This window comes from Cricetulus griseus, chromosome 6 (genome assembly GCF_003668045.3).
Source record: "Cricetulus griseus strain 17A/GY chromosome 6, alternate assembly CriGri-PICRH-1.0, whole genome shotgun sequence".
Taxonomy (NCBI): Eukaryota; Metazoa; Chordata; class Mammalia; order Rodentia; family Cricetidae; genus Cricetulus; species Cricetulus griseus.
The window spans coordinates 120,458,538-120,602,716 of NC_048599.1; the positions used below are offsets into that span (position 1 = coordinate 120,458,538).

Genomic DNA, 144,179 nt, shown 5'->3' on the forward strand with positions numbered 1-144,179 from the left:
TTAATAGCAAATGTAATAGAATTATTGCCTTTCACCAGTGATTTTCTTGCTTTTTATAATGTTTTTATATTTTGAAACTATAATACAATTAATTACATTTCCTCCTTTCCCTTTCCTTGCTTCAACCCCTCTCAAATTTATGGCATGTAAAAATACTGGCTTTTTAAAGAACTGTAAATATATATTTATATAAATATAATCTCTTCTGTCTGTGAAATGTTCACTGTATATGATCTCAGAGCTGATCTGAGTTGGTATTGGTGTGTTCTTGTCTAAGGAAAACCATGTAGCTAGGTTGCATGTATCTCTTTCTGTAGGGATGAGGCCCCTTGAGCTTCCCACTCCATGTCAGCATGTACATAACCATCCATGTACAGGTCTTGTTTAGGCAGCCAAGTTGATGAGACTTCGTGGGTGAAGCTTCTCTGACATTTCTAAGAGAGACACAGTCTCACTTCAAACTTCAGGCTTTTCCAATCTTCCTAACCCATATTCTGTAATTAGGTGCAGGAATTATGTTGTAGGATTAAGAATTGGCCCTGGGCTCCAGATGACATCATGTTTTCTGCATTATGATCAGTTGTAATTTGGGCGATGGTCTCTACATGCTCAAGAAAAAGTTCCTTTGATGAGGGGCTAGTAAAAAGAATGTAATACTAGAAGTGGAACCTAGGAAGATAGCTCAGTTGGGAAAATGCCAGATGTAACAGGACATATGGACTTTAGTATAGTATGAGTTTCAAGTGCTAATTTCTATGACAGTCATAATTACTTTTATCATGAAAATTCATGCAGTATAATTTTATCTATTATTTATTTATATTATAATTGTTTTTTTTTTCAAGATAGGGTTTCTCTGCGTGCCCTTGGATATCCTGGAACTTACTCTGTAGACCAGGCTGGTCTCAAACTCATAGAGATCTACCTGTCTTTGCCTCACAAGTGTTGGGGATAAAGAGGTGTACCAACATTGTTCTGCTAGATAATTTTATTTGTTTTCACAGTTTTTGTTATTTTCTTTTTCCTTAACTTTTTTATTTAAATTAGAAGCAAGATTGGTTTACATGTCAATACCATTTCCCACTCCCTCCACTCCTCCCCTACCCCCCACTAACAACCTACCTACCTAATACCATTTCTGCTCCCCAAGAAGAGTGAGGCCTTCCATGGAGGGTCTTCAGAGTCTGTCAAATCCTTTGGGATAGGGCCTAAGGCCTCCCCCATGTATCTAGGCCTAGGGAGTATTCCTCTATGTGAAATGGGATCCCAAAGTCCATTCCTACACTAGGGATAAGTACTGATCTACTACAAAAGGCCCCATATATTTCTGAGGCCTCCTCACTGACACCCACATTTATGGTTTCTGGATCAGTTCCGTGCTGGTTTCCCAGTGATCATTCTTGGGGCCAAGAGCTCCCTCTTGTTCAGGTCAGCTGTTTCTATGGGTTTCACTAGTGTGGTCTTGACCCCTTTGCTCATCACTCCTCCTTTTCTGCAACTAGACTCCAATTCAGTTCAGTTTTTAGCTGTGGGTATATGCTTCTACTTCCATCAGTTGCTGAATGAAGGCTATGGGATGGTATATAAGTTATTCTTCAACCTTATTATCATGTGAGGGCATTTAGGGTAGCCTCTCCACTGTTGCTTCCATGGATAGTTGGTATCATCCTTGTAGATATCTGGACATTTCCTTAGTGCCTGATTTTGCTTTAAACCTATACTGGCTCCCACTTTGATGGTATCTCTTATTTGCTCTCCTCTGTTCTCCCCTACACAAACTTCCTGCTCCCTTATGCCCTCCTCACTGCTCTTCTTCTCCCCTTCTCTTTCTCCTAGTTCCCTATCTCCTCCCCCCCATGCACCCAAGGAAATCTTGTCGCTTTCCCCTTCTCCAGGGGACCATGTATGTCTCTTTTAGAGTCTTCCTTATTGCCTAGCTTCTCTGGTGGTATGGATTATAGGCAGGCAATCCTTTGCTCTATGTGTCAAATCCATATTATGAGTGAGTGCTTACCATGTTTCTTTTTGTGTGACTAGCTAGGTTACCTTGCTCAGAATGATTTCTTCTAGTTCCATCCATTTGCCTGCGAATTTCAAGATTCCATTATTCTTTTCTGCTGAGTAGTACTCCATTGTGTAAATGTACCACATTTTCTCTATCCATTCTTCAGTTGAGGGACATCTAGGTTGCTTCCAGGTTCTGGCTATTACAAATAGTGCTGCTATGAACTTCGTTGAACAGATATCCTTGTTGTATGAATGTGCTTCTTTTGGGTATATGCCTAAGAGTGGAATTGCTGGATCTTTTGTTAGGCTGAATCCCATTTTCCTGAGGAATCGCCATACTGATTTCCAAAGTGGCTGTATAAGTTTGCACTCCCACAGCAGTGGAGGAGTGATCCCCTTTCTCTGAGTCCTCTCCAGCATAAGTTATTATTAGTGTTTTTTATTTTAACCTTTCTGACTAGAGTAAGATGATATCTCAGCGTTGTGTTGATTTGCCTGTCCCTGATGGCTAAGGATGTTGAGCACTTTCTTATGTGTCTTTCAGCAATTTAAGATTCCTCTGTTCAGAATTCTCTATTTAGTTCTGTACCCCAGTTTTTAATTGGATTATTAGGTGTTTGGGAAACTAGCTTCTTGAGTTCTTTGTAAATTTTGGAGATCAGTCCTCTGTCAGATATGGATTTGGTGAATATATTTTCCCAATCTGTGGGCCTCTGTTTTCTCTTGTTGACTGTGTCTTATGCCTTACAGAAGCTTCTCAGTTTCAGGAAGTCCCATTTATTAATTGTTGATCAAAGTGTCTGTGATACAGGTGTAATGTTCAGGAAGCTGTCTCCTGTACCAATTCGTTCAAGGGTACTTCCCACTTTCTCTTCTAAAAGGTTCAGTATGGCTGGATTTGCGTTGAGGTCTTTGATCCATTTGGACTTAAGTTTTGTGCATGGCAATAGATGTGGATCTATCTGCGGTCTTCTACATGCCAACATCCAGTTATACCAGCACCATTTGTTGAAGATGCTATCTTTATTCTATTGCATATCTTATCTTCTTTGTCAAAAATCAAGTGTTCGTACATATGTGGGTTAGTTTCAGGGTTTTCAACTTGATTCCTTTGGTTTACTTGTCTATTTTTGTGCCAATACCAAGCTGTTTTCAGGACTATAGTTCTATAATAGAGCTTGAAGTCAGGGTTGGTGATACCTCTGGAAGTTCCTTCACTGTACATGGTTGTTTTGGCTATCCTGGGTCTTTTGTTTTTCCATTTAAAGTTGAGTATTGTTGCTTCAAGGTCTTTGAAGAATTGTGCTGAGATTTTGATGGGGATTGAATTGAATCTGTAGATTGCTTTTGGCAAGATTGCCATTTTTACTATGTTGATCCTACCTATCAAAAAGCATGGGCGATCTTTCCATTTTCTGGCATCTCCTTTAAATTCTTTCTTTAAACTCTCAAACTTCTTGCTACATAGGTCTTTCACTTGTTTGGCTAGTGTTACCCCAAGATATTTTATGTTGTTTGTGGCTATCGTAAACAGTGATGTTTCTCTGATTTCTTTCTCAGCCCCTTTATCATCATCTGTATATAGTAGGACTGCTGATTTTTTTGAGTTCGTCTTGTATCCTGCAACTTTGCTAAAGGTGTTTACCAGTTGTATTAGTTCCCTGGTAGAGTTTTTCGGGTCACTTATATAAACTGACATATCATCTGCAAACAGTGAAAGTTTGACTTCTTCCTTTCCAATTTGTATCCCCTTGATCTCCTATTGTCATCTTATTGCTCTATCTAACACTTCAAGTATGATATTGAAGAGATATGGAGAAAGTGGACAGCCTTGTCTTGTTTCTGATTTTAGAGTAATAGCTTTGAGTTTCTCTCCATTTAGTTTGATGTTGACTGTTGGTTTACTGTATATTGCTTTTGTTAAGTTCAGGTATGTTCCTGTTATCCCTGATCTTTCCATGACCTTTATTATGAAGGGGTGTTGGATTTTGTCAAAGGCTTTTTCAACATCTAATGAGATGGTCATGTGGTTTTTCTTTTTCAGTTTGTTTATATGGTGGATTACATTGATGGATTTTCAAATGTGAACAACCCTGCATCCTGGGGATGAAGCCTACTTGGTCATGGTGAATGATTTTTCTGATATGTTCTTGAATTCAGTTTGCTAGTATTTTATTGAGTATTTTGGCATCAATGTTCATGAGTGATATTGGTCTGTAGTTCTCTTCCTTAGCTGTGTCTTTGTGTGGCTTGGGTACCAAGGTAATTATAGCCACATAAAAAGAGTTTGGCAATGAACCTTCTGCTTCTATTTTTGGAACATTTTGAGGAGTGTTGGTATTAAATCTTCTTTGACTGTCTGGTAGAATTCTGCACTGAAGCCATCTGGCCCTGGACCTTTTTTGGTTGGGAGACTTTTGATGACTGCTTCTATTTCCTTAGGGGATACAGGCCTGTTTAAGTTGCTTATCTTTCTTTGATTCAAATTTGGTAAGTGATATCTGTCCAGAAAATTGTCCATTTCCTTTAAATTTTCAAATTTTGTGGAGTACAGGTTTTCAAAATATTACCTGAAGATTCTCTGGCTTTCCTCAATGTCTGTTGTTATGTCCCCCTTTTCATTTCTGATTTTGTTAATTTGCATCTTCTCTCTTTGTCTTTTGGTTAGTTTGGATATAGGTTTGTCTATCTCTTTGACTTTCTCAAAGAACCAACTCTTTGTTACATTGATTCTTTGAATTGTTTTCTTTGTTTGACTTTATTGATTTCTGCCCTCAGTTTGATTATTTCCTGGTGTCTACTCCTCAGGGATAAATTTGCTTCCATTTGTTCTAGAGCTTTCAGTTGTGATGTCAACTCTCTGGTGTTGTTTCTTCATGTGAGCACTTAGAGCTATGAACTTTAATCTTAGTACTGCTTTCAAAGTGTCAGATAAGTTTGGGTATCTTGTGTCTTCATTTTTATTGAAATCTAGGAAATCTTTAATTTCTCTCTTTGTTTCTTCCTCGACCCAGGAGTCATGCAATTGCGTGTTGTTCAATTTCCATGAGTTGGTAGGTTTTCTGCAATTTGTGTTGTTCTTGAATTCTAAATTTAAAGCATGTTGGTCTGGTAAGACACAGGGAGTTATTCCAATTTTTTGTACCTGTTGAGGTTTGCTATGTTGCCAAGTATATGGTCGATCTTAGAGAAGGTTCCATGTGGTGTTGAAAAGAAAGTATATTCTTTTGTGTTTGGATGGAATATTCTATAGATGTCTGTTAATGCCAGTTGGGTCATAACTTCTGTTAGTTCCTTTGTCTCTTTGTTAAGTTTCTGTCTAGTGGTCCTGTTCAGTGGTGAGAGTGGGGCATTGAAGTCGCCCACTATAACTGTGTGAGGCCTTATTTGTAATTTGATTTTTAATAATCCTTTATGAACATTGGTAACTTCGTATTTGGGGCATAGATGTTCAGAATTGAGACTCCTTCCCGTTGAATTTTTCCTGTGATGAATACGCAATTACCTCCTTCATCTCTTTTGATTGATTTTAGTTTGAAGTCTAATTTGCTAGATACTAGGATAGCTACCCCAGCTTCTTTCTTGGGTCCATTTGATTGGAATATCTTATCCTAACCCTTTACTATAAGGTATTATCTGTCTTTGAAGTTAAGGTGTGTTTCTTGTATGCAGCAGAAAGATGGATGCTGTCTTCGTATCTATTCTGTTAGCCTGTGTCTTTTTATAGGCCAGTTAAGACCATGAGTATTGAGGGAAATTAGGGACCACTGAGTGCTTATTCTTGTTTGTTTTTGGTTTGTTGTTGGTAGTGGATTTACCCTGTTTTTTCTTTTGGCTTTTGGTAAAGTGGGATTATCTATTGACTATGTTTTTGTGAGTATGGTTAACTTCCTTAGGTTGAAGTACTTTTCCTTCCAGTACTTTCTGTAGGGCTGGATTAGTGCTTACACTGAATCTGGTTTTGTCTTGGAATATCTTGTTTTCTCCATCTATAGTGATAGAAAGCTTTGCTGGCTATAGTAGTCTGGGTTGGCATCTATGTTCTCTTAGAGTTGGTAGAATATCTATCCAGATCCTTCTGGCTTTCAGAGTTTCTATGGAGAAGTCTGGTGTCATTCTGATAGGTTTTCCTTTATATGTTACTTTGCCTTTTCCTTTGCTGCTTTTAATATTCTTTCTTCATTCTGTATATTTGGTGTTTTAGTTATTATGTGACAAGGGGACTTTTTTGGTACAGTCTATTTGGTGTTTTGTAGGCTTCTTGTATTTTCATTGGAATGTCTTTCTTTAGGTTTGAAAGGAAGGTTTTCTTTTATGTTCCTCACCTTTGAGTTGGGTTTCTTCACGTTCTTCTATACCTATTATCCTTAGGTTTGGTCTTTTCGAGGTGTCCCATATTTCCTGGATATTTTATGTTAAGGATTTGTTGGACTTAAGATTTTTTTTTGCTTGATGAATCTATGTCCTCTAGTTTATCCTCAGCATCTGAGATTCTGTCTTCCATGTCTTGTATTTTGTTGATTATATTTGTATCTTTGGTTCCTGATTGTTTACTCAGCTTTTCTATTTCCAGCATTCCCTCAGTTTGTGTTTTCTTTATTGTCTCTATTTCAGTTTTCAGGTCTTGAACTGTTTCCTTCAGCTGTTTAACTGTTTTTCCTTGGCTTTCCTTGATTTCTCACATCTCTTGGTTTGTCTTTTCTTCAATTTCTCTGAAGGATTTTCTCACATCATCTCTTAGGGTCTCTATCATCTGTATGAAGTTGTTTTCAAGGTTTCTCTCTTTTGCTTCATCTGTGTTGGGAAGTTCAGGTCTTGCTGGTGTAGAGTCCTTAGACTCTGGTGGCATCATATTGGTTTTTCTGTTTTGGGATGTGTTCTTATATTGTTGTCTTCCCATATCTTCTTCCATTGGTTGCAGGTGGTGTCTCTTCCTTTCCTGGTGTGTAGGCATCCAAGGTTCTCTTCAGGTTGGTTCAAGAGGGTCTGATATTCTGATGGGTCTCAAGGTGGATGCAGGTGTGTCTGAGTCCAGGTGGGTGGGAGCAGGACTAGCACAGAAATGTCAGCAGACTCAGGGTTTCCTGGTCCTCAGGGGCTGAATCGATCTGCCTGCAGACACCAAGAAGTGAGTTCCCAGAGTGGGCAAGTTGGAGTTGGGCCCAAGGCAGGGTCTGAAGCAGCTCACCTCTGCCCTAAATTGGGGCAGAAGTAACCCAGCGCTCTCAGCAGGCTCAGGGTTGCTTGGTCCTTAGGGGCTGAGTTGATCTGCCTGCAGACCCCAGGACCTGTAATTTTATTTTTATTTCTGTGATATTTCTTACCTATGTGATAACAAAATTTGGCCATTGTATACTTCCTTAAATAAAATCCTCATCTTAACAATATATATATATATATATATATATATATATATTACAAAAACCAAAAGTCTGAAAATACCAGAATATGTGTTCAACTGACATAAATGTTACTTAATGAGATGAAGAAACTAAGTGTTATACTAAACACAAAAGCAAACATAAATGAGTCAGAAATAGAAAAAATATATATCTTATGAAGAGAACAAGAATTGCTTCTTCAAAAACACCAATGTGGTTTGTAAGTTGACATTCATCTGAGAGTGATGGTAGCAATGGTACATGATAAATTGAAATAGTGTTACAACAGTGGTGGAGCAGTCTTAACATTACAGGACCCATGGGCTCCACCCAACCAGCACAAGAAGGGTATATGTAGGGTTTATTTCAGCAACACAGGTAATTTAGGAAGCTTCTTTTAAATTCAGGACATTTGTGTGAATTCTATTTGATGAAACAGGGAAAGTTGCCAAATTCTATCAATTGCACTTAATGCAATTTAATTTTTGAAAGAGAAAAAGAAACAAAACCTACTGTTTAATGGTGTGGTATACATTCTTTCTCAGAGTTTTGACATATTTAATGTTTATTTTAAGTAGCATCAATATTTTGACACATAAATTATATCATCTTCTTTTTATTCAATCTTTATATTTAAAGAATTTCCAATGTGAATGAAAGATAAATCCATGAAAATTAGACCAAAACAAAGCAAGACTCGTCATCCAGAGTTGTTCTCTCAAGTTTTCTGTGTGTCTTTCCTAATAAGCCTCATACAGCCTTCAACTAATTAGTATTTTCTTAGAGCTAAGTCTAAACCTGAATTATTTTATTTGTGGTACAAATACAGTTAATAAAGTGAAACCAGCAGTGAACTGGGACAATCAGCAAGCAAGAATAGGCCCATGCAATGACTGTGAAAATACAGCTCAGTCAGATTGAAAGTAGAACGTGTTGCTCACTGGAAGGTTTGGGGAAAGCCTTATGATCCTGTCAATAGTGAGTGAAGGGAAGACCATCGCAGACTTCCATGGGAGGCATAGAAGATGTGAAAGCATTTGATTTCTAACCTGGACTCAGCAAATTTCTTTCCAGTAAATTAGATATATGTTGGAAACACAAGAGTGTATACAAATGACTCCACAGATGATGTTTACAACTTATCAGACAATTATACTAACAAACAAAATTTAAAATTTAGTTTTGGCCCCAAGAGGTGACATTAGGTCTCCAAGAGTGGGAGGAATCTGCTTATGGGCTCTGAAAACTTTCCACAAATAGGAAGAGTAAAACAAAGGATGTATTCACACAAGGATGGTGGAAGTATACTAGGCACAAGGAATAGTGAGTACAAAGGTCCAGATACAGTACAAATGTGGCTTCTTCTCTTCTTTGAAACTAGAATGGAGAAAAGAAGACACAAGGTCTGGCAGCATGAGAAGTCATGGGAAGGACACAGAGCTGGCTGTGGTGGCATTTTAGGTCCTGTTACCGACTCTGATCTTTGTACTTAGAGTGATAGGAAAGCACTACTGAAATATTTAAAGAGAGCAAGGACGTGCCTTGGATAAGGGTGATTGACTTCAGTAGGTGCATAGCAGGATCTCCCTAGCTTGCTGTTGAGAATGCACTTGAATCAGGAATGGCCATGCAGAAGGGGTCTACCACAGATGTACAAGAGAAAAGTTTACAGTGGCCTTATATATAATGACAGTCATCTAAACAGATAAAAAACATTATTTGTAGTTTAATAATATTAAAGAGGGAAAACTAATAAGCCTTAAAATTTGATGGGCTATTGGAGAAGGCAGGAGATAGATGTATTAGTAGCTGTGGTAGTTTGAACATAATTGGGCACCATAAACTCATATGGAGTGGCACTATCAGAAAGTGTGGCTTTGTTGGAGTGTGTATAGCCTTGTTGGAGGAAGTGTGTAACTGTGGAGGTGGGCTTTGGGGTCTCATATTGGCTCAAGTCATGCTCAGTATTTAAGTTCAATTCTTGTTGCCTTGGGATAAAGACATAGAATTCTCAGCTACTTCTCTAGCACCATGTCCACCATGATGATAATGGATTAAACCTCTGAACTGTAAGCCACCCCAATTAAATGTTTTCCTTTGTAAAAGCTGCCATAGTCATGGAGTCTTCACAGCAATAGCAAAAGCAGTGGGACTTCTGGGGTTCCCAGTCTTGTCAATGGCAGCTTTTAGTGTGACACATTGGGAATGAAAGTTGAAGTGGCAAGAAAAAAGGCAGGAATAACAATAGAAAACTAGGCCGTGATCTTTAGAATCATATACACCTAGGTTTGAATTCCAATGCATCTACTCATTTGACAATTGTAAAAGAATACAAAATTACACTCAGAATCTTGGCTTTTCATTTTTGTTTGTTTTTTGTTTGTTTGTTTGTTTTTCAAGACGGGTTTCCTTGTGTCTTTGGAGGCTGTCCAGGATGGTCTACAAGAGATCTGCCTGCCTCTGCCTCCTTAGTGCTGGGATTAAAGGTGTGCGCCACCACCGCCTACCTTGGCTTTTCATTTTTAATAGTGAAAATGTCTATTTACTCACTGGATTCTTGTGAGAGCTAAATAGAATATTACAAATGAGGCGTCTAATTCAATAGGATTTTAATCAGTTTTTTTAAATTGTTTTTTAGAAGTCAGGGAAGAGAGTGGAAACAGGTCCTGATTTCTGTCTAAGCTGCAGCTTTACACATTGCTCATCACTGATTCTATCTTAATATTCGGGAAAGGAAAGGAGAGTAGATGATTTGTCTTCAGTCACAGACTTTAATTGGCTAAGTCTGTTCTCTGGTACTATCGAAGGTAGGCCAGCTTTTTCCTGGCACATTTAAGAGTTCGACATTTTGAGACTGAGATTTAAAAAAATATATATTGACTTGCTTTGTAAAAGTTGTCTAAATTGTCTCCTTATAAAATGAAAGTGAATTCCCATTTATTTTGACAGTAATCCAGTATATGGAGCTCAAGAGGTATTAAGATTCCCAGTCTATGGCTAGTGGCTGCATAAGAAGGAAATAGCAAGAGCCCAGGCTACTCTCTGTCAAGACAATTATCCAAATCAGTACTGACCTGAAATGGGACAGAAAGGCCTGGGCATGGACAAGTGGCCTTACTGGATTCTAGCTTCTCCTAAACAATGAAGCCTAGCAGCTGGTGGGATATGCTGAGCTCAGTGGTTCCTGAAGCTTCTGGGTCACTTGTTTGCCTCCTTACACTGGGTCCTCAGGATCCCCTGTGATCCCCTGTCTGCATTTGCACTCATCCACAGGTATGCTCCACAGGCTTTGGCAGTGTCACCAGTACTTCAGAAACTGTCTGCTGACTCTAGTATTATTCTCTGGTCATGATCAAGTTTCTTTTTTCCTCTAAACTTCAGTTTATTTTTTCCCTCTGCAAAATAAGGATACTGATAATGCTAAGCTTAAGATTTCTATGAAGATTAAACAAAAATGTGCAATGCTTATATGATACCATACAGCAAGATGTTATTACTCATGGTTAAAAACTGAGGAAACAGACTTCTGTTTTATGTTCCTCTGACATTTCAAATCACAAACAAATCTCTTCAGCTCATCTATTATCATGGTTAGTCTTGGATATCAATTTAACTACATCAAGAATCAACTAAATTCCAAGCAGCTGGGCGTGCCTATGTGGAATTTTCCTGAATGAATCAAGACTCACCCTATATCTGGGCCACACCTTCTGGTGACAGTTCACATAAAAGAACATGGAAGTAGGGAGCTTTTGCTTTTTTGCCTGTTTATTGTAACTTTTGTTGATGAGTTCAACCATGCTGCTTCTCTGAAGGAATCCTCTGGACCTCCAGCTCCAGATTGAAACTGCTGGGACATCCAGTCTTGTAAACTGAACAACTACAAAATTCTTGGCCTTTAGAGGACCATCACTGTTGAACTCTCTGGATCACAGCCCAGAAGCCACTCAAATCTCTCTCTCTCTCTCTCTCTCTCTCTCAAACACACACACACACACACACACACACACACACACACACACACACACACACCCTTGAGTTCCCTATAAACATTATCTCTGCACAGTTCCAGGTAATCAACATATTTGGACTTCAGAACTTATAACTAATGCTTAATGTTTTCTCTCTAAGAGGCTCAAATATGTACTCTATAAAATGCTACAAAAATCTACAGGAAAAACTTGCACATCCATGTTCATTGCTACTATATTCACAATATATCAGAGATGAAATGAGCCTAAAAGGAGGGCTAATGAAAGTATGGTTTATATGTACAAAGGATTTTTATCCAGGTGTAAAGAAAAGCTGAAATTATGAAAATTTCAGGATAACAGATGAAACTAGAAGATATTTATATATTAAATGATGTGACAGCCTACGCCATTAAAGACAAAACTCAAAACTCATGTTCTTTCCCATATGTATGTTTAATTTGGAGTAGCTGTAAAGCTCAGAAAGTGAGAAAGGGCCTATTGGGCTAGAGAGGTCTTGATAGTAAGGAGCTAGTACAATACATACGATGCCAGAGTAGAAAGGAGAATATTGGGAGTTAGAACTTTAAGTAGGGATAGAAAATGAGAGAGGGGAGTAGATGGGAGAGGCTAACTAAAATTGAGACTGTATGAAGAAAACACACTATTTTGTAAGATATCTAAATCCTTTTTCTTTAAAAAAAATAAAAAAAGGAGTTTGAGCACATTAACCCCTCTTGTTTGGATAGTTTCCCCCAGAAGACATGGGTTATTAAAAAATATCTCAATTCCAGATACCTCCTTACAAATGATTATCAGGGAGGTTCAAGTGATACCCCAAACAACATAGGTTAGTATTCCAGAACTGGGTGGTATTACCCAATTAATGAGACATACGACATTTTGGTTGTAGGAGATAAAGAAATGAACCTAACTGACGTAAAACTCCTTCCCTGGTATCTAGCTTTTATAGCTTCAGAAGATGTTGCGTGGGGCACTAGGTGAGAAAACCTACCAATGGTATTACTTACTCCACAATGAACTTTGCACGTGACAGTACTGGTCTTACAGACATGATGTGTCTATTGGCACAATAGTGACATGAAGATTATGGTAGTAACTGATCACTTTTATCTTGTCTTAAAAGCCTGATTCACAGGAGAGAATTCTTGTCTGGTACTGTAAATGTAGTAAACAACAAAAAGCAACCAAACAAAAACACCATGGCTCAGTGTCAGGGACCAAATAGTTCCATTACAGAATGTCTTAAGGTCCAGCCTCCGGTTTCACTAAACAGGAGCACCCGGGAGCTCTGGCCCTCTATTGTATTGCTAATTCGAGCAAGTCTGCTATTGTTTAGCATAGCCTCAGTGGGAAATGTCTCCTTAGTTTACATCTCTATAGAACTAGGCATTTTAACAGGACTTCACCTGGGTTGAGGGACTAGGTGTGTAAGTAACAAGTGAGGGGAGAGAGTTAGGAGCTAGGGAGCAGAGAGAGGGGTCAGAAGGAGAGAAACGACCTCGTAGCCATAGAAGAATGGTTAAGAAACAGCCAAGAAGATGCTAAATAAACAAGAGACTCTAGTTTTACAACATGGAACTGAGAGCTCTCTAAAGATGACAAGATGACTGTGTATGGTCTTTATCGCCACTGGGTTGCTAGGTTTTCCAAGTACATGCTCCCCCACTCAGGCCGAACCTCTTGTCTGCTATGGCTTGGAGCCGAGACGGGTCAGGCTGCGACAGCTCAGTAGGTCATAGGCCCTAGAGAGAAACTTACTACTGTTGGTAAATTGGCATGTTGTCAAATTTCCTTTTAAATACTTAGATTGACACTAACCTCAATTGTAACTAGTGAGGCTTTTCTCTGCTGTGGTCAGCATTTAATGCAGAGGCTCAGTAATGGTCAAAGTGCTGAAAATAAGTGAATATTAAATGCTCATCCATAAGTGGGACATCTGTACTATCCCCTTCCAAGGACCACGGAGCATCTTGGACGGAGGGATAATAAACTGCAAGAGCTGGAGGATGGGGAGGAATGCTGTGAAATGTTTTCTGTTTTCTGTGTATGGATGGCATGGCCACTATATTCAGGAATATACCACAGTTATGGTTACCTGAACAAGAACAACAAAAGATTAAGCCAATAAGATCAGCCAACATTCTAGCAAGCAGCATTAATTAGACTCATTGGGCTACAAAAAAAAAAAGACGAATAACCAAAAATGAAAGAAAAATAAGGACTTAGAGTAAGGAACAGGATGTGTATCTGGGGGAGCCGTGAGTGGATAGAAGCAAGATGCATTTTTATGTGTATGAAACTATCAAAGAATAAATTAAAATATATTCTATTAAGATAAATGACTAAAATGCTACAAAGTTCCCATTTTAGACGAATCGTTATTGTTTTGTTTAAAAAGAAGAAAAGAGAGATTGCTGAGACAGACATATTGACTATAAGTTTATTATAAGGCAGAATGGGTAGACTAAGAAGAGGAACAGGGTAATGGCTGACCGCCATGGCTGGTCGCCATAGAGAGACAGAGCGGGGAAACAGAGAGAGGGGACAGAGAGCAGGAACAGGGGGAGAGAGAGAGAGAGAGGGCAGGGGCCTATCTTTTAAAGGGGTCCTCTGCACCTGCGTGCAGACTTCTTTCCCATGGAACCTTGGGCTGACCAGGGTATTGCCTGAGTGGATTCCACCAGGTAACAGGGGCAGGCCAGCATAATGCCTGAACCTTTCATTCCCACCTCTACTTATTATTAAAAAAAGGTGGGTGTTTAGACATGGCAGGTTAAGGAATAAGGGCGTCGAATTCTTAAGACTGCTTCCTGCTGACATGGGGGGCGTTGACCATCTTTGGGGGACCCGAGAAGGTTGGGGTGCTGCCACGTCCTGGGGAAGCTGGTTGTTTCATTGTAGTCCAGGCTGTATGCAACTCCCTGGCGCCTCTTAGACCTGGCAAGATGTTGACAGAGCAGAAGACAAGGTTGAGATTAGAAAAAAAAATTTTCTTAGGTCCTGTCACTTGAGGGGAAGATTGTAAGATGAGGGAGGGGTTCCCGAGGTGTCCCAAGATGAGTGAAGGGAATTTGGGACCAGGGAAAGATTGAATATTACCTGGAGTGAATCTGACCTGTTTGGATCTGATTCAGCTCCCTGGAACTTACAAGAATCCTTAGAGTTTGTGGAAACATAAGTATTAGACACATTAGTAGCATATTCATGTTAGAAGCAACTTGGCTAAAAGCATTACCATTTTAAAACAGACAGATTTTTTTTTGACAATGAAAAGTATCATAATCTTGACCTTGTAGTTATGATCATATAGTGGTATTGTTGAACTTTACTATGAACAGTAGCATGAGAAATAGAGAAATCAGGAACATATTTTATTCTTTTTAATGTCTTAACTCATTTTATCATCATTTAAGCCTTTTTATCCTCAGGCCTTTATAACTACATTCTTAGACTTTCCTATCTTTATATAGATAAACCCTAAAATACCTGTTACTGGAATCTGTTTTGCTTTAAGCCGGCAAGACTATCAGTCGTCAAAAGCATCAGAGTTCTTGAGAAGGATAAGATTTTACCTGAATCAATGATTAAAGAATAACAGAGACTTGCCAGCAGGCTGCATGGACAGCCATCCCCAAGGTGCTCCATCCATAGTAGTGGGCTGCAGGACACCTGCCTTCTTGCTGATAACTTGCGACCTGTGGATTAGAGACTTTGGGAAGACTCGCCTACCGTTGGCCCAAGCAACGCCGGGAAAGTCGATTCCGTTGTCCTCTTGTCCATGGTCTGGAATACTTTGTACCAGTTGAGGTGAAGGGCAGGGTTGCTCAGTGACCAGCGTTGTCACTGAGATGAAGTTTCTTCAGTGCCCAGTCTTCTCGGAGGAAATGGGGTGGGGCCAGCAGCTGGCCTATCTCTCTGTTACAAAAAGCTTTTTAACAAAACATTTTAAATGCCATATTCTCTAGATCTCTGAGCATTTGAGGGCTGTCTGTTTAGTATCTTAGCAGTTAAGTTTGCCTTTAGTTAGAGAAAAAATACCTTTTTTGTAATAAAAGCTGTACCTTTGTAAACGGCTTACAGGATAAACTGAGTGGTATAAATATTTTGTTAATTTGAATAGACTTTAAATGTTTATCATCATTTAAAGATATATAGCAATTTAGAAATATGAGACTTAATAGTTTAATTTAAGTTGTATATAGAGCTAGATAAGTATAAAGTTAAATTACAGGTACAGAGATAAGCAGGACTGGATAACAGTAAAGGGGGAGTCAGATTGTAATCTCTGATCCGTACATTGTAGCAAACAGACAGGAGATTTAAAGAGACAGAGTAAACAGAGGGTCCTGGAAAGGCACAGTATTTAGTAAACAAGCCATGAACAACAGAGCCAGTGAAAGAAGAAAAAGACAAAAAATAAAATAAGAAGAAAAAGACAAAAATAAAATAAAAAGCAAAAAGATCTGGCAGAAATCAAAAATCTGGCAGACAGGTTTGCTCGATAGGCCGCTGGAGCTGTGCGTGCCTACAGGTAGGTCACATGACCAAAACGGCGGCAACTGTAAGCCGCTTTTGTCTGTTTACCTGCTTGTTGGATGAAACCAGAAAGGTTCCTCTATGCATTTCCCATGGGTGAGGCAGGTGGAGAACCGGCAAAAAGCTCCTCTACGGATGCACGTCTGCCCGTGGGAGTTGCCAGGGGCCTGGCCCCGAAGGGGACACAGCTGTCCCGAAACCGAAAAAGGACCCAGCAGTCCGAACTGAAAAAAGCAAAAAAGTACCGCTCCTGGAGCGGGATCCCATGCCTGACCTTTAGGAAATGCACCCAACAAGTGAAAGAAATAAAAAGTAAGATGTCAGGTGGCAGTGCTTGCCGGTGGAAGTCATTGAACTGAGTGGGTAGGCCTAAGCCAGGTCACCTGGTTATGACCAAGATGGCCGATGGCGACCCCCGTAAGCCCATTCTCAATTGCCAGAAAAGTTTCAAACCAGCAAACAAACAAAATGGAAAACAGCAAATAAAACTCTCAGAGCATCTCAAGCAGACATTACCAACCAAGAAGAAACAGTCAGAAATAGAACAATCAGAACAATGAGGGACATTCCCAGGTGAAAGAAAGTTCCCACTGGGAGGCAGAACTCCGCTCATTTACCTACTCGCTGCCAATAACCGAAAGATCCCGTAAAAATGTATTTCCCGTGGGCAAGGCCAAAAAATGCACAGATTGCCCTGTCTGAGAGCACCCGGCCCGAAACCGAAAAATGGACCCAGATTGAACAGCGTTGGGTCTGCCCCATAGGAACGGTTTGGGTTTCTTACCGGATTGTAGCAAATAGGCAGATCAGTGAGTTCCAGAAATACTTAGTTGGAAAAGCCGCAAGTTGAGTTCCGGCATCTCAGGCTGTTGCAGGCAGGAGGGAGTGCCAGGAAAAGCGGAGATGGAAGTGGATTGTAAGGTTACCCTTGCCTAACATGCACCCGCCAGCAGGTCGCAGAAGGTATAAGGGCAGAGCCTTTCCACGTCCGGGCGCCAAATGTTATTCTTTTGTTTAAAAAGAAGAAAAGAGAAATATTGAGACAGACATATTGACTATAAGTTTATTATAAGGCCCGGTAGAATGGGGAGACTAAGAAGAGGAACAGGGTAATGGCTGACCACCATGGCCGGTCGCCATAGAGAGACAGAGCGGGGAAACAGAGAGAGGGGACAGAGAGCAGGAACAGGGGGAGAGAGAGAGAGGGCAGAGAGAGAGCTTAAAGGTGCAGGGGCCTATCTTTTAAAGGGGCCCTCTGCACCTGCGTGCAAACTTCTTTCCCATGGAACCTTGGGCTGACCAGGGTATTGCCTGAGTGGATTCCACCAGGTAACAGGGGCAGGCCAGCATAATGCCTGAACCTTTCAACCAGTCTGTTGATGAAACTTCAGTATCTCTGAGACGACATTAATATTTTCTAGCTACTTTCGATTTCATGTATCCACTTAACAGAGTTTTTTCCTATAACTGTGTTTTTCTAAACATTGCCACTTCTTTACTAACAGAAATTGTTATAACAGGAATAAATTTGTTAGACAGGATAATGTTAGTTTTTAAAGAACTGTATTTGAGATAAAAAATACAGCCATCATCTAAAATAAATGAATAAAACCTTTTCTTCTTCATTCAACCCTTTACTTCTCCCAAAATATTACTTTATCATCTCTACATTACCCTCTTTCAAATGTAAAATATTTTATTCAAATATTCATCTTTGTATATTTTTACTTACAACTGGAATCTTATCACACATTTCTCTCTCTCTCTCTCTCTCTCTATATATATATATATATATATATATATATATATATCAACATTTTAATGTGTGCACAGTATCCTTTGTGTGGGACAACATGCATGCACTGTTTACATAATCAGTTCTTCATTGATAGATATTACAAACATTAGTGTGTATAGCAATGCACACATATATGCATATACTGCCATGTATTTCCTCAGGCATCTTGGCATTGTTTACATACAAGATTCATTGAAGCCTTGAACTAATTCATTGTCAGTGGCTTGGAAAGGTGGTAAGTACAGGAAATTAAACACATAGGAGAATGAGTAGAACAACTCCCTGTGTTATTTCTTTCATGAAAAAAAAAAAAAAAAAAAAAAACATTGGGGCAGCAGTCATTGACCTAAAGGATATAGGAGTATGAAATCCTTTTCAAAAGAAAACTTGTGGTTTCAGATGTTTAAAGGTTAAATTTCACATGTCCACAGGGCCTTGATGTAGAGCCTTCTGGTAAATAATTAGTTAATAACTGCCTGAGATTTAAGGAACATGTCCCTGCTGCGCAATTTATTCCACAGCTGACCATGAAAACACAGTCTCAACAAGTAGTGGCCTGGCTTATGAATTACTTGAAGTAGGGTTCTAGGTGGTTAGGAAAACAGCTGGGGTTAGGAATACAGTTCTTTTACTTTAATGATAATACAGTAATTTTAAAATAGGAGGAAATTATTTCAAGCCTAAAATGGTTTAGCATTTTATGCAAAAAATAACGTTTCACTCATTAATGCTAAATTTAGCACTTGCACTATTTTGTTTCTGTATCATGAAAACTTCATACTTTAATTCTGCAATTTATGATTTGATCAGAAGGCTACATACAAAGTTCAGGAAATTTATCATGTTTTATATCATATGTTTTGCTGTTTGATCTGTAAACCTACTGGAGAGAAGCTCTGTAGACAAAAAGAGCTCCAAAATGCTGAAACAGTCATCCAATAAAACTCCCATGAAATCATGCCAGCAAAAGAGTTCTACTGAGCAGGTCAGCTGTGGAAGAAGCACAGGGATGGCCATCCCCATCATTCCTTAGTTGGAGGCCAAGAGATGGTGGCTGTTCCAGGCTTGACATGTCAGCTGTGGAAGATGCAGAGATGGCCATCTCCTTTGTTCTTCAGCCAGATGCCAAGGGATGTCAGCCTTGGAGACTTTGTCTCTCAGATGCTCTCCCACTCTTAAGGTAGACACTGACCTCTATCAAGGAAAGTACAAGCTTTTCTGTTATAGAAAATCAGAGACTTTGCCAAAACCAACCCTGAAGGTAAAAGAACCCCTGCTTCAGTTCTTGGAATCCCCCATTCCTCTGGCTTCATGCAGCTGTCAATCAAGAACAAATTGCCTGCAAGTGAACCTAACCTGCTACCTGGGGCTAGAACTCTAATAGCAAGAAGGGAAGACTGCAGTCTTTCTGATATTGCCTACAGACATTAGTTCCCATAGTTTTACACAGCATATTTATGTCAAAGAAAATACAATTTTTCTCTCAAATTCAGTTCTAGCTCAGAACAAACACAGTGCAGCTGAGTTACTTTAAGATGCTAGTTTTGGTGGTGAAAATACAAACACAATATGGGAGTCTGACATTTAATTCTAAGTTTTCCTTCTATGCTGCACATATATTACTGAGTAAAGAAGGACAGGGTATAAAGACTGCATGTTGGTTTCCAGAAAAAATATCATGACTTAAAAGAGAATTCAATATTATTTGATGATGGCAATTGTGATAAGTTCACTAGTAATTAGAATTCTGTCCCCAAGATTCAGGAAAAAATATTTTACATTACAAAGTCTAACAGATATTTAAGCAAAGTGGATTTTTGTCACAACAGACCATGCTGCTAATTGGTGTAAAGATAACTAACACTAAGCTAATAATAAACAGTGTTAGATGAGAAACACATTATTCGTTTAGATAAAAATTTATTAAAAGAACTGAATTTCAAACCCAGTGTGTAACATTGTCATTTGGCAGGCCGAGAAGGAAGATTGCTCTGCGTTTAATGCCAGCATGGGCTACATGGTGAATTCTAGGCCTAATTGGCTGCAGAGTAAAACCCTATATTGAAATAAATAAATAAAAATTATTGAGGTTGCTAATGACTGCTAAGAATTTTAGATCATAATATATTTTCTGAGTTGACAAATTAAGCTATTTGTAAAGGCTGTATAGTTTTAAATTAAATTCCTATACAAATATGTATTTAGACCCATAATACTTGCTGGTTGAGAGTGAAGATATACAGTAATAAAGAAGAAAACTCATCATATCATCATGGAGAGCTTGATAAATATTAAAGTACAGTATGAGACACACTTTGTGTCTATGGTGAATTATATAAAATAATATAGAAAGTCCTTCCTCTGAAACAGTGAGCAGTTCTTAATTGAAATGTCACCATGTGGTCCTCTGTAGACTTCTTGAAATGTGCAATAGAAATCTCAATTATCTGTTGAAAACAGAAATGATCATCAAATATACCATCTAAGGAACCATTGAAAAAACATAAAAAAATAGTCACAATGCTGAGATCAGTGCCAGAGTTCATGATTTCTCTGAGTATCCTGTTAAATTTGTTCATGGATCATTTCAGTTCAATCACCTTTTTTCATTCAAAGTGACAGATATTTATAACAAGAATAAGGTATTTGAGTAAGAAGAAGGAAGTCTAGCATGAGTGAAAAAAAAAGTGAATGCAACTATTAATAGTATGCCTTGAACTTTCCATTTGGCCCCTGTCAATACAGTATGAGTTCAGAGAAAAGCTTTAGTAGAAAATGACAATAGGACAGATTCCACATTTATCACCTGTCAATCAGAGAGGATTCCTGGGACCCTCTGAAGATTACCTGAAGGACAAATCATGTAAAAGACTCATTCTAACCCCAGAAAACTTAAAGCTTAATAGGGACCTTAAAGCCTCAGTCTCTGTAAGGGTAGGCCTAAGCAAGAAGGCTGAAGTTACACCCTAAGCCAGTGGTTCTCAACACTCCTAATGCTGTGATGCATGAGTAGAGTTCCTCATGTTGTGGTAACTCCCAACCACAAAGGTATTTTTGTTGCTACTTCATAACTGTAATTTTGCTACTATTATTAATTTTATGTGAATATCTGATATGCAGGCTGATATGTAACCCCTGTGAAAAGGTCCTTCAAACTGCTAAAGGGGTCATGACCCACAGGTTGAAAACCAATGGCTTAGAGAGCTTTTCTCTCTTTCTGGAATTTGTTGTAGATCATTTACTGATTTATTTATTAATAACACTCCAAAAGTTTAAGCCATCATGGAAAACTCTTAATCAAGGAACTCTGTATTTTATTCTCACTCTTTTGGGTCAAGGAATAACATTGTGGGTCTATCTATTTTACTTCAACAAAAATGCTATAAAATATTTACAGAAAATGCTAAAATTAATTTGTAGAGGAAGAGTTTTCTTCATCTATCTCAGTCTCACTGGACCGGTATCTCTCTGCCCACAGGGTTCCCCACAGCTGCTATGAAATAACCACACAGAGACTTAATATATATTTATAATTGTTTGGTCATTGGCTTAGGCTTCTTACTGGCTAACTCTACCTTAATTATTAACCCATTTCTATTAATCTGTGTATCATCATGTGGCTTTGATTTGCCTCGGTGATACCCTCGTGTCCTGTCTCACTTGTGGCTATATGGCATCTACTCTGTCTTCCTTCTCCCTGCCTCTTTGTTTGAAATTTCTGCCTGCCCATTGTCCAAAACAGCTTAAGTCATCCACCAATAAGAGAAACATATAGTCACAGCATACAACAAAAGGACATCCCCCTTCAATAATTCAAACATGAACTGTAGATGAAATAATACTGTCTTCCTCATCTCTACTCCAACAGCGACAGTTCACAGAATGCAAAACATTAAGGTTCCCCTTATCACAAATTCCCAAATAATGGGAAAAGGAAAGAAATACAATGAAAGAAAATGAGGATGACTCATCATCATTTCAACGACCCATTTCTTTGAATGAAGTGTCCTCTCTATATGCAGTGAATTCCAAAGCCACCCATTAGGCAGTCTTTTGAGCTGAAACTGGAAAATGTTATGACAATGTCAGAAGCTCTTTCACCCAAATTTAATACCCAAATTTAATAAGAACTTCCATGACACACCATTGTGAGCAGGGGCTTGTCTATCATCAAAAGCCATGACAGGTGCTCATTGGTGCTTCCACGAAAGTACTGAGTACTTTGGTAAGAAACACAGCTAAGTTATCCTGTATTAGTGAATAGCAGTATCCTTTTATTCTCTTGGTGCACACTGGATACATTCAGCAAACCTCAATAGTTTCTGCCTACCCCTTTGGTGCTTTACACTAAAGATATATGAATTATACCAACCACAGGTAAAAGGATCCTGGGGATGCAGATCCTCTGATGGGGATCCCCAAGGAGGAGGGTCAAGAGGCAGACATGGAGGTTTGCCTGGTAGTTTGCCTAGCCCTCTGAGTCTTGGTATTCTTGGTAATCTTGGGAATGTAGGTGGCCCCAGAGTCTTTACGTAGAGGAGGCAGTCTTCCAAAAGGAGGTGGTCCTTGCTAGGGAGGCTCTAGTAACTGAGATGAAGGCAGAGACTGGGGAGCCTGATGCTGTGAGGAAGCAGTAGATGTGTTAGTAGAGTGAGAATCCTTCTTATATGGTAATGGTTCTGCTTCAGAATCACTGAGATCACCTTCATCACTGTCTGAATTTCTCTTGGCTCCCATGCATTCTCACAAATTTCCTGACCCACCACCCAAAGCACCTTGCCTTGACTAGGAATCACATTCTTAATGATTATACTGGCTAGTATTATGTCAACTTGACACAGTTAAAGTCATCTGGGTGGATGGAATGTCAATTAAGAAAATGGCTTTATTGAATCAGGCTTTAGGAAAGCCTGTTGGGCATTTTCTTAATTAGTGATTGATGGGGGAGGACCCAGCCTATTATTGATGGTGCAATCTTTAGCCTGGTGGTACCTAGGGTCTATAAGAAAGCAGTTAACCAAGTCATGGGGAGCAGGTCCCCATTGCCACTGCATCAGCTCCAGCCTCCAGGTTCCTGCCCTCCATGAATTTCTGCCATCACTGCTTTTCTTTTTTCTTTTCTTTTCTTTTCTTTCTTTTTTTTTTTTTTTTTTTTTGGTTTTTTCGAGGCAGGGTTTCTCTGTGTAGCTTTGGAGCCTATCCTGGCACACTCTCTGGAGACCAGGCTGGCCTCAAACTCACAGAGATCCTCTGCCTCCTAAGTGCTGGAATTAAAGGTGTGCACCACCAATGCCCAGCTTTGCCCTCACTGCTTTTGATGATGAATTGTTAATATGGAACTGTGAAGAAAGTAGACACATTTTTCCAAGTTGCTTTTGGTTGTGGTGTTTTATCACAGATACAGTAAATTTAAATAACACAGTGATATTACCCTCCATTGTTTTTCCAAGCATATATGAAAATTGTACACTTATATCTGACTTTCTCTTTACGGTTTTCTTATCCATTAGTACCACCATGCACAAATGCAGCAACATGTTTTTCCATTTGGTCTATTAGTGTCCCTGTCATCAGTTCTATCATGATGCTTACCTTGACCCATGTCCTCAGGATAGATATTAGCTGTACTGGCATTTGAAACTTCATAATCATGGTACCATTGAGAAAGTTGAGGACTATATATCATGTCTTCATCACATCTAGGAATGGGAAAACTTAGAGAAATATCCACTTTATGGAAATATAACTACAAAATTGGAGTTGATGTAACCCAACTGGAATGTTAGGAGGTTCTCTTTCAGGGACAAAGACTATGTCTGAGAAGGTGTGACTGACAGTGCTTGATTTATATATACATCCATGGCTTCTTCTTAGGCAGAAAGGTGGCTTGGCACTGAAAAGTATAATGTCCTGGATCAAGATGTTAGAAGGAGCATGTGGCATTTCTGATTAAACAGTGCTTTCTACTTCCACACTGAGCTTCTTTGATAGCATCAAAATACTGGCTAGACCTATCATTCTTATGTTCACATTCAATGTTCACTTTCTAAATTCTTTGTAAGTATCTGGATTATCTTTCTCATTAAGTTTTAGAACATACTCAAGGCTTCCCTGCATTGTTTCTTGCACACCTTCCAGCAACTTCTTGTCTGACAATAGTTGTTACTATGGGCTTAATAACATGTTCTACTTGCCTCTTTCATCTTCAAAACTGAAGTTCTACCATCACATGCTGTTCTTTTCTCTTCCTTAATTCTTTTTTTTTTCTGAGCTTCTTCTTAATCTTGGTCTGAAGGGTGGATAAATTTCCCACTCCGTGTGAACAATTGGTCTTTGTCTCTTGTGGGTAGTCATACCACATCCTTTTCATTAGAAAATAACAGCAAAACACAGCTATTAGGTTTCCAGACCCACAAGAAGCTGTGAAGGGACTATTTCTTTCTTCCTTTGGGTCTTCACCTATGGCTCTCAATCAACTGCTCAGCCTCAATCATCCTGAAGGGCTTTGAACCAGGCAGATTTAGAGCAGAAAGCAATTTTATAGTTGATTTAGTTGTTAAGAAACAGAGATGAGAATAAGTTGGGACCGGTGACAATAGTAAGTCCATTTCATTGCAGAGCAGAGGGACAGCAGCAAATATTTCTATATGGCTGGAAACATAGACATGGTAGTTAAGGCTTGGTCAGAAGTGGAACCTTCAGGAGAAGGGTTTTGGGGGATCAGGAAGAAACTTAGTGATAAAAAAGCACTCATCAGCAGAAGCAACAGAGGTACTTGAGGAAAATGCACAGACATCCCTAGCCCTCACTTCTGCTGTCCCCTAATCATTGCCCCATGCCTGGGTTAGTCTTTTCCTAGAAAGTATCCAGAACAAAGTACTGTAGACTGAATGGCACAGTAAGTACTTTAGTTCCTCCTAACATTCATAGAAGCCAAAAATGTTAAGATCAAGTTCCCAGCTAATTTATCTATTAATAAGGATTTTCTTCCTGCCCGGTAGACACTCATCTTCTACACATCACCAATCACAGCCTCCCCTTGATACAAAGCCTGCACCAGTGTCTCCTTTAAGAATCCTAAATCTGGTGGATTAGGACTCCATCTTTGTTCTCTCAGTTAACTTCGATTACTCTATTGAAGAAATTCTCATACCCAAACACCACTACATAGGAGGTTCCAGTTTAAAATACAAAATTTGTTAGAAACACACAGTTTATTGCAGTGCCTCTGGCTGAAGAAATTTATGCTAACCATCAAAAGACATAAAAGATGTCCTCAGACACAGAAAATTGAGGTGGTCTAGAATCTTTTTTGATGTTATTTTTGTGTTGGTGTTTAATGGATATTCATTTTAAAAACAATGCAATGGAACAGAATGTTCTTATTATCAATTGGCACAGTGTATGTGTTTCTGAATTACTATATTTGCAAGTCAATAAATATTGGCAGATTTGGTAATTGTTCAAATTTTTGACTACCAAAAAGGATACCCCCCATGCAACTTTTTATATATCTAAAGATTTAACCTGAAAGGAACAAACATTATAGAAATTTTTGTTTCTACACTACAAAGATTTGTGTGCTTGATGAAAAATAAACTGTTACAGGAATATAATGAAAATAGGATTTTACCTAAATAAACTAGAAAGCACATAAAAATAGCTTGGCTTGAAGCATTCCTTAGTAATTTTGTATGCGGCCCACTCACATGATGAGCACTGCTGACAATGGGAAAAAAAAAGCAATATTCCTCAATAAATAGAACCAAAGTTCAGACTGTGTTTTTCTTGTCTGCAACAGGGTAAATCTTTCACCCCAATCAGTGTCCTAATTTTGAAAGTTACAGACAATCTGAAGTAGTTTCGCAAACCTTTCCAGTTGGGGTGCTGGCTTTTCAAACCCTCATGGGTGAATCTAGTTGCTCTGAAGCTCAGTCAAGACAGCCACAGATTAAGCTTAACAGAATTGTTTCAAATAGAAAAGGGATAAATATCTCGAGATAACCAACATCAACTAACAACTCACACAGGCTCATGCCATTGTCCTGACACACAGTGTCTTAGCACTTTTCTTTGATCTCAGTGAGCCAAGACTTAGTAGTATATCATGAGCTTTAAAGGTTCTGCCTTACTCAGGGGTACTGTTGCTATGATGAAACACCACAGCCAAAGCAACTCAGAGAGGAAAAGGTTTCCAAAACACCTAATAATCCAATTAAAAACTGGGGCACAGAACTAAATAGACAATTCTCAATAGAGGAATCTAAAATGGCTGAAAGACACATAAGAAAGTGTTCAACATCTTTAGCCATCAAGGAAATGCAAATCAAAACAACTCTGAGATACTATCTAACTCCGGTCAGAATGGCTAAAATCAAAAATACCAATGACAATTCATGCTGGAGAGGATGTGGAGAAAGGAGAACACTTCTCCACTGCTGGTGGGAGTGCCAACTTGTACAGTCATTTTGGAAATCAGTATGGCGACTCCTCAAGAAAATGGGAATCAGTGTACCACAAGATCCAACAATTCCACTCTTAGACATATACCCAAAACAAGCACATTCATACAACATGGACATCTGTTCAATGATGTTCATAGCAGTTCTATTTGTAATAGCCAGAAACTGGAAGCAGCCTAGATGCCCCTGAACTGAAGAATGGATAAAGAAAATATGGTACATTTACACAATGGAGTACTACTCAGCAGAAAAAAAAAAAAAAAAAAAAAAAAAAAAAACCCAAAAAACAATGGAATCTTGAAATTCGCAGGAAAATGGATGGAACTAGAAGATACCATTCTGAGTGAGGTAACCCAGTCGCAAAAAGACAAACATGGTATGCACTCAATCATATGTGGATTTTAGACATAGAGCAAAGGATTACCAGCCTACAGTCCACACTGCCAGAGAAGCTAGTAAACAAGGAGAACCCTAAGAAAGACATACATGGTCTTCTGGAGAAGGGGAAAGGGACAAGATCTGCTGAGAAAATTGGGAGCATGGGGAGAGGGGAGAGGGAACTATGAGAATGAGAAGGGGAGAAGAGAAGGGGTGAGGAAGACATGATGGAGCAGGGAGGTTGAGTTGGGGGAAGAACAGAAGAGAGCAAGATAAGAGATAATATAATACCGGGAGCATTATAGGTTTAAAGAGAAATCAGGCTCTAGGGGAATGTCTGGAGAGCTACAAAGATGGAACCAAATAACAATCTAAGCAACAGAGGAGAGTCTACCTTAAATGCCCTCCCCTGATAATGAGATTGATGACTAATTCATATGCTGCCGTATAGCCTTTATCCAGCAGCTGGTGGAAGTAGAAGCATACACCCACAGCTAAACCTTGAGCTGAACTGAAATACAGTTGCAGAGAAGGAGGATGAGCAAAAGAGGTCCATACCAGGTTGGTGAAACCCATAGAAACAGCTGACCTGAACAAGGGAGAGCTCTTGGTCCCCAGACTGATAGCTGGAGAACCAGCATGGGACTGATCCAGACCCCCTAAATGTGGGTGTCAGTGAAGGAGACCTTGAAAATCTATGGGCCCTCTTGTGGTGGATCAGCACTTATCCCTAGCATAGGAATGGACTTTGGGAGCCCATCCCACATGGAGGGATACTCCCTGAGTCTAAACACAAGGGGGTTGGCCTAGGCTCTATCCCAAAGAATATGACAGACTTTGAAGAGCCCCTATGGAAGGTCTCACCTTCTCTGGGGAGCAGAAAGGGTATGGGATAGGAAGGGTGTTAGTTGGGGGGTCAGAGGAGGATGGAAAGGAGAAAGACCTGGGATTGACATGTAAAATAATTTTCTTTCTAATTAAAATAAACAAAATTAAAAAAAAACTGGGAATCAATCTACCTCCATACTCAGCTATACCACTCCTGAGCATATACACAAAGGATATTCCACTCTAACACAAGGACATTTGCTCAACTATGTTCATAGCAAATTTATTTGTAAGAGCCAAAACCTGGAAACAACTTAAGTAGATGAAGTATAGTTACACAGTGGAGTATTACTCAGTTGTTAAACAATGACACCATGAATCTTTTGGCAAATGGATAGAACTAGAAAAGATCATCCTGAGTAGGTAACCCAAACCCAGAAGGAAAGATATGGTATGTACTCACTTATGAGTGGAGATTACCTATAAGGTAAAGGATAACCATGCTATAATCCACAGACCCAGAAAAGCTAAGTAACAAGGAGGGTTTAAGGGGCACATTCAGCTCTCCCTGGGAAATCAGAAATAGAAAAGACATGATAGACATTCTTTTGGATGGTGGGAGGAAGGTTGGAGATTGGGGGGTTGATAGGGGTGGGAATATAATGGATCAGTTTGGGGCATGATGGGAGGAGACTCAAGTACTGGGAGAAACTGGAATATGTGGGGCACCTCTGGGATGACCTAGGAACCTAGGGCAATGGAAACTACTATCAATATACAGGGGTGATCCTAGCTAAGTCTGCTTCCAGTGGAGGATACTGAGCCTGAACTGACCAACAACTATAATCAGGCAAGACTTCTTAAGAGAAAGAGAAATTGAAAGAGGAAGAGAAAGAGAGGCAGAGAGAGAGAGAGAGAGAGAGAGAGAGAGAGAGAGAGAGAGAGAGAGAGAGATAGTGTGTGTTTTCTCAAATGGGGCTTTTTCCTCTCATACGACTTTAGATTATGTCAAGTCAACATAAACAGGTTCATTTAAATAATAGTTTTTGAGATTTTCATATAACATAACATGATCATATTTATCTCCTTGTAAATGGACATTTCCTAACAAGACTACACAGTCCCAAATAACTGACTCAGAGACTGAATATGAATTATAAATGCTCGGTCAATAGCTCAGGTGTACTAGCTAACTTAAATTTAAATTAATCCATTTCCATTAATCTGTGTATTGCCACCTGCCTTGTGGCTTCACCTATCCTCTAGCAAGTCTTGTTTCCTGCATAGCTGGATGGCATGCCTTGAGACTCCGCTGACTGCTTCCTCGGCCCATCATTTTCTTTGTGTCAGGCTGTGTTACCCAATCTCTTCTTGCCCAGCTATCTGCCAATCAATTATTTTATTAGCAATTAGCATAATCCACAGCATGTCCTCCCACAACTCTTCCCATATTCCCTCTATCCATACTTACTCAATTTTTGTGTCCATATACCTTTCTAATTTAAATTGATCGAGATGGATTTGTGCTGTCCAAATAGTCATGAATGTGTGGCCTTCACACTAGAATGTAATTAACTCACTAGGAGCTACATTTTTTAAGAAAACTGATTCTCCTTATCCCAGTTACTGTCAATTGTCAAGAGCTTCTCAGCTGGGGTAGAATTTTGTGGCCAATGCCCTTCTCCATGCTGGGTTTATTTCTGGTTTGTGCTTTCATGAGTCTGTCAAAACTGCAATAAGTTCATAAGTCCAAATGCTCTGTTCCGCTGTAGCTCTTACACTCTTTTACCTCCTTTTCAAGCAATGATCCTTGAGCTTTGGGAAGAGAGGGAGTGCTGCTTATACATTCCCTTTAGGGCTGAGTATTGTGCAGTCTCATTCTCTATTCCTTGGCCAGATGTGAGTCTCTGTGTTAATCAACATCTACTGGAAACTGAGCCTCTTATGAGGATTGAGAGATGCCTTAAGCTAGAGATATAATAATAAGTCATTAAGAGCCAGCTTAATACCACTTTTGATTAATTGATTTCATTTCTGAGAACCTAAGGCAATAAACACCAGGAAAAAGCTGTACCCAAAAATGTTTGTTAAGTCATTACTTACACTACTACAAGTTAGAAACTATGTTAACACTTTTTGACAATATGAGAATGACCAAATAAGCTTCCATTGAGACATAGCAAATCACTTTGTGACCCATACCTCTATCTTGAATAGAAATTATAATGTAAAACACATGTGGAGTATATCAGAGCATTGTCTCAAGAAATAGAGCAAACATCGACACATGTTGAGAGTAGTTGCCTTTGAGTTTTAAGAGGTGTTTCTTCTTCTTCTCCTTCTTCTTCTTCTTCTTCTTCTTCTCCTCCTCCTCCTCCTCCTCCCCCTCCCCCTCCTCCTCCTCTTCCTCCTTCTTTTTCCCTCCTCCTCTTCCTTCTTCTTCTTGTTTTCCTCTGAGGTTGATATTTCTTAGGTTGGCCATCTCATCCTTCATGAGAAAACAAAAACAAGTTAATGATTCAGCCCCACTGATCTTGCTGTTCAGTATCTCTTCTGTCTTCTTGCCTTGGCTTAGCAGTTTTGGAGGCCTTCGCAATGAGAATTCAGCTGCAATTTTGAGCAGCTGTTCTCGATTTGCCTCCCAACTAAGTTTATAATTATTTATTGAGAATATGTTATCTTTCAGACATCATGATAGTTGCATTAGCAAATCTAGACAGCTACTCCCTCTGTCTGTGTTGTGAACTTATAATTTTAGTGGAGAGATGTATTTTCTGTGTTTGAAATAATCATACAATAAAATTAACAGTCTGAAGTCAAGATGTTTTATAGATCACAGCTTTCAAAACACTCAATGTAAGCAAATCCAGGATCATAAAATCCAAATCTTGCCAATGTCTTGCTACTTCATTTCATACAATACTACTAACTGATGTCTGGCATATTTCTCTTGTATGTGAAGTTACACTGGTGATTCTTGCCTTTTAAGAAAATTTATAAAATTGTCAGTCAAAATAAACCATGCCTAGTAGGTAACAAGCATGCATTTTCTTTGTTCAAGCTTTGTTGGACTATTTTGAGTTCTGATTGTGAATAATTTATGTCATCTCCTTCCAAACTCCAAGATTGTATTGACCATACCCTATGTCTGCTTCTCATGCTAGAGTCTGCAAACTGGCTTGATTGTCCTTCTGTCTGGCTTCAGACTCCAGATCCACATTTTCTGTCCACAGCACTTCTTTTAGATAGCATATTAAGAAATGGGTCAGATTCTAATTACATTTTTAGTACAAGGTAAACCAATGTGTAATTGTATTTTGTGTGCATAAGGATACCTGTTTATGTTGATAAGATTTTTATTTTTAAAAACTGATGAAACAATTGACAAAAAATGCTACTATTATATAAAGGAATGAAAAAAACCTTCTTACAAATAAAAACCCTTTACACCATCTAATGTGCTTGTCTCAATGTTTAACAGTAATTATAAAATAGCAGTAAAAAATAGTGCTTAGAATGTGGACCAAATATTTTCCTGATAGTAGTTCATGTGTCCATACTGTTCATTATTAAGTATATGGATGACTGGAGAATGGGGCTTGTTCCTGTGTCTCAATGACCCACAGTTGAAAAAAAAAAAGGTATTCTTTTAAACATATTTTAATATAAGAAAATTGAACAACTCTTACTGTTCTTAATTTTTAAAACAGGAATAAATAAAATCTTATAAAGTAGCAAATCTTAATGTACTTTTTGTTGCATATGGATGACTTGACTTTCTTGTTAGATTCAAATACGCAGCAGCAGAATTACCGGCAGACTAATATTCTAATTTAAGAATTTTTATTTCCTTTCAATGTACAGAATCAGAAAGTGAAGGCAAATTCTTTGGTTGAAAATTATCAATGATTATGTATATGTAACATAATATATTTCTTTTAAATAACTTTTTCCAGAATTTCATACATGAGTACTATGACATTTCTACCCCTCCTTCTCTCCCATCCAAGTCCTCTCATGCCTCCAACTTCCTCTCAAATTCAAGATCTCTTCTTTAGTTACATTGTTACACACACACACACACACACACACACACACACACACACACACACACACACACCACAGAGAGACACATATATACAGCCAGAGTCCAGAGTCCACTAAGCCTATTTGGTTTCTCTTGCTTGATGCTGACCTCTTGAGATTTCATAATCTATCAGTTGGCTCCTCTTAGTCTCAGCAATCATTGATTGCTGATAGCTCTTCATCTAAAAGTAGGGCCTTACAAAATTTCCACCATCCATATTGGAGTATTAACTGGCATTATTATTATTATTTGGGTCTTGTTTAAGCAACTATATTATTGAGATTTCATCGCTAAAGATCTCTGTTGTTTCTAGAAGTCATTATCTAGAAGTTGGCATTCTGGTCTTCTGGTTATTATAGTGTTTCTTCTGCTGTTCCACAATGTTCATTGAGCCTTAGGCATAAGAATTACTATTTAAGTATGTTAATGAATTCATACCACATGGTGTGACAGTGCTTCCACAAGAGCCATCGACTAACAAAAACCATAGTGCCAGGCAAGGGAAACCACCATTTAAGTTGTTAGTCAGAGGAGAGGTGTCCAAGAGGCTGCCCAAAATAATATAGGCTATTGTTGTTGCTTTGGTTGCCTACCAGAACCTGAAGGTAGACCTTACTGATGAAGACACTGCCCACTTTGGACACAGAAATTATAGGAATAGATCTGATCTGGAAGCCACCTCCCTGAGGACTACCTCTCATTCTATCCACATATCCTTTGCAAACAGCCAAAGAGAAAAGTAATCAATAGCCATACCCAGATGTAAAACCTACAATCAATACCAATGACCTTCCCAGCAAGATATCTCCACAGATGCAATAGTCTACATCATTGGGGCTACCAACAGCTTCCTAACTTGACTTAAGGTCAGCTGAATAGGTGGGAATTCATGACTGCTATTGTAAAGCTAGTTGACTATTCATGGCTAGAGAGGTTACAATTGCTACAAGAGAATCTGCTACTATCATTTTCCTAAATCAATATACTTTCTAACTACATTCTAAATATATATTCTTATGTACTGAGGGATAAATGAAGCTGTCACTGCTCATGAAAGACATTTCTTTTACTTTCTTTTTCTTTTTGGCAACAGATGGAGACTATTGCAGAGATCCACAACTAGTCACAATGCAGAGAATAATTGACTACAGAAAGCCAAGACTCAATTGTTATTTTAATACTTTGAAAGCCTTGTAATACCATTAATGGACAGCAAAACAGAAGTGCTCTTTCCAATTTGTCAGCTTTAAAATCTTTGAATCAACACTTTGGTCACTAACATTTGCAACACAAAATTGAAAAGACTGAAGTTTTCATTTTTATCTGACTATGCTAATTTACTAACTCATTCATTCAGTGAGTCAACAAATATTTGTCAGGTATTTGCTATATATCATGTTCTGTGCCTAATACAGTTAAACTCTGGCATTTATGGTCTGTAGGCACAGACAAACATTAGTCAAAGAATGACTAAGGTATATAGGGAGGTAGATAGGGTTAAGTTAAAAGTGAGATCTTCTCAAGGTAAATTACAGATTCTCCATAAGAAGTTGACAGAACACTGTAACAAGAGGTCTTTGTAATCCAGGGAATAAGAAGACATTCATAAACAATGTAGTTTCACAGGAGTTAAAAGATGGAGAAGTATACTAGACACAGAGAGTTCCAGAATGAAGGAGGGAAGTTTCATTGTCCTGAGGATGAAACAAGAGCAAATATTTTGGTTGTTTTTGTATTGCTAAAGAGCAAAGTACAGAAAAGAATTAAAGGAAATAAAAATTGGGAGGGGTAGATTTACCACTTCATATAAAATATAAAGATTTTATATCTTTTCCAAAAGACATTGGAAAGTATGAATGGATATTAAATACCTTCTCACTGCTATTTTTGTCTTTTATAGAAATTACTGTTTTTACTGAAGAAAGTGTATTGAAGAGTCGTTATAAACTACTGTTCACCAAATATGAGAACACTTTTGTGGACCACGCAAGAGAAGACATTTTAGTCCACATAATATTTGTGATAGTGTGAAGATGGAGAGCAGTATGAAGATTTCATGGATGTAGCAAGAGAACTGTTGGTGTTGATGAATAAGATATATGAAAAGAAGACTAAAGACTGGGAAGGGGATTGTCAAGAATGTTGCTCAGATTTTTTGGCTCAAATTTTTAAATACATAATGGCAAGATAAGTCTGGGATTGGTTTTTGGTCCTACAGTTTCAGTGATAGCTTTATTTGTCCAGCTCAAGTATGATTTTTGATATCTGGCCAAGCAAGGCAGGGCTGGCAGATGGGTGGTTATATTGTGAATAGCAAACTGCTTCACTTGTATATTGATGCCTTACTGTCCATGAAGCATTATTGGGATGTGAGTCACTAAATTCTCAGTCAGTTTTTTGATCACTTACTATACATTTGTGTTCAGGACTAGCATAACCAATATTTAAAACCTGAACCAGCTATGTAGCCCTTGAGAATTCTGAAAATGAAGTATTTGAAGACAAATTGACTAGACTAGTTAATCTTAGGGCATGTAAAGGTAATTTTTTCTGTTTGCCAGGGATTGCTGGTAGCATAACTCCAATCTCTGCTCTGTCTCTATTGTGTCCTTAATATCCATATGCTTCTAATATCCATAAGCTTCTTTCTGTCCAATATCCTTTCCTTTCATAGGTCATTGTATTAGGACCTCTCTAATCTAGTATGATCTCAATTGCATTGCATCTACAAATGTGATGTTTCCATTTGAACTTATACCAATGGGTCACAGGTACTAGTACATCAATGCTCTTTTATAGAGAATACAACTCAACCCAGAATCTGTATGATAAGAGTAATAACCTGTCATAAATTTGCTGTGAATATGTATTTGATAACTCACAAAATGACTGCAAAATTCATGGTATGAATAAAAATTTCAGTGAATATAGATATCAGTTCTATTTGTCAAAAAAGAAAAAAGAAAGACAAACAAATCCCTGAGATTTGAGGAGCAAAAATTGGTACAGAATCAGAATTAAAGGCAGACCTACTGCTCTTCAATTTTTCCTCCCTGCCACAGATAATTTTACCAGTACTTATTTAGGAAAGAATGGCACAATGTGGGTAGAAGAAAAACAAAACTATAATAAAAATGACAAGAAATGTGACTGGGCCAAGATTCCTCCATCTTGTCCCTGCTGCTGTCATCGATAGTCAGACTTGGAACAGATGCCTGCATACATCCTCTCCTATGGGAAAGTTCCTTAGAAAGTTACCAGACCCTGTTCCAGAGACAGGTCAAAATGCACCAGCTAACTGCCACTTTTTTCCTTCTGCTTCCTTGCTCTACTACCCCCTGCAGCTGTCAACCAGGATGTGGTTTGTGCCTTTAAAATCTCCCTGCAGAAAGCAGTCAGGCTGCCCTGCTAGAACTGTTTCTCTTCAGGCAGTCTCAGGCAGGCTTAATAGAAATCCTCAAATTCATACGCCAGTCTTGTTGAATGCTCCTGGGGTCTTTGCCTCACAACAGAAAAATCATGGACGGCAGTGGTTGCAAGCAGAGATTCTCTGAGCATTCTAAAACTTCCCTTCATTATGTTGATTTAACAGGAATTTCTTAAAACATCTCATATTATACAAAGAAAACAATTATTACAAGTCCCCAGGCTTTTCTGTAAATACAAATACTCATATGAAGAGAAAATTCTACTATTGCATATTATCAGCTCTGGAAAAAAATGATGATTATGATAATCTACAGCTGTCTTGAGATTCAGTATAATGAATGGGCATCAGACAACAGCCTCTGATTAAATTATGGCCTGGTACCAAGCATCTGAAAAAAGGAGCACAGCAATGACTCAGACCATTCCTGGTATAAGACAGATGCAAATGAAACAATCACTTTAAACAATCCAAAACCCACATGATGGTTGGGTCAAAGAGGTGAGTGTTATGATAACAGAAGAAAAGCTGTGATGCAAGAAATGAAATAATGGTTTTCTATTTCTCTTCTTAGTTTATTTTAATTTTAAAAGGATAATGTCAATATCTTTTCCCCCAAGAGATTATTTTTTATTAATTCAAATTAGAAACAAGGCTGTTTCAGATGTCACTATCCAATTTCCGCTGAATCAAATATGTGTTTTTATTCACCCATTTTAACATTCTTCATCCTTCAGAACAAAAAGTTGTTAAAGCACAAGAATTACTTTAGTGATATTTCATTGTATAAAATTAAAACCATATTATTACCCTAACTTATGACTTGATTCTCCTCAACAGGGAAACAAACCACACCTAACAATAGGCCCCGTACCCAGCAGTAGACTGTTAATACAAAATTCAGTGTTATTTGGAAGATATTTGATCTCATAATGCTTTATTTGAGCATTTTTAAACCATAAAGGTCTTTTGTTTAAATACTAGTGTCTCCAATTACATGTTTTTATGGATTTTGTATGAGTGTGTACATGTATGTTTGTGTTTGTGTGTATATACTAGTGTATGTGTTTCTTGGGCCCCTATTTTCTTATGTTTGTTTGATTTGTTTTATTCTGGTTTGATTGTTCTTTTTATTTGACTATTTTCTAAAGAGAGAGACAAAGAAGGCATGGGTGGGCAGGGTGATGTGAAGGAGCTAAGAAAAGATGAGGGAGGGAAAACTGTATACTGTTTGAAAAAATAATTTCAATAAAATATAAAATCAAAGTGGTGACAAGAACCTTTATTATTAATGATCTAATTTAAAATTTCCCTTCGTCTACTGAAACCTAGAGACAGTAAATAAGTCTTATACAAAGGTCTTCTGTAACATTTATTTAACATTACAATTGTGTATGGATGAAAAAATGTATAATAGTCTATACTATTCCCATTCTGTGGGCTGTCATTTTGTCTTACTGTGTCCTTTGCCTTACAGAAGCTTCTCAGTTTCAGGAGGTCCCATTTATTAATTGTAGATCTCAATGTCTGTGTTACTGGTGTTATGTTCAGGAAGCAGTCTCCTGTACCAATACATTCAAGGGTATCTCCCACTTTCTCTTCTAGAAGTTTCAGTGTGGCTGGATTTATGTTGAGATCTTTGATCCATTTGGACATAAGTTTTGTGCATGGTGACAGATATGGATCTATCTGCAGTCCTCTGCATGTCCGAACCCACTTGTGCCAGCACCATTTGTTGAAGATGCTATATTTTTCCATTGCATAGACTTAGCATCTTTGTCAAAAAATAAGGTATTCATGGGTGTGTAGGTTAATATCAGGATTTTCAATTCCATTCCATTGGTCTATCTCTCTATTCTTGTGCCAATACCAAGCTGTTTTCAGGACTATGACTCTATAATAGAACTTGAAGTCAGGGATGGTGATGCCTCCAGAAGTTCCTTTATTATACAGGGTTGTTTTGGCTATCCTGGGTTTTTTGTTTTTCCATATAAAGTTGAGTAATGTTATTTCAAGGTATGTGAAGAACTGTGTTGGGATTTTAATGGGGATTGCATTGAATCTATAGATTGCTTTTGGCAAGATTGCCATTTTTACTATGTTGATTCTACCTACCCAGGAGCATGGGAGATCTTTCCATTTTCTGGTATCTTCTTTAATTTCTTTTTTTAAAGACTCAAAGTTCTTGCTGTACATATCTTTCACTTTTTTGGTTAGCATTACCCCAAGATAATTTATGTTGTTTGTGGGTATTGTGAAGGGTGATGTTTCTCTGATTTCTTTCTCATTGCATTTATCATCTGTATATAGTAGGGCTATTGATTTTTTTAATTTTGTATCCTGCTACTTTGCTGAAGGTGTTTATCAGCTGTAGGAGTTCCCTGGTAAAGTTTTCAAGTCACTTATGTACACTATCATATCATATGCAAACAGTGAAAGTTTGACTTCTTCCTTTCCAATTTGTATCCCCCTTGATCTCCTTTTGTTGTCTTATTGCTCTAGCTAGGACTTCAAGTACAATATTGAAGAGATATGGAGAAAATGGACAGCCTGGTCTTGTTCCTGATTTTAGAGGAATCGCTTTGAGTTTCTCTCCGTTTAGTTTGATTTTGGCTATTGGTTTGGTGTATATTGTGTTTATCATGTTTAGATGTGTTCCTGTTATTCCTGTTCTCTCCAAGATCTTTATCATGAAGGGATATTGGATTTTGTCAAAGGCTTTTTCAGCATCTAGTGAGATGATCATGTGGTTTTTCTTTTTAAGTTTGTTTATATGGTGGATTACATTGATGGATTTTTGAATGTTGAACCATCCTTGCATCACTGTGATGAAGCCTACTTGATCATGGTGGATGATTTTTCTGATGTGTTATTGGATTTGATGGACCAAAATTTTGTTGAGTATTTTTGCATTGCTATTCATGAGGGATATTGGTCTGTAGTTCTCTTTTTTAGTTGTGTCTTTGTGTGGCTTGGGTATCAAAGTAATTGTAGCCTCGTAAAAAGAGTTTGGCAATGTCCCTCCTGCTTCTGTTGTGTGGAACAATTTGAGAAGTACTGGTATTAGATCTTGTTTGAATTTCTGGTAGAATTCTGCAGTGAAGCCATCTGGCCCTGGGCTTTTTTTGGTAGGAAGGTTTCATGACTGCTTCTATTTCATTAGGGGTTTCAGGTCGATTTAAACTGCTTGTCTATTCTTGGTTTAATTTTGATAAGTGCTATCTATCCAGAAAATTGTTCGTTTCCTTTAGATTTCCAAATTTTGTGGAGTACAGGTTTTCTTTTTTTTCCCAACTTTTTTTTATTTGAATTAAGAACAGGATTGTTTTACATGACAATCCCATTTCCCTTCTCCCACCCATCCTCCCCTACCCCCCCCCACTAAAACCTTATCTGTCACATATCTTCTCTGCTCCCCCTGGATGGTGAGGCCTTCCATAGGGTGTCATCAGAGTCTTTCGTTTCCTTTGGGGTAGGGCCTAGGCCCACCCCCATGTGTCTTGGCTCAGGGAGTATTCCTCTATATGGACTGGGCTCCTAAAGTCCACACCTATGCTAGGGATAAATACTGGGCTTCTACAGGAGGTCCCGTAGATTTCCGAGGTTTCCTCACAGAAACCCATGTTCCTTGGGTCTGGATCAGTCCCATGCTGGTATTCCAGCTATCTGCATCTGAGTTCCAGTTCAAATCGGTGATTAGTTATGGGTGTCTGCTTCTACTTCCACCAGCTGCTTGATGAGGGCATATAAGTCTGTCATCAATCTCATAATCACGGGAGGTCATTTGAGGTAGCCTCTTCTCCGTTGCTGAGATAGTTAGCTGGTATCATCTTTGTAGATCTCCAGACATTTCCCTAGTGCCTGATTTCTCTGTAAACCAAAAGTGTCTCCCTCTATTATATCTCCATTCTTGTTATCGTGTATTCTTCCCCTGACTCATATTTTCTGCTCCCTCATGTCCTCGGCATCCCTCTTCCTCTCTCCTTCTCATTCTCCTAGCTCCTTCCCCCCTCTTCCCGTGCTCCCAATTTGCTCAGCAGATCTTGAGCCTCTCGCCTTCTCTAGGGGACCATGTATGTCTCTCTTAGGGACCTCCATGTTTATTAGCTTCATTGGCAGTGTGGATTGTAGGCTGGTAATCCCTTACTCTATGTCTAAAATCTGCATATGAGTGAGTACATACCATATTTGTCTTTTTGCAATTGGGTTACCTCGCTCAGAATGGTTTCTTCTAGATCCATCCATTTTCCTGCAAATTTTAAGATTCCATTGTTTTTTCCAGCTGAGTAGTACTCCATTGTGTAAATGTACCACATTTTCTCTATCCATTCTTCTGTTGAGGGGCATCTAGGCTGCTTCTAATTTCTGGCTGTTACATATAGTGTTGCTATGAACATGGTTGAACAGATGTCCTTGTTGTATGAATGTGCTTCTTTTGGGTATATGTCTAAGAGTGGAATTGTTGGATCTTGTGGTAGACTCATTCCCATTTTCTTGAAGAGTCTCCATACTGATTTCCAAAGTGGCTGTACAAGTTGGTACTCCCACCAGCAGTGGAGGAGTGTTCCTCTTTCTCCACATCCTCTCCAACATGAACTTCAAAGTATGGCCTGATTTCCAAAATATACATGAAGTCAAGAAGTTAGCCATCAAAACACCAACAGTGAAATTAAAAAGTGGGGCACAGAACTGAATAGAGAATTCTCAACAAAGAATCTAAAATGGCTGAAAGACATTTAAGAAAGTGCTCAAAATCCTTAGCCATCAGAGAAATGCAACACATGGGGGAGGGCCAAGGCCCGGCCCAGGATGATGTTGTGGAATTTGGGGAGCCCCCGTGGAGGGCTCTACCTTCTATGGAGAGTGGAGGAGGGAGTGGGGAGGGGGCTGGTGGGGGTTTGTGTAGGAGGGAGAAGGCATTGAAATGTGAAATTATAATTTTGTTAAAATAAAAAAAGTCTATACTAATATATATATATATATATATGTGTGTGTGTGTGTGTATATATATATATATATATACATATATATATGTATGTATGTATAACTAAAATCCCAAAAAACATTGTTTATTATGTTATTACAAGAACAATTTAAAAATTTTAGGCAAAGTGAAAACAATGGGAAAGTATTCATTATTATGCAAGAATGCCTGGATGATACAATAGTCACCAAAGCCTAATTTGGTATAGAAAATTAATTATCAATATAATAGTCCATTAACTTATACTTTGAATTAAACCAAGTGGTAAAAGTAATACCTGTCAACCCATGGCTGCTTACCGTACACTATTAAATAATGTACTAGAAGAAAATCTTGTAAGACCATAACTTACTTCTATATAAATGAGAGTAACAAGGCTGAATACTGTTTCAGATGCTCTTCTTAAACCAAGGGTGGTTCCCTATCCTCATTTCCATTCTTCTTAGGATACACTGTGGCTCTTTTCCCTTATTCCTCAAACACAAGTTCTCTAATCATTTTCCCCTTACATTAATGACTGACAGTTCATCATGTGTCTTCATAAGAAATAGAATCTCCAGTTGTGTGTGTGCAAGCATGCATGCAAGTTTGCCTGCATAAGCATGCACATGTGTGTATGTGTGCGCACACACACATGTGTTTGTGTTTATGTTATGTGTATGAAGCCTCTAGAAAAACATTGAAAGGCATTGAAGAAAATTAGGCATGTCATTAAATCAGGTGCTTGCTTATGAGACTGATAAATATATTCTACTTGATGGCCATTTAATATTTCAAGGTAAAATCAATCTTGGTAAAGCTATTTCCCATCTTGTGTTAAAAATCATTATGTTGACTAAATCTTGAATAAAACAATTAAATGAAATACTGTTTGTGATGTCAATGTCCTGACAAGAAACAGAGAGGGGGGAGTGGAAAACAATGCTTGCTTCAAAGGTTTCTTGAAAAAAGCCTGGTTAGCAGGAAAAGGTGACAGCCTGATGGAGTAGACAACAGATAACAGAATGTGATAGTGGGGTGGGGATGAACTAAGAGACAGTGGGAAGAACCTGAAACCCAAGTGCACATTAATCTAAGTGGCCCATCAGCTTGTAGGCCACTGACCTTGAAGAAATAAATTTATTTCCTGGTCAAATACTTTCTGAATAGGTGCTCACAGTTTAATCAATTTTCAGGTCCTCACTCAGGTCCAGATTAATTTGTGTGGCTTGAAAGTTAATTAAATCCTCCCTCTAACAACTCAGATATATTCCAAGCCAGTTGATGCTCATTTTTGACATTTTCTCAAAAATGCCCAAGAAGAAAAAATAAAATTTCTGTTGGTAGTAAAAGAAAGAACAAAGCCTATGGAGCTTGGATTTGTTTCCACAGCCTTCACAATACCAACCCACTGCTTTCAGATAAGAGTTGGGACAACTACAAATAACATGCAAGTGTGCTATTGACCTCTGTTAAGAATGTACTCTAGCTGTCTCAAAATGAAGCTGTTGATTTAGAAAAATGAAAAAAAAAATACACAAGTGAATTGCTCTATGATTTTCCCCCTTCAATTTCCAGTTATCTTAATGCTTCCCAAACCCAAAGACTAAAACAGAAAGAAAAGAAAATAATTAATTATTTAAAGATATCTTACAAGAAGAAAAAGTAGCTTGAAGTCAGAGTTCCTGGAGGTTTAAAATGTTCCTACATAATTTTAAAGCTTCCTAGCAGTGATTACAGCTGCAGTTGCTTGAGGGGGATAATAAATGAAATATGAAAATGTTCAATATAATGCAATAGTCTTTTGGCTGTAAAGCCAATTGTTTTCAGCAATTGTTGAGAGACCAATAGTCTTCCACGTTTTCATCATCGTTGAATATGGAATACATTAATGCATAAAAGAAAGGAGGGCTTATTGAAGAAAAAAACTGAACAATTATGTCTTCCCACAACCATAATAGAGGGAGAAAATTGCAAAGCACCTTCTCATCTCACACAGTTTAGCAGAGCACTCCTCTAAAACATGGTGAGGTGAAGTTTTCTCTAAGCGGTAGGAGATGATTCCACACAGCCTCTTTGAATTTGATATGACACAATGACGAGGTTGAAGGAGCTATGGAAAAAAACTGCTCCAGTCTTTTTCACCTTGCCATGCACTTTGGATTTGAATTGAGCAGAGAGCACACACAGGTGAGTTTCTTTTCCTCCCCATATGTAAATAGTCCTTCTACTAGCTGCTGGAGGACCACTACTTATCACCTGAAAGAGCAACAAGAAACATGCCTCATTGTCATCTCTGGCACACTAAGCTTGACCACCAAAAGGATAGCAAGCTCAACAAAGCAAATTGGGAACATGGCCCAAGGTCAAAATCAAAAAAGAAATTGAAAAGGAAGGTTGTTAACTTAAGCTGGGTAGTCTTAGCCAAGCTTAAGCTGACAGCAACAAGATCTATCTTAGTGAAATAGTAGGGATTCATTTGTGTCTAGGGTTTTAAATATTATTCTTCTACAGACTTTTCAATAATTTAACTTCTCTATAAAAATGTAAAACCTGGTGAGAATTTAGCGTTAAATTAGTATAGTTCATTTATAAAAACTTAAATGCTTGAGGTTAGTTTGTGTTCTCTTTGTGTCTTTTGTGCTTATGTGTGCAGGAAGTTGCGTAGACCATACAGGTATAGTGCCTACCTAAAGCCCCAAGAACTTGGTGGGTCCCCTGAAATTGTAATTGGCATTTAGTGGCTACATACCTCTCTATCTACCTGCTATCTCCATTTTAATGGAAATAAGACCTCATGTATTGAGAATCTATAGAGAAAGAAACAACACAAAAATTACAAATCATACATGTAAAGGGTCAACTTTTACAGTGTTAAATGTTATCCATGTCAGCATCGAGTCGTCAAGTAGCAGCTAGTAAGATGACTGACAAATACGCCGTCTCCTTGACATAATAGCTGTAGCCAAGTAAGTTTTCCACATGCAGACATTATTTTCCCCACAGAAAAGCTGAGATTAAAATTGCCTATTCATGTTGAAAATTGTGTCTTCAGTTATTTCTCGGGGATCATGTGCTGAATGGTTCATAGCATACGAATATTCTCTATTTTCAGCAAACCCATAACTACATATTTCATGGGTCCAATATACAGCTATCTTCACTTTAGGGTTGAGGCAATGCATCCTGTTCCATGAAAAACTCACACTCTCCAACTGATCTTATTGCCCACATACACACAGTCCAAATACACACAGGGCAATTCCTTTAAAATCACATGTGAACACAACATATTCTTATATCAATGAGTGTCTCTTTTCTGGTGAGAGCAAAATTTGCAATGATAATTAATGTTCAGTATCTTAACTGAAGGTTCAAAATCAGGATTATATATTTGATAAGAAGAGATAGCTATGTTAACAAACTGACAATATATGTCAAAGCATTTGGATGAATAAGCAAAGTGTACCATGTAAGTATCATTGTTTTAGAATAGTATAAAGTAGAGAAATTTTATACTTGAATGCTCTTACAAATTTTAACATCTTATCATATTAAAACAATTCAGCTGGTGGTGGTGGTGCACACCTTTAATACTAGCATTTGGGAAGCAATCTTTGTGAGTTAGAGGCCAGCCTGGTCTACAGAGTGTGCTCCAGGTCAGTCTCTCAAAGATCATAAAAAGTAAAGAAAAGAAAAACATTAAAACAATTCTTAGTTCTTAAAAGAACAGGCAACATAGGAAATGAAGTCATCCCATAAAAGGAACACAGGAGCACAGAGCAGCATAGTTTTCTTCAGATAAATACGAACATTAATCAAAAAAAATTTAAGATAGGTATTAATTTTGCCATGGGATTGTTAAAATCATTCCCCTGGTTGATTTTAGAAAGTTATAGTATACATCATTGTATGCACATGGTAATTATATTTGTCAAATTAACTCCAAACCAATAAGATATACAATTATATAACATTTTTTAATAGAAAAATATTAAAAGTTATCGAGTTAGCTAAGAGTCTGCAGATTCACAGCATACATGTTTGTTGGACATGGTAACAGGTAGAATCACAGTACTAATAGGAAATGGAAATGATTTGCTACGACCAACACCATGCAGTCAAATCTGATTGATGAAGGAATGTCCTTCTGTATATATATTTTTCTTATTGGTTGATGAATAAAACACTGGTTTGTCGGTAGCCAGGCAGGAAGTATAGGGGTTTACCAGACAAGGAGAATTCTGGGGAGGGGATTCACAGAGAGGCCACCAAGGGACACCATGTAGCCCAACATGCTGGAGCATTCGTCAGTGAGATGAGACCATGTGAAAATTCTTACATTAATAGAAATGGGTTAATAATTAAGCGAGAGCTAGTCAATCAAAAGCCTTAGCCATTGGCCAAACAGTTTATAATTAATATAAGCATCAGCATGCTTATTTGGGACTAAGTGACTGTGAGACCAGCTGAACATAAACTCTGTCAGCAGCTGGTCCTGTAATCTTTGGCATGTCTCGACATAGAAAATGCAGAGTAATGATTTAAATGTTTTGTCAAAATAAAAGAAGAAATCAACCATTTCTTTCATTATTAGTTACAATCAGAATTCAGGAGGTGGAAAGTAGATAATATAGGTGAGAGTCTTTGTGTGTGTGTGTGTGTGTGAGAGAGAGAGAGAGAGAGAGAGAGAGAGAGAGAGAGAGAGAGAGAGATGTTACATGACATGTATGTGCAAAGTAGTGAAGGGTTCACAAGAATCTGTAAGGAAGCACACAGAAATATGTTCATCAGGAAGAAAGGACAGTTTGATTACTGAAAAAAATATTATCTCTTTCAATAGGCCTGTCTAGAAACATAGGCTGTGTTCTTTCATAGTTAAAGACATATGTGCTTTTTCTCTGACTGACCAGTGTACCTGTAAATATCATTTAACAAACAACCTCACTTCAAGAAACTTATTTCTTCCTTTCTCCAAACAATTTTCCACTCCCAAAACTCACTGAAGCTTCAGTCCTCATTAAATGGTCATTACGTTGTCAAAGGATGCCCACCCTCTGTTTTTTTTTTAACTCTGGTGGGCTCTAGCTATGTTCTCCCCTAATCAACTTCCCATGTAAGTATCTCTTGTAATCCTGAAAACTGCAACTTCCATAACAGCAACAGGACAGATATTTACCGATTGATGACATCTCACAATATAATTCAGCATTAATAAGGTAGGTACTCAAATATCATTGGAAGCATTTGTCCAGATGAATTGTAATTTTACTGTTTTCTTGGTGTTCTAGGAAAATAAATTTTAATATTTAAAAATTCTGAGTATTTGTTAATTCAGAAGATTGAAAACAAGTCATTAATACTCACCACTAGTTATCAACAGTAGTAAAGGTCTGTGTGAAAGCAAGATTTTCTAATAAAAGTTATTTTCTCTAAGTTCCTCAGAAGATGTGTTATCTTGAAACAAAAAAAAATCTTCATAATCTCTTCATAAGATAGAATACTTCAAATATCCTGAGCCACATCAACCAGACAATAAGGGTATTAATTAACTGAATTATAAACTTCTATTCATTTTGCAAAAAAAAAAAAAAAAAAACTGTTTCCATCTCCTAGAATGAGTCAGGCTTCTCCCATTTTGTTCATACCAAAGGTTTTACTTAGGTAAAATGTCTTTAAGATGGAACCAAGTACACCAGAGGTCTGTCTTTGCTGGAAGAATTATGATTGCAGGCCTGACTTTGATGATCCCAGTGAAGAGTGAATCAGCTGGACATAATGTAAATATAGCGATCCATTTCAGGTCCTTTTGTTAATGCTGCTTTTTGTAATACTGTCACAGAAAATGCGTATTTACATTATTTGTTTCCATCTGAAGCACTAGATTTCCCATACAACAGGCCCCAGGGCCTAGGAAAGCCGTTTGTGAAGGTTCTCTGCATTAAGTTAGCACTAAAGTTGAATTTATATTTGGTAGTAATCATTGTTAGCAAAATACAGTGTGGAAAATGGCACTTTCTGCTTGGTGGAAATTCACTGCCTTACAGTCTTCTACTTGGAAGTCTCAGCTTTTATGTTTTTAAGGTATATAGAGCCTATGTAACTGCAAGAATCAATTTTAAAATGACCCAAAATCATAGCATCTCTAGTGCTACTTAATGGCCACAAATGTTAGATGGACATAATGAGCCAGCTGCTTGTAAAGCTTTCCATTTTAATGGGGCAATATAGTGGGTCAAGATGCTATTCATATTTTATCTTCATCTCAACATCAATAACAAGTCACAAACTCAAAAATTTTAAAGCTAGACTTCATGTAAGCTAACAAACAAAACTTGTGAAATCTAAGCATCAGTGAAAACCAAAGCTTTGGGGAATGTTTTCCTTCCTGGAACATGTTAACAGGTGAGGATTTTTGCTGCAGCATGAAAGTAACACAGTAAAGCAAAATAACTCACTCAGGAGAAGGAAAAGTCAGTTTCATAGTATAAACTTAACCAGTATGCAATATGGAAAGCATTAATTATCACCACTCATCCTCATCTTTGCAGCATTTTAAATGATATGAATTATATAAAATTTCATACCATAGCTGAGAGGGCAATACTTGTCAGACTCACTAAATTGTCCTTACCATTGCGGAAGGCTATGTCATTTTCACAGATGCGGAATTAGATATATAATGGAAAGGAAGATCACACATAAGGCTCAATGTCATTTTCTCACGTGGATTCAGATACATCAGAGATGTAAACGAGTGACAGAACTTCACAAACAAGAATTTTATCATTTATTTTTGTTGCAGCAAAAATACGGAAAATCAAGTATTTCAGTGATGCTGAAATATGCCATATCTCATCATTAACAGTGGTCTCCAGTAGTACAGTAAGTCACTAGCCTGTCCCAGCCATCTCCCCACTCTCAGCCATTCTGCAGCCATGTCTATATTCTATTTCTCTGAGGTAGGCCCTTAAGGATTGTGTATTGATGACAGTCTGTGCCTGAATATTTCTGATGCTCTACGTCTTGCCCACTATTTCTACTTAATGGTCATTGTTTTCTTATCCAACAGTGTTTCTCTCTTTCAAAAAACCCTGTAGTTGGATTTTCTTGTCAGCCCTCAGTGATTGCCACAGCATGAATGTTCAAGCAAACAATCGTTCCTGTGTTCTTCTGAGAGAAAATTCAAGATATTAGAAATTCCAAGCAAAGAAATATACAGATCCTATTGCCACTAAGGGGACATTCATGTTTTTCTACATCTAGTTCAATTTTCTCTGAGGAAAAAGTACACTACAAACAAAATCAAACCCCTTGTTGATGTAACTCCTATTTTTCTTCTCTCCTTGCTTCTCATAAACATTATTGAACACTGTGTGTTCACCTATGTTGTGTTGTATTTATAGTATATATGTAGCATCTACTACTACATTTGATACTGCATTTTTGTGAATAGACATTACATAAAGTGTATCATGCTTTAAATATTCTAACATAATTTTTCCCATCAGCATTGTGGGGATTTTTGAGAATTACTCAGGTTGATGTAGGTACACATAATTCATTCATTTCAATTTCTATAGGATTTCTTTCCATGGATAAAGTATTTCTTTTCATGGATATAATGTTCATCCACTTGGGTACTTAATGTGTTCTCAGCCCTTAGGCTAAGTCCATGTAACTTTGCAGACAAGGCTGGTGTTGAACTCACAGAGATTCACCTGTCTCTGCCTCCCCAGTGCTGGGATTAAAGCTGTGTGCCACCACTCCCCTGCCCAAGTATTTATTTTTATAAACTTACCCAAATTTAGTGATAATTTAAATGCTTCTCTGAACATATGTGGAGGTCTCTTTGAGAAAGAGTTCTGGAAATTCCTTCTACAGTTTTTTTTTTTTTTTTTTTTTTTTTAGGACACTATGCTGAATATCCCAAACTACTTTGTCTACTTTGTGTCCAATTTCCCGACATAATGTATCAAAGATCTAGTTTGCTCACACTTGGATTTATCAAACATTGCTCTCCCATCTAATGGCCATTAAGTTCTTTAACTTTAATCTTTGTTTATCCATCCCAGATGAAGTGTGATGTCATTCAAAGGTCTGTTCTCATTTATACCCACTCCTGTGAATTGTCCAACTGTTTAATCACCTGGTTAGTTAACTGGCTTTTTTATTTAATATTGAAAAGTGGTAATTTATATTTTTTCCAGATGCTAGCAAGTCATTTTTTTTATTTTGCAAATATCTTCTCCCAATCTGTGACTGGCATCCTCTCTAGCTTCTTTGTGGCATTAAAACAAATATATACACATAAGTAAATTTATATATATATATATGCATATACATATATGAGTAAATTGATACACGCCTAAGTAATTAATACACACATAAGTAAATTAATTCATACACATATAAGTAAATTAGCACACACATAAGTAAAAATAAATCTTGTGTAAATTGAGTCTGACTTATTGAAACAAAGTAGAAAACTTACATCATAAAGATGCAGACTAGATTCTATTTGATCACATAGGGTTTCTAGTAAGCAGTAAGTGTGGTTTTGAAATGAGGCTTTAATTTACTCACAGAGTGATCTTATCTATGCCCAGATGTTAGTGTTGGTTGAAGATGTATTGCTTATTTTGAACATGGAAGGAAAATTTAACAAAATTAATTGGCAAACATATGTCTTTCATTTTATATGTAGGACAGATTAATTTTTAAGCTTTTGCAAAGATGCTTTAATTTGTGTGTGTGTGTGTGTTGTGGATGTGCAGGTTCAGTGACCCATACACCTGCATGTAGAGGTCAAAAGAGGACATCCAGTGTCTCTTGTTTTATTCTATTGCTCTGTGTTTTATTCATTGAATCTTCAGTCTCTCATTGAACCTGGAGTTTGCCATTTCCAATATCCTGGCTGGTCACCGAATGCCTGGGATCAGCCTGCCTCCACCCTCCCCAAGAGTGTGGTTATGGATACATACCATAAGGTCTGGTTTTCTCATAAGTGCTAGGATTTGAATTCATATCCTCGTGCATGCACAGAGAACACTTTTTACCATTGAACCATCTCCCCTGCCTTGATCTTTAAAAAGATCTTACATGTAATATATGTACATTAAGGCTTTTTTTTGAAGAAGAAGAAGAAGAACCCACAACAACTAATCTAGTAGAAGATTCCTTAGTGAACGATATAGACATTTGATCAACAGGGAGTATCTTAATATCTTCTCATTTTGGTTGTGAGCCTAGCCTTTAATGGCTGAGCCATCTCTCCAGCCCTGTATCTTCTCATTTTAAGCCTTGGTTAAACAAATGAAATAACATTGTAGTTTTGTTTTAGAATATATTTCAGAAGAAAATGTCTATCAAAATCTATGTCATCAACACAAGATTTTGTAACAATGAAACTTTTATGGCTTAATGAATGTTTAAAATAAACAGACTGTGCTTGCAGTAAAGTGTCTCAGCTGCCCACTGACTCTGTAACATACTTGCTTTGGAAGATGGATATCCCTTAATGCTGGACTTAAGCACTTTATTGTTTTGTAAAATGACTGTAAAAAGAATTGTTTTTAGTCTCAATTTTTTAAATTGGCCATATGACTCAAACTACTGCATCAGGAAAGAATCTGAAAATCAATTCTTTAATTGATTTTTTTGGCAATGTCTAATTGAGGTAATTAATATCCATGTATAATCAGTTTCTTTTTCTCATTTCATTTTTTATTCTAGTTGATCACAATTATTGTAGTATAAAAATCCTCCTTCAAAACTCACATGTATACGTGTACACATCTTAATTAGCACATACCTAATAATAATTTAAATATTTTTAGTGTTTAACAAGTTTTTTTTGATTTTTTATTTGAATTAGAAACAACATTGTTTTACATGACAGTCCCAGTTCCCTTCTCCCTCCCATCATTCCCCTACCACCCCCTCCCAACTAAAACCCTACCTATCACATATCTTTTCTGCTCCTCCTGGATGGTCAGGACCTTCCATAGGGTGTCACCGGAGTCTATGGTATCCTTTGGAATAGGGCCTAGGCCCACCCCCATGTGTCTTGGCTCAGGAAGTATTCCTCTATGTGGAATGGGCTCCTCACCTATGCTAGGGATAAGTACTGAACTACTACAGGAGGTTCTGTAGATTTCTGAGGTCTCCTCACTGAAACCCATATTCCCAGGGTCTGGATCAGTCCCATGCTGATATCCCAGCTATCAGTCTGGGGAGCATGACTTCCCCGATGTTCAGGTCAGCTGTTTCTGTGGGTTTCACCAGCCTGCTCTGGACCCCTTTGCTCTTGACTCATCCTCTGCATCTGGGTTCCAGTTCGTGTTTAATAAGTTTTAAGTAGTTTACAAATGACATAGTCATAGATACATTTAGCCAGTTACATTTTTAAAAATTTAACCATTTATTGTTTGGGAATTTCCTACTCGCATGTAATGTATCTTTATCAAATCTATCCCCTACCCCATCTTCTCCATTTCCTATGTGTCCCTCTAACCAATTTTTCATTCACCATTTCATGTATTCTTTTAAAATCCCTATTATTTTTATTTGAATTACAAACAAAGTTGAATTACATGACAATCCCAGTTCCTTTCTCCCTTCCTTCCTCCCCTACCTCTCCCCCAACTAAAACCCTACCTATCACATAACCTTTCTTCTAATCTACACCTGACTCAACCTTTCTGCTCCCTCATGACCTCTGCATCCTTCCTTTTCTTCCCTTCTCATTCTCTTAGCTCCCTACCCCCACTTCCCATGTTCTCAATTTGCTCAGGGGATGGTGACCCTTTCCCCTTCTCCAGGGGACAAAGTTTGTCTCTTTTAGGGTCCTCCTTGTTTACTAGTTTCTCTGGCAGTGTGGATTGTAGGCTGGTAATCCCTTACTCTATGTCCAAAATCCACATATGAGTGAGTACATATCATGTTTGTCTTTTTGTGATTGGGTTACTTTGCTCAGAATGGTTTCTTTGAGTTCCACCCATTTTCCTGCAAATTTCAAGATTCCATTGTTTTGGTTTTTTTTTTTTTCAGCTGAGTAGTACTCCATTGTGTAAATGTACCACATTTTGTTTATCCATTCTTCAGTAGAGGGGCATCTAGGCTGCTTCCAGTTTGTGGCTATTACAAATAGTGCTGCTATGAACATCGTTGAACAGATATATATATATTTGGATTGTTTGTAAAAATTAGTTGTTCGTAGGTGTGTGGGTTAATATCAGGGTTTTCAATTCTATTCCATTGGTCTACCTGTCTATTTTCATGCCAACACTAAGCTGTTTTCAGGACTATAGCTCTGTAATAGAGCCTGAAGTCAGGGATGGTGATGCCTCCAGAAGTTCCTCTATTGTACAGGGATGTTTTTGTCTATCCTGGGTCTTTTGTTTCTCCATATAAATTTGAGAATTGTTCTTTCAAGGTCAGTGAAGAATTGTGTTGGGATTTTAATGGGGATTACATTGAATCTGTAGATTGCTTTTGGCAACATTTCCATTTTTACTATGTTGATCCTGCCTATGCAAGAGCATGGGAGATCTTTCATTTTCTGGTATCTTCTTTAATTTCTTTTTTGGTTAGTGTTACCCCGAGGTATTTTATGTTGTTTGTGGCAATTGTAAAGGGTGATGTTTCTCTGATTTCTTTCTCCACCAATGTGTCATCCATATATAGTAGGGCTACAGTTTTTTTTTGAGTTAATCTTATATCCTGCCAGTTTGCTGAAGGTGTTTATCATCTGTCGGAGTTGCCTGGTTGAGTTTTTGGGGTTACTTATGTAGACTATCATATCATCTGCAAATAGTGAGAATTTGACTTCTTCCTTTCTGTTTTGTATTCCCTTGATCTCCTGTTGTCTTATTGCTCTAGCTAGAACTTCAAGGACAATATTGAAGAAGTATGGAGAGAGAGGACAGCCATTTCTTGTTCCTGATTTTAGAGGAATTGTTAAAATCCCTATTATATTTTGACATAAAACAATATATAAAAGGTAATGCATGAATAAACCTATAAAGCAGTGTGTTTCCTTATGACTTTTCAAACATCCTTACCATTATTTAGCAACTAGGGAAATGAAATGGAAAACTGCTTTGAGATTTCATCTTAGCCCAATCAGAGTGGCTAAAATCAACAAAACAATGACAACAAACATTGATAAGCCTGAGGCAATTGGGGAACCTTCACTCACTGTTAGTGGATTTCAAATTGGCACAGCCACAGTGGAAATCAGTGCTAAGAATTTTCAAGAAATTGAAAGTAGATCTGTTGTATGACCTAACTATTCAGCTGGAAGGAATATGGAGTCATGAAATTTGCAGGTAAATGAGTAGAACTGGAATCTATTATACATACTGAATGCTGTAACCCACACCCAGAATGACAAATACCATATGTTCTCATTTACTTGTGAATCTCAGCTCAGAATCTTTAGATTAGAATATATAACCTGAAGTAAACTAGAAGCCAGGACAATAGGAAGAGACCATGGTTTGGGGGAGACTCTAGAAAAGGGGATGGGAGAACATGAATGCTATGAAGGGGGATGGGAAAAATGGGGGCACTTCAACTAGAAAGGGATGAGGGTAATACAGAGGGAAAAAGTGAGAGATAAGTAATGCTGTCTCTTTCTCTATTTTTTAAAAAGGAATAAACAGCCAGAGGAAATCTCACACATAGCAGTATTGTTCTTGAACACATTTTACTCCAAATCTTTGTGCTCTTAATTTATAGTGAGGCTAGGATTGCTTCTGTTATCTAAAAACAAACAAAAAAAATGCAAGGAAGAAAGGGACCTAAAAATCAGAAGGTGCATTTTCTCCCTTATCAGAGACCACTAGTCTGTCATATGTAAAATGGTCCATTTGCTGTCATCAATGAACCAGGCATAGGGCATCCTACAGCTCTAGTGGATTTCCCTCCCCCAGGAATCCCTGAGAATCTAACCCAGTGCAAAGCTGAAAGATGTAAATGTACACAGTAGATGAATTTTTATCCTCTCATACAAGAGCACATATACCATCTAATTTCACCTATTTGTGCCTTGAGAGTTTTCTAAATCTCAGCCTCATTTATCCAGAATACAGAGATTAAGAGAGGAAATCAGAGAACTGGGAGGGAGCAGAGTGGCTGACAGAACCATACCAAGAGGGTCATCAGAGTTTAAGACTATCAATCTCCCACAAAGCAGCTAAGGTAGGGAATGTGAGGATTGTTCTTAAGGAGCTGATGGGAAAGAACAGAGAGTGCCTCTGAGATTTCTGAGTCAACAGAGAACACAGAAGTGCCTGTTCCTGATGAGGTTTTGAATCTCAAATATGCTGCTTTGGGGACTAGCTGCCCAGCTCTCACTCCTCCCAGGCAAGCCATGCACAGTTCCATCTGATCTAGGAACAGGGATCTCTATCTTCATGTGCATACCTGGCCTCAAAGCAAAAGCAGAAACAGAACAACAAAGATGTAAGATAAGACATAAGCTAGAGCACAGTTGAACAACTAACAGAAATGGAAAAAACTCACCAATGACATTTCAGATGGTTCCTGGATAATCTCCAAATATCAAGACTGAGGGAGACAGAGGCAGTAAGCACAGTCTCCACCCTGTTGCCTCCAACAAGCTGAGAAGTTCCTCTAGTCTTTTTAAAATTTAATTTATGTGGATGGTGTGCTCCCATAGTCATTGTTCTAGTGCAGTGAAGAGACACCATTACCAAGGCAAATTTTATAAAGGAAAGTATCTAATTGGGTACTTGCTTATAGTTTTAGAGTTAGTGTATTGTCATCATGCCAGGGTGTACCCTGGCATGCATGCAGCAGTTGAAAGCTATATCATTAACCACAGGTAGAGAGAGAGACAGAGATAGAAATCAGAGAGGAGAGAGACGGACTAACTGACTAGCAGACAGACAGACAGAGACAGACATACTAGGCCTGTCATGGGCACCTCCTATCCTTCTAATACTTTCAAAGAGTTCAACTCTCTGATGACTAAACATTCAAATATATGATTGGACATTCTTGTTTGATCTACTGTGTTTTGCATGTATGTCTATGCACCACATGTGTGCCTGGTGTCCACAGCCACCAGAGAGGTAATCAGATCTCCTGTAACTAGAGTTATAGCCCCTTTGTGGATGCAATTGTGTGAGTGGTGGCTATTGAATCTATGTCCTCTGGAAGAGCAGCAGATTATTCTGAATGCTGAACCATCTTTTCAGCCCCACCTTTAATCTTTTAATGACCTTCACTGAGACCAAACTTGGATTTATGACTCAGACATGGAGAGGAATATCAGGATTGGCTAGTATGAAGCAGGGTTGAGAATAAGTAACTCTAATATAGACTTAAGCATGAGGGTTAGGGGATGAACTTATAATATAAGACCAGGCACAGCTTGGGTGGGCCTACAGTCCCCTCAGAGACAGCATAGTGAATAATATCTAGCTCCACATAGTAACTCTACATTTATGATTTTCAATAGAGGATTAAATTTTTTTCATTAAAATCTTACTCTGTGAATTGTGAACATTCTTAATATGACTGTGCTCTGCTACAATAGATTTTCATATTATATTTTTAAAGTTTTGCTGGTTTTGGAATGAATTTCTTCTATTTTAAATTATTAATTGTTTATAGCATCTTTGACTCTCACTACAAAACCATCATTTGAATAAATGATGGTTTTATTTCTTTCTACTCCATAAAATTGATTTACTTTGCATACTTTATCGACTTTGATTTTGAAACAATGTTTTAAATATTTTATTATTGAATATGTTGGTATATTTAGCAATGTCTGTGTAAGCCGTGTTTGGTGACTAAGATTCACCAAGTGTTAATTATTTGATATTGTCATTTTATTCCTCTTTGCTAGGAATTTATATTTTAAATGGACTCTAAGTTTATCAAATCATTGTTTATGTGTTTGGATGATTTTACATTTTAAAAATTGTTAATCTATTAATAAAACAATTAAAACTAAAGTCTTTTAATGTTATACTCTTTACCTTCTTAAAAATTTTTTCACACAATATTTCCATATAGCTCAGGTTGGCTTAAACTCTCCATCTTCTGACTTAACATTCCAAAGGCTGGATTTATAGGTATGCACCATCACCTAATTTATACTTGCAGTTTATAGGAAAAAAAAAGATTCATTTTCCATGGCTAACACATACATGTGACAATACTTTTATTAGGATTTTTATATCTGTGTTCATAAAAATAATTGTCTAAAGTTTTCTTTTATTTGTTGCTTATGAAAGAAAAATACTCAGACCTGGCTTTCTTTTCCTCTTCTTTAAAACAATATGAACACATAATATGCTTATGAAACTATTCCAGGAAGCATACTTATCATACATAAGTTTTTCAATTGTTCAGCCAGTTTTGCTTTGCTTTTGTTATTGTTGTGTGTTTACTTAAACATTCTTAAATTTTTAATAATTCCTTCTGTGCTGGATAGTTTATGTCAACTTGACAGAAGCTAAAGTCATTTGATAGGCCAGAACCTCAATTAAGAAAATGCCTCTATATGATCAGGGCTGTAAGTAGGCCTTTAGGACATTTTCTTAATTATCGATTGATGAAGGAAGGACAAGCCCAGTGTAGGTGTTCCATCCCTGGGCAGGTGATCTTAGGCTCTATAAGAAAGTAGGCTGAGCAAGCCATGATGAGCAAGTCAGTGAGCAGCAGCCCTCCATGTCCTCTGCCCCAACTCCAGATTCCTGCTCTATTTGAGCACCTGTCTTGATTTCCTTTGAAGATGAACAGTGATATGGACATGTAAGCCAAATAAACTCTTTACTCCCCAACTTGCTTTTTGGACATGATATCTTAGCACATCAATAGAAACCCTAACATAGTTCTCATTTATTTTAATACTTTACCTAGACTTTATAGTTTTTCTTGAGTCTATTCTGTGAATTTTATTCTTCTAAATATTTAGAATTTCATGACTTTGAGTAAAGTGTTATTTCATAATTGTGTGATCTCACTTTCATCAACACTTCTCTTTTATTAATATGCCAGTCAGTTTCCCATATAATTAATCTACCTAAAATACTTATTTTTGATACTCTTTACTCCCCCATTGTTTAGGTAATTGTGCAGTTTTGGTAAGAGCACTTATCAAGAGATAAGACCTTTGGATAAATGCCTGAGAGCACAGTACAATCTTGTTGGGTAGACACACTCTACACAGCAGCCCTGCAATTGGAAAATCTCATGGAAAACTAAAGTTGAGTAAATTGGCTCAGGCAGAAGATGGAGAGTTTGAGGGTAGCCTGGGTTATGTAAATTTCAGGCCAACCTGAGCAATATAGCAATAATCTGTCTCACAATAACCAGAGGTGACCCAGAAATTCCCTTGCCCCTAGCCCCTTGCCCTCATGATGGAACTGTAGGTTCTTATCTATTGTAAAAGCTTTTATTCACTTTTGTCTGTCCTTCCACTTCATTGGCTTTGTTTTCTTTTCTACTAGTAAACTGGGAACTGTACTGAAAGAATTTTAGCTTTTCTGATATTGTCTGTGCACTTAAAGCTGTTGCCTGCTTGTTGTGCTTTTAGCTGAATCCCACACATTTTAGGTTATAGTGATAATCCTGTGATTCAAGGATTTGAATCTTTTCTATTATTGTCACACCTTCTTCGGTGCTATATGGGTTACATTCTTTTAATGTTTCTTTTGTTACATATATATGAATAATTTTTTCCAAATATTTCTATTAGAGTATATTTGTTGCCTATGGTGATAGGTTTCATTAAGACATTTCTACACAAGTGTATCAAGTGTTGGGCCATATTCACTGTCTCATGTCCTCTACTCCTGATACTTCTTTTCTTTCTCAAGACAGGTTTGCTTCTATTTCATTTCATATATATTTACATATATATTACGTGTAGGTATATATATGTATGTAGAGAGAGAGAGAAAGAGAAAGAGAGGGGGGAAGTCTTTTTTAAATTGAGGCTTCAATGAAACTACTGGAAGAAGTTGTGGTCCCCACTTCTACCCTATTGGTTCTGACTCTTTCCCCCATTTCCGGTGTCTTCATATCACTCATGTCCATGAAATATACTCAAAAACCCATTGTTCCATGGTCCTGTCTCTGTGTCTCTATTCTTCTTCTTAAAGATAGCACAGAACTTTTCTCATGCCCACCCAAGTACTGCAAAATTTAGATCTATTTTCCTCACTGTTGCTTATCTGACTCTTTCCAGTTGCTCCAAGATGTATGAAGGCAGAATTTGTCATGTTGGCTCATTGCTGCATTGACAGCACATAGGGGAGGAAATGACACATGGTGATGATAAATATTTGTTGATTCATTTAATAAGGTCAAAGGAATATGCTGCAAGAAACAAATAGACAAGATTTCCTGAAAGAAATAATTTTGGTACCTAAAAATACAGTGTCCAGAAAATAAATGTCTCATTTTTAACAGACAAGAGATAAATGCTTTTAATATACAACAACAGAAAAAAAAATCAGGAAAACCAATGCCTCATGCAAAAGTACAGGATAAATGTGAATGTTCTGTGGGAAACTGTGAAGGCAACTATCCAAGGTTGGATGAGTGATGCCTACATGTTCTGGGAATAAACAATCCTGTGGCGGGGTGCTGAAAGCCTACAATGAGGACTATACTGCTGCTTCTCCCAATACTTGCTCTTTATTAATATTCTCACTCAGCTCTGTTCTTGCATGTCTGGAGCAGACAATCTGGCTATTACAGACCACTCGCATTAACAGGAACAGCTACTAGGCTTTGGTCTTCATCTTTCGCAGGGCTCAAGTTCATTTCCTTTCTCTTAATACAATAATAATTTGGGGAGTATTTATCAACGATGAATGAAAATGAGTGGTTATGAAACCCAAACCACAAAAGCAGGAGGCAGCTTTTGTGCTCCAGCCTTTAATTATAAGCATTCTTATTTTAATATAGGCTTGGATTCCAGTAGAACTAGTGGTAAGAGTGTTTATTTATAGCAAAAGGTCTTTGAACAATTACCGCCATGATTAAATGTTCTTAAGTGGGCTGTGTCTGCGTTGGGACTGAACTTTACCATTTTGTTTTTGTTCTTTATAAACATTTACTTAATCCTTTTCTGACTTAAAAATAATTTATTGTTTTAAAGTGAATTTTATGTAGAAGGTACTAAAGAAAAAATTCCTACTCTTATCTAAAGTTTCTATTTTTGTGTATAGTATATTTAAACAAAGCTGAGATTTTGCTTCCTGCATTGTTTTTGCTTCTTACTTTTGTAACTCCATATTATGAACATTTTTCTCAGTTTCAAAAAAGTTAAAATCATAGTCTTAATTTTAGGAATGCACTGTATTGCATTTATAGGCTCGACTGTCACACATTCATGTTTTTATATAGACTTAGGTGGAATCGATTGAAGTTTAACACAAAGGTCTATGAGTAACCAGAATCAATGGTTTCATTCAGTGAAAGCAGAACTAAGAACCATTTCTGCTAGAGTGCTTTAACTGTAACAATACAGGAAAGCAGGAGGCCAAAAGCACTTCTGCAATTTGCTTGCCTGGTTTCCTCACGTTTGGGTGGCTGCATGTCAAAGTTGTGAACCACCAAATACAGTGAGATGCTGTTGCCGTCAATTGGCCTCTTTCTCAGGAAGGAGTCACATACTTCTAGACTGATTTAGAGGGCCCTCCAAGTGAGCCAGAGGGTGTGTCACCTTTTTACCCTCTGCAGGATTTCAAAATACCATCAGCCTTGCTGATGTCTGGCCAGCCCTAAAGCCTTATTCTAAAAGAGAATTCACTTTTAAAAGATTTTTTTCTTATTGGTTGTTTATTTTCCGGTTTAGAATAGCTATAGGAATATGTAGATTTGTTCTAAGTAAGTCATGAAGTATATACTTTTAGACATTTTGAATCTATTGATGGTGGTATTTAGATACTAAATAGAATGTAAAGAAAGTCTATACTAAAATTCTGCACAAAGCAGTCAGCACTAATTCACATATAAATTATTGGTCTATATACAAGAGAATAGCCCTGAAAGTGGTACTTTCTCTTAAATGTTTGTCTTTAAACACTTGTTCTTTTTGTTAATGATTTATTTATTATGTATACAGTGTTATGCCTGCACAACAGAAGAGTGCACAAGATCACATTATAGATGGTTGTGAGCCACCCTGTGGTTGCTAGGAACTGAACTCAGGACCTCAGAAAGAACAGCCAGGGGACCGGGCGTTGGTGTTGCATGCCTTTAATCCCAGCCCTCAGGAGGCAGAGGCAGGCAGATCTCTGTGAGTTCGAGACTAACCTGGTCTACAGAGTGAGTTCCAGGACAGGCTCCAAAACAATACAGAGAAACTCTTTCTCGAAAAAAAACAATAAATAAATAAATAAATAAATAAATAAATAAATAAATAGATAAAGAGCAGCCAGTGATATTAACCTCTGAGGCACCTCTCTACCCTGCAACTGTTCTTTTTATGATTGAAATATCTTATCATTTCATCAATGTGTCCAATATCTTTCTGACTATTAATCCATTCATGAATCTAAATACACAATTTATTTTGAACATATTCATTCTCCATTACTCTCTCATCTCCATCCCTTCTTGTTGACTCTTTTCTTCCAACTAGGTCTCTCCCAAAATTGTATGTTTTTCCCTGTGACCCACAGTCAGCTTAAGGCTAAATGAATGAGCATAGATGGAGAGTTAGTAAATGGAGGTTGGGCACCTTTGTGGTGATATATTGTTTACGATCTACTAAAGCTTGCCTAAAGATCAGAATGCAAAGTTAGGCATAGTCATAGAAGTCAGGTAATGCTGGTACACACCTTTAATCCTAGCAGCCGCACTAGTTAGCCATAGAAACTGGGCAGTGGTATATGCCTTTAATCTCAGCACTAGAGAGGAATATAAGACAAGAGTTCAGGGTCTCAGGACATTCAATCTCCAGCCACACTGAAGACAGGATTTCCCCAGCTTTGGTAGAGGTAAGAACTCTATGCTGGCTGCTGCTTTACTTTACTGATCTTCTTGAACCCCCATATCTGTCTCTCCTGGTTTTTATTATTCATACTGCAACCTTACCAGTGGTTAGTCCATTAAGGGAAAAGACACCTTATTCCCCAGCATTCTACACATTACCTTTAAGCCTATTAGTCATCGACTTTTCTACCTAAGTCTTTAGCTCTAGTACTGGAAGAATGAGGCTCCAATGAAAATGAACTCAACAACGGACAACATAGCAGTGGTTCAATCTAAACTCTCACCATTCCTAAAGAGAAGCATCACCCATCAGTCTACACACAGCATGACAATATCTAATAGGAGAGCCCATCTGTTTATAATGAAAATAATGTAGATTCTACTAAGGAAATAAAGTAATACTATTTCACAGTTTTTTAGATGTTTCCCATTGTATATACCACCATCACCATCTCCCCACCCCCAGTTGGACCCTTGGCCTCTCCAATGTACAGTGAACCTATGTGGTCTGTATCCAGACAACTACTGTAATTATCTTGATCCCATATAGTATTTGCTAAGAATGAGCCAAATTAGGCTGTGAAAGGGAAGGTGTGGAATCAGGGTATTTATTACTATTTCCTTCTTAGAGATGGTCTTGTGGGGCCTGTGTTCCCAAACAGAAGCATACTGCTTCCCTCTTGACTGCCCAAAATGTCTAGCCCTCTCTGCACCAGCTCTTTCACCTTCTTGTCACCTTTAATAGCTGACTGCTTGGACTACATGATCTGCTTGTGTTATTTTTGTGATTACCTTTCATAGACAATCTTTCTGAACTATCTTAACTGATGGGGTTATGTGATTCCTGTGCATTGCTGACTCTTTAATCTCCTCCCGAGACACTGCACTTTCCTAGGAAGTGTTTCTACCCTAACAGCAGCAAACCTGAACTCTCCCACTGCTACAGTGTGGAAGAAACACCAGGGACCTGAGATCACAGAGTAGATTCTCTCTCAAGACCCTGAAACAAGAAACTAAGAAATTACAGCTCAGTCTGTTTATTCCTTGAGCAGAGCAGGTATCAACTTGAAGCTTTTGTGGTAGAAATAAACCAGTGTGCAGAGAAGGGAGACAGGCCCTTTACAGTTTTCCAGTTCCCATGTCCATTTGTCACCAGTGCTCATTAATCTGAGAGCTAGCTCCAAAGACAAGTCCCTGTTTGGTCCTGGTAATCCCCACCTGCACCCTCATACATCCCTTCTGACTTCTCCCAGTCGAAAAACAGCTTCAGTTTCTTGGAACAAAAGCCTTCACGCAGCTAGCACTGTGTCTAATGCATTCACATTAAATTCCCATTTGCAACTCCTGGCTCCACAGAAGCCCTGCAGGAAGATAGCACTGTTTTCATCCTTTTTTCCAAGACAGAGACTGAGGCTCAACAAGGTTAAGTAATCCCATAGCTATTGACAGGGCTGAGTTTTGAATGCAAGTACAGAATGCAAGCTTTTCTTTCTAACCCTAGCTGCACTGAATAAACTATTAATCACAAAATTTTGTTAGACTTAAACATCAAAGGGGATATTTTCCACCATCTTTATCTAAAAGTTGAGTTGAATCCATACAGTGCAAATTCTAACATTTCAGTTCCTTTTCTTGTAGAGAATCTCAGAGGTTATTATTATTTTTTTAATATCAGCTAAAGACTATCAGCTATTCCAACCTAAGTTTATCCCTCTGGCTTTATAGTCTGTGTCTATCCACCAAACTCGATATTCCTACCAGCCTAAACTTGTTGGGGTGTGTGTGTGTGTGTGTGTGTGTGTGTGTGTGTGTGTGTGTGTGTGTGTTCTTCTATTTTGTTTATTGTTTTCTGTTGCTTGTACTTCAATTGTTTTTTTAAATTTATTTCCAACCAGTATATTCGATCTCACTTTTACCCACCCTCAACTGCTTGCAGTTCTTCCCTATCCAGCCAACAACACACTCTTTCTCTTTCTCTCTTACCCCTATTGACTGTTCCCACCTTCCATTTAATCCTCCCACTCCAGTCCGCCACTGTCTCTCCATAACTATATATTCTATTTCCCTCTTTTTTGGGAGATCCTCCACTCCAATAAGCTCTTACTTGATATGTAACTTCTGTGGTCATATGGATTGTAGCACACATATTAGAGGTTTAAAAGTTAACATTCATAATAAGAGAAAAAATATTTGTCTTTTGGAGTCTAGGTTATCTTAAGCAGGATGATTCTTTTCTAGTTCCAGGCATTTATCTGCAAATTTCAGAAATTTCCTTTTATCAGATGCATAATATTCCATTATGTAAAAGTACCACATTTTCATTATCTAATCATCCATTGGTGAACATCTAAATTGGTTCCAGTTTCTGGCTGTTATGAATAGAGCAGCAATGAACCTCTGTAGTAGGTAATAGAATCCTTTGGGTATATACCCGAGTGGTATAGCTGGAACTTGAGGTAGATTTATTCCCAGCTTCCTACGGAATTAACATATTGATTTCTGTAGTGGCTGTACAAGTTTACATTCCTATAAACAATGGATGAGTGTTCTCCTTATCCTGAATCCTTTCCAGCATGAACTGCCATTTGTTTTATTGATCTTGGCCATTCTGATTTATATGAGATGAAATCTCAAAGTAGTTTTGATTTTCATTTCTCTGATGACTAAGGATTCTGAACATTTCTTTCAGTGTCTCTCAGCCATTTGTGTTTCATCCTTTAAGAACACGATTCTAACCCACAGCTAAACACTGAGCTAAACTCTGGAATCCAGTTGTAGAGAGGGAGCAGTGATGAGCAAAGGAGTCAAGACCAGGCTGGAGAAACACACAGAAAAACACCTGAACAAGGGTGGGGGGCCTCATGGACCCCAGACTGATAGCTGGGAAACCAGCATCGGACTATTCCAGACCCCTTGAATCAGGATGCCAGTTTGGAGGTCTGGTTAATCTATAGGGCCTCAGATAGTGGATCAGTATTTATACACAATACAGTAATGTATTTTGTGATCCCACTCCACATAGAGGGATACTCTCCCAGCCTAGACACACAGGGAAGGTTCTAGCTAGGCCGGTGTTCCAAATGATGTGACAGATTTTGAATATCCCCCATGGAAGGCCTCACCCTCCCTGGGGAGCAGAAAGGGGGATGGTATAGAGGATCAGTGGGGGGACAGGAGAGGAGGGGAAGAAGAGTGAACTGGGATTGACACGTAAAACAAGCTTGTTTCTAATTTAAATAAAAGGGTGAAAGAACACTGTTCTAGTCCCTATTTTTTAAATGGGTGATTTGTTTTCTTGATATTCAGGTTTTTTGTTTGTATTTATTTATTTACTTATTTATTTATTTTATAGGCAAAGAACAACTCTTTCAGTCTTCTGAAAGGGTTCCCTGACCTCTGAGAGAAAGAATTTGATGGAAACATCCCATTTATGACTGTATGTTCCAAAGTATCTAATTCTCTGCATAATCACTGTCTGTGGTCTCTGTATTTGTTTCCATTTGGTTCAGAAGAAAGCTTCTTTGATGATAACTCAGCAAGGCACTGATCTGTGAGTATAGCGGAACATCACATTTTATCAATTATCTATCTCTCTATCTCTATCTATCTATCTATCCATCTATCTATCTATCTATCTATCTATCTAGAAAAGTATCATTTGGTTTTACATGAGTTCCTTGGGCTATCTAGTCTTAGGTTTTTGGTCCCCCAAGCAGTGTTGGGTATGGATTTCATCTGATGGAATGGGCCTTAAGTCAAATCTGATAATGAATGGCTACTCCCAGAAACTTTGTGTCACCAGTGTACTAGCCTATCTCTTAGGCAGGACATTATAGATTAAAGGGTTTGTGGCTGAGTTGGTGTTTATGCTTTTCCTTTGGTAGCATGCAGAGTACCTTCCTGAACCAAAGACACTTCAGGGGTGAAGGCTCTATGTAGGTACCAGCTTGACTTCTCTATGTTCAATTAGTTTTGTGTAGGTGTTGTCTTCACCAATGGTGCCTCGCTGTCAGTTTGTGGATACCAACCCATAATCTTAGCAACAGCCTGGGTTGTTTGGGGCTACACTGGAATTTTTTGGCCAACAAATCAATTAAATCCCAACTCAACCCAATGCTGGCACTGGAAGCTTCATTTGGTGACAAATGATGTCCAGTTGAGGCTGTCTTCCATTTTATTTGGTGATTTCATTTAGATTGCCTTCACATATGTATATATTTTAGGAAAGTTCTACCGTATTAGGTTTCCATAGTACTCCTCACATCCCCCTTATTTTTAGATGTTTCTCCATGTATTTTCTCCTGCATCCCTATCTTTCCTTCCCCTGTTCCCCACTTGGTCCATTCCCATACCAACTTCCATCCATACCTCTCTATTCTTTCCCCTTCCCCAATGGGATGTCTGTTCCCTTTAGTGATAGTGTTATTAACTTATAACTGTTATCCAACAGTTGGGAAAGATTTCACTATAGGCTCTACAATTTGTGAAAAAATGATGTATTCCAACACAACTGGTGGTTTCTTTGCCAAATATATTATGGAAGAGCCAGTAGCCTGAAGCTTTCATCTTGGCAAATAAGAACGTCTTTACCAAAGACTGTGATTTATTGGGCTAATTAATGTTCCATTTTCTTCTAACACCCCACCTCCTTTCTTCTTTTTTTTAAAAAATTATTATTGTTTAGTTTCTCTTGTTATATTCCCCCCATATTGGTGCTGTACTAGTTTATTCTCATGCTTGTCATTTCCTGCAGATGTGGTTCATGTCAGGCACAAAAGAAATAAATGGGCAAGAGTGGAGTCTATTAGCATGCCAAAGAGCATGTTGACCTCCAGGCCACTCAATACCAGTGTCTCTTCACACTCTGCCCTCAACCCTAAACTTCACTAGCTCATAGGCTTCCCTTCCCCCAGCTTCTGATTTCTATAAAGCTCTGATATTTTGGCCATGTGCTATCTTGCTCCCATCCTTGCCCCTCTCTCCTGGTCTCCTTTGTCTGCACAATCTTCTTCTCACTCTCTTCCTTTCTATCTAATCTCATGGCCCAGTTCAGTCTGCTGGTTATGCTTAGTCTACTTTCTCTTCCAACTCTGGACTTTTCCAGATGTCTCTGGATATAGTGTCCCTCATATCTACAATAAAACTTCTCCTTAGCCATATCTTGGAGCGGTCGTTTTCTTACTTTACACAGCTCATAGTGTCATCTCTTTGACACAGGTGTTTCTCATTTTTCAAATTCTTCATCCCAACTGTTCTTCATTTCTTACACATAAATAAGAAGTCAGTTTTTTGTTTTGTTTTGTTTTGTTTTGTTTGTTTATGAGCCCTGGATATGAGCCCTATTCTCTTCCTCCCTTCACAAAACAGAGCCCCCCTTGAGAGCTTGAGTTTCTTCTGCTGATCCTTGTCCTAAGTGTGTTGGCTCAAATAATCTTTATACCCTCAAGGGACTCATTAGGAGGCAAAGGAAATATTGGGTTTCCTGTTTACTCCTGCTCAAGTGTAGGAGTGCTTTATTGCATAACTCTGTGTGTAGGGATAGTGATTGTATTGTATTTTACTGTAAAAAAAAAAAAGTCTTCCATTGCCTTGCAATAATGCTACTTTTGTGTCTCCTTTATTCATATGATTTGCACAGTACCACTTTACAAATTTTATCTCAAATCCAAACATGTTTCTTCTCCTTTGTGTTGAGTCTTGAAAAACACAACTTCAGAAACTGAATCAAAGTCAGTGTGTCTTAAACATAGAGGGAGATATTACACAGTATCCTGTAAATAATTGGAATACTACCAGTGAGAAACATACATGAAAGGGATTCAGTCTAGGATCAAGCAAAGGAAAAAATATATCTAATCACTTAGATACCAAAGTTAGAAATCAAAAATAAACAGTGTGTGAGTCTCTCAGTTGTATGCTCTGTGGCAGTTATGGCTGGGATCAGGAACTATTTTACATGAAGTTCATATCTTTAGGTTTAAGCAAATTTTATCTTTAAAAATATAACTCCAGGTAGGTAATATCCTAAATTTTCTCCCTACATAAAATTCTCACTAAGATGCAACCTTGGCCAGTGGAGAATTTAACTGCAAGTACCTGTGAAAAGGCAACCCCCAGATGGTTACATACTTTAATTATCTCCATATCAATGAAAGCACTTCAAAATTAAATATGTAACAGTTATCAGAGTCGAACATGATTCAAAATACCTGTAAGCTTTATTAAAACACACTGCAGGGCTTCATTTCTGCATTTCTGATCCAGCAGGTCTGGAGTAGCTCCCAAGAGCCTGCATTTCTAGCAGTTTTTCAGGTTATGCTGAGGTTTCTCATTCTGGGACATTAGGAAATCAAAGACAGAATTAAAATAGTATACAATAGTACCATTTTGTGTTAAATTCAGAAATTTTTTTATTTATTTGCTCTTCTGAAAAATTGAAATACTAAAGCAAATAAAAAATTCCTCATGCTGCTTTAAGTATCCAATTTTCTTACTGATGTAGACTCAGGGTTTTAGGGTGAAATGTACCAGAGTGTCGAAGCATGTGTAGAAACCATATTAGAATAGTTAAGAGACTTTGAAATTATGATACTGAATCATTAACATATGCATAAGTTCAATTCATTACAATTAGAAGGTATACATTTGTACTTGGGAAGGTTTACGTGTTAGACAAACTACTTAAATAGAAAACTGAATACCATAAATCGATAAATTCAGTTTTGAATGCTTAAGATAATTTAACTTGTAAGATAAGATAAAAACATTGTAAAATCTCCTTAAATGTGTTGCTAACTTTTATCATGCAGATAAACCTATAAATAAAATAATAAATTTCATTTGGGATAGTGGAAAGAATAATTAGGGTTTACTTTCCTATTTCAACCAATTAATTTTTTTTTTACAGAAACCCCACCTCCAGGTAATCTCTTCTGTACACAGACCAACTATACCACATTTGAGAGTGTAACTGTTATGTTTTTGTTTAAATTGGATATAAAGAAAAAGAGGAAAAGAGGCAGATGAGACATGTTAACCAGTTTATTATTAGACATATTAAGCAGTTTATTATAAGGCCTGGCAGAATATGAGACTAAAGAGAGAAGAGAAAAAGGTAAATGGCTGACTGCCATGGTTGGTTGCCATAGAGAGGCAGAGAAAGCATGTAGGTGAGAGAGAGCGAAGAAGAGGCAGAGAGAGAAGAAGCAGAGAGTTGGAGCTTTTAAAGGGAAGACTGCGCATGCGCACTGAGGTTCCATGCATGCCCAGAGTCCTCACACAGGCTGTAATGCATGGCGGGTGATGTGGTGATGGTGTAGCACATTTTCCTGTGCGTGCCCTGACTGTTGTTAGGGGGCAGGGTCTGTCTCTTAAAGAGGTAGAACTGATCAGCATTAAAGCCTGTAACTTTCATTCCCACCTCTACTTATTATTTAAAAAGGTGGGGTGTTAGACATGGCAGAATAAGGAATAAGAGCATCAAATTCTCAAGACTACTTCCTGCTGACATGGGGGGCATTGATCATCTTTGGGGGACCTGAGAAGGTTGGGGTGCTGCCACGTCCTGGGGTAGCTGGTTGTTTCATTGCAGTCCAGGCTGTATGGAACTCCCTGGCCCCTCTTAGACCTGTTTGTTTGGATCCAATTCAGCTCCCTGGAACTTGCAAGAATCCTTAGAATTTGTGGAAACATTAGACACATTAGCAGCATATTCTTGTTAGAAGCAACTTGGCTGAAAGCATTAACATTGACAGATTTTTTTTTAGGACAATGAAAAGCATCTTAATCTTGACCTAGTAGTTATGATCATACAGTGATATTGTAGAACTTTACTATGAACAGTAGCATAAGAAAGAGAAATCAGGAACATATTTCATTCTTTTTAATGTCTCAACTCACTTTATCATCACTTAAGCCTTTTTATCCTCAGACATTTGTAACTTACATTTTCAGACCTTCATAACTTGCATTTATCCACCATGTTAGACCTTTCCAGTAACCATGAGCATATAAGTTTATACAAGGCATACATTTACTGAAAATAAATTTATTTTAAAGCAGTTCTTGCAGACTTATAAATTTACCATGTAGTGAAGACAAATGCAAATTTACCTATTAATGAGGTGGATATGCTTAGTTTTACATAAATAGAATATGCCTGAGTATTTTATAGTATAGGACATTGGTATCTTCATTTTTTTCTATTTTTTAATTGAAGACAGATTATTTAATAGAATATATTCTGATTACAGTTTCTCCACCCCCAGCTCCTGCAACTTCCTTCCCAATTGGCTAGATCATCTAAATCAACATGCTTTCTAAAACAAACCAGCTTCTAAAAATACTAATAGAATGAGATAAAACAAAACCAAGCAAATCAGAATAGAACAAAACAAACAACAGATGAAAAGCAGCCAAAGAAAAAGCATAAGAAACACATATTGTTAGACCCCCGAAAACTCAAGTATCCGGGGTCTCAGGCCAGGTTCGCGGTCACCCCAATCACCAGGTGGATTCGAGAGCTTGCTGCAAACTGCAGGAGGCTTTATTGTAATTTAACGAACTAACCCCATGTTAGCTCGGGTCTTTCACCCACCCGCCATGGCGGACAGCTAGAAAAGACGGCTCCTTGGGTCTCCCAAAAGATCTTATAGGGCAGCGTAAGGGGAGTGTCTAGGGGTACGCACAGGCTTACGCACAGGCTCACGATTGGTGTGCTTCCAGGCTTGGAGGGCTTGCCCTGTGTTGATTGGTCAACTGGTTGTTATGGCCCATAGGCCCTCCCAGGGTGGTTGCTATGCTCTCTACGTCATTGTCGTGCGCTTGTCCGTAAAGCACACCCAGGGTCGTAAAGCATAGTGCCACCAGCTAACTTCTGATTGGTTCCTTGTCACAAGACAGGCATCTGACCTCTAAGTGACTAAGGTTCCTTGTCACGAGACAGGCATCTGACCTCTAAGTGACCAAGGCGGGTTTATGGCAAGCACGTGTTCGGCTGTTATGGCTGCCAAAAGGGAAACCGGTTCCTTCAATATAGACACAGAAACACACACAAGTTCACACACAGAGAGAAATCCCATAAAAAACTATAAACCAGAAGCCATAATGTGCACACAAAACAAACACCTGTAGGTAAAAAAAAAAAAAAATTAAAGATTGATATTTTGATTTCATGATTGTCAACATTGAGAATGCCATTTCCATAAATGTATAGTAAAAAGATACTGACAGAAGTATTCTTAGGACCATTTCAGAAATTCTATGCCAATTTCAATCCAAAATTATTAATTGGTCTATGTGTGCTAGTGTGTATGTATTATGTGCAGGGTCTTAGAACAACCACGGAAGGCTGAGCTTGGTCAGAGGAAGGGTAAGTGCTCTGTTTTCCTGTTTTCCAGTCAATCAGATGCAGCAGGGAGTCTAGACAAGCAGGAACTCATTTATTGCCCCGCAATAAGCATCTTTTTAAAGGGAAAAACCACAGAGCAGGAAAATAGCCAGCCAATAGTTTTAAAGGTCAGCCTATCACCTGCCTAGGTGCCCTATGCTTTACCTAGTGAATATGCAGTGACCTCATCTCTTTCAATCTAGGCAACCAATCATCTCTTTTTGTAAACAACTCAGGACTTGTCTATCTGACTTTCCCTCAGGGCCATCTTTGACTGGCTTATGTGCCCTACATTATGTATGTATGTTTGTGTATGTGTTCTGCATGTGTGTGCATGTGGAGGTCAGAGAACCATCAGATATCTTTTTCAATTGTTCTCACCTATTTTTTGAAAGAAAGTCTTAATCCAGAACTAATTTGAGGTAGACTGACTGGACAGTGAGCCCCATGATCCACCTTGTCCCCAGCACTGGGGTTGGTTATAGGCTATACTAGTACCACATGGATTTTTAAATGGATTCTAGTGGTTTACCTCATGTCCTTATGCTTGCATGGCAAATACTTTACCCTCTGAGACAACTCATCTCTCTAAATGATTCACTTATTATTAAGTGAAACTAAAATGAGTAACTAAAAGAACAATTTTAAAAACCAAATATCATACAAGCCAAAAATTACTAATTTGATACTTATATGCTAGAAAATGACAATAGCAAAAATGTAAGTCTTCTTCTGTAAGTAAATCATTATGTCTCCACAAAAGTCAGACTTTCTTTGTGTAAAAACACTGCAATACATGACATATCAAGATGCTGTAGCCAGTATTCATTGGTACTGAACAGAATGCAGCATATGCAATGCAAAGCACTCATGATGTATGTTCAGATCCAAGGCTGGGGTGACATCATGTGATGGGGAAGACTTGTCAAAAACACTGATTCATTTCATGTTTAATACCAAATTAACTATCAGTTTCTGCACATTCAGAAATATTTCACTGCCTCCAAGTTGTCTACGAATCCCTTATTTAGCTATGTGGGTCACAAAATTGTGTGCTTGTGAATACTACTGAGTGGATCCTTGCTGGCTTGTTTGCACAGGAGTTCTAGTAATTCAAAGGACTTCTCAAAGTGTAAAGGTCTGAGCTAGAGGAAATTAGAAATACTAAAGTTCTCTGAAAGGTAGTTAATGTGACATACTACCTTGTCAGGTGAGCAGAATTGTCAAGAGTAGATTTTAATACTCATTTACACCAATAGAATTATTTAGACTACACACTACTACATAGTTAGGAACCATGAAAAGGAGTCCATTCCATCTTGCCTCAAGTTCAGAAAGCTCAAATATGTCTTATTTTCCATAAGACATTAGTTTGGCAGCTACAGGATGTTTTGGCCTTGGCAGTGGATGTCTTTTATCTAAATAACAATAGACTTGGGCCCAGGTGTGTTTACTCTTGACCCTGAAGGCTGGATGGCAGGTGTGGCTTCCAAATACCTGGAGGATTAAGGGAAGCAAATCTCTTTGCCCCTTATACATGATAATAGAAGTCTTCTCCCGGTTTTTTTTTTTTTTTTTTTTTTTTTTTTGTCCTCACTGTTGGCTGAATACATAAGATTGTGAAAGAATAAACTAAGGACATATTCAGTATGTATTGAATGGCCCTCCTGACAGCTATCCTGTATCTCTGTCTTGGATTCTTAACCCCTTTAGCTAGCCTTTCTCTCATCCACACCCCTTTCTCAGGTATGAACCATGGGCTGCTTGGCTGGCTTCAACTGCAGCCCTGCAAAGACAGCTTCTGCCACTACATTTATAGCAGTCCTTTAAAATATTATCTCTTCACTGAAGGGACCAGCTCCCTATTTCGGCAACCATAACAGCCGAACATGTACTTGCCTGACCTTGCCTTGGTCACTAGGGGGTCAGATGTCTGCCTCGTGGCAAGGAACCAATCAGAAGTTAGCTGGTGGTGCTATGCTTTACGGCTCTAGGTGTGCTTTTCAGACAAGTGCACAGCAATGATGTGCAGAGCATAGCAACCACCCTGGAAGGGCCTATGGGCCATAATAGCCAGTTGACCAATCAACACAAGGCAAACCCTCCAAGCCTGGAGGCACACCAATCCTGAGCCTGTGCGTACCCCTAGACACTCCCCTTATGCTGCCCTATAAGATCTCTATGCAGTGGCCCTGAAGAAAACTGCATGGAAACAAGCTCAGAGGCAGCTAAGTGCTCCCAAAGTGAGCAAGAATCCTAATCCTCACTTTTGTTGTATGGCTAAGCAGGGTCCTATAACCAGGCTTCACAGGGTCCAATCATCTATGGATAGAAAAGCTCATGAAAACATATGTACATGTGTGTACACATGTATGCATATGCACACACACACACACACACACACACACTTCTAAATTCCATTCCTGCAGTCATCTTGACCAAAGTCAGTCATGTTTATTTTATATGAAATAGAGTTTAAACCTGGAAGTTCCATTCCAGGCTTTAAACTTCACCTCCCATTCTTCACATCATTTGAACTCTATTCATTTGGAGAAAACTCAGTTTTTTTCTTGTAACCAACATACAATCATACAATCAGCACTTACACAGCAGACATACTGTTTATTTAGAGACAAATTCAATGGGAAGGGGTCAGACTTCCATTCCTCTTTTATCTGCAGAGAAAAGGACAATTCTCTAGGTACAGAATGGTATTTCAAAGGAAGGACACACAAATCTCTACCCATCAGAAGTATATGTAAACCCGAGTCAACCAAACTGATACAGGAAATGTGACATCCAGTGATAGCAGCGCTTATCCCCAAAAGCCTACCCAGTGGTGGAAATGAGCATCACACATATTCGAATGATATTAGAAAAGATGTCACTTCATTTCTCCATAAGAAATTTTTTGTCTTTAAAGGTGTAGACTAGAAATATTTAATGTTAACATTTAAGCAGTTTTGTTTCCTGGATTCATTTTCAAACATGCATATGTTCAGGTACTCGATAATCAATAAGTTGTCTTTTCATGGTTACTAATCAAAGACCCAAATATATTTATGGATCTATGATCGTATTAATCATGCCCCTGTAAAGAGTTAACCATTCTTTCTGAGTTCCAAATTTATTCTCATAGAGAAATGATATGGATGGATAGCATACTGCATTACTTATAATGGTAGTGGTTGGAACTCAACACCATGCTGACCCTGCTCCCTGATAATGGGCACGGCACACACAGTGGCCACTTCATTGCTACGTCACTCATTATGGGGCTGCATCACTCTTTACTGAGCTGTATAAGGACTCAGTATGCTTGTGTAAGCTTCCCCTTTTAAGTGAGTACCTGCCCCGTCCCATGGGGCTCCGGTAATTCGTGAGCCCGAGGTGGATCACGCCTGCAAATAATGGGTGAGAAAGAAAGAGTGGGACCAAGCAGATTCCATTGTCAAGGCCCAGTTTATTGAAACCAAGGGGATTTTTAAAGAGAAAGGAGGAAGCAGAGAAATAGGAGGTGGGGGGAGGGATGAGTTAATTGTTCTCAGGCAGGTATCTGGAATCTCCTGTGTTTATCTCAAGCACTAACTAAGGAAATGGGGGGAGGGATAGGTGTTAGTTGCTTCTCAGGCAGGTATCCAGAATCTCCTGTGATAAGGGAGTGGGATACCAGACTATCTAGGCATGGGGGTTCACCAAGGCTGGCTTCTGACAAGTACCTCCATGTGGTCACCCCTTCACTCTCTTCTCCCTTCTCTCTTGCTGGTCTCTTCTCTCTCCCCTTCTTGCTCTCCCCCTCCCCTGCTTTAATAAACTCCATGGTTAATGCATCTTGTATTTTGTGTACCGTCTTGCCATAGTAAATTTAAACAAAAGAACAACAGTAGTGAGTTGGTCAATGCTTTTAGCAGATGCTTGTTTCTTCATTGGCAAGAGTTTGCTTTGTGCAAAACATCACAAGGAAGTAAACTTAGTAAGTATTCTGCAAGGAACAAGGACCATGACTTGCTTAACAAATAGAGATACTGACAGTTACATGACAGGAAGTGGACGATGGGCAGCTATAGGGTCAGCTGACTGATGGTTATTTTGCTATTAAAATCCTCACTCATTTGTTTTTGCCACTTTCACACATTGGCTTCAACCTAAGGCTAATTAGCCTGACTTTTAATAAAGAGAAAAGGCTCTAGCAAAAACTTTGAAATAAATAATGTTTCCATTAGTCAGCTGGAATCAATTGAAGTCACCAGTTCACACTGAATGGATAAAAGCCACCAGGCTTTTACCTTGAACCAGTGAGCCTGAACCAGTGTTCAATGCAAGTTCCATAATGATACAAAATTTCTGCAGTAAGTTTTCAGTAAACATGGGTTTCTGAAAACCCTACTCAAACCTGGGGAATCAGAATTTCTATAGGCAAGACTGATGAGTCTATATTTTTTTCCTATTAATCCAAATCTGAGCAAATCTCACAGGTGGACCCAAATCTAAAACAGAGTTGAATAAATTCAGTTCCTCTGAGTCATTTAGAGGAAGTCCACACTTCAATAAATCAGAGTGCTATTGGATAAGAAAGCAGGCTGGACGCTGGATATGAAGCAGTAGTGATAACCCCAGGAGCAAGGTTGACTCTGAGCTTTCCTCTATCCCAACTTTCCTTCAGCTCTGCCTTTGTAGACACCTCGTCCCTCCTCCAAGAGATGCATGCCTCTCTCTTGCATAATTCTGACTGTCAGTACCTGATTGACAGGAGCCATTTAAAACCTTGGAACAGAAGGCTCATAACTGAGTCAAAACTATTCTTTCTGTCTTTCCTTCACCTGTGAAATTATCTTTCCTTGGCCTTATTGTGGGCCAGGTCATCAGGGAACATAAAACTCTGTGACCAAGAGCTCACTTATTTACAGCAATTATTTCCCAGGTCTGTCATAGAACCTTGTGGTACACTGTCACTAATAAAGTGTGTTATGATAGGCATGCACACACACACACACACACATACACACACACACACACACACACACACACACACACACACACTCACTTTCTACACTAAATGCACCTATCTGAATATACAGAGATGATCATGAAGAATAAAGACTCCATAGGCACAGATAGAAAGATATACCATATTATATCCCCTGATGCTGACAATTTTAAGGGAAATTTTACTCCATAGAAAATGGTGACTATATTGCCATTAGTTGGATACTTATATATAATGAACTGCAAGGTTACAGAAAAAAACTTTCTAAACATGGTTCAGGAACTGAAAACTGTTCACAAGTCAACTGTCTACCTGATTTTCTGTCATCCTTGTCAGTTTGCTACTATCTCAAATCATTACTGCTCATCCCACTCACCTTCAGCATATGCTGTAGCTGCAAACAAAGCTCCTTTGCATTACCACAGCAACAACCCTCCATCTCCCCTAACTGTCCATAATGAAGAGCCTCCTTATTTTGCTGCTGTAATGTGCAGTCACACAAATCCAGAGCCCTGGTGAAGGTGAACAAGAAAGAACCAATCAAGGTTTCCTAATAAACTGAAATCCTCTTTACATTTTCCACAGGCCAAGAAATGACCTCACCTTCCTGTGAAAATCACCACTTGACCTGGAAGAGAAGCTCTGTGTAATGTCTGCAGACTGTAGCATCTCTTCATTTTTCTTCCTTAATGGAGTTCCAGTACAATTGGAATGGTCTCATTATTCACCTGTACAAATGAATTCTCTATCTTAGGCTCCAGGCTGTTCATATAGAAATATTTTATTATGTGTATTGATCATTTTCTATGCATTGTGTTGAACAGAAAACACACTATAACATGTGCTGCTTGCTTACAAGTGAATTAGTGTGTGAAGAGAAAGCTTGCCTAATGGATCACATGCTTTCTACACGATCTTTGACCAGTTCTCCTTGAGAAGGAATACTTAGCAAATCAAAGTGCATATTTGTCATCAACTTCCTTCCCCACACCAATTTATTTAGCTCCCATTCCCAATTAAAGACAATAAACTACATAGTAGAGTTTATACTTTAAAATTTCCTGCAATGAAAACTGCACTTGGGAAAATTTGTCTGTTTTGTACCAAAAAGTTTCCCCAACTAGAATAGCATGGAACAAAAATAGGTGCTAAAACACTTGTAGTTAAGCAGAGCCTTTCTGCCTGCTCTCCTGTCCCACTCCATTTCAGAGTGCAGTAGTCTTCAACTGCCAAGGTTATTGGGCAACATGCAGTGGTTCCAAGTGTTAGATTCAGTATGATTTTGTAAATGAAGTTGCAATGAAGCAGTCATGCCCCTTCGTTTACATACCCTTGTGGTCACTTTCACACATCGACATGACAAATTAATAGTCATAACAACAACCATTTGGACCACAGTCCCTAAAACACTCCTAGAACATTCAATGTCTGACCATTTATAGAAGGTCCTTGCTGACTCCTGGCCAGATGCAGAAGTTTCTGATAATCTTCGCTTATCAAGTATCATTAATGCTTCTTCCTTTTCCTACCCACTCCCACACCAGTCCCTCTCTGATGGATCCCAGAGAAATCAACCTAAATCACAAATACATTTTTGTATATACTCTGACTTCTCTTCACTTTTCATTAGCTGACCTCCTTGTAATGCATATGTGTTTTGTCAGACTTTAATGAAAAAATGAAAAGTATTGAAACAAATACTATGCTTCCAGACACGTATAAGTATACATTTCCAATAATAATGTATAGATATTTGGTTTTCTGAGACAGGGTTTCTCTGTGTAGCTTTGGAGCCTGTCCTGGCATTTGCTCTTTAGACAAGGCTAGCCTCAAAGTGACATAGATCTGTCTGCCTCTGCCTCCCAAGTGCTGGGATTAAAGGTGTGCCCCACCACTTCCAAGCTATAATTATATATTTTTGTCTATGAAGAGAATCTTGAGTTGGTACTGCTGAAACAAAGAAAAATATTCCAAAACTTAAAATGAAAACCTATGCTGCGGATGTTGTGGTGCAGGTATGGGTTCATTTGGGTCTATCGAAAGAAGTCTCAGAGACACTTTAACAATGAATTTAGCCTTTTTGCAGCTGTATATGACCCCAGCCTCAAAGGACTGAAGTAATTTCTCTATGCCCAAGCCATTTTTATTTTTTCTCTACATTTACACTTTAACAAGTTGATTACCATATGCTCAGAACAACTTCAGTGAGGCTTCCAAAAATACAATGCCAAATGCACAGTCTCAATTCACCAGGTACCACAGTTTTCTGGGTTTCTTGAACCAAGTTTTGTATAGGGCTTTGTATCATTGGGAAAGTCCCTAACAAAGTTCACAAAAGGGGGACAAAAGGTATCTAGTCACCAAAAGATGGACTAGGCTAGGTGCGAGCTCTCCTGAGCTAGACCAGGTATTACCCATCAGGGGTAAGGGCTAGTTGCTATCACTCAAGTGCCATGCCAGCAAGATACTGCTATAAACCTCTACAAGAGGTTTTGGGAAATAGAATAACAATGGGAAAGTCATTCACATGAAGGATATCTGGATATCCCTGGAGGTCTATGTATAGAGAGATCTTAAGTCTTTGGATCTCCAAACCAGGAATTTACCAGGACTCCCAATAATACACCTGCAAGGAAATTAATATGTCCTTGCATTATGAGATTTTGTATCTCCTAAAGTGTCTCTCTATTTTGTAGTTGGTACCTTGTCATTATATCTTCACATGGCAGAGTTGTTGGATAAGAATCCCTAGGGCTCTTTTATGAGAAGACTAATCCCATTCAGAAGGGCTCAGCAGTTGCAGCCTAACCAACTTCTCAAAGTTCTGCTCTCTTAATATTGCACTAGATATTCTATTTCAAGAATTAATAGGTGGGGGTGGACACAGATATTCAGATCATAAGCAATTCCTGGGGCTTCTTTGAAAATTTCAAGGTTAGTTAAGTGGGGAAAGTAGGCAGATTTAGATTCATATGTAACTTTCAGAGGCTCAGGGGTCTTGAGTACCTTCATAGACCTCCTAAATATATCTGGGAAAACTTGATAAGAAACCTGTAGATACATCATCTTGCTCAAAGAAACAGTTCAAATCTGTATTGTATAGGAAGTTATTAATAAATTAACAATTTGATTCACATAAACAGGAAGTAGACCTGCATTCCTCAGAGCCTTTGACAAACTGTGAATATGTGAACCACATTGCGAAGAACGTACGTTTGTTGAGGACCTAATTTGCTCTTCTACTGTTCAGATATTCATTGTGGTTCCTCAGGAACTGCCATTAACTCTGCTTGAGAATTGTTGCATCCACCCTTGACCAGCAAGAACGACGCAACACCGAGGAATCTTCTTCTCACAGTTTATTCGGGAACCTTGCTTTACAGGAAGTGGCCCCGAACCCATGAAGGCGGGGCTTAATATATCCAGCAACTACCAATCATCTACGCCCAGGTGGCACGCTAGGATAGGTTGTCACCAAGCAGATTTAGAAGGATACGTGGCCTCTCTCCTAATAAGGAGTTGTTTATCACTGAGAGCACTCGCCGTAGGGCTGGCGGAAGGCGGAAACCGGCGCCATCTTATAGGCACGGTACTCTGCAGCTCCCAACAGAGAATCTATGTTTACTGTACAAATAGTCCATGGGGACCACCTACATTTTTTGAAAACAATAAATGCATGGATATCAAAACAGAGAAAATTATACTGTGCCTGTCTATCATCCTGGGTTTCTGGGCTTCAGGTGTGTCAAGCAAACAGCTTGGACCGAGTTTTAAGAACAGCAGGCTCCTTCTGGCTTTGCAACTGAGAAGCTTTCACCAGTCCCCAAAACCTGTAGGTCTTTTTCTTTCATTTGTGGAAGGAGAGAATTGAACTAAAAGATTCACAGGTCCTCTCCAAGTCTAAAATCCAATTAATCTGCATTCTGGCCATTAATGCACACTAATCCTCACCCAGTACACTGCGGGGAGATCTAATAAAATATTTTTCACACATAAGAATATGTCCCATGCCTGAATTGCTGATAATGTGACAAGGCCTGACATCCACTAATGCATTTATTCTAGCATGGTGCCATCCAGGAAGGCTACTGTCCCTCTGCTTTACAGCTGAGGATGCTAAGCCTCACAACAAACTGGTTTAGGGAATGTCTGATTCTATCAGATTTTCTCTATCCCACCATACTATGTACCCTTTCATAACTTATAGGCTCTTGTGAGCCACAAGACCTTTGAAGGACGAGTGTGAAAACAGTGGTGTCATTTATTTAGATTAATAAGTGGGTAAAAGAATGCAGTGCCAAGCAAACAGAGAGGCCATATTTCATACTCCTAGCTTTGCAGATGTGGAAAAATGATAAGGGATGTTAGAATGAGGGTGCATCATTCTCTTCCCCTTTCTCCTTACCTATCTAGTTTCTCCCACCTTCTTCCTTTTCTTTTTTCCTTTATTCTATTCTACAGTTCCCAAAGTAAGTATCTTTCCATTCCTGGAAATATGAATTCACATAAGCTATAAGTGTGCTTTTGTTCCCATCGGCTACCTGCTGACTGCTGAATGCTAGCCTGCCATGTCTTCTTTCCCCTTTACTCTAATTGCATGACAATTCAAACTAGAAGAATATGGGGCTTTGCTATGGGGAGTTTTTAGTCACACCATCTCATTTCATACAAACCTCATTTGTTTATACTCATGGATTAAAGGAATTGAAATGTAAAGTTTTCAAGGCATAAAATGTAGTTTCAACACCTGTTTAAAAGCTGTACTAAGAGACTTTTTATTCATTTAAGCAAAAATAAGCATTTCTGCATCTTAAAGAGATAAGAACATCTCAGAAAGCAGCAAATAAATTCAGAGCTTGCTCATGATGCATAAATTCACTAACAATATTTTTTGCCTGATTTCTTCTAAAAGAGATATATTGTAATATTGCAAGTCATGAAAATGTAACTCCTTCACAACCAAGTTATTCAAAATGAAATACAAACAAATTAGATGACACCAATGCAATAATCAGAAACTGAGCAGCCAAGGTGTAGGCATGTGGATAGGTTTTACATTAAGTACTCATTGAGAGAAAACCAGAAACACACATGTATAATCCAGTGTGTGTGTGTGTGTGGGGGGATCACATATGCATTTTATTCGTAAACCAAGTAACTATGATATCTACATAGAGCCTCATATCATTTTGCTTTTTGTTTGTTTGCTTGCTGTTTTGTTTGTTTGTTTGTTTGTTTTTGAGATAGAGTTCCTTTGTGTAGCCTTGGCTATCCTGGAACTAGCTCTGTAGAACAGGCTGGCCTTGAACTTTGCCTGCCTCTGTCTCCTGAGTTCTGGGACTAAAGACTTCAGCCACTTGCTGGTGCATGACTTTATTCCCAGAACTCAGAAGGTAGAGACAGGCAGATCTCTCTTAATTCAAGGCCAGCCTGGTCTACAGAGCAAGTTCCAGGACAGGCTCCAAAGCTACAAAGAGACTCTGTCTCAAAAAAAGCAACAACAATAAAAAGATGGTGAGCCACCATCTCCCAGCTTCATTTTGCTTTCTTATTGTTTCAAAAATAGCAATAACCCGTGTCTAGATCCATTTGAGGGATTGACATTCATTTCTTCTCTTTCAAATATGTATTTTTACATCTTAGCCTCTAGAATAATTATCAAAACTAAATTACCATAAGGTAATAATCAGTATTATAATTTTTTTGTTTTTTTTCAAATCTTGATCTATGACTCTAGATTATGAATGATAAAATGAGAAGAACAAGACAAGAGTTTATTTGCTTACAATAGTGACTGAACTCAGTCATGGACGTGTGTGAGTTGATATAAAGCATTGAAAATAAGAAATGAAATAAAAGTCTTCAAAACTCTGAGAACACAACAGTTTTGGGTGGATGGGTGAGATGGAGCCTCCAGGGTCGGTGCTACTAAAGAATATAACCTCAAGTTTGCAGACTGTACTCAAAGTCTGCAGTTGTTTGAAGGCCTGGATCTAAATAGATTTCCTCTGGACACTTTCAAACCAGTTCTCTTGGGGATAAGGCACTATGTGCAATTACAATGAAATCATATTAAGTAGATGTGGAAAGGGCTGTGTAACATATTGACCCAAGCTGCCTGCATTGTTAGTGATGATTTAATTTAAGGTTCCCAGAAGAAGGTGCTCATGTCTAGAGACCATTTGTCCAACTCAGATCCCAGCCATAACACAAAGGACCTGTTCTAGTCCACCCACATTTCATGCAGCAGCTCATAAAAGCCCAGAGAAATGGACTAGAACTTTCTCAACTCCTTGGTGTTGGTCATATTTTCCCCATTGTGCTCTTTCCTTCTGGGTTTTAAAGCTTATTTTGCCTATCTGGGTTCCTAACAACTCTCTCTAAATGTATTTTTCTAGGCTGCACACCATTCAGCAAACACTAGACTATCCTATTGTTATCTTGCTATCACTATTCTTTTAAAGAAAGGTCATTTTAATAAAATAAAACATAAACAATCTTCAAATTTTATTCTTTAAAATGAATACAATTTTAAGATAACACTGCAAATCTCACAATGCCAAATCTCTTTAATATCTGTGCCATTTTTAGGGATAACACTTTTTCTTGGGAAACTTTTGAATGAACCCTCTATAAGCCAATACTAGCACAGGAAAGAAAATAAAGTTTAGAGGGGAGATATACAGAAAGAAAACTAATAGTCAATGAGAGGGGAGATGAGAAAAGGAAATAGTGGGTGAATATGATCAAAGAATACTATATACCTGAAGGAGAAGTCACAATGGAAGCCATTAATCTGCAGTTAGCATACATTGGTGAGAAAGAAGAAAAGGAAAGAAAGTCATGTAGGGGAAGGAACAGGGCAGACTATTAGAACAGATTAGACATCTGTTTAATTTAATTACATCCTAATAAAATATTGGTAGCTGACAAATGAAGGAACAGAAGGAGAAAGTATTTGCTCTCTAAATTCTCTTCCAAAACCAATTTCTTTCAAAGGTCTTTGTATGTGAATTCAAAACTTCTGTCCCAAATATAGAACTTCATTTTCCTACTACCTCAGATCCAATCTTTTGCTTCCTTATGCTGCTGCACACAATATACCAAAAATACTTTGTCCCTTTCTCAATGAGTCAGAATAGCCCTTCATCTTAAGGCTTGCAGTCCACTGAGCTTTTACCTCTCATCAAGAGATGCTAATATTTCTGGATACAGAATTTTGCTAACACCCATCTTTTACTGATACTATGACTCAATTTAAAGACACTATGGAACAATCAATTAAGGAACATATTTAATTCCAGGATATACATACCATCATGATAATTTGATGAATTAAAATATCCTAGAAAAATATGCTAAATAGACATCTGCATGCTCATATCCTCTGCAGCACTATTCACAAAAGCCAATGAGTGGAAATAACCCAGTGGCCATCAATTGATAAATATATAAAATGTGGTTCATGTAAACCATGTAATACTAGAGTTGGGAGGTATTCACCAGAAAAGATTTCCTGGAAACAAGTGTCCTAGTGTAGTTTCCAGCCTTTTTCATGTTGAGCTTTAAATCACAAAAACCACATCCTGATTGACATGCCTCAGTTAACAAGAACAGTTAGCCAGAAGTAGAACTACAGAAGACAAAAAGCAAGGTTACTACAGTTAAGGACTTTCCCAGAACTATGGTCATTGATGGATTAGGAATTTGTTCTTGTTTCAGCAGGTGGTGTTGCCTACATGCTGGGTTCCATGGCCTTAATGTTACTTCTATCTTGGCATCAGTTGTTTTAATGTCTGGGGACTCGGTTCTCTAGTCAGCCATAAAAAGAACAAAAGCCTGCCATTAGTGACATTGGTGGAGTTTGAGATTATTTTAATTAAAATAAACCAAACTGAGGAAATCAAGTTCGACAAAATTTCACTCCTATTTAGTGTAGGCATTGGAACTCAGATGGAAAGGTATCCTGACAGTCAGGAGCCAATGAATACCACAAAATCACTGTAAAAGTAGCAGTTTACAGCTTTGCTCCAGGGAAAGATTTCCAAATCAAGTACAACATATCTGCTCTTTTAAGGGAAAGTTTCCCAAACATAGTGTTACGGTTCTGCTCTGCTGTCTCCAGCAAAAGTTGTTATAGCTGGACTCAGCTCAGGCAAAAGTGTCACACTGCACAACAAACCTCATTCAAAAAATTTATTGAGAAGGAAGTATTCAAGGGAAGATGGCGGTGGAACAGATCTGTAAGCTGTTACACTTACAGTGACTTTGTTGTATTCTTTGGCTCCTGACTGCAAGAATATCTTTCCATCTAAATCCCAATGTAGGGGAAGCTGTAGCCACGCCTACCTAGGGGCTGGCTACAGATATGCCTGACCACGCTTGCGAGGGCGTGGTCAGGATGATGTACAGCGATACTGGGATGGGACTTCGAGCTCTCTTTCAGTTTCACTTTTGGGCTTGCATATAGACTACTGCCACGCTGGCTGGCTAGGTCACTCTGTAAGTAAGGCTTTTCCCTATTAAATACCCTTATATTTCTACCTGACTCCGTATTGGTAATTTCCCACTATATTCCAATGCCTACATGAAGGATGCAAAAATGTGACCTCATAGAGTTTGAGAGTTAGTCAATAGGAACTGAGCTAAAGTTAGAGAGAGTAAGAAGTGCTGGTGTTTGGTTCCACAGAAACAGCTGACCTGAACAAAGGGGAGCACGTGGACCCCAGACTGCTGTCTGGGAGGCCATCACCGGACTGATCCAGACCCTTGAAAGCAGATGTCAACAAGGAGGCCTTGCACCCTATGGAGCCTCTGGTAGTGGATCAGTATTTTTACCTGGTGTAAGAAGGGACTTTGAGAGCCCATCCCACGTGAAGGGATGCTCTCTCGGCCTGGACACATGGGGGAGGGCCTAGACCTAGCCCAGGATGATGTTGTGGAATTTGGGGAGCCCCCATGGAGGGCCCCACCCTCCATTGGGAGAGGAGGGCAGAGGGGGAGGGAGCTTGTGGGGGATGGGGGAAGGGAGGAGAGGGAGAAGGGATTGGCATGTGAAATTATAATTTTGTAAAAATTAAATTAAAAAAAACAGAAAAAGGAAAAAAGAAGATGTAGTGTACAGTTGAAATATGCTAGAAATCTTATTTCTCAGGTTTATAGTACATGGGCATTATAAATGCTTGAGGAAGTTGAAATATTAACCTTGTTTAAAAACTATATAATGTATAGTGTAACAAATGTAACAAAGAACTACATGGTGCTCTATATTATAAACGATTTTTATGTTTATGTATCTAATCAGGTAAAATAAATGTACACTAAATAAGAATGACTAAGTGCTTTTAATAAGGCCAAGTAAAAGCCAGTGACAGACCTGGAGTTACACCATAGTCTCTTGTCTTCAGCCTTGACACAAACTGCTTGTCTACCAATGTACTATTTAGAGTACTTTTAGGAATGGACTTAACACAGGTTTAAGCAGCTTCCAGTCTAATCAGTAATCACCTCTAGAGAGCAATGGTTTCCTTAATTTTTAAAATTTTCAAAAACCAATGAAATAGGAATTTTCATTTGAGAAATTAAGTAAAATAATCACTGCACTAAATACAGATATCCAAACCAGAATTATTTGTATAATTCTGCATATAATCTTATCTTTAGGTTCTTTGTGTGTGTGTGTGTGTGTGTGTGTATGAGAGAGAGAGAGAGAGGAGAGAGAGAGAGAGAGAGAGAGAGAGAGAGAGAGAGAGATCCTTGTAGAACACATTATATTGTTGTGTAAGCCCAGCACTGATGACTTCTGAATTGTCAGCCCCATGATACATGGACAGTAAGAAACTGGTTTCCCTAGCAATGGTTACAAAGCAGTCAGGAAATAAGAAATGCCCTTCTATCTTACTATGATGTTCTTGCATTCTTTTTACAAAATTGTTTATTAGTATATATTAATTTGCATGAAATATTGAATTCATTATGGTATCTACCTATGTACATAAAGTACTTTGGTTGTATCACCACCATTATCCATTCTTATCCATCCTACTCCATTTCTCTTCCCTGACAGCCTCTGATTTATTTGCATGTGTCCTCTAAACTCTATGTATAGAGAAAACATGTTGATGTGAGACTGAGTTATGTGGCTTAACATGGTGATCTCTATTTCTAGCTACTTCTGAAAAGCAACATAATTTTGCTCTTCTTTGTCTGATCAATTGTTTTTGCTCGTTGAATCTATTTAGTTCAAATTGGCTTCAAAACATGACAAGTTATCTGGGTTACAAGTTTGCCAGTGGGAAAACCTGAATATTGGAGCCAATTTCTTTTAAATATACTAACATCTGGATGGCTAAAGAAACACCATATATATAATTAGTGCTTTCTGTAGAAAATGTATCCATACGGTGAAATTAAAAATACATCTTAATTCACCTGGAGCTTATAACTATTGCTTTTTATTACTAATTCATCACGCTTGAGATTTTTTAACAGGACACTGATCTACTGGGGTAGATTTTGTCTTAAATTAAGGAATCTAAATTTTCACTTAAACTTATATAGTGGATGACCTATTTTTATTTTCTATTATTTCAAATTCTTCCCTGAGTTAGACATTTCTTATCCAGACTGAGTATTATATTGTTTAAGTGGAAAAACAAGAAAAAGACAAGAAAGTTGAAGCAAATAATTGAACTAAAATGTTTCTTTGCATGGAAGACACCAGGAGAACACAGCCCACTGAATCAGCTAAGCAGGACTCATATGGTCTCAACACTAAAGTGGTTTTGCACCAGGCTCTCTGTGTATATATTATGGCTGTTAGTTTGGTGTTTCATGGGACTCCGAAAAGTGGATGCAGGTGTGTCTAACTCTTTTGTCTGCTCTTGGGAGTCTTTTCATACTGCTGGGTTGTCCTGTCCAGCATCGGTATGAGGACTTCTGTCTTTATTGTATCTTGTTTTGTTATGTTTGGTTCTTGTCTCTTGGAGGTCTTCTCTTTTATGGAGAGAAACAGAGGGGGATTGGATATAGAGGAGAGGAAATGTAGGGGGACCTGATGGTGTAGAGCAGAGGGAAACTTTGGTCATTATGTATTGTAGGAGAGTCAACAATAAAAATTAATAAAACTTTCTTTGCTAAATAAAAATGATTTAGTCATAAAATGGGTGCATATTCATGGGGAGATGGTTAAACCAAGTGTCCTCCTTTAGCAGTCCCAGTTCCACATTTAGCACGGCAGTTGGGATCATCCAGTGGCCAGCAGATTTTCTTGGTAAAGGGCATTGCTTATTTCTATGTTATCACATGGATTGCAATGAATTTCTAGTTTTTTTTTCTATTAGATACATGACATTATTTTCCTAAACACTACAGTTCTACTGGGGGAAAATGTGCAGAAGTCTCTTGAGCAACTCTAATTGTTTCTCTGTGTTAATGCAAAACAATTAACTGGTTAAGTATTTAACTCTGGGTTCAAGTGGGTATTTATTAAGCTATGATAATGCTTCAATAAAATATTATGATTTTTTGTGTATCTTCTTAGACATTGTTGAGTAGATTCCTATATGCCCTTATTGTTCTATTTTTCTACCCTTGATTTAGTCACTTCTTTTCTTTGCAACCCAGCAGGAGTCTTTTCTCATCTCATCCCACTGATCAACATACTTATATGTATATGAATCTCAGCTTCATGTAGTGACTCAGGGCCATGAGCCACACATTCTCTTTATGATTTTATTCAAAGAAATCTAATTCCCATAGACCAGATAGCCATAATTAAATACATGTTCTCTACCACCTTCGTTCTTTCTCTCTTCTTACTTAGTGATAACATCATTTAAATTTTGTGAGAAATATTAATAAATTAATAATGCTCAGTAGCAATTTTGATGCTCCTTTCCAGTGAACATATGAGAGAATGCCAAGCTATGTCTGAAAGTTAGGCATATTCATGTTGTTACAATTCAGACATTATGCTGGCCCATCTCCTGTCAGCTGGCATTCAGGCAAATACTTAGTAAGCCCGGGGATCCTACAGCCTTGCATCACTACATCATACACTCCGTGGCTATGACACATGTTGTATAGTTGTGTAAGGCTCTGTATACATGTGCAAAAGGTCCCTTTAAAGCAAGCTTCGCCTGTCCCTCACCTGCCCCCTCTTCATCACTTTCCTTACAATTTAAAAATAATTTTTAAAAGTATAGTCCTTAATCTGAATGTCAATGTGCCCATCTAAAATTCTGATAAATCACACTGTCAAGAAAAGGAAAATAAATACTAAAAAAAAAAACAACTAGCAATCTGAGCTGCAGTTATGCTTGAATTTAGCATTTACTATATTCTTCATTATCATCAAATTATATGCACCCCTCTTTCAGGATTTCTTTAAATGTGAACTTTCTTTTTGTTACAATAACAACACACTAATTTTTCTTCACATAGTACAATTGTAAATTGTATTGTAACTGCTTTCACTCCATTCTCTCTTTTGATAAGTGGGGCTTCTCAAAACTTAATGTTCAATGTAGCCATAAATGTTCCTAGTTTATATGTCCTTCATTCAATGGAACTCCTTATTCTTCCATTGCACATTTGTCAGATTCCCCATAAGCCATATAATAAAGCTTAAATTCCTTAACATGAGATTCAAGATTTTCTACTGTCAACTTGTTAAGATATTCATTTATACCATCATATTGCCCTGAACTGTATGCATTCACATCCATCCTCCTTTGTGGCATGCCTCCTCTTCCTGGAGCTATGGAGAATACTGTTTCATCAGTCACTGTCATTCTCAGTTTTCAAAGCATCTGTTACATTACATTTTGTATGATGAGATTTTCTATATCTTCTAGAATATTTGAATTATCCTTTCCTTCTTTTGATGTCAGAAGAGTATATTTTCAGTACTACTTTATATTCAGATATGGATGTCCTTATCCCATTGGGCCATAAGTCCCAGGAATGGCTTTTTTATTCTTCTGTGTTTGAAAGTTTAATATGCATAGTAGATATTAAGGAAAGGATTATCTAATGAATGAATATATGTAGCTCTGCACCTCAACATTATATCCATATACTAAGTACTATGACATGACAAAAGAAACATCTCATTTAGTTCTTTGCAGCTTTAACCACAGTTAAGAAGACAACATTGGCTCTAAATCAAATCCCCAACTTCTTCATCCTAGACTTGTCATTATTTATTTTAAATATCCTTAATATCCTAATTAAGAGTCCTAATCAGAGTAAGTGAAACAATGTTGTCACTTTAATTGCTTTATTTTGAATACAAAGAAGTCTGATTGCTGCTTAATTAGTTAGATCAGCACTTAATAAAATGTATTTCCCTAAGGGAGCCTTGTAAATATTGCTTTTTAATTGTCTGATCTAAAATCAAACAGTGGGTTTTCCTTAGAAAGCCTCAGCTCTTGTAGTCACTTTCCTCCCTGGCCATTTTAATAAATACACATAATAGTGCTGGTGTTAAGAAACAGAAGCACTACTTGTGCTGGTGTTCCTTGTTATTGTCAGTCAAATGTAAGGCAAATGTCTACACATATGTTTTTCTACAAGCAACATTTGGCCATTTTTAGAATCTGGTTCAAGGAATTGAGAAATGTTTAAACATGAACTTAGCTTATTTAATTTAAAACAATGAAAAATTTAATGTGGAATCATATGTAAGGATAGAAATGGCCTCACAGTATCTTTCTTTGGGATAAACCAGAACTGTTCACACACTTTCCTGTTGCAGTCTTAAGTGAGAATTATTTATTTGGTCACATTTCCAACCATAAGATGAGGACCTGTTGTATTGTACCACTTCTGAGTTTTTAAGAGATTGTGATCAAAAAAGTAAAGAACAAGTGTAACATGAAACAAAATAAAAACAATAAACAAAGAAAACAAAACCCATGCAAACTGATCAATGTCTATAGTCTGCTAGCACTAGAAATATTTTACCATATATACAAGTAAATTATGGTATCATGGTTTAATCCAATTTGAGTTGGTTTCAAATCAATGGCCTGGGATCAACAAGGACTACACACACACACATATGAAAGTGGAAGCCAGATGATTTTTAAAACATTTACTAAGGCTGAGGATGTAGCTCAGTTCATAAAGTATCTTCCGAGCATTTAAGAGGTCCTGAGTTCCTCATCAGCTCTGTGTAAGACTAGGTGGCCCACACCCATAATCTGAATCATAGTAAGGTGAAGGCAGAAGAATTAGAAGTTCAAAGTACAATGTCATCCCTCACTACATTTGTAGCTAGGGGCAAGCCAGGTATACATAAGCCCCCATTGTTTTGTTTTACAGACAACTGAAAATTCTACAAATAAACCCAGTAATGGGGGAAGTGTTTCAATATTGACCAGTGGGTACAACTTACAAATCAACGATCAAATTTGCTATTTAATTTGTAAGTACTTTACAAGAAAGGCCATGATGACAAACAGAATAGGTTGGATATAAATTGTCTAGGATGCTACAGCCTTAGTCAGTCGGTCATAGTTGATCCAATTTTCTGATTTGAAAGAAACTGAGTAAATTATGTTTGCAAAATACTCACTTGTAGCTATTGTTTGTTTCTTGACAATACAAGCTGAGTTTCTTTCAAAAAGTATGAACTGATTTCCGAGCAGTACTTTGTTAAAGCCTTCGATTCTTAGATGAAAAGTTAACTCTGTTATTTACCCTATGAAGACATTGATTCTTTAAAAATGTTCTGATTAAGGATGCAAATAAGATGACTTAGAATAAAGGTCCACAAATGAAGCATATAACCTAATCACTCTGTGTTACAGAAAGTAAACATTATGGCATCATAATTTATCCTTGTATTTTAATCATTCTGAGACACAAAAAATACACTGTTAATTTGCCATCAAAGAGAAAAAATGAGCCATGGAGATGGCTCAGAGATTTGAGTAATTTACTCTCAAGACTGATGACCTCGGTTCATTCACCAGAACCTACATGGTACAAGGAAAGAGGCAACTCCAGCAAATTGTCTACACACACACACACACACACACACACACACACACACACTCACACATGCCATGGCATGAATATGTCCACACAGTACACACACAATAAATAAATGATGAAAACAATTAGGAAATATGATTCATATCAGCTAAATTTCTATTCATAAAATATAACCTCTGCTGAAAAGATGGTGTGTGATTTACCACAGAACAAAATATTCATTTGCTTTCTGAAAAATGTCAGAGGGAAGCCCTTTGCATCTGTTTTCTTTGACTGGCTTTCAATCTCCATCATTATTAAATAAAGTGGCTCATTTTAAACGTCCATCACTGCTTTGATTCAAACATATAAATGTTCAAAGTCCAAAAGTTCCAAAACACTTTGCAACAAATTTCATGAAATGACATGGGACAAAGATATCTCGGGTATAGCACACAAAGTAACCAACAGTAAACAGCAAAATGGAACAACAAAATTTAAACTGTGGATGCATTTTTAAAAGTATCATCAATACAATTAAAAATAAAACTATAGGATGAGAAAGTCATTTAAAAATACCAGTCTTATAAAGGTTACTATCAAACCATACAAATTTCTCCCACAATTCAATAACAAGGACAAAACTCCACTTAAAAATCAAAAATTGAGAAGTCATTCTCCAAAGAAGACATATGTAAATAGATTTGGCACAGTAAACAGCAATAAGCTTCATTAAACATTAGAATAAAGCCAAACAATGAAATATCACTTCACACATCTTTAGCTGGCTAATGAGCAGTCATTATCAACAAGGATGTGGGAAAAAAACAGAAACAAGCTAGTCACAAAAGAAGAGCTATGATAATTCCGTGTACATTAAGAGTAATGAAATTGACAAGGAGCGTCTTGTCTGTCAAGAGCTACAGAAGAGGTACTCAGTGACAATGTGCTTTCATGTTTGAAAACTCAATAAAAGTTTAGAGTGAATAATGATAACAGTTGACCAACAATAGGAATCTACTTATGGCCAGTAAGTATTTCACATATTTATTTTGAAGATAAAAGGAAATAAATAAATAAATATTTAAAATATATTATTTTAAGCATAAATGAAAAATGATCATTTCTTAAAAATGCAATTTTACAATGAAGTAAACTCACCACATGCTTGTCTGTGATCTCAATGAAGTCTCAATCAAAAGGGTATGTAGGGAATTTTAGATCAAAGCAAAGAAAATGCATGAGTCCTGAGGACTGATGGGGATCAGCACAGTTCAGGATGCACAGAAATAGATTATGGTATTTGGGAAAAAACTAAGCTTGGCAGTTTTCACCTTTTAATCATGTATATAATATATTCAAAGAGTTAGATAAGTGTCTTTTAATATTTTAAAAGGTTTATTATATATGTATTGCTTTTCTTACTCAAAAGTAAAATTATTTTTGTGTGAACTTTAACCTACCTTTCTTACTACAAATATGTATTCTTTTAGGTCATAAAGATTGCCTACAAATACTAGATATGTGCACATAACTCACAACAGAAAAATATGCAAAACTATAAACTACATTTCAAAAAAGAAAAAGTGAAAAAACAGTAATTATAAAAATTATGTCTACATATAATTAAGTGACTTGAAATAGTGTTAATATCTCCCTGCTCATGTAACTCACCAAAGCTACAGTCAATGTAGCTTTCCTATACATACAACAAGATAGACTTAGGCTTGATTATTGACAACACTGAGGATGGCACCAAAAGGCATACTCAATTGTCAAGAAAAATCCACATAAGTCCCAGGAAAGGATAAGGTACTTTCTGGTTTCTTTTTTTTTCTTTTTTCTTTTTGTCATGCTTTTTGGTTTTGTTTTGTTTTGTTTTGTTTTCTGTCAGGCAGTGTTTCCTGGCACTGGGAATGTGGAACATGATAGACTCCTTGTTGGACTCAGAACATAAGTTCAATCATGGGCAAGGCCCTAGAAGCAATGGGGGAAAATGAAGTGTTACTCAAACACCCTCTGGCTCAGCACTAGCTTTGGGTGACCTTGGGCTAGCAGGATGTCTCTACTGCAGCATCCTAGGCTCTCAATGTCAGAGTGGCATCATGATGGTACAGACATTAGGTGGATCTTCCAGCTGCATTTCAAGCCAATGATGGAAAAACTTGTCTATAGTTAGAACATCTGGTCCCCACATTAACACTCCTCTTTTCATCATTCCTCCAGATATGGGAGTTCTAGAGTCCTTGGAAACTTGGTCACAGCTGTGACCTCTATTTTGTCCTCTAAGCTGCCAGCCACCAGAGGTCTCCATGGTTAGCTGTATTTGTGACCATATTCCCTATCATTCATCTATTTATTTTGTTATAACTACTCTGGTGTGGAGAAGAAGGCAACTACAGAATGTCTCTCCTTGGCCATCTTGAAAATTTGTTCATTTATAGCACTTAAGAAATGTAACCACCTTGCTGACTTGCAGGATTCCTGGAAAGAAACTGTGTTGATCTTTACTTTTATTTTTCTGTAAGTAATATTATTTTTTATACCGTGCCGTCAGTTTTTCTCTGGATTTATTTCAAGCAGTTTGGTTGTGATATTTTTTTTATTTTTCTTTTGGTGTGTGTATATGTGTATATGTATGGACTTACTAGCCCTTGTGTGTGCATGTGGAGGTCAATTTTGACATCAGACATCTTTTACTGCTTCCTACCTTATATTTTCAGTCAGATTTTCTCACTAAACCTGCAGCTAGATCTCCCTGTCTCTTCCACCCTCCATACCCAAATGATTGCTATCATACTGTTTGTTTGTTTGTTTGTTTGTTTGTTTGGCAAGGGTACTAAGGATCCAAATTCAGGTCACAACACTTCACCCAATGAGCCATCTCCCCAGAGCTGGTTATGCATACTGTTACTACTGTTTCCTGTTTTCTGAAGAATGTGAATCTGTATGTTTGTGGTTTGGTGATAAATTCATTTGGGGGTATTTACATTTTATTCAATGATTCAAACATTTCTCCTGTTCATTTTGTCTGTTTATATTTTCTCTAGAATTCCAACCACACATGTATTAGAATAGTCAATATTTTCTTACAGCTTGAATTTGTTCTCCCACTCAACTCTCTCCATCCCTTCCATTTTCTTTTGTTTTGGTCTGGATAATCAGTGATATTAAGTTCAGTAGTTGATTTTCATGAGACAAACTTCTAGATACAACCTTTAAAGAAACTCTTCACTTGTATTTTTATTTCTTATGTTTCAATTTGGCCCATTTTTGATAGGTTCATTAGTTATCCACATGATCTTCGGTATTACCCATCTTTCCAAGCAGGTCTCTTTGTACACCAGTCATGTATGACAATCACAGTTAAATGTCTTTTCAGATCATCCTCATGTCGTGATGTGTCTGCCTGATTCTTGTGTTTGCTGGTGTGATGTGGTTGCGCTACTGCCTGCCTTCTCATATGTCAAATATTTTTGCCCAAACCTGGATTTTATTATTTTTTGTGCATAGCTCAAGTGAATGAGAGCACTGTCCTCACTCTCTGTTGTGCCCTCTCTGTTTTCATTTAGAGTTATTCATTTGTTATGCATTTAACAGGTTTGAAACAAAGCAGTGACTTGGGGGTGTCATTGCTCTGCTCATCAAAGTTACCTTGGCTTTTCTTGCACATCTTTGTAAGCCCTTACTTTTAATTTTTGGATAAGAACCTGGAAATATTCATCCCAAGCCCCAACCATCAGGAATGCCATGACACAGAAAGGGTACTCTCAGTAGAATGGAGTTAATGCTAGCATCCTCACCTTATTTTGATTACATTGGCCGGCCTTTGACATTTTATTATAGCAATGAAAAACTGAATAATACAGTACAATTATACTTTTTAAATTAAGAAATGTTTAAGCTGAAAATACCCATTAATGAAGAATAAGTTAAAACAAATATTTTATATCCATTAATATGACAAAATTCAAACAGTTGTCTAGTAAATGAATTAACAAGAGTTCTTACTGACTAAAAATGGGAGTATGTTTTGGTTAAATCACTCTGAGAGCACCTGGATATATGATTAAAGTTGCTGAAGTATATATTAATAGGCACAGATTATTTCAGATGATACAGTCATTGATAATGACCATAAATAAGGAAATAAAGACATAAACAGTTTTCTTATTACAATGGACACCCTACAAATGTTTGAATTAATAGACTAATATATATTAAAACAAATTTATAAAACAAAACTAGACAATATTTATAAGTTGTAAGAGAGTATGCACAGTATAGCACTAGTATAAAATAGAAAAGAATCCAAAATAATTATTTGTATCTTACAGTCTCACACTTGTGTTTAAAAAATATGAAAGATTACCCTAGGATGATTCATAGCAGGCACAGAGCATTAAAAAACTTCAACAGGAAAAAAAGGGAGCAAGGGAAAGCTCAGAAATGTAACTTAGAATCACTAAAAATAGATGTAAATAACATCTGGTAAATGTGAACTGTGGATGTTGTGTCTGATATGTATTTTTCTGTGTGCTTTAAATATTTTGAAATGAAACATTTTAAGGGAGTTTAAATATTTTAAACTTAATTCACACAGAGATTAATTGTCCCCATATTAAGTGCTCTAGTCTAATTAGAGATTGTTTATTTCAAAGCATTTGGATTTGCTATAGATAAAAAACTGTCTGTACATACTGGTTTTCAGTTTGTTAAGAATAAATGTGTGAATAAAAAAAAATAAACCTTTCATTGCTATCTGTGCTTCCTAATAGGCACAGAGGAACTAGAAGACAGCATTAGTTCTTAGCCACTATGAGTTTCACTGGTCAGTGCCATTCCTGTGGATATCTGAAATTGTTCATGAGAGTGGCAGGATGACATCTTGAGACTCCCATTACCTCTTTAGCAATACCTCTAGGTATCTGGAACCCTTTTATAGTTATTACACTTTCAAGGTCAATTTCAAGGAGATTTTAGTCAATAAAGTCAAGCCTGCTGGATTTATATTTAAATTATTTTATTGTTCAAACATCCCATCATAGTACAGTGTTCCTAACACTAGACTTATGTCCAAATACATTTTAGTAAGATAAAATGCGAAAACTAGTAAGATCCAAGTACTATTTTTAAACATTTTTGCACAGAACTCTAAAGAAGACTCCAGAGCTACAGACAAGTGGGCAAGTTCCCTATCATATGTAGAAGTACCATTTCTTAGTTCATATGAAATTTCTTTTTCTTTTTGAGAAAATATCTCACTGTGTATCTCTGACTGGCCTGGAACTCAATATGTAGATCTGGCTGGCCCCAAATTCATAGAGATATGTCTGTTTCTGCTTCCCATGTGCTGGGATTAAAGGCATGTGCCACCACACCCAACCCCATATAAATTCTTATAACTCTGACTGCATGTGCATCTGTAAATACTCAATTCAGCTCTAGTTATACACTGATAAATGTCTCTTGATAGGATTACAGCAATATCACATTGTGATGGTTCAATGCCAGATTACAGAGAAATATAAAGTTATTGCTCTGACTAAAACCAACTCTCATTATAATCACTACACATAAGTTTAGAATATTTTTCTATTTTCAGCTGCAGCAACTTAATAAATATGTTTGCAATATGCAATGCTTTTTATACAATTAGCACAAATGAGAAATGATTTAATGCGCAGAGTGAAGAAGGAGGAGATATTGGAGTAGCCACGTACAGAGTGGGTTCAGCCTTCACCCCCATATTGCAGAATTCATATGAGATATATTATAAACACCTGGGTGGCTCCTGCACAGTCTCAAGTAAAACAAAAGGCCACTAGGACAGCTCACAAGGACAAACTGAAATTTTTATCAAATCTCACACTCCATTATTTAATGAACACACATGCAAATTTTCTTTTAAATATTTTAGTCTTGCTAATATGGGAAAATTAAGGAATTAGCATTCTAATCAGTATAAAGTGGTACTGAAATGTAATAAGGAATAATCAAGTTGAAATTAATACCTTCAGTAATCAGGTTTTACCCAAATTCCTTGCTAAGATACTGTGTTTAAATTTGAATGACTTTTTTTCTGTTAAATGTGTTCCTAATTCTGAGACATTTATGAAACAATGTATTCAGTTAAAATATTGCCTAAAATATTGTTGCTCACATCAAATTCCAATGCAACACAGATACATCCATGCAGAAAAGAGAGCAAAGTATCCATTTTCTACAATGATCAAATTATTTGGGAAGTGTTTAGTCTTCTCTCTCTTTTCCATTTGTTGCATGTAGGAAATGATGCTGAGTACCCCATATACATATTTTCAGCCAGTCTATTTTTATCTAGGAAATTGACTTACCCATTAATTTTAAAGGTGTTTTATGAGAGGAAAACTAGACTGAGCTCTAAGCACTAAGTGGCTTTGCTTGCTTTTACTGGTTAGTTCATAGGGCATATTGAGCAGGCTGCCAGCTCTGCTGCTCCAGGTAATAAAACACAAATTGCAGCTACTGATTCTTTGTTTCCTGCTGTTTTCCTCACTAGGGAAGTCTCTGGGGAAGACAGGAAAGTCAAACAGACACCATCTCTCTGACCTAACAGCTTGCCACGTGGAAACAAAATGACCTTCTTTCTCTCAAAGACTTTTCCAGAAACATCCAGCCACCAGAATATCTGACAATGATATTTTTGACCTGTGACGATGCCAAGTTTTAATCATTGTAGTACAGTACTGTACTACAGCACTACGTGGTAGAACATTGGTGTCATTTTCCTACTATTTTTGATTAGCAAGTCCACTTTTTTTTCCGAATTCCTCTTGAGTGACTGGTCATTTCTGCACTGCAAAGCTATGCTTACTCATCACTGAGTCAGCAATGGGGAGATGACTTCAAACAGTGCAGGCACACTGGTCTGAGGTTCATCTCGGATATTAATTATATCATGCGATTTTCAGGATGTCATACTCATTACAGTATGACAATAGAAGAGCCCGAGAAAGCTTCTGGTTGCCCAAAGTGGCAGACCTAAAGTGCATGACCAACTGTCTTAACTTCATTCATTCTCTTTTTCTTCTATTTCTATTTACTGGGGGAAATCCATGACGTGTAAGAATACTGTTTGCAATTTGATTCTTAATTCTGTCAAAGGGATGTACATTAATCACTAATACTCATTGATCATTTGCTATATATCATTCTACCTTCCAATACCTTTGGATGGATACCACCATTTGATTTTTATAGGCATTACATTCCACCTTATGTCACATATTGAGAAACCACCACTGAGACAACTAGAAAATTGCCCAGAGTCACAGCACTAGGAAAAAAAGAGATCAAATGCTCTTAGCCACTAGTAGATTAAACTTACATCAGGCACAGTATAAAACTATCCCACATTTAATCATTTTTTCTATTGTCATATTTATTAAATTATCCCTTTATACAAGGTACTATGCCATCTTTTGAGTTCACAGAGTGGAAAAGAACCTATGTTCAAGAATTTTATTATTTATACAATGTTCTGTGATAGACATAAATAGATTAATTATGGGGCTCATTTAATAATAAACAAAGAGAAACAGTAAATCTTAAATATTTGCTGCATGTATTTGTTCATGGCATCTTTTTTTTGTAACATAAACTACATATGTATGATCTAATATATTATTTTTTATCCACCTGCCTGATTCAATAATATTTAATAGAAAAGAAGCAATATTTTCTTTGCCCAGATGGATGAGAAACTCCAGATAAATTATTAGTCCCTGTTCATATTCCCCCATAAAAGAATTCATATTTTTTTCTCACCTGGACAGTGTGATATTCACTTCTGTGTGGATGAGATGAAGCTGTCAAATCCTTCTTCTCTCAAGGCTGCTCCTGATTTGATGTTCTGAGTGGGCATTCAGAAATCCGATATATTTGGACACCACTTCAGAATCACCTTGGCTGAGCTGTTCTGTGTGCCTGTTAAAACAAACCTAAGCAGTGGCCTTTATTATGAGCACTAACCCACATGTGAGTAGGAGACTGGGTCAGACTAAAGAGGTTTACTATCCTACAATATCAGTTTTAATCTTTGAAAGGGATGGAAAATTGGATTTTCTCTGGTAAAATACAAGTTAAACTGAAAAAAGAAAACTCTTGCTGACTAGCTATACTTGCACAGTGTCAGGGAATGGGCCTGAACCAAAATACACTGGATGGTCTGATTCACCCGAGGCAGGTGACTAGTAGATAAGCCCAGTGTCCACCTCACTTAAAAAGAGGGAATCCAAACTGCTGACTTTTACTGCCCAAACTGCTACAGATGTGTCATCTCTGCAAGTTTCTCACATAGTTGTTGTTTATTTCTGTGACATTTTAGCAGCTCTATGTAATCTTACTATCTAAATGCCTTCTTTTAAAAATAAAACCATCACTTATATGAAATTATTATGACTTGTATTAATGTTTCATTGTGAGTCAAAGGCCAAATTCTGTATGTCCACATCCTGAGGAGCTTCTCTGCTAAAGGCCCATAGCACCTCAAAATGGCTTGACACGGGAGACTAGGCTGTTGGAAAAATCAGACCTCAGAGCAGTGGTTCTCAACCTTCCTCATGCTGTGAACCTTTAATACAGTTCCTCATGTTGTGATGAGCCACAACCAAAAAATTATTTTCCTTGCTATTTCATAACTGTAATTTTGCTACTGAGTCATAATGTAAATATCTTTGCTTTCCAATGGCCTGAGGTGACTACTGCAAAAGAGATCTTACACACAAAGGAGTTGTGACCCACACGTTGATAACTACTGCTTTGGAGAAACCACGAATGCATCTGGAGAGGTGGAGAACTGGTCTTTGTTTGGCTGAAAGGCCCAGCCGGCTAACCCATCAGGCTAGTGTTCCATACAGAGGCTGGGCCTGGTCTATAGTTTCTTACAACATTTATGAGGTATGCAGCATCACTTTTGATTATTTATGTTATCTGTGCATTAGGGAGTTGAACTTTAGTCTACTTCACTAAGGCTGTTAGCAAACGCATACATAGCAAACTAATAAAGATGCGAGAATAAAGATTATAAGATCCAGAGGATCGGGGAGTTTGCTGTGAAACTGACTCTCCTAGAAATGTCAGAAACTACACCCATAAGGTCTCACCAATGTGGATGCCTAAACATAAGTTGAAGAAAGACAACAATAGACATGTCAAAGTGAATTCCAGAAAGACCACGAGGCCTCAACCCTACACAGAGAACTACAGAAAACTAAGCAATGCTGAGAGAAATTGTCTTCACTGGGGATGAGAACACCATTTGTTAATAACAAAATGTCTGTACTGAATACATATACATACAAGTAATATTGTATAAACTGAACAGGTTATATTTAGGAATATACACATATGCATATACATATATCCATGTAATTATAATTAATAAAAAAGTAGGCCATGAATTTGAAAGAGAGAAAAAAAGGGATGCATGGGAGGCTTTGAAAGTATGAAAGGAAAGGGAAAATGATGAAATAATATTATATATATATATATATATATATATATTATATATATATATATAGAGAGAGAGAGAGAGAGAGGGGGGGGGGAGTTTAAAAAGTAGAAAGAAAGGACTGGAGAGATGGGCCAGGAGTTATAGGAGCTTACAACCTGTGGGTCATGACCTCTTTGGGGGAAATCAAAGAGACCTTTCACAGGGGTCATCTAAGACCTTTAAATAATACAAACTTTTACATTATGATTTATAGCAGTAGCAAAAGTACAGTTATGAAGTAGCAACGAAAATCATTTTATGGTTGGGGTCACCATAGCATGAGGAACTGTATTAAAAAGACACAGCATTAGGAAGATTGAGAACTGCTAGGTTAGAGAACTTGCTGCTCTTACAAATGAGCTGCATTTGATTCCAAGTACTCACATGGAGGCTCACAACCATCTTCACCCCAGTTCTAGGAAATCTGACATTCACTTCTGACCTATGTTGGCACCAGGCACAAGGTAATTAATATACATGTATGGAGGCAAACGTATCATACACAAGAATAGAAGACTTAAATAGACATCTCATCAAAGAAGATACACAGATTGTAAGTGAGATTAACACTACATTTCACAAGAAAAATGTACATGAAATAATGATGAGCTATTGCAAAAGCCAAAATTAAAAATTCTGCAAAAAAAGAGCAATTGCTACCCAGGTTATGGGCGAACAGGAACTCTCATTCCTGGCCGGTTGTAATGCAAAGTTGTATACCTGATTCAGAATATGTTTCTCTCTTACAGAACCACATATATTTTTGTCACATGATTCAACAATCATATTGTCTGGTATTTAACCAAATGATGATAGAAGTTTTATATATAATTCCTAAAATATCAAAACACATGTTTCACTAGATGAAAGGATGAACTCTGGTATAATCATGGAATGGAATATTATCTAACTTTGAAAAGAAATGAGCTTTCAGCCCACAAAAAGATATGGAAGCACCAAAAGTGCACACTGCTAAGAAAAAATAGAGCCAAGAGAAAGGGTACACACTGTGTACCAGCTATACAACATTTTGACAAGGAAATTCTATTAAGAAATAAAAACACAACAGTTGCCAAGATTTCTGGGGTGGGGGCGGTATGAATGAAGAAGTAGAGAGCTTTTTAGAGCCATGAGATGACTGCGTTATTGCAACGGTGTACACACGCTGTATACATTTGTCTTTTCCATAGAACAAGCTATATACCATCGACTTCGACGGGGCCTATGCAGATTTATTAATTGCAATTAATACACTATTTCTAAGAGATAGTAGTATGGCACAAGTTATACGTGGAAGGAAGCAGGCATGTATGTAAAGTAGTTATGCTTTCTACTCAATTTTACTCTGAAACTAGACTAACCTAAAGAAAAATTTGAAGAAAAATGCATTTTCCTTTGCTCAAGTAGCTTCACTAAGTAAAATCATACATACAAACACTACTGAATAGTATGTTTTCTAATCATTCTAAGCTTATGGAAACATTAAAATTAGATGGAACTTAGTTTTGGGGGGATTTTAAATACATAAAAGTATAAAGTCTATTATCCTGTAAACTCACAAATCGTTTGAGAGTTCATTCTATTAATTCTTACCAGACAATTGTAAATTCAAACTACATTTTATGCTCCTCAAGCAGGACCAATTTTTTTCTTGACATTAGGAAAATTAAATTAGAGAACATTTTTTCATTCTGAAAATGAGAACAGAAAAACAAGCTATACAGATAGATTTTCTTTTTAATTTGGGTGACATCACACCCACTGAACATCCACTTACAGTCTGAGTACCAGATATGCTTCTTCATGTCAGCTAGATCAGATGTTGGGGTAATTATTTGAAAACCAATAACACATAAGTAAGGCTAAATTATCCTGCAATACATGCATCTATAAAAATATTCAGAAATTTACTTTTGAAAAAACACATTAGCTGGGCTTGGTGGTACACACTTGTAATTCAGAAATTAGAGGGAAGGGGATCACACTAATTTGAAACCAGTTCGGGTAAATCCTACCTAAAAACAATAACAACAAAAATGTCAATGAATGTATTTTTAAAAATACATTTGCATTCAGTGGAAAATGTGCTTCATTTATATTACTCACAGAGGTCAGGATATTACTAAGAGACCTTGGGGAGGAAGGATCCTAGCTGAGGGAAGAGAGAGCACTGTGACTGAAGAGGAAAAAGGGAATAGTGAAACATGAAAAGTTAAATTGAGTGGGAGATGTCAGGCAGATTAGCAAAGGAAACATGAGGAGGGATAACAAACACTACAGACTTTTTGAAAAAGTCATAGGAAAAAATGACCACTTCAAAAGCTTCAGAAAATATGAATAAACCTATATAAAAGGAGTTTGAATGGAGTAACCCTATAGCAGGGTAACAATGTCCCTACTAGACACCACAGGCTAACAAACAAAAATCCCAAAGAAACAGCGTTCTCTGAACTCAATAGGGCAGTTACATGTAGGAATGCATAGTAGTCATAATAACATGGACAAGACATTTGTAAGTTCAAGCAAGACAAAATGCCAGCACAGATGGGGCAGGATGGCACAAAGGCCTACCACTAGATTAGGTACTGTGATTGAGGGGGAGAATCAATTTTCTTTTCGGGCGGGGCCCATGGTAGGTCTAATATGCTCCAGTAGATGGCCACACACCTAAGAGTTTATATCTAGAAAGTACTGTTGACATTGATGGGTTTTAAACTTAAAAAAGAAGAGTGACATAAAGTCAGGAGGGTTTGGAATGGGGAATGGACCTGGAAAGAGATTGGAGAGGATGAATATGATCAAACTGCAGTGTATGAAAATCTCAAAGACAATAAAAATTAAAAATTAAGACTTTGGGAGCCCATTCCACATAGAGGGATATTCCCTGAGCCAAGACACACGGGGGTGGGCCTAGGCCCTATCCCCAAAGATTATGATAGACACTGATGACCTCCTATGGAAGGCCTCACACTCCCTGGGGAGCGGAAAGGATATGTGATAGGTAGCTTTTTAGTTGGGGGGTGGTAGGAGAGGAGGGGAAGGAGCGAGAACTGGGATTGACATGTAAAACAATCTTGTTTGTAATTCTAATAAAAAAACACTTGAAAAAATAAAAAAATTAAGAGTATAAAATTGGTAGAGGAAGTTATTTGTAGTAGTTTATGTATTCTCATTTTGCTTTTATTTTATTTTAAAACACATTTCTCACAGTTGAATAAAATGGATTTTTTTTAACAGAAGAGTTGGACTACACAGGACAAAACCAAAAATTACACTACAAGTATCATGTGCCTACCCCATATTACATGTGCTAAAAATCATCAAGGAGTAGACATGTTGCTGAGGGCTCTCATAAGTGAGTCTAATGCAGAGTGCACAGGGAGACACAGCTCAGCACTATGCTCAGGACCCACTGCTGGGCTACACCTTCTTGAAAAGGCTCCCTTTTATGGCTTTGTCTAAATCCCATATTGTTCCAAAACGATGGAAGGATTCAGATACTGTTTATTTAATTAAAGTCAATGTTAATTCCTCATCTGATACCTCTAGTGCTGAAGACTTTATACATACTGAAACCAAAAGAGTTCACACACACACACACACACACACACACACACACACACACACACACACACACACACACGGCATCAATAACAAACCAGAATATTTAATCCATAAGACACTACTTTGACAGGACCTGCAAGGTTTTCTTCTCATGGAACAATGGAGCAAGGTTAACTTCACTTTGCTAGGAGACTGGCAGTATCATGAGTGGACACTCTTAGAGCTCTTATGGAGATGCAGTTCGATGTTAGCATCATTCTTGGGAGTTTTCACTGTCTTAAGAACTGTCATTTAACAGTCATCTTCCCTTTCATATAGGGAAGATAAATGATGAACAAAAATTCCAAGTACTGTCATGAAAATTTCTTTATTGGACCACAATGATGCAAATTTTTTCTAGTTAGTTGGCTATTTCAAACTATTTAGAAATATTGCTTTAATAACATGAGACTCCATAGAATATAGAAAAAGAATAAATTTGGGCCATTGCACCAGTGTAGCTTGTCTGTCCATTATAAAATGAAAAACATCTTTTATCTGCCCTGACTAATCACAAAGATCTTTATATTTTTTTCAAAAGGGAAAATGCATGGTTCGTGAAGCTTTTAAAAAATATATGCACTTTTCTTTGAAGATACAATGTTCTTTAGAGCAGAAGAGATGTGGTTAGGGAATCACCAGCTGATAAGTCTTTGACCCATGAGGCCCCATGTTTCTTCTTGACAGTCCATTAGGTTCTAATCTAAGGCCCAAGAGTATGGAGTATGCTTATCATAGTCATTCCATGGTCTGAAATGGTGGACTGAGTATTTATACTTTCAGATAATGTTTGCCATCCTCTAGAAAGTAACTTCTGTTTATTGGAGCATCACACAATAGAAACTTCCAAAAGCCTGCTACGCTACCTAGGTCCTGGGCTTAGTAGCTAAGTTCACATACCAAGTTTTGTGATACTTTTCACGCTGATGTGGGAAGGTGCTTGGATTACAAGATGAGACAATTACCAAATCCCAGTGGTTTCAGAGGCAAAAAGTTGTTCAGAAATTAACAGCACTCTTAAGGGTATAATTTTGAAATAAGCAAGCTACACATCTATCAATTTTAATGTATTACTTAAATCCAAGACCCACAACAACATCCTTACCACATCTCTAAAGCGGGCACCATGTAAGAACTAGGACTTTATATATGATTAACAAACACACATTTTTCCTACCCATAATTTTCTTTATCAGGCTCTCATTACAAATATTTATTCCATGGAATTAATGTACCATGTTTTTAAAAACAAACTTCTCAAGAAGAACAAAGCTTGTCATTTTCTAAAGTGAAAAAGGAAAAGCCCATGAATACAAATTAATTTCTTATATACAATTTCTTATAATACAATTGCTCTGAATGAAATGAATTTACAAAGTATGCCTCAGAATTCATCGTGTGAAGGCATCAAGGTTGGTTTACATATTAATCCACTTCCCCAGCGTCTCCTTTGTACCTGGCAGGCTTCAGCTGTGCACAATGGCAGAGAGACAGGCTGCTGAAAAGTCTGCTCTTTAAAAATGTCACTCCACGCTGTGGAATATGTTTTATTAAGGGTAATGGGAAACGTGCAGATCTGGTGGCAAATTTGCTTTTCTTTTCTCAGAAGAAATTTGAACACAGCCTTAATAGGGAAATTAGCTGTTCACTTAAATCAGCAGTGTTGGCTGGTGCCAGAACTTAGTCTCTACTCCAGAGGACCCCAGCCTATGTTTTCAGGGAGATTGGCCATCATACCCCAGGGTGGCCACTGACTGAAGCAGAGTATCACATGGCTAAGATCAAATTGCTTCAGACAAAATTAACAGCCTAGGGAAGAACATTTTCTGGACACCATGAAAAAGAGCCACTTTAAAAGACCAGAGGTGACTCATCAACATGACTCATTGCAGTTTTTCATACGGATAACAACATGCAGGTCAAAGAATTTGGTTAAAAGTATAATGACTACAAAGTGAAAAACTTGCAGTCTCATGGATTGCCTAAAAGGAAGACTCTCAATGTTAGACTCAACACAAAGGGTTCTCATGTCCTACGGAAAGCTTTCCTTGTGATAAGTGAGTTTTGATAGGAAATGGACTTATGTAAATAGAGTAAATATGTAAATAGGGGCCCTCCAGAGGTGGGAGGAAATAGATTTTGAACTCCTATAGGACTTTGATATAGTCCATAGTCTGTCTGTATTTACTACTAACAATGCCAGAATCATAGCTTTGTGACTTTGTAAAGTTTCATGAATGAAATTTAATGATCTCTTCTTAATGAGCTATTCTTTTGTGGTAGTGAGGCCCAGGAGAGGCCTTCTTTTAATTTTTCTGTTTAGCATCACTGCCTTGGAATTCTTCCTGGAATATATTGTGATTTTTGGTGGGGTCTTCTGGGATGTGGCAGATGTACCAGGGTCTTTGAGCCTCAGGTCAGGTCTTACTTCCTACAATCTCCTGGCAATACTTTTCACTCTTTCTCTGATTCTTCAAATCCTATTAAGACACCCTCAATCCACCCCCAGTAATCACTACCAATAGAATGTTGTGAAAATAATTTTTCTTCTTTTTTTCTTTGCTTTTTTGAGATAGGATTTCTCTATGTAACTTTGAAGCTTGTTCTGTCACTTGCTCTGTAGCTCAGGCTGGCCTTGAACTCACATAGATCCCTCTGTCTCTGCCTCCCAAGTGCTGGGATTAAAGGGGTGTACCACCATTGATTTCCAGATTAATTTTTCTTAATAAGCCAAAGCTTCCATACTTCCACAAATGTTGAAAATATTAGAGAAAATAACCTTTAAAAATATGTAATATTGTGTTAATTCTCCAACAATTTCATGGATATACCAATGTAGTTGTTCATGTCAATATGTAGCTCACCCATGTTCTCATGCGTAGGCCTTCCTCCACAGTGCAAGACTCTATCTATACTCATGCACATATAGGCAACACTAATAGAACTCATCAGAGAAAAAAAAGACATCTTAAGACACTGCCCCTCTACTGAAGGCAGAGTAGAGGGACATGAGGAAGAAAGCTGACACAGAAGCTGTGGAGTTATAGTTACCAGCTTCAAATGACCTGGGGCGAAGTGCTTTGCTGCAGTGACCATCAACTCTACAGATTTGAAAGAATCCCAGAGGAAGTGTCCCAGCCTACACTGGAACTAGTTTATATACACAAAAAAGAAATGGCAAGTGGAGAGAAGTCTTTAATATCATGTAATCATTTTTGCATGTGTGTAGTAGAGCAGTGTCCACTTTATAAGTTGTAATATATGACTATAATTTAAAGTAGTAAGTCTAAATATGACCTCTACTATGTCATACTCATCCCACACTAGGAGTGAGTTTTCTAGACAAAATTCTCATTTGTCCATCTAGAGAAGACATTGTAATCCTCAGAGGCATTAAGAACAAATCAGATCCACAGAGGCTGTGCCCAATCCCCCAGAAGCACAATGAGAGTAGCCTGCTGAGCCAATGAAGGTTGTGTTCTTGCCACTTTTTAGCCACTGCATTGTAAGCAGAATGATGTAAGCAAACTCAATGGCCATACCACCAACAGGATTAAAGTTCCAATTCTCTTAGACATATTGCCACTATTGCTAGATTACCAAAGCTCAGAAGAGAGAGCTTGCTACACGATGGTCATTTTTAATATAAAACTCATGAAAGGGGTTTTATTTTGATGACTATTAACTTTCATTATCTTCTTTCTTTCCTCAATATTATTTTAGTTGTAAAACTGAGATGGAGAAGTGTACCAGCCCACAAAGCAATGAGGCTTTCTTAGATGTGTGGCCATTCTTCTTTGACTCCCAGTAACAATACACATACCAACTAAAAAGTCGAAGAAAATTTGAGCTCATTTATCACTTGTCTCCAGCAAATGCTATGGGGGAAAATGGCTTGAATGCAATAGAGAAACTGTCCTGGAACGTGAGAAATACAGTAGACTGTGTAACATGTAGGTTCAATTTGTCTTCAATTTGTCTTTTATTTTCCCCTGACATATGTTTAATGTTCATTTTCATAGTTGTTAAGACACAAGCATAGAGAACTCATTTAATCTGTTATGCAGAATTGTGATGTGCAAGTGCGAGTTAATGTAATAGAGAAACCTGAGTCAAAATGGCAAAGACAGAAGGATCTTGAGCAAAAGCCAAGGACACAAAGGTGAAAGAGCTCTCGTGCTCTTAACATAGAAGAAAATGAATCAGGTGGTGGAGGAAAAAGAAGGGCGAAAATTAGCAATTTCAATTGATCTCCTCAGTTGCTTCTTTGCCAACTGCAATGATTTTAACTCCTCCCCCATATTGCTGTAATGCATTTACTTGATAAAGGAAAGGGCTTCTTTAAAGATAATTTAATTCCATTTAATTAAAGGAACCTATTTTAGTAGTCAGTACTTTGATACATGTGGTGCTCACAGCTCCCAACATATTGAACACCACTGCTCATTAGGAAACTCTTTAAAAAGTCATTTAGTGCTGACAGGATCTTCTGCTGCACAAACGCAAACCTATAACTCAGGCTCCATGTAATTATGCCATTATTCATAAACTGGAAGATAAATATTGTAAACATGCAAAAAAATAAGCTTACTAACCTAAGACACTTGGTGATGTAGGCCAGAATGGATCTTTTCAATGGAAAAGAGGCAATACTCGCCAGTTCGGTTTCTCTTGCTTTTATTTTATTCTCTTGCACCAGCAAGAACCTAACATTGTGTAGGAGCTAATAAGTCAATGTTTCATTAATTATACCCGTGAAAATGACTTTAGATGTAAACATTTATTTTATCGATGAAAACCAATGTCGGAGGTGCAGAAGTCTAAATTAAATACAATGACGTATTCTCTTTACCGAGTCTTTTTGTCTCTCTCAGACAAGCTAAAGTGCAAGGGGAACGATTTGATCTTATTACATTGCTGCTGCTGCCAGCTGGTGCTTATTACAGAGGTTAAGGATTTTATCACAGAGCCTGCAACAGGAGACTCTGAATAGGGTGGGGGAGGGGGAGAACCCTCGGCCTCCAGGTGGTCATTTACAGGTAATTAAAGCCTTGGAGAATGTTCAGCTTTGTAACAGTGTAATAGCCCAGTAAGCCTGCTAAGCAAGTGGCCCTTTCCTAAGCAAGTCTTTTTAAAACCCTTTTCCTATCAGTTATGTAGCACAATAACAAAAGAGATTTGTTTGCTGACAGACAAGCCAATTAGGAACCAAGTATTCAGTGAAGCTTTTCCTAGTAGTCATGTTAACAAAAGCCAAGTATTCCTTTTAGAGAGTATTGATTTTAAACTTATCATCATCATCATCATCATCATCACCATCATCACCAAAATCACTTATTTAGCAATACTTAAGAACAGACCCAAAGCCACACAAGTGCTAGGGCAAACATGCTATTAAGCCACAACCCCACCCTTAAATTGTTCAGTTTTATCAGTTGCCACTGTCTGAATTTCCTTGGGACCAAATGACATATGTTAAGTGCCCAGTTTGATCCATATCCAAAATCCAGTGGGACTTAATCACTGAAACACCATGACAAGAGAATTTTGGCTTAGTGTTTGACAAACTGCAACAGCTGCTCTATTTGCAAAGAGCTAAATGTATCAGAGGCACTGTTTCCAAATAAGAAAGCTGTCATAAACATCACTTCCAGATTCCAACATGGAATAGGAGATCCTGAATGAGATATCAGGAAGGCATTTTGGATATTTGAAGCATTTATGAGGGTCTATTTGTAGACCTCTCATAATGAACTCCATGGCACTGGCTGACATTCTTATGTATGGGTGATATGGATGTTGCTGATGTGGGAACCAGATTTCACACTCTTTACCATGCTGCCTTTCCTGAAAAGTAACTAGATTTCAAAAACGGAGTTAATGAACATGTGAGAAATGAAAATATCAAATGCTGAGAAGGCCATTTTACTTTTATCATTAAGAATGAAGGGTTTGGGGTTGGAGAGATGGCTCAGAGGTTAACATCACTGACTGCTCTTTCTTCCAGAGGACCTAAGTTCAATTCCCAGCAACTACATGGTGGCTCACAACCATCTGTAATGAGATCTGGTGCCCTCTTCTGGTGTGCAAGCATGCATGCAGATAACTGTATACATAATAAATAAATAAATAAATAAATAAAATCTTTTTAAAAAAGAATGAAGGGTTTTGCTGATGGAATGCAATCCAAGCTTATAAGAATTAGCAATACCTACCATGTAGAATCATCAAACTGGAAGTTAATCTGGTGAAGTAAAATGATTAAGTGATGCTTGTCTGAGAGTGAGGTCAGCAACAGGACAAAAGAGCACTTTTGAGTTACCTTCTCTGTGGTGGTTTGAAAGGAAACGGCCCCCATGTGCCCACACGAGGTTTCATATTAGAAGGTCTGGTTTTCTGGAGATGGTGTGTCAATTGGGTTGGGCTTTGAGATCTCAGATGCTCAATCCAGGTTCACTGCATATCTCCCCCATCTCTTTTCTGCTGCCTTTGGATCAAGATGTAGAACTCTTAGCACGTCTCCAGCATCATATCATGTCTGGCAATGTGTCACCATGCTTCCCACCATGATGATAATAGCCTAAACCTCAGAACTGTAAGTCAGTCCCAATTAAATATTTCCCCTATAAGATTTGCCATGGCTGTGTATCTCTACACAGAAATGGAAACAGAGACACCACTCCAAAACAATCATGTGACAAACACACATGGGAGAGAACACCGTTTATAGGAGTATAGAAGTCTAGCAGTGTACTTCTGTCACCCAACCAGCAAAATACAAAACCAAGAATCTAGTCACTGAAGCTAGTAAGAAGGATAATTTATTTTCCTTGCTACCCCTGTCCTCAAGACAGCATAGTTCAGTGTCAAGAAGTCCTCTAGCCTGAAATTTTTGCCATAGTTTAAGAGGGAAAAAGACAGGGAGCATCTGGCTCTACTACCAATGAAGCTGCTACCCAGGATCCCCATGGTACACACACCCAGCATGCTGCTGAACTGGCAGAGCTGACAAGACTGAAGCCAGATAGGAAGAAAGCAAAGGAGTTGGGTGTCAGCAACTGAAGACACATAACCCAACAAATAGCATCAATTTCTACTAAAACCTTTCAGATTCCCCCAAGAACCCTAGCATGTACTTCATCAGGTAGACCATTGATAAGTGACTTTGCATTAGACTCAGTGGTCTGTGTTTCCTTCTTTCTATACCATTATTCCATGTGCATCTGTGTGCACAGAATGAACAAACTTTGCAAAATATCACATAAGTATATTGATGAATAACATGATTCTGCTGAGAAAAATGCTTAACAATGAATACAAACAAACAAAACATAACAAACAAACTAACTACCAAAACCCAGAAATTAGAGACTTTCTGAAGATGACATGGCTTTGTGAGATTAAGAGAAGTGAGACAATTCTAAGACTTCCCTTGTAAAATAAAATGAGTATGTGTGTAATCTAGCCACAGAAAAGATCTCAGAGAGTCCCAGAATTCTAAGCTGTTAAAAATGTTTCCAGAAGCCAGATAAAAAAAGACTTAAGGAGATGATAACTTCTTTAAATAGAAAATGCAATGCAAGGTTTTAAGGAAAATACACACGTGTGCTCGAGCGCCCTGCACCCAGGAAACAATACCAAAGGAGCATAATATTTTCTAGTCATTAATCCAAAAAATGGAGATCTAATCATTTTTGACCAATGTTTAAAAATAGTGAGGCTTAAAAAGCTCCTGGAAATACAGTGACAGACTGCTCAAACTAACAAAAAGTGTTGTAATTTTAAAAAGCAGCACAAGAGAGAAAGACTATATGACACAGAGTTCAAGCAGAGAGGCTTTTTATTAGGGAAAGGGATCGTAAAAGGGGAAAGGGGATGGGGAGACTGGACTCTGGGAGAGGAGAAATGAGAGAGATGAAAGAGAGCCAGAAAGAGTTTGTGTGAGTGTGTGTGTGTGTGTGTGTGTGTGAGAGAGAGAGAGAGAGAGAGAGAGAGAGAGAGAGAGAGAGAGAGAGAGAGAGAGAGAGAGAGAGAAGAGGGAGGAAGGGAAGAACAAACAGAGAGAGGGAGAGAAAGAAAGAGGAGGATAGGTGGCAGGCAGGGCCCTTTTAAAAGGGAGTATAGTGAATTTACACAATGAATGTTCTCTTAGTGGCTTCAGCTGACAGTGTAAATCCAAGGGCAAGCCAGTATAAACACTTAAATACTAACAAAAGGTATATAAAATATTAGAAGTTCAATGATGAGATATAATAAGGGGAATCAGACAGTTATTCTACGGCACAAGAGAAATTTATAAATAAATTAGTGATATAACTCCATGAATGCATCTGTTAGGATCTAGGTTCAGTACCCAGCATAAGAACAAAATAAACAAAAACAGTTGTTTCAATTACTTTCCAGTTGCTGTAATAAAATACTCTGATAAAAAACAACCTAAGGGTGTAAAAGCAAATTCTGGTTTATAGTTCCAGGGAGTAGGAGGCTGTCTGTTCATATTACAATTGCACTTAGGAAACAGCTGATGAAAATGAAGTGACACCTGTCTATAAAACTTCAACACCTGTCCTTATTGACTCATGACCTTATGTAAAACTTTACCTCCTTAAAGTCCCACACAACCTTTGAGACAAACTATTCAAACATAGGAACTTCTGGGGGACATTTTGCATTCAAACCACAGTAGCAATGAAGAAGTTGGAAACCCCATACAGCACTTCAAACACAGGGGAAAGAGAGTTGTGACTAAAGCATCTGAAATTCATTTTTTTTTTTTTTTTGGTTTTTCAAGACAGGGTTGCTCTGTGTAGCTTTGGAGCCTATCCTGGCACCCTCCCTGGAGACCAGGCTGGTCTCGAACTCACAGAGATCTGCCTGCCTCTGCCTCCCGAGTGCTGGGATTAAAGGCGTGCGCCACCAATGCCCAGCCTGAAATTCATTTCTTACAGAAGAAACATGGAAAGAAAAAGTGAAGAAAAGTTACAGGACATGGCCAAGTGACTGAACAAACACACTAGCAGTAGCTAAAGGTAGCAAATGGTCACCTTGGAAAACATATCAATACAAGTAACACTATACAGAGTGAGCAGGCTGTATTTAATAATATATATATGTTTGTAACAACAATTAAAGAAAAAAGAGGTCATGCATTTGAAAAAGACCAAGGGAGGGTAAATCGGACAGTTTGGAGGGAGGGAAGGGGGGATAATGTAATTATATCAATGTAAAAAAATTAAGAAGGGAGAAAGCAAGAAAGGCATATACACACTATTAAAAAGTAATAATCAGCCTAGTCTATAGAGCAAATTCCAGAATAGGCTCCAAAGCTACAGAGAAAGCCTGTCTCAAAAAAAAAAAAAACCCTTCAGAAGACAGCTAACAAAATAAGAGCACAGCACATCCACACCTGTCAACAGTGCTTTAAACCTAAATTAATTAAACGCTATAATCAATAGTGAAAGTTCCTGATGGCTCAGCAGAGGCAGACAGGTCTCTTTGAATTTGAGGCCAGCCGGTCTACAGAATGAGTTCCAGAACAAGTAGGGATATTCCACAGAGAAGCCTTGTCTCAAAAAACCAAAAGAAAAATCATAAAATAATAAACTAAACTTCATACGGTGCTAGTTGTAATCTGACTTCCACACATGCACAATAGAGCACATGTATACTCTCTCTCTCTCTCTCTTTCTCTCCCTCTCTCTCTCTCTCTCTCTCTCTCTCTCTCTCTGTCTTACACACACACACACACACACACACACACACACACACACACACTCACAAATGTGAACTATTTTGAAAAGAGAGGGTGAAATAGATGGAGTTTACAGATGCTAAAAATAAAAGTAAATAAAATTACAGATCAGTATTATTGATGAACACAGATCCTCAATGAGATGCTTATAAGCTGAATACACTGTCACACACCATGGCCAACCATGATTTATTCTGGGGATGCAAGAATGATTCAATGCATGCCAATCAATAAAATATATGTAAATGTGATGTACCATATCATAGTATGAAAGATAAAACATGCAGCCATTATAATAGGTTCAAAATGCATTTTTAACATTTAACACCCTTCCATGAAAAAAAAAATTTCTCAGTCAATTGAAAATAGAAGGAATTTACTTCAACATTAATTTTCATTACTGAAAACCTGTAAATATCAGGTCAGCCATCTCCACTAGACAACAAAATCTCTGAACAAATTAGACACAAAAGAATACATCTCGGTACTGATACTCAGTGGTGAAAGTTTTCCTCTATGATAAGGAACAAGACAAGGGTGCCCACTCGTATCACCACAGTTTAGTATAGAATTAAAGCCTGGCCAGCACAATTAGACAAACAAACACACAAACATCACCCAAGTTAGAAATGAAATGGTGGTGGGGAAAACGGTTCTGCAGGTAAGCGCTTGCCATACAAGCACAAGGGCCAGAGACAGACTCTCTAGATCCCACACAAAGCAGGGTGTAGTAGCATGTGTTTGTAATCCCAAGGCTCCTATAGCAAGATGGGAAGGAGGGGGGAAAGTATTCTGAAATCTTGGGGCCTTGCTAGCCTGGGTAGACAGTCATGAACAACAAAAAGCCTTGTCTCATGATATGGGAAGTCCAGGACAGACATCCAATTTGTCTTCTGACCATCACATATAGGCCATTCCCTGTGCATACCTGCACTCGCACACCTGAAAATGTATACACATATCATACACACACATAAAAATAAAGTAAAAATGATACCATATGTTAAAACTTCTCCAATGAAACAGTTACTAGAGGAAGTCCTGGGGTGTCCTATGACTAATGTCTAGATTCTCTATACCTCTAAGGAGAAATTTCATAACATCAAATAGTGGTAGTGAAAGCATAAATTTACTAAGAGTCAGAGTAAAGGCACACAGTGTACTCTACAGAAGAAGAAAAGTCAAATGTGCCCCCACAGGCCTGCATTTGTTTCTAGGTTCTTCCTATGGGTTCATGGGGACTGAGGGCATGATTCCTAGGAATGGGGTGAATCATTCCCAAAATTGGCAGATAAAAATGGAAATTGACATAGCTTTGTAGGATTTGCCCATGTAAATGTGTGGGTCAGAATTTTTGTAATTCATAAATACATGTACTCCATCATGCAGGCACATAAGATGGTGAATAAGAGTGCCTCCTGACAAGCTACTTCAGGAGGACACTGACCCTCACAGCACATACACTTGTTCAACCTAGCCTAAGAGAATTACTCCCAGCTGGGCAGGTGCTAAGTGTTGTCCTACTGGGAAGGGGCAACTAAATGGAGGTGGAGTCCCAGACTGTACCTATGGATGCCTTCTTCATAACGTAAAAGCTCAGTAGCATTGTAACACTATAAAAGCAACACAAAGCAATTTCATTTCTACATAGTAAAAAAAAAACTATCTGAAAAAGAAATTAAGGCATCAGTCCATTCATAAAATAGTACCCAACTTAGGTATGCATTTAACTAAGAAGGCAAAAATTATATGCATTGATTAAGAATATCAACAAGATTCAAATAAGTGGAATGACATCACATGTTCATGAATTAGAAAAGCTAATATTGTGAAAATTTTCATACTCCCCTAAGCAATCTACAAAGTCAGTTATCTCTGCCAGAATAATTTTGGGCCACTTCTGGAGACTGTCACATAATGTATCAATTGTATAATTCATATGTTGCTAAACTGGAGAGGCAGATAGTTTTCTGTAATATGAAAAATAAAAGGACCCACAGACAGATTTTTAGGTTCAAGCTGAGGATTCAGCAAAGCAAAGCAGCTGATAACTAACTCTCACCTCTAACTCAGGCCAAAAGGGTTGATCCATGCACAAGCCCTTCACCAAGTCTCAAACTGCTGCCTTTCATTAGTGTGGCTGGAGATTGAATACCTCTCCTCACCTAGCTTCTGTCTTACATACTTGCCTAAAGTTGGGATTAAAGGTGTGAGCTATAATTCTATTTAAAACTGATTCACTCTTGTGTAGATCTGGGTGGCCTAGGACTCACAGAGATCTGTCTACCTCTTAATCCTTGAGTCCTAGGATTAAAGCTATGGACCATCATTTCCTAGCTTCTGGCTCTTGGGATTAAAGTTGTGTACCTGGCTTCTGTAGCTTGTGGCTGACTTTGCTTTCTGAATTCTCAGGTAAGGTTTAATAAATCATAAATGACATATCACCATAGTTTACCACATTGCTTCAGTTATTTTTCAACTAGGAGTCAGTAGTACTGTAAACACATAGTTACAACATGGCCTAACTCAGCAGAGCTGGGCTTGCTAAGCAAAAAGAGGGAAATGTGTTGAAGTACCTACAGCACCTCATCAATATTTACCAACAGAAACAAGAGGAGCCCCAGGAGTGGATCTTAAAGATACTGACATCAAGAATGAATAACTAGTCAAGAGAGTTGGTCAATTTCAGTTCCTTTTCAGTTACTCGAAATTTAGCACATAACAAATTCTATGCCAGCTCTGATGCCTACTTGGGATACCTTAAAATTTGGAAACAGATATAGTTATACAGTCTGGCACCAAGATACAGAAACTGTTGAGACATACCATGTAGAAGGGGATTAAAATTCTATTAGGTAGCTCATGGTAGAATTGAACAATGAAGACACAAAGCCCCACCAGCTGGGACAGTTTTTCAAAAAATCTAAAGCGCACTCCATTTAACAAAATTACAAGGAATGTAGTAAGGAGGAAGGCAAAAGTATTCTTGAGACTCATAAGGTAGCAGCCCTTTGCAGACTGAGCTGACAGTGGCGGATGTCAAAGATTTGGGCTTGCTGATAGCAATCAAAAGGAAAAGATTGTAACAGGCAGATACAGAATTGCAGCATCTCATTGTCAGTTAGAAAACACATTAGACAACAAAGATAGGTTGGTAGACAAGGGAAGGAGCCAGCTGTGCCACTATGTAACACAGCATTCAGATCCCAGGGGCAGCTCAGTCTCAGGTCAATGAGAGCAAGGTTTACATAATTACATAAATATTCTAAATGGAACTGTCCATAAATATATAATAAAATCTTAATGTACACATAAAAGTAAATACTAATTTAACCAATTAAAGCAATCTTGAGCAAAAAGAGCAAACTTGGAAGCATTACATTTCCTATAACAAAATTTATTACAATGCTGTCATATCAAAACATTACTGGAATAAACAGACATGAGGATCATTGAAACAAAATTAAGTGCTAGGTACAAAATGCAAAAATTTGTAGCCAACTAATTATTGACAAAAGACCAAGAACAAACAAAAGAGAAAAGTCATCAGCTTAATAAAGATGCCAAGAAAATTGGATGTACAATGACAAAATGAAATTAAACTATTTCTTGGCATTAATTATACAATGAATTTCAAACTTAAACACAAGGCTGGTGATTATAAAATTACTAGAAGTAAATAGAAAATTTCCCATTTTCATTGGTTTAAACAATATCCCTTCCCTGTGGTGTGAACACAAAGTATATGCAATAAGAGAGGAGGGTAATAAAGTGCATCCCATTAAAACCTTCTGTAAAGCAACAGAAAAACTCCACAGAACAAAGGCAAAACCTGAGTGGAAGGAGGTATTTGAAATACAAATATCCCATAAAGAGTTAATATCCAAAATATACACAGAGTTCTAAGCAACAATAAAATAAATAATCCAATTTAAAAACGGGCAAAGGGTCCTAATAGACACTCTTTCCAAGAAGACATTAAATGGCCAGTGGATATATGAAAAAGGCTCAATATCACTAACCATTAGAGAAATGAACATTAAAGCTACAATGAGATAGCACCTATACTTGTTAAAAAATGGTTTTATTAAAACAGTAAAAAATAACAAGTGTTGCTGAGGAATTGGTAAGAGGAAACCATGGTCACTGACAATGGGGATGTTAACTAGCATGAACATTATCAAAAATAGTACGGAGATTTTTTTTCCTTTTGCCTTTTTTGGGGGTAGGGATGGGGCAGTGTCTTTCTATATAGCCCAGAATATCCTGCTTGTCACTATAGAGCACAGACTGGCTTTGAATTTGAGGCAACCCTCCTGCCCCAGTCTTCTAAGTGTTTGGAATACAGGAAGTATTTTTATATACATCTATATTATATATTTACTTATATATGAGATATATGACATATAAATATAATGTATTTTAAATAATATATATTATTAGCTCTTGTCAACACTATACCAAAAAATGTCTTTGGTGTAAGTTTGGATTATTTAAGTCAACCCTTATTTTAAATTATGTTTGAAACTTACAGACATTAATGATTTATGAATTTTTCTCCCCCAAGAATAAATAGTGTTGAATCTTCTAGATTCTTCCATCCAAGAATCTTTCTTAATAAGTTTTTTTTTTTTTTTTAGAAAATTAAGTTAGAAACAAGCTTGTTTTACATGTCAATCTCAGTTCCCTCTCCCTCTTATCCCATTGCCTTTGGGCTCCCTAGGGAGAGTGAGGACTTCCATGGGGATCTTCAAATTACTTCATATCATTTGAAGCAGGGCCTAGGCCCTCCACCATGTGTCTAGGTTGAGAGAGTATCCCTCTATGTGGAGTGGGCTCCCAAAGTCCACTAGTGTACTAGGGATAAATACTGATCCACTACCAGAGGCCCCATAGATTGCCCAGACCTCCAAACTTACATCCACATTCAGGGAGTCCAGAACAGTCCTATGCTGGTTTCCCAGCTATCAGTCTGGAGACCAGGAAAAACTCCTTGTTCAGGTCAGCTGTTTCTGTGGGTTTCTCCAGCCTGGTCTTGACCCCTTTGCTTATCACTCCTCTCTCTCTCTGCAACTGGATTCCAGGAGTTCAGTTCAGTGTTTAGCTGTGGGTTCAGCTTCTGTTTCCATCAGCTACTGGATGAAGGCTCTAGGATGGCATATAAGCTAGTCATCAATCTCATTATTGGAGAAAGGCATTTAAGGTGGCCTCTCCATTATTGCTTAGATGGTTAGTTGGGGTCATCCTTGTAGATCTCTGGACATTTTCGATAGTGCCAGATTTCTCTTTAAACCTATAATGGTTCCCTCTATTATGGATTCTCTTTTCTTGCTCTCCTCTCTTCTTCCCCTGACTCAATCTTCCTGCTTTCTCATGTCCTCCTCTCCTCTCATCCTTTCCCGTTCTCTTTCTCCTAACTCCCTTCCCCCGTCCCCACCATGCTCCCAATTTTCTCAGGAGATCTAGACCCTTTAACCAGGTATGTCTCTCTTAGGGTCCTCCTTGTTTCCTAGCTTCTCTGGCGGTGTGGATTTTAGGCTTGTAATCCTTTGCTCTATGTCTAAAATCCATATATGAGTAAGTACATACCATGTTTGTCTTTTTGTGACTCGGTTACCTCAGTTAGAATAGTTTCTTCTAGTTCCATCCATTTCCCTGCAAATTTCAAGATTCCATTGTTTTTTCTGTTGAGTAGTACTCCATTGTGTAAATGTACCACATTTTCTCTATGCAGTCTTCAGTTGAGGGGTATCTAGGTTGCTTGCAGGTTCTGGCTATTACAAATAATGTTTCTATGAACATAGTTGAATAGATATCCTTGTTGTATGAATGTGCATTCTTTGGGTATATGCTTAAGAGTGGAATAACTGGACCTTATAGTAGACTGATTCCCATTTTCCAGAGAAACCGCCATACTGATTTCCAAAGTGGCTTTATGAGTTTCTGCTCCTACCAGCAGTGGAGGAGTGTTCCCCTTTCTCCACATTCCTTCCAGCATAAACTGTCATTAGTGTTTTTGATTTTAGCCATTCTGACAGGAGTAAGATATTATCTCAGAGTTGTTTTGATTTACATTTCCTTGATGGCTAAGGATGCCGAGCACTTTCTTATGTGTCCTTCAGTCATTTTAGATTCCTCTATTGAGAATTCTCTATTTACTTCTGTACCCCACTTTTTGATTGGGTTATTTGGTGTTTTGGTGACTAACTTCTTGAGTTCTTTGTGTATTTTGGAAATCAGCCCTCTGCCATATGTGTGGGAGGTTTCTTAAAAATTAAAATGTTATCATAAGAGCTGACAATCAAACAACTGGGTGTATACCCAAAGAAAATGCAATCAATCCATTATGTGAGAAGCCTGTATCCTCTTGTTCTCTGTAGTACGTTTCATAACAAACAAGATAGGAGTCACCCTAATGCAAGAATGAGTAAAGGAAAACTGTAAACAATAAACTACTTAAACTAAACGAAGAAGGAAACTGTTATGTGCAATCACATCAATGGACCTAATAGATAAAAAGTGAAATAAGCAGGATCAGAAAGACAAATCCTAGGTAATTCCACTTACATGGAAAATCTGAAAATGTTGATCTAGACTCAGAGGGAAGCTGTGGCTGCCAGAAGCTGGGAAAGGAAGCCTCCACATGATGTTCAGACAACACATGTTACTTAGGCAGGAGGATTAAACTTAAGAGGATTATTGTCTACTGTGGCAACTGTAGTTAATAGCAATATATTTTAAACATGGAAATTGCTGTCTTAGATTTCAAGTGACCTTTCCACAAAGTTTTTGTAGTAATGTATATGTTAAATACCCTGATCTAGTCATTATAATATAAAAACATAAGAAAACCTTATGTGTATATACAAAGTTGACATCATTTAGAATAAATTTAAAAATACATAAAATAATACTTGGGGGCTGGAAATGTAGCTCAGTGATAGAGTATTTAACTAGTATATATATATATATATATATATATGTATGCAAGTTCATGAATTTTACTTACAAAATAATAGAATGATTAATCTTATTATTTCTTTATTAACAACGAATTTTAAATTAAAAATGTAGAAGGAATAACATTAAATATTTTTAAAGTCTTAGTAATAATTAACTGGAAAAATATATTTGAAATATTTGCTATAAATATTTTATAATGTTCAGCCATTACAAATATCACAACCTATAAATGTTTGTATATATTTGCAGTATTTAGATTACTGTAATTATTTTCCAAATCTAGATTTCAAAAATACAATTCCTTGACCAGAGCACCTGTGAGGCCTTTTGCTGATAGTGAGAAAATTTTCCAATTAGTTTGGATTCACTTACATTTCAGTAGTTCCCTTGCCAGAGCTAGCAATGTTTTATTTTTTAATTAATAGCAGAAAATAATTAACTTGTATCATTGTGTTATATTATTGTGCTTTTATTATGATAATTATCAAATAAATGGTTTGAAAGTTTATTGTCAGCTGACATCCCAAGAACAATGCCCATAGTCACAGGACTTGTGAAGTTTTATAGGAATAAGGAAGCCTGTCAAGTCATATATTGTTTATTCCATGGGTTCTGAGTCTGTCAATTGTTTCCCAATTTTCTCTTTCATTATTTGCCTCAGCACAAACATTATTACTGAAATTATAAAGAGAAGGACTTACTTTTCTCAAAACAATAAACAACTTTGAGAAGAACAGATTGAACACAGTGTCCATTAGGTGGTGCACAGGGGGACTATCTCCTTAACATACCCAGGATTCTGAGTAAAGGGAAAATTTCAAGAAATCCTATTTCACAAACTACAAATTATAACATCTCACATAAATGCGCCTTGTGTAAATCACAAATTCCTATTTCTAGGGACATAATTAAATATGTGGAATGAATAGAGCAATTTAATCACTCAGAGGATGCCCCTTGAGCCTGGAAGACAAAGGGAAGTGAACCCCATTTTTAAAGAGAACAAAGGAAGGAAGTTTCAGGAAAATAGGTAATCAAAATATTTCAAATAGAGTGCTACATTTTTATAACCAGCTGTTTAGTGTGCAATTCACAAGAGAACACAAAGAACTCACATTTTTTGGCAAGTAGTCACTGAAAAGGCATCTGAAATTGTGGTTTGTTTATGGTATGTCCATTTCAATTCAGATAGCTATGATTTGCAAAAGAATATTTAAATAAACATATTCATTGCTTTATCTATACAAGGGGAATACTAGAATACAACCAATAAGCAATCTTCTTTAACCTTATAGCTTTCATCAAATTCTAGAATAACTTGGAAAGTTTCCACTGAACCATCTTCACAGACTCAAGGAGTGAACCTTGATGGGCTCCATGTGAAACTTCATTGGGCTCATGGCCTCTATTTCTGAAGACTGTCTCACTAGATGAACAATGTTCTCATTGTCAGCAACACAATCATCAGCACCAACAAATATTACAGCCTCCCAGTTGAAACCGCAGATACCCTAATTTTTTACAGTGTTTTTTATTTAAATTTTTAATTGCTACTCATATTTACATACCCACCCCCGACTCCCTCCCCCTCTCATCCTCCCATGTTCCCTCCCAACCCCCCCAACCTATTCCCCAACTCCTCCCCACGGATAGTGAGGGCCTCCACCAGGGACCTTCAACACCTTTCTGTGTACCAACATTTCAGGATAATGGACCAAAGCCTTGTTGGTTAGTGTTGCACAAATTGCTAATGTGCCATGGGGCCCCACCCCAGGCCTGTGTTTGACCTCCTTTTTCCTATACTTTGATTGGAGTATTATCTTATTACTATTCATTCTCTTTAACTGTTTTCTAGAGTGTACTTCCACACTCCTGGTTCTCCTGGCACTTCAGCACCCAGAACATGGCCCTCCTTGAGAGGTCTCTTGGGCCTGGCTCACAGAAACTCCTGAGGCATAGTTTGACAAGCATTCCTGCCACTCAGGCATGTTTCTCAGATATGTCATCCTTTGAGGGCCAGTAGTCAAGGACAGGTAAGGACCTGTGAGGCAGGCCAAACTAAGACAGGCACAGTCCATCATGCTGGTTGCTCTCTGAGGCTGGGACCAAGAGGCCGAAGCTAGAACTTTCTCCCGCTAAGCCTCATTAGGAAAAAAAAAAAAAAAAGATGGATATGTAGGATATGTAGGGGAAACTGCAGCCAGCCTACCCAAGCCGCAATCACCCTGCCTCTGGTGCCCAGGCCAGCCTGCATGAACATGCGCAGCCGGCATTTCTGCTTCTACGCCCAGAGACTGCTGACAGAGAGACACTTGACCCAGAGACACGGATGAGGAAAGGACAATGCAGCAGAGTTAGGCCCCTGAGCCAATAGGACCTTGGGAGGGGTATAAATGCAGGTCTAACTTCCTTCCTCTTCCTAAAAGAGTCTGTAGCAGGCTCTGCTACTCACTGACTCCCAGTGCCTGAGTCATTGGTGCTGTGTCTTCTCACCCCCTCCCACAAGGAGTGTTTGAGCAGGGTAACCCACAAGACACAAAGGAGAAAATTGGATCAATTGCATTCTGTAGCACTATTAATTCTGTTTCCTTTATGTCTTAGCTATAACCAAAATATTTTTTTCCTTCATGAATGCAAAATGGCTGACAATTTCTAAAACTTTACTAGTTGCTGCTCAGTTACGGTGATAAAATACTCAGCAAAAGTAACTTAATGAAGAAAGGGTTTATTTTAGCTTCCGGTTCCAGAGGGAGATTCTGTAATTGAAGGGAAGGCATGGTACCTGATAGGAACAGGAGAGTGATCGATCACATTTCTCTCCACACGCAGGAGAGAGGAGCGAGGGAAGGCAACAAAGAGACAGAGGAAGAGAGAGAGATAGAGGCACAGAGTGATGAAAGGAGAGAGAAGCAGAGTAAGACAGGGAGAGGTGAGGCCATAAACTCTCAAAACCCACTTCAGGATCTTACTTCCTGCAACAAGGCAGGAAACTCCTAAAGATTGCATAACCTTTGCAAACAGGGCTACCAAGTGGGACCAAGTGTTCAAATGCATAAGCCTATGATGGGGTGTTTCTCATTCAAACCACAGAAAAGCCCAATCAGATTCAGTCAAAAAGATGTAAACTCTAAATATAGGACCAGTGTTCTGGAGTTCTCTATCTGTGATTTACTGTGATGTGTCTTCATTTAGGTAACTTGCACATTCCTGAACTAACCGTTGTGGACAGGGCAATGGGACAATCCAACTAACTTAGATTTGTTTCCCATGTCCCCTCCAGTGCAACCAGGGTTCCACAGAGATCACATGAAGGGATAATGGTTAAGAGCATCTTATTTATAGATAAAAAGAGTGATTATTTGTGCCATGATGCATCTTTGTACACAAATGGCAAGGTGGTTGTTATCTTTCTAGTCTATGTATTATAAAGGAATGGGTTCCATCTTAGGAATCACTCTTTAATCTGGGTGGCAAAGATATTATCACATCTTTTAGAAGTCTTAGGACTGGAGCTTTTATTCTAGGACTGTGAAGGCATGGCAGACCTATTATAGGTACCGTTTCACATCACTGGCTACGTCAAACTTGCCAACCAGACATTGAGAAATAGATAATTAGAGAGGATGCCAGAAAAAAGTCTGTAAAGCCTAGGGGCAGGGAGAAAGGATATTCTGTACTTTAAATCAGATGAAACGTGAGTGGGAAACTATTGAAAGTAGAAAAGCTGCATTTTTTTGGCTATCTTAGTTATTGCATTATTGGATATAGTTTTCTACATTACTGATTATATTAGTTAGGGTTTTATTTTATGATAAAATATCACGACCAATGGTGTGGCTTGCTCTACTTGTGGGACTCCTGGAAGTAGGAGTGGGGCCTGTCCCTAAGGCTTTGGCTAGTTTTTGAGGATCTGTTCCTAATGCTGGGTTGCCTTGCCCAGACTTAATACAAAGAGAGGAACTTAGTCCTATCTCAATTTGATATGCCATGCTTTGTTGACACACATGGGAGGCCTTCACTTTTCTGAACAGAGGTAGTGAGAGAGAATTTGGGGGGGCAGGGGTGAGTTGGGAAGAGCAAATGGGAGGAGGAGGAAAAGCTACAGTTGGAGTATAAAATAAACAAATAAATTAATTAATTAATAAAAACCACCTTAATAAAAAATTACCACAACCAAAAGTAACTTAAGGGAGATAGAGGCTTTTTATTTTTTGTTGGTTAATATTTTTTTTTTTTTTTTTGCTTATGATTCCACAAAGTTAAGAATTGTCTTGAGTGGGAACACATAGCATGGCAGTGGAAGCAGGAAGTCACCCACATTTTCCTTCATTCAACAAGTGTGGTAAGGCTATGAACCCCAAAGCTCTCCTAGTAACGTGCTTCCTCCAGCCAAGCTCCACCTGCAAAAGTTTCCATACCCTCCCTAAACAGAACCACCAACTGAGGACCAGCTGTTCAAGCACATGAGCTTATCGGGACACATTTCTCACTTGAACAACCACATGGATTGTTACAATAATGTGTGTGTGTGTGTGTGTGTGTGTGTGTGTGTGTGTGTATATATATATATATATATATATATATATATATATATATATATTTATGAGAGAGAGAGAGAGAGAGAGAGAGAGAGAGAGAGAGAGAGAGAAAGTGAGTTTCTTAACACTCAGCAGCAAGGGGAAGTTATCAGCTAGTATGTGTATACAGAAGGCAGGCCTGTGCCCCAATAGATTCTCTGACTAGGACAAAACCCTTAGAGATACTAAGTAGTGTTTTTAATAAAAGATGCTTGATCAATAATTAATTCTCATAGAATATTGAAGATTACTTCAAAATGCCAACATCCATTTTAAAAATAGGACAATTCTATGGAAACAGTATCAACATTAGAAAAAGGGATATAATACATTGCCTCAAAGAACTGCATTTGAGTAATACTTCTGCTACTGAAAATCAGCAGATAGAAGGTAGAGAGCTCTCAAACTGTTCTCATTTCTACTTACCAATCAGGAACTGTGAAGACACACATGAAAGTTTATAGGCTTCTGCAGGTGTTGGGAGCAAATATCAGCACCCCCACTCTATACCATTGCATGTTTGGAAAATAGAGAAGATTGAGAAAACTCAAATTTCCATTATTCATGTGTTACACAAAAGACTGAGAAAACCCAAATTTCTATTATTAAATGTGTATTACTCAGGAGTACCACACAAATGCCCAATCTGTCCATTGTTCTCTAATTTGCTTCATAGAACTAATTTCCCTTACCAAAAGTTTGCATTCTTCATTCTGTTTTTATTGAAATCTTATAGGCAAGGTTGAAACTGAGTGTTTTTTTTGGATGGGGGTTACTTCAGTTATTTTTATTTCCCTTCATGCAGAATTTCATTTTATTATTTATGGTGATCTATAGTACTTTTCAAAACAAGTTTCATTTAATTTTGACAGACCTACACATCGATGTAACCCACAAATCTATTAATATAAAATTTATCATTCCACAAATATGCCTGAGCTTCCGTCAAGCTACACTCACCACCTCCTGCACCTCACCCTACTGTGTAGGTTATAATAGTATCATAGGTTTGTTCCTTTTTATTGCTGAGTCATATCTCATGTGTATTTATTCTTCTGCTGGTGAGGATTTGTGTTGTTTTCAGTTTGGCGATTTTTATAACTACAACTGCTTTGTACTAGTGTTTTGAGGATATATAGTTTATTTCTGTTAGATAATTAAGAGTGAGAAGGGGAAGAAAGTGAGAGGAGGAAGTAACTTCATTAGAAATTCCCAGTAAGTAAGTAATCCAAAGTTTTACCATGTTGCATTCCCACTAGCAATGAGAGTTCCAGTTGCTCTGTATCCTTTTCAACATGTGATAATGTCAGTCTCTTAATCTTCTACCATTGTTTACAGTGTCTCATTTGCAGATTTCTTATAACTAATATTGATGACATCACTCTTCCTTTATAAAATATATATTCACAAGTTTTACCTTTAAGATATAAAGATGTTCTACTTCTGAGAAATAGGAATACTTTATACATTCTAAACAAAAACACCTAACACAGCAGACTATGTCTTCCATTGTATCCAACTGGCTTTAATAAACTTAAATTTGGAGTCAAAATTATACTTGAAAAATTTAAGTTTATCAATACATGAACAGGCAAACCACACATGGTAATGTATACAGTGGTATTGTATATATGCCTAAAGTATTGCAAGAAGTCCAAGTCTTCACTGGACTTCTTGTAGTACTGTAGTAACAAAAGAAATCTTTAAAAATCTTTATCTTGACAGAACTACCTTCACCTTTAGCTCTATAAATTGTATCTTCATATATTCTGAGTATTTCCATGTGTTTCACAGTCCTTTAAGGTTATGCTATGAATATCTGTAGCTTCCCCAAATTCCTCTGTTGAACTCAATCAGGAAGGTGATATATTAAAAGATGAGACCTCTGGTGAGCCTCAGGATTTCTACATGTATAATATCAGAACACCTATGAACTGACAAGATTTTCCTTTGCATTTCCATTCTGGATTCTTTTTATTCTCCTTTCATCTGTAATTTCCTCATCTAAAACTTGCAGTGCAACACTAATACATTGCCTGTTGTATTGGATGATTTCTGTACATTAAGCACTGTCGTCTTAATGGATAATTTGTATATGGTCATACCATATAATAATTTACATATTGATGGATGTCAGTGCCTGGCTAAAGATTTCTGACTCTATATTCACAAAGGAATTTAGTCTGTAGTGTTTTTTTTCCCTGTGATGCAATTTGCCTTAGCTTCTGAATAGTAGACTCAGAATTCTGGAAGACTTTTAAGTCTTTGTTAGAAGGCTTTTGATTCAGCATCTTTGATATGAGTCTTTTCATAGTTCTTGTTGAAAATATTTTGAAAGTTTGCAGGATTCTAGGAGTTTTATGTTCCATCTAGGGTGTCTTATATACTGACATCCAGTAGTCCAGAGTATTCGATGCTTTCTATTTCTGCAAGGTTGGCATCAGTGTTCCCTTTGTTGTGTCTTGATTCTAGTAATTTGAGTCATTGCTCCTTTTTTCTTTGACAAGAATGTAACACAAATAATAAATGACCCAGAGACAGATGTTGGGGTTCAAGCTAAAGATCACGGAAAGAAAGCAGCTGGCCATTAGCTTCTTACACCTGACCCTGTCTCTATAAGCTTTCACCAAGCCTTAGACTGTAACCTCTCCTCAGCATGGCTGGAGAATGAATGCCTCTACTGACTCCTGATACTGACTTATATACCTCTCATGAGTCCTGGGATTAAATTCTTGTGTAGATCTTGATGTCCTTGGACACACAGAGATCTGTCTACCTCTCAATCCTGAGTCCTAGGATTAAAGGTATGCACCACCACCACCTCCTAGCTTCTGACTGCTGCGATTAAAGGCATGTACCTGACTTCTATAGCTTGTGGCTGACTTTGCTTTCTGAATCCTTGGGCAAGCTTTAATAAATCATAAATAATGTATCACTACAAAGGTATAATGTCTTAAGATTCACTCACATTTCTGCTTCCTACCTGCAGATGAAATGTGTTCAGCTGCAACATGCTCTTGTTCCATAGTGTTCTGCTGTGATGAAATGTTCCCTCAAACCATGAGCCAAATAAAACCTTATCTTAAATTACCATCACCAAATATTTTCTCACAGCTATGAAAAAGAGTCAGTTTATTGAGGTGATAGCTCTTTTTAATTTAATGTAAAAATTTAATTCTAAATTTTTCCTAGCTATGATTTTTTGTGATATTCCTTCAGTTCTTATTTATCCTGTTCTGGTTTTGTTTATCAAAAAGTGCAATCAGTTTTTCTTGTAGTTTTCTTTTTGATCCAATTACTTACTTAAAGTCTATTTTTTAATTTCATTTTAGAGACAATCTTATTTTACATATCAATCCCTCTATTCCCTCACCCTCCCATCCTCCAATGCCCCCTACCAACCCCCTAACCCATCTCCACCCACTCCACAAGGATAGCGAGACCTTCCATGGGAGATCATCAAAGGCTGTCACACCACTTTGGTGGGTGGGGAGCTCAGCCTTCATTCATGTATCTGGGCTGCAATGGTTTCCCTCCATAAGGAATGGGTTCCCAAATTCCATTTGTACATTAGGGTTAAACACTGGCTCCACTGTTAGAGGTTCCATAGACTGCCCAAGCCTCCTAGCTGCACCCACATGCAGAGGGCTTGGATCGGTCCTGGAAGAAAAGTCTGGTGTTTTATTACCTCATAGTTTTGAATTTTTCAATTTCTTTCTGTTTTTGATTACTGACTTCATTCCATTATGCTGTATGATACATTTTGTATTACTAAAACATTTTCTGAATTAAGACTTGGTTTGCAGACTAACTTAATCTTCTCTGAAGAAAATTCCATTGATATTTAAGAAAAATAAGTATTCGTCTACTATTAAATGTGCTGTTTACATATTTTGGTCAATTTACCTGATAGTGTTGATCAAGTTGTGTACCTTACTGCTCTTGTACCTAGCTATTATATGAACTAGTGTGCTTGGTGGTAACCTAGACAACGTATACTCTGTTCATTTTTTATTTTTCCCTGGATCCCAGTAGACGGATCTAAATTCACTTAGTCTTTATGCATCATCAATTATGCTCTGAAAACCTTCTAGTGAACATTTTAGATTTCTTAAGTCAATTTTTAAACTATAATTTTTGTCTAGTTCTTTCTTATAATGTCCATATTTTTATTGCTATTTTCTGCTTAAACTATTCTCCTGGAGTCTGCTTTATGACATTAGTACTACTATGGTGAACTAGTGAAAGTGAATGAAATGTGAAAAAAAGAGACATTTATTTCTCATAATCTAGGAAATCTAAGATTCAATCTTGAGCCTGATTAGTATCACCTTGAGCCTGATTAGTATTATCTTGAGACTGACTAATATCAGTGAGGGATGCTATCTGTTCACAAGACAATACCTTTTGCTGCACCATTTAGGAAGGAAGAATTCAGTGTCCTCACATAGGACTGGGGATGAACACTAAATTCACTTCAAACTTGAGCCCTTTTGTTAGTTCACTAGTAGCACTCATGGGGATAGGATCTAATATCATAATGGGGAAATAACTTTCAACATGAATTATGGGTAGAACTCTCATTCAGCGATTGTGTTAATATCTTAGAGTATATTTGTTGATTCCTTCGCCTTTATTGTAGAAGTCTATGATTTAAAAATTAAAGACACAAGTATTTATGAACCTAAAAGGGAATTCTTAAGTTACTACTACTATTATTTTATGTGTGTGAGAATTTTGCCTACATGCATGTCTGTCTAACATTTGAGTGCCTGGTACCTAAGAAGGCCAGAAGAGGGCACTGGATTCCCTGTAACAGGAGTTACAGTTGTGAGCCACCATGTAAATGCTGGGAATAAAACTTGGGTACTCAAGAAGAGCTGCCAGTGCTCTTAATTACTGACCCATCTCTCCAGCATCAGTAATATAACATCTTCTCATAAAACTTTGTGTTGATTATTTGGTTAAAAAAACCTTATATTTGCATGTCACACTCCTCTAAAACTTGGGTGATATCCAAAATACTACAATCACAACTGTCTTGTTTCTTTGTAGTAAAATTAAATTGCTCATGTCTATTAGCAAACATGATACCATGTATGAAATTCTAAAGTTATAGGTCCTGAGTACATTCATCTTCTATAAATTTGCTCCTAATATTAGATCATTTAAAATTGTTATTCCACAATAAATTCTATTTTCTTAAGGTTGAGGTTTTACTTCTTAAGATAAAGTATATTATGGGTGTAGTTTAGTCAACATGCTTGAAAGCAACTAAGCTAAAGCTTCAAGATTTGGCACAGATTTCCTTCAACATTAGTCTATCAAAAAAGGTAATATCTCAGTCAAGGCCCAGGTATGGGATATTAGATACATCAGTGTTACTGCAGAGATGGGGTCATCTTTGTATCACTAATTTATAATGTAAAATTCTTAAGTTGGTTTTAGTGCCTGGACTACTGGGTTTTCTCTTTGGAAATTTCTTTCCTGTGTCAAAAAGTTCAAGTGTATTCTGTACTTTCTCCTCCATTAGATCCAGGAAATCAAGCTCTTAAATTTACATACTTGATCTATTTATGTGATATGACAATCAAGTGTTATTCCCTTTCATGCAGCTATTCATTTTGACCAGAGCCATTTGCTGAAGATATTGTCTTTTTTCTTTTTTCCTTCTTTTCTTTTTTGTTTTTTGTTTTGTTTTGTTTTGTTTTTTGAGGCAGGGTTTCTCTGTGGCTTTGGAGGCTGTCCTGGAACTAGCTCTTGTAGACAAGAGCTGGAAATCACAGACATCTGCCTGCCTCTGCCTCATGAATGCTGGGATTAAAGGTGGGAGCCACCACTGCCCGGTGATACTGTCTTTTTTCTAATGTGTATTGTTTGCACCTTTACGAAAAGTCAAGTGCCTATAGGAATATGAAGATATATATATATATATATATATATATTATATATATATATATATCACTGATCACAGTATCTGTTTTATGCCAGTACTCTGTGTGTGTGTGTGTGTTTCCATAAGAAATTTAACATTTTTTTCAATTATTGTGAATAATTGCATTAGAACTTTGATGGTGATTACATTGGATAAGTAGATTGCTTTTGGTGAGGATGAGCACTTTGATAATACTAATCCTGCCAATCCAAAAACACTGCACCCCTCACCTTACCTGAGGATCTATGGGAAAATGATAATTTCTAGCAGAGGAATGTTAAAAATGTGATACCTTGTAGGTTTACTATGTTGCAGTGGATGGCTACATACACAAGACTATTTGGGCAACACAAATTGGATTTGATATCTTTTTAAAGGACACAGCGTTAAGTGGGTAGGGTGCTGGGGCAGGTCTTGGAGGAATTGGAGAAGGAAAAGTCAATAATATCAAAAGATGTTATACAAAACTATGAAAGAACTAAAGGATCATTTTAAAGAAGACTGTTCTTATCTATGGCATGAACTGTTGCAAACCCAGTGCAGATATAAAGTTACTAGCAGTTACTTGGCCATCTGAGCAGAGTGTAAGGGATGAAGCTTCTATGATGAAGCCTCTAGGATGTTCTTTTTACAGCCATCAGTGACAGTATCATACATAATATACCTAGTTATTGAAGCCATTGGAAATACCAACTATAGAAAACCATCTGCTTGGTTTAAATTTATTTCATTACTCCTTTTTAAAACCAATACTATTAAATTATGAAAACCCTTCCTAAACCATTTTAACAATTTTAGTTCAGAAGTTTTAAAAATAGAATAAGTTACCTTATTTACCTTGAATAAGTTAGATTTACATGCAAGAGTGAATCAACATTTAAAAATAATTAACACTAAAATTTTCTACAGAAATGGTATACTGCTGTAGGTGAGAAAAATTATGCAAGAGAAGTTAATACCTATACATGATTTTCAAAACTCTATGTTTGAAAATAGTCATTGATAATGGAAAATGAATATTTCCATCAAGCCAGGAAGAACATGAATCGCTGGGTAGACATGAATCGTACCAGGTATTTAAAACAAAATTTTAAGAGAAAATAAATTAGCTATAGTCACTACAAAGTAAACAGCTCCCTAACACTCAGCAGCTTATGGTCACACCATACTTATACTGGCAATGTTTTATATCCCTTAATATTACCTCTCTATAAATTTATTAGTCAAATAACTACACATGAATTCTGTATCTATCTTTACTATTTTGTATTTGAAGGTTTTTGTTGCTTGTTTTTTTTTTTTAAATTAAAACAGTGAGAATGGATGTTTGCCTAGAAATAGAATTTAGACCTTAAAGAAGTAAGTCCTGGGCTAAAACTTAAGAAGTCTAATTAATGTTTTAAGTCTGATGGAAGAGAAAGTGCTGACAAAGCCAAGGAGAAGTAATTAGAGGAATAATTAGAAATGCAACAGTGTGACACACCAGGGAATTTTTAAAAGGTATTCAAAAAGTATTGGTCAACTTCCTCCAAAGCCACAGAGTTCCTGAAAGATTTCTGTTGGAATTCTAAAAGAGGCCTTTGCAAGGTTCTATGCCACTCCTTCCTGTTGTCACTGGCATTCTAGAAAGGTCCACAATAAGGAAAGGCCTTCCATGGCATGAATGTGGGTAGTTTTAAAAATAGTTCTCTACCCCCAATTCTTCTGTCACTACTCTCCATACCGAAGGACTCCTGCATCTCTAGAACACTGACTTTCTGGTCAGGTTCAAACCCTAAGAGTTAGGTGGTGCAATTACAGTGAGTGAATCTGGAATTACTTTCTGTCACGTGTCTGATACCAGCTCTTGAATGCTGCAATCATTAAGTATCAGTTTTCCTGATGATGAAACACCTCTTTTCCTCATTGTTTGGAATCTATGCTCCTAATTTACACTTTCAATATGGACTGCTAGATATTTAGAAAATTCATATTTAGTAGCCTTGTGCAGACTGCCACACACATTAAATACTGAAAAACTACTAAATGCTAATCTACTTCTTCCCAGCCCTTCTGTGTTTCATTTTTTCTGACTGGCTTGTAGGATCATTTCTTTCTTTCTAGACTACTTATTTGTTTGCCATTGTTCATCATCTATAACTTAACAATATTATACACTAACTCAGTATATCTTATTACCAATGTCCCTTTTTTTCTATTTAATAGTCTGTCAACCAAAACATGAAAGGACAGCCTCTAAGCTATTAATGAAGTTTCAAAACATGTGAGCCATGGAAGGAGTAGGCTCAGGCCGAGAGGGCTCAGTGAGTATGAGAACTTGTTCCCAAGCTTATGACCTGCCTTTTATCTCCAGGACCCACAGAAACAGAAGTCAAGAATCTTGTCCTGCAAGTCATTCTTTGTCCTCCACATGAGTGCCTTGACACAAACACCCATGACAGGTGTGAACCCATGCACATACACAATAAAATAAATAAATAAATGTAATAACATTTTAAAATGAAAAAAAACCAACTCAGAACCCTTCCTCTCCAGAGAACACATATGATTTATATAACATAAAAAGCTCAAGAAAGCTTGTAGCAGAGTTTGGGTAACCAGAGAAAACCAGGCATAGGAAGTTCAAATGGCAGGAGGAGGTGTCGCTTTTGAGGAAGACTATGAAGGTGTTTGTTTAAACAGTGACACTTACTTGAAAGTGATGGGTTATAGGAAGAACATAAATCAAAGACTAGAACCAGCCACTCAGTGTAAGACCAAAACTCTAAACCAAACGGGAAAGATCAGGTTAGATTTCAAGAAAACTAGGAAGGTAGGAATTGGTAGTTCATTTCAGAAATATGCCCATAAAAATATTTGTTAGTGTATGTTTGCTCTTTAGTTTTACTAAGAATGCCTCACAGCTCAGCACAGTTGGAATAAAGAGGCACTCTGTACCTCAGGAGACAGAAATAGACCGTGTGTGCTCATCCATTTCACCAACAATGTCTTTTCCTGATTATTTTTGTCTTGTTTTTCAAATGGGATACTGAATAACTACCTCTATCTCACACCCACACAAATTCTAATTCAACCGTTTGTTTCCTTGTGTCTATAAATATATTTATAATCAGTGACATATTCAATAAAACATGCACTTCAGAAATAGTAAACTATTGAGTTCCTTTAGACAACTATCTAGTTGACAAGACTGAGGATCATAAAAGTAGTGTCTCTGCACTAGAAGCAATCTATTTTAGTTTAGAGTTCAACTTAGTTTTAATGTAAAATAATTTAATATTAAACATCAAACAAATAACCTATGATCTAATCACTTTGTTATAATTTTTAATCTTAATACATCCTTTATCTTTCAATATTTCCATCCATATTCTTCAACATTCCTATAATGCTGGCTATATTCAAAGTTTATTCTGCTTTTTATGTAATAATATGATAATAAAACTGCTTCCATTTTTGTTGTGGCAAATCAATATAAAATTTACTGTGGTAATTAGTTACTCTAAGATTTTTTTGTATTAATTCTTTAAACTATGTAAAGGTTCATTTATAGGATACAATAACAATGGCTTCACTATTGTAAAAATGTACAGTATTCAGGAGAGGGATATTTTTCAAAGTTAGATAACATGATGATGACCAAAATTACTTACATAATATTAAAGTTTTTTAAATTTGTAGCAATAAATTCTCATAAATGATTCACTGTACTTAGTTTACCTTTCCAATAGAAATCCATAAACTTTACAGTTTCATATTGAACTCTTAAAGACCTTTCTGATGAGTCATTTTTTTTTGTTTGTTTTTGTTTTTGTTTTTGTTTTTTTGAGACAGGGTTTCTCTGTGGCTTTGGAGGCTGTCCTGGAACTAGCTCTTGTAGACCAGGCTGGTCTCGAACTCACAGAGATCCACCAGCCTCTGCTTCCCGAGTGCTGGGATTAATGGCATGAGCCATTTTTAATGATGCTAATACATGTCTCTAGCTCATGAAATTTATTAATTAAAACTTTATCTTTTTCTAATGTACAAATCAATGCTATTAACACAGAAAATGAGTTACTCTTAATTGACCCTTTACACAAGTAAAACATTGTCTCCAAAGCTGTGAGGTTGTGAAAACAGAAGGGATTTCTATTTCTTACTCATTATGACATCATTTTTAAATAAAATATCAACAATATCAGCATGGTTTCAAGTTGACAACACTTAGAATTTCTGTTTAAATGCAACTAGAAAGTTTAGCAAGAGAGTCAATCATCATAAAAATTATTTAAAAGGCACAAATATTTTTATCAAAAGAAAGTACAAGTATGAATACACTGGTAATTGTATAGAAAAATGTAATGTCATTTGTCACATGATTAAAATTATAAACCAAATTCTTAATTACCAAGCAGATATGACTAGCTATCTATAAATATGAAGCATGTTATTACAGAGGAGTAATTCATGGTAAGTTCCAACAGAAGGAAAATAATCTGATATCAGCTGACTGACCTCTTCTTATTGCATAGCTTCCCATGACGTCAGTGATACAATTCCAACCACATACACTAATGGCTAGACTGATTTTCCTCCACATAGACAATGAATAAGGGAACAAGCTGTTTTCCTGGGAGAGTGGGCACGATCAAAAAAGCAATTACTGAAGGAAAATGGATAAGCAGAATATTAGAAAAAGCTTGTGGGTCACAGGCTTCATGACACAGATTCCACTGATTTATGATTCTGAGGCCCAAAATAACCCATGAAGCCCTTCATACTGCATGCCTGAGTGAGTAACTTGGTCATTACATATTTTGGTGATAATCTTCATGATCATCCAAGGATTGATTTCAATGGAGGAGGAGGTGATAAATCCTAAGGAAAGAGAGCAAGTCTGATGAACGTGTGTTAAACTCTTTCTCATGACTTAAATCCCTTAAGAAAAGACAAACTCTATAACTTCACAATAACTGATGAGAACTTCAATGTTTTAAAAATGGTTGGTAAACACTGAATTCTCCTCGAGGTAAATTTAGATCATTAACAATAGACTTGTTGGGAAACATCTAAAATATCCCAATATCAAGACCTCAGATGAACTGGGTCAGTGTTCTCGGGAGAAAGCCCCAGCAAATGACACCTTCCAAAGTCCTGCAGATTCTAAGGCCTAGCAAACATCTGGAACTAGGATGCAAACAATTCCCTTTTTATATTTTATTAGTTTATTTTTAAGTCTTAAACATATCTTTTGATCTAGAACTTCCCCTTTGCCTCATTTTTCTCATTTCCCCCAACTTCTTTTACTCCTTTTTGTCATCTAAGACAACTTTACTTCTATTTTCATGTCATATGTACATGAATAGTTTTATATATCTATATAAATTCTAGGAATCACTACTGAAATGATAGCAAGTCATTCAGTTCTCAATACCAACATGAAAATCTCACAACTGTCCATAACTGTAATTCCAGTGCTTCCACTGCTTCCATTGAATATATATATATATATATATATATATATATATATATATATATATATATATATATATGGAATACTTTTATAATTTTGGAATAAGATGAAAAAGGACTGTCAGTTTTTATTTTTTCTTAGAAAGAAAATTATTTTACATGTCAATCCCAGGTCCCTCTCCCTCCCCTCCTCCCCTACCCTCCCCGCAACTAACGCCCTACCCATTCCATGCCCTTTCTGCTCCTCAGGTAAGGTGAGGCCTTCCATAGGGGTCTTCAAAGTCTGTCATATTCTTTGGGATAGGACCTAGACCAACCCCCTTGTGTCTAGGCTCAGAGAGTATCCCTCCATGTGGGATGGGCTCCTAAAATCCATTCTTATGGTAGCAATATGTACTGATCCACTACAAGAGGAGGACTGTCTTTCTGATTAGGGTGAAATAGAATCTCAGAGCAGATTTTTTATGCCCATTTATCTGATTTCTGGTGAAATTAAAATTTTTACATGTTTATTGAGCATTTGCAATATATCTTTCAAGAACTATTCATTTCATTAACCTGTTTATTGTGTTAATTTCTTGCTGCTTAATATTTTGAATACTTATATATTCTGGAGTATAGATATTAAGTATCTGCCAGATGTATAGAAGCAAATAAATTCTTCCATTGTATATTCTATCTCTTTACTAAACTTTTTCCTTGACAGGGTAATAGCTTTTAAATTTAATAAAGTCCCACTCATCAGTTTTTGACCTTATTGCCTTAACAATTGGTGTTCTATTTAAAAAGTTCTTGTCTATGCTAGCATCTTAAAGTGTTTTCTCCACTTTATGATATTTGATCAATTTGAAGCTGATATTACACTAAATGCAAGGTAAGAGATAGGCATCTAGATAAATTTTTCTACATGTGGATATCCAGTCCTCTTAAGACCATTTGATGAATGGGCTGTCATTTCTTCAATGTGTATTTTTGGTTTATTTTCAAAAATCAGGTGACTGCACCAGGATGAATATATCTGGGTATTCCAGTCTAGTCTATAGATATAACCTATATGTTTTTGTGTCAGTACTGTTCTGTTTTTGTTACTGTGGTTCTATAGTAAGGCATGAAATCAAGTTTGGTGAATGATAACTCCAGCATTTTTCTTTTCCTCAGGGTTTCTTCACTACCCAGTCTTTTGTGATTCCATGTGGTGTGTGTGTGTGTGTGTGTGTGTGTGTGTGTGTGTGTGTGTGCTTTAAGATTTTCTCCTATTTTTGTTATTTTTTTTCCTATTTATGTATGTTGAACCATTTTTGTGTCTTGAAAAATAAACCAACTAGATGGTGGCCAGAGATCATTTTGTTGTGTTCTTGAAATCTTTTTCAAGTCTTTTATTGAGAGACTTTACAACTATTTTTTATTTAAATTTTTAATTACTACTGACATTTACATACTTATCCTCCCCATTCCCTCACTCTCCCATGTTCCCCACCCCCCCAACCCATCCCCCAACTTTTCCCCAGAGACAGTGAGGCCCTCCACCAGGGACCTTCAAAATCTGTCATATCTTTTGGAGGAGGGCCCAGGCCCTCCTTGCTGTATCTGGGCTGCAATAGTATCCCTCCATAGGGAATGGGCTTCCAAAGTCCATTTGTGCTCTAGGGTTAAAGACTAGCTCTACTGTTAAAGGTCCTAAAGACTGTCTTGGCCTCCTAGCTGGCACCCACATTCAGAGGCCTTGGTTCAGTCCAATGCTGTTTTCCCAGCTTTATGACTAGGGTCTCCATGCTCTCACTAGGTCAGGTCCACTGTTTCTGCACCATCTTGGCTTCTTTGCTCATCCCTCCTCCCTCTCCACAATTGGATTCCAGGGGTATGGTTCAGTGCTTAGCTGTGGATGCCTGTTTCTGCTTCATACAGCTACTGGATGAAGGCTCTAGGAATGGTAACCAAGGTAGACACCAATCTCTTTATAGGGAAAGGGCATCAATGGCTTGGATTCTTAGTTGGGGTCATTCCTGTGGATCCCCTAACATTTCCCCTGTGCCAGACCTCTCTCCATACCTGCACTGTCTCACTCTATCAAGTCATCTCCTTTCTTGCCCTTCTCTATTCCTCCCCTGTCTCAGTCCTCTTGTAATCTTCACCCCTCCCCTTCTTCCCTTCTCACCTCCTTCCTCTCCACCCATGCCCCATGATCCCACTTTGTTCAGGGGTTCTTGTCCCCCCTTTTCAAGGGACTATGCAATCTTCTCTTGGGTCTGCCTTGTTTCCTAGCTCCTCTGGCAGTGTGGATTGTAGACTGGAAACCCTTTACCCTATGTCTAAAAATCATATATGTGTGAACTACTTTCATTGAGTAAATTTGTCTAAACATTTTGTTTCCTTTGTTGTGTTTTTATCTGATCTTAGTATCACATTAACTCCAACTTTGTAAAAGTAGTCTTCAGTAGTGTTCCTTTTCTACTTTATGGACTCTTTGAGAGGGATTGGTATTAGTTCATCATTAAAAGTCTGGTAGAATGCAGTAAATATTGATGAACCTGGACTATTTATAGTTGGGAGACTGGTTACTAATAATGGACCCATTTTATGTAATCTCTCAATCTAAGGAATGCTGCTTGGAACCTTTGTTTACATTGTGCTGCAGTCTATGCCCCCATGCAGGCTCCCAGCACACTAAGTACTTCCCAGTTGTGATGCAGAGATTCTTTCCTTCAGTCTAGCACTGATTTGCTTGCCAATTTCAGCGTATATTCACTTGTTCTTGTTTTCCTAAGAGTGTGGATCACAAAGAGTCTAAGCTTGCTGATATGATACAACAGAAAATTTTCTGAACTGGCATACAGGGGTTTCTCTGGTCCAGGGCCAAGTACTGATGCCAAACACAGAAAGAGAAGGCTTTCTCAGAAACCCTTTTGCCTGTGCCATTGTCAAATTGGGACTCTCCTTTTCTTCTCTTTACAATTTATCTTGAATTCTGTAACCAAAGTGTGAATTGCCTTCAGAAATACAGGCTAACCATGTAGTTCTAAGAGGGCAACTGAGAACCATGGATATAGCCTGTATTGCTTTGGAAACCTTCCAGGGCTCCCTGATCACTAAATCATAGGGAGGTATTCTGCATTTGACATTGAGAATTTGGTTTTAAACAGTCTGGCTTCTTGGAGAAGCTATATACATTTGTACAAGGTATGTCTGTTGAAACTCTTTTTCATTAATATATTATATATTGATTTTATCAATAATATTAAATGTAATATTAATATATAATATTTTAATATAATATTTTTATATATTAGCTTATATAATTAGCTAGTTTTTTTAAAGTGGCAGGCTACTATATGTCGTTTTTGTATACCCTTAATTTTGATTGACCCTTTGTCCCATATTCCTAAGCCTACTCCCATCTAAACCTTTCTAAACCTTTCTATTTTTAATACACACTGCCCACTTCATATAACATGTGTTTCACTATCATCACTCACATTTTTAAGTCCTCCTTATTCTGTAGCATTCATAGTATGACAAAGTGCAATGACAGTTTTGGGGAAAGGGAAGTCATAATTTTTCTTACCTAGGTATGGACCCTTCATGACTATAGTATTGTCTTGCCAGTAAAAAAATCTTGATTGGTATAATAGTGGCATGACTGTTTGGAAAGTAACCAAACAGCACGTTTCTGATCATACGGGAAGCCATTTCGATAAGGTTAATGCCTGAAATTGTAAACCTGGCCCGAAGCCTGTACCTGAGAGGTCATGGACCATAGGATGGATTCCACTACTGATACATTTCTAAATGATGTAGAATCAAACTGCCTTCTAAGTATTTATGTTTATATCAACAGGCTACGTAGTATGTGTCAAAGAAGATTGTTTTTATGCTGGGTGATACCTGAAGAAAATAATGCATAACCTCTGTTAAAGATAAGTAACTGTTGAGTGTTCAGATATAATTTGGACATTTATTATACCCTCTCCAAGGCCAAGGAAATATTGTGTAAAATGTGGCAGAAAAATTATTAAGAGGAGGATGTGGAGTGTGCATGATGTAACTGAACGTGACATGGGTCACTGCACAGAGCAGCTGCAGGTCCTGCACATGTAATGACAGTAGGAGGGTGACTAATTCAAAAAAAGGGGCCTGTAAGAATTGGAGAGGGATAAAAGAGGGTAATGAAAGCCAGGTGTTGATGGCACGCGCCTTTAATCTCAGCACTCGGGAGGCAGAGGCAGGTGGATCTCTGTGAGTTCAAGGCCAGCCTAGTCTCCAGAGCGAGTGCCAGGATAGGTTCCAAAGCTACACGGAGAAACCCTCTCTCAAAAAAGCAAAGAGAGAGAGAGAGAGAGAGAGAGAGAGAGAGAGAGAGAGAGTAATGAGGTGAATATGTTCATAGTACATCGTATACCTGTGTAAATTTGTCTGAAAACTAAAGGAAAACAACACAAAACAGTATGTATATAACCCAAAACAATCAATAGCCAATGAAAATCATATCAAAATTCTAATACCATATTCACAATTTTTTCACTTAAATTAGAAACAAGCTTGTTTACATGTCAATCCCAATTCCCTCTCCCTCCTCTCCTCCTCTGCCCCCCACCCCCTATCCCAGGGAGGGGGAGGCCATTCATAGGGAATCTTCAAAGTCTGTTATATCATTTGGAGCCAGGTCTAGACCCTCCCCTGTGTGTCTAGGCTGAGAGAGTATCCCTCTATGTGGAGTGGGTTCCCAAAGTCCACTAGTGTACTATGGATAAACACTGATCCACTACCAGAGGCCCCATAGATTGCCCAGGCCTTCAAACTGACATCCACATTCAGGGGGTCCAGAACAGTCCTATGCTAGTTTCTCAGCTATCAGTCTTGGGTCCATGAGCTCCCCCTTGTTCAAGCTGTTTCTGTGGGTTTCTCCAGCCTGGTCTTGACCCCTTTGCTCATTACTCCTCTCTCTCTGCAACTGGATTCCAGAGTTCAGTTCAGTGTTGAGCTGTGAGTGTCTGCTTCTGCTTCCATCAGCTACCGGCATATACAGTAGTCATCAATCTCATTACTGGAGAAGAGCATTTAAGGTAGCCTCTCCACTATTGCTTAGATGGTTAGTTGGGGTCATCCTTGTAGATCTCTGGGCATTTCACTAGTGCTAGATTTCTCTTTAAACCTATAATGGCTCCCTCTATTATGGTATCTCTTTTCTTGCTCTCCTCTATTCTTCCCCTGACTCAACCTTCCTGATACCTCGTGTCCTCCTCTCCCCTCCTATTTTCCCCTTCTCTTTCTCTTAACTCCCTCTCCCCTCCCACCATGCTCCCTTTCGCTTTCTCTCGGGGACCATGTATGTCTCTCTTAGGGTCCTGAAAATAGTATCAAATCCCCCAATTCTCCAAATTTCTAATTTGAGTTTAAGCAAAAAAGAACAAACCTTTCAGGGAAGGATGAGCCAAAATGAAGTCAGTAGGAAATGCCATGAGGAAATCAGATACTTTGCCTGCTAGAATAAAAAAATATATAAAAAGGAGATGTTTTATCTAATGTTAACTGTAATACACCAACCAAATCATTTCTTTTTATATGTGATAAATATTATCACATATAAATATTTATATGTGATAAATATGTGATTAAATATATGTGATAAATCAACCACAGAAACATTTAAAAAGACCAAACTGGGTGTATCATGTTATGTGACTTCAAAGTATTCTGTAAAGAATCGGATTGAGGCAGTGTGTTAGTGTCATATAACGAATCACACAGACCAATGAAATGCAGTAAATATCCTGTAAATAAACCCATTCATTCATACATAACTGATCTCTAACAAATATATCAAGGATAAACAAAGGGGACTCTTTAATAAATGGCATCAGAAATTGAAACTGGACCCTACACATTTAATCTCATGAAAAATTCTGAGGCTGCAACTATATAGAATTCAGCAAATTTCTTTGCTTTTCTATTTCTTTTATAATGATGTTTCAATTTCTTCATAGTAAGTACCTCAAACTTTCTCCATATTTGGCCCTCATATTCAGGATTCTCTTCCTTTCTACTTTCCCATTTCATCACTATATCATAAGAATTTACCCATATCGCTCATATTATTTAGCAAACTCTCTTGAGTGTCTTGAAAGAATAAGAAAAGTCTAAGAATCTAAGTGCTCTAAGCATTCTAAGAATAGGAAGCTGTGTGTCTACCAGTGTTAATTCTTAGTTTCATTACTTTCTGAGAATTTCATACATGTACAGAAGGAAATAAAACTGCATATACCTCCCAGTCCCCATTTCACCCTTTAAATTTACCCCATCTCTTCAATGTCTGCCCTCCTAACTTTATGGCCTTTTTTCTCTTTAACAATTTACAAAGTCCAATTAATAATGTTCATATGTGAAGGGCTATGGAGCCATCCACTGAAACATTGGAAAGATATTAGTGGCCACTTCCTAAAGGGCCACTTTCTAAGAAGAATAATTTGCCTCCCCCAAGCAACTATGGATTACCAATATGTCTTTTAGTGGTTAGATTTGGGTGAGGATGGAGATTATTTACCCACTTTTTTGGAATTTTGACTAGCTTGATCTTGGACATATCTTTTGAAGTTAACCACAGATAGTATGAGTTCATGGGTGCAATATCCATGTCATGTCCAGAAGACAGAATTTCACAGCACTCATTCCTGTTCCATAGATTTTTATATACTTTCATCCTCTTCTGTAATATTTCCTAAATCTATCAGGGAATAGGGAGTCGAGAAAGACACCATACTTATTGTTCAGCACTCGCTACCTTTTCAGTGTGTTGACTGGCTATAGGTCTCTGCACTGATCACTGACGACTACAAAAAGAGGTTTCTCTGATCAATGGTAAAAGGAGCCCAAGTCTATGGGCATACAAAGAAATACTTAAAAGTCACTTAGACATGACCATTTAACAAAATTACAGCAGTAGATTGTATACTAGGGGACTTTTGATCAAGATTATAGTACCAGACATAAAATTCCCTTTTGTGGATTAGGTATCAAATCCTATCAGAATGTGGTTAGTTATCCCATAATATTTGTGTCACTACTGCACCATCTGGAAGGTTGGTATTGTACCACAGAAGGTCCAATATTGAGTAACACCATTAATGTTCTCTTCTCTAGGCAGCCTGCATAGCAGCTTCTAGCATTATAAAAGATCGTGGGTACAAATTTTCTGTTGTTTTAAATTTGGTTTCTTTATGTCCTTAAGCTAAAGTGCGCAGTCTTCCAAAATAGGGCCCTACCATGTAGTTGTGGAGAATAAGTAAGGGTAATGTCAGTAGCCTGTGTTGTCACACAGGAGCCTCCATGACAAATAGGGAGATGGCCCATGCATTACACTAAAATTTTTGTTTGATAACCTATGTCTTCTGGAAAAAGCATTACCTCAGTTTGAACTCATTTTAAGGTCATGTTTTAAAAATTGGAACAATAAGTAGTGGATCTCCATAATTTGTTGAACCAAACTAGTGGAGTTCAAATGAAAGCATAATTTGTACCTACTTTTCCTTCACGACCCACCAACCATTATCTTCTTCAAATAAAACCCCACAACAGTGATTTGAGAACACATCTGATGTCCAGTAAAAACTTCACGGAAAGCCTTCCTACTCTACAAAGACCCTTGGAACCAAAACAATCTGCCTGAGTGTTACCTAAGTTTGAGATCCTTCACAGTAATAACTGTGAGAGCATCCAGCAACAAGGGATGAAGGCAAAGGAGATGAGGCAATGAAGGTACTGTCAAACTGCTGATACTAAATCAGAATAAAGGAAACATGACAATGCCCCGTGGAAATATTAGTAAGCAGATGGCTGAGACGTTACAAAGATTCAACATGAATATGGAATAATTAACAATTTATGCATAAAATTTTGTGAGGAGGTAAGCTAAATTTGGTAAGTTACCAGTAGGCAATTGTGTTGAGTATAACCCCTTAGGTTTCCTATCATCTCTCTTACCCACTAACCTCTGTTTTCCAAAGGCTGATCTTTACTGTTTATATTGATGAGGCCCTTGTATCCTGCAATCCCAGAGGATTTTGCTTGAGAAGTGGGAAGAGAAATGCATGGCAAGAGAGCTGCCTAAGGATTTTTTTTCTGGTTCTCTGCTGTCAGGTAACTAAGGTTTAACTGTAGTAGGCCACAGTCTGTCAGACAGTCTCAGGCAAGAGGTTACTTCTCTGATTTCTTTCTGGACCGTTTGGTATTAGGTTGGCTAAGAGTTTCTGTTCTTTCTAGTTCTTTCATGCTGCAATATTCCTTCCAGATTTCTCTGCTAGTCCCATCTGCTGTTAGGTTTCTTTATCAAGTTCTCTTCACTTGTCAAGTTTGAACAAGCTTTTTCTTGACAACACCCTAATTCAGCATTCTTACAGGGAAACAGACCAGCATGCTTTAAAATAAAATTATTTTCCTTGTTTTTATCATATATCATATCCATAATTTCATCTCATCGATATTCTTTACAGTGTGACATATCCTCATTTATCTAAGCTAAAGGAAAAATCTATACTGTGCAAATACAATTTTTATTAAAGATATTATCTAGGTTATACTTATTGCTATGGGGTAGTAAATGCATTTTTCCTCAAAAATCTTATTTCTATGCTTTAGAACAGGTTGCTTTTGAGAGTGGAGAGGTGGGAAGGTCTGGAACATCACTGTCTTTACAAAAGTGAACTATAATCTGTAGTGGCATCTTGCTTTGCCAGTGAATTTTTGTGAACACTGAAACCATGCCCATAGTGTGTGACCACCCCCGTAAGTTCACTGGAAAGCAAGATGCAGTCACTACAATAATCTTCAAAGAGTATTGACCTTAGACCTAGTAACATACACATAGAGACTTCGTTAGGGAGACTGGCTGTGCTACCTCTACACAATGATCTGATATATGTTAAAAGTTGCCCACACTATCCTCAATTCTCCTTTTGTTGAATGGTCTTAACTACCATTTCCTTGGATAGTTGGCTGTTGGCCTTTGCTTTCTCTCTATTTTCTTCATGGCAGACACAGTCACCAATGTATCAGGAACTACACAATAGATCACTAACATCTTACATTAGATTACACACGGGATCTTTTGTTAGCAAGAGCAGGGGACTGGATGCCTAAGAACATGGAATTTTGTGAATG

General features: G+C 37.6%; 2 long non-coding RNA genes across 2 annotated transcripts; one reads left to right on the forward strand and one right to left on the reverse strand.

Annotated features, from left to right (window-relative positions):
- Positions 1-29,789: 29,789 nt before the first annotated feature.
- LOC118237816 lies at positions 29,790-97,830 on the reverse strand. The gene is made up of 3 exons (XR_004770553.1): positions 97,021-97,830; positions 66,064-66,187; positions 29,790-29,873 (listed from the first exon to the last, which is right to left on the reverse strand). It is a non-coding gene; the product is annotated as an uncharacterized LOC118237816 (long non-coding RNA).
- On the forward strand, positions 82,629-97,648 carry LOC103164370. The gene is made up of 2 exons (XR_003486326.2): positions 82,629-82,731; positions 95,753-97,648. It is a non-coding gene; the product is annotated as an uncharacterized LOC103164370 (long non-coding RNA).
- Positions 97,831-144,179: the final 46,349 nt, after the last annotated feature.